We start from the raw sequence: 144,179 nt of genomic DNA on the forward strand, positions 1-144,179 counted from the left end.
GCTTTTAAAAGTCACTTAGCTGGCTGGGGGGTATAAATTAGGAGTTTGGGATTAACAGATACACACTACTGTATAAAATAGGTAAACAAGGACCTACAGTATAGCACAGGGAACTATATTCAATATCTTGTAATTATAAGGGAAATAATCTGAGAACGATTAGATAGATAGATAGATGTATAACTGAATCGCTTTGCTGTTCACCTGAAACTAACACAACATTGTAAATCAACTATACTTCAATTTTTTAAAAATCACTTTGCTGGAAATTCCCTGGGCTGTCCAGTGATTAGGACTCGGGGTTCAATCCCTGGTCGAGGAACTAAGATCCCGCAAGTCGTGCTGCACGGCCCAAAATAAAATAAAATAAATTTAAAATAAATAAAAAATAAAAATCATTTTGTTGTATGGAAAAGGAAATAGGCAAAAGAAGGGGCCACTTATGAGAAGGCCTCACAACACTGTTCCTGCTCTACAGGATGAGGAGAGTGAGCCTTTAAAAGGCAAAGTGACTGAGGGACTAATTTTTTTTAAGTAGATTTAGGATGGATGTTACCTTGGGGTGTGTGGGGGCTGTGGTTAAGAGAATGGGATTGGTATAAAGATGTAGGAAATTGGTCATTTATATTTCTTACATTGAGTTGTGGGTTGACAGGTATTCATTTTACTTTTGTGCTTCGTCACTTTTATATATCATGTACTCTGTGAATGTTATGGGCTGAATTTTGTCCCTCATAACTCAAGTTGAAATGCCATTTGCAGCAACATGGATGGACCTAGAGATTATCATACTAAGTGAAGTAAGTCAGGCAGAGGAAGACAAATATCATGTGATATCCCTTATATGTAGAATCTAAAAAAATGATACAAATGAACTTATTTACAAAACACAAATAGAGTCACAGATGTAGAAAACAAACTTATGTTTACCAGGTGGGAAGAGGGGAGGGATAAATTGGGAGATTGGGATTGACATAATCATACTACTATATATAAAATAGATAACTAATAAGGACCTACTGTATAGCACAGGGAACTCTACTCAATACTCTGTAATGACCTATATGGGAAAAGAATCTAAAAAAGAGCAGATATATGTATATGTATAACTGATTCACTTTGCTGTACAGCAGAAACTAACACAATGTTGTAAATCGACTATACTCCAATAAAAATTAAAAAAAAAAAAAACTCAAGTTGAAGTCCTAACCCTCAGTACCTCAGCATGTGACCATATTTAGAGACAGCACATTTGAAGATGTATTAAGTTAAAATGAGGTCATTAGGGGAATTCCCTGGCAGTCCAGTGGTTAGGACTCTGAGCTTTCACTGCCGAGGGTGCGGGTTCAATCCCTGGTCGGGGAAGTAAGATCCTGCATGGCATGGCCAAAAAAAAAAAAAAAAAAAAATGAGATCGTTAGGGTGAGTTCTAATCCAATGTGACTGGTCCTTACAAGAAGTGGTGGTGAGGACACAGGCACAGACAGGAGACCATGTGAAGATACAGGGAGAAGACAGCCATCTAAAAGTAAACAGCTCAAGACTTCCCTGGTGGTCCAGTGGTTAAGACTCCTCACTTCCACTGCAAGGGGCACAGCTTTGACCCCCTGTAGGTGAACTAGGATTCTGAATGCCACACAGCCCCCAAAAAATTAAAAATAAATAAGTCAACACCTCAGAAGAAACCAACCCTGCCAACACCTTAATCTCAGACTTCTAGCCTCCAGAATTGTGAGAAAATAAATTTCCATTATTTAAGCTACCCCATCTTTGGTACTTTGTTATGACAGTCCTGGAAAACTAATAAGTTTAGGTGTCAAATATTTCATCATTAATTTTTTTTTTAATCTTTAAAAATCCATAGGATAGTAGAAAAATATGTATCAAACTGTTAACAATGGTCATTTCTGGAAGGTGTGATTATGGGGAATTCTGATTTTCTATATTTACATTTCTGAACCCTTTATATCTTTTATAATGAGTATATTTTGGTTTGTATTTAAAGGAAGGAAGAAAAGGGAGAGAGAGCACGGACATGATTTGTCCAATATTGTAGTGAGTGAGTGGCAGAAAAAGAATAACTGGATTACATTTACAATCATTTTCCAACATTTCTCCATCTAACAGAGAAGCAGACATGTTGTATGGGACTTCCAAAAATGTTTCTTAAAAGAAAGGAAATTCCCTTTTGTCCTCGTTCCTTCCCTCTTCTTGCTGCCTAGAATGAAGCTGTAATGACTGGAGCTCCAGCAGCCATCTTGGGGCAAAAGATAATCTCAACAATAGTAACAATGCACAGTGGAGGAGAAAGACGGAGGCTGTGTCTCTGAAGACTGCAGTGAGCTACCATACCAACCCTGAGCTTCCTACCTCTGGATTTCTTTTCGATGTAAGAATAAACTCTTATGTGTTTAAACCAACATAAATTGGACCTCTGTTACTTGCAAATAAACCTGGTCCTAATGATTACAAAGGATTTTTTTTAGTCATTCGATATTAGAGCTCATTAAGTGCTATTGGGGAAAAGTTTTTTTGAGTAATCTTTTAAAAAAATTATTACAAATTTGAGGGAATTCTCCACCCACAACCTCCATTTTCTCTGAAGTGCAATGCATGATTATCTGATGTGAAACAGGAGGGTTTGTGTAGCCTAAAGAGGGTGGTTAAAATGTTGGTACAAGTTCCTGGGAGGAACAAGAACAGGGGCAGGGCTAGTGATACTTTTTAAAAATAAAAGAAACTAATTCTATTTTCTGTTATCAGTTTTAACTAAACATCAGTTCATTGTGGGGATGAGACATGACTTAACTATTTGAATAGTTTCTGTTATTAAGAAAAAAAAAAAGATTCCAAGCCACCAGCAGTATGAAGCCTGCCAAGGCTGAAGGCCTATTCATATCTGTGTTTGAATGCTGGCTTTGCTTTTATAAGTTATTTTACTTGTTTGAGTCTCAATTTCCCCATCTGTAAAAGGGATGGCAAAACAACTGGGATTGTGACAAAGAATAAATGAAATTACGTTTGTAAAAGTGCTTAACACTCAGTAAAAGCTATTCCCTCACTTTATTAATCCATTTGTGCCTCATATAAAGTTCCAGTATTTCTAGGTTTGTCATACCCTCAAGGAAGACCTGTGGGTCCCACCTGGATGAGTTATGTTGTGCTGCAAATATAATCTTAAATAATTAATCATTGCAGTTAGCGTTTATTGATTATTTACTATAGACCAGGCACATTTCATGCGTTTTTACTTAATCCTTCCCCAAAACCTTGAGAAATAGATGCTATTAATATGGTCATAAGGAAACTAGGAGAGGTCAAGTAAACAGTCCAAGATTTTTTTTTTTTTTTGGCCATACGGCACAACTTGTGGGATTTTAGTTCCCCAACCAGGGATTGAACCCAGGTCTTCGGCAGTGAGAGCTCGGAGCCCTAACCACTGGACAGCCAGGGAATTCCCAACAGTCCAAGATTGCATTCACTTAGCAAAAGTAGGATTTGAACCATGGAGACAGTAAAAAGAAAACTGGTCGCCAGGGGTTCAGGAAGAAGGAGGGAGGAACACAGAGGATTTATAGAGCAGGGAAACTATTCTGCATGAGACTGTAATAGTGGATACATGTTATTATACATTTGTAAAACTCACAGAATGTACAGCATCAAGAGTGAACCCCAATGTAAACTATAGACTTTGGGTGATAATCAATTATAACAAATGTACTACTCTGGCTATTGATGATAGGGGAGGCCGTGCGTGTGCAGGGATGGGGGATATTAGAATTCTCTGTACTTCTGGCTCAATTTTTCTGTGTACCTAAAACTGCTCTTAAAAAGCCTATGTTTAAAAAGCATGAAAGCGAAAATGTCCAAAGCATTGGTGATTGGCAGGTAAACCAGTCTGGACTGAACAGAGGAGTAAAACAATGGGGTAGGAAAGGAAAGTTTGAACCAGTAGTGAAGGGCCTTAGACAGTCAGGTGGGTAATTGGGACTTTAGCCTGTAAGTCAATGGGGGTTGTTGAGGATTACTGAGCAGGGAACTCAGGTAAAGAACAGACTTGTAGGAATAAACCTCTGGCTGCTATTGTGTGAGGAGAATTCGGGAAGATAGATTGGAGGCAAATAGAGTAGTGAAAAAGCAGGTAAAAAGCACAAGTGGGGGGATTTCCCTGGTGGTGCAATGGATAAGACTCTGCCCTCCCAATGCAGGGGGCCCGGGTTTGATCCCTGGTCAGGGAACTGGATCCCACATGCATGCCGTAACTAAGAGTTTGCATGCCACAACTAAGGAGCCTGCGAGCCACAACTAAGGAGCCTGCGAGGTGCAACGAAGACCTGGCTCAACCAAGTAAATGAATAAATAAATATTAAAATAAATAAGTAAAATAAAATAAAACACCAGACCATAGGGTAGAAATCCAAATGATATTTTAAAAAAAAGCACAAGTGGACCTGTAAAGAAAGGGGTGCATAGCTGTTGGTGGGAATGTAAATTGGTGCAACCACTATAGAAAACAGTATAGAGGTTCCTTAAAAATTAAAAATCGGGGCTTCCCTGGTGGCGCAGTGGTTGAGAATCTGCCTGCCAATGCAGGGGACGCGGGTTCGAGCCCTGGTCTGGGGGGATCCCACATGCCGCGGAGCGGCTGGGCCCGTGAGCCACAACTGCTGAGCCTGCGCGTCTGGAGCCTGTGCTCCGCAACAGGAGAGGCCGCGATGGTGAGAGGCCCGCGCACCGCGATGAGGAGTGGTCCCCGCTTGCCGCAACTAGAGAAGGCCCTCGCACAGAAACGAGGACCCAATGCAGCCAAAAATAAATAAATAAATAAATTTAAAAAAAAATTAAAAATCGAACTATCATGTGATCCAGCAATCCCACTTCTGGATATGTACCCCAAGGAAAGGAAATCAGTACATCGAAGAGATCTGCACCCCTCACTGCAACGTTATTCACAGACATGGAAACAACCTAATTGTATGTCAATGGATGAATGGATGAAGAAAATGTTATATATACATATGAATATTATTCAGCCATGAGGAAGAAGAAAATCCTGCCATTTGTAACAACATGGATGGACTAAGTGAAATAAGTCAGATAGAGAAAGACAAATACTGTATGATCTTACTTATATGTAGAATCTTTTTTTTTTTTTGGCTGCGTTTGGTCTTCGTTGCTGTGCAGGGGCTTTCTCTAGTTGCGGCAAGGTGGCGGTGTGCAGGCTTATTGCGGTGGCTTCTCTTGTTGCAGAGCACGGGCTCTAGGCACGTGGGCTTCAGTAGTTGTGGCTCACGGGCTCTAGAGCACAGGCTCAGTAGTTGTGGCGAACGGGCTTAGTTGCTCCGCGGCATGTGGGATCTTCCCGGACCAGAGCTCAAACCCGTGTCCCCTGCATTGGCAGGCGTATTCTCAACCACTGCGCCACCAGGGAAGCCCCTTACTTATATGTAGAATCTTAAAAACCCAAATTCACGGACTTTCCTGGCGGTCCAGTGGTTAAGACTCCACGCTTCCATTGCAGGGGGTGCAGATTGGATCCCTGGTCGGGGAACTAAGGTCCCACATCCCACATGGTGGGTCCAAAAAAAAAAACAGGCTCACTCTCCTAATCCCTTCAATTGCTTCCTGTTGTACCTATAATAAAACCCACACTCCTCAGGAGGACTTGTAGGCCTTTCACATCTACACTCTCCACCTCTAATCCCTCTACCTCAGGTACTGCCTCTCTTTTCCCCCTCAGGTCTTCACACCAGAAAGACTATCTCCATCCTTTCTTTTTTTTTCTAACTCCTCCCCAGTTGCTTAAAGTGAGTTTAATCCCTGTTTGAAACAGTTTACACCGTCATTCTCTTTCATAGCACCTTGGTTGTTCTCCATGTTGCCTTAGGTATATCATTACTGTACATATTTTCTCTATGCAAATACTGTATATATTCGTTTGTATGCTTCTAGTTTAATACCTGCCTGTCCCCAAGATCCTTTACGTTCCATGAGGAAACAGAGCCTATCTGTACATTCACTACTCTGCCCCCAACACTTGGTAAAAGCCTGGAGATTGTATAGGAGATGCTCAATTCATATTTGTGAAATGAATGAATATGCTAGGCTGTGTGCTGTCATGAGGGAACCAAAGATGAAACAGGTATGGATCACACACTGGAGGAACTCACCCTCGAGTAGGGGTGATATGGCAGGAACATAAATAACTATAGAGCAAGACAATGAACATCACAGGAAATTCTATGAGTCGCGAGGAAGGGGCATTATTCTAGGCAGGGAATTCAGAGCAGACTCTACGGAGGGAGAGTATTATGTTGGGCCTGAAAGGAGGGAAAGCGGAGGGCAAATGTGGATAAGACATAGGGGTCAACTTAATTGGAGTGTGGAGTATATCAAGACAAAAGAGTCAGAGAAGCTGGGAAAGAAGTGACACCAGATTGTCAAAGGGCTCACTTGCCAGGCTAAGAAATCGGGACTGTATTCTGGAGGCAGCGGTGGGCAACAACATTAACTCAACTCAGCCTTTGAAAACCTTTTAAAAATGTTTTCAGGTATACAGTAAAAGTAGAGATACTAGTACAAAAAATACCTGCATGCTTCTCACCAACATTCAACAACTAACATTTTGCCTATTTGCTTTATATATATACAGTTACGCAGATGTAGATATATAGATATGTGTGTGTGAGCATTTCAAAGTTTGTATTACTTTTCTCTTTCTTCCCGTCTTTCCTCCTTCCTCCCTCCCTCCCTTCCTCGCTCCCTTCTTTCCTTCCTTCCTTCCTTCTTTAATTTTCTGAACATTTCAAAAGAAATCAACAGACTCCTAACATTTCTTCAAAAATTTTTTTTTGGTCTTTGTTTTTATTTATTTATTTTATTTATTAATTTTCTTCCAGTTTTATTGAGATATAATTGACATACAGCACTGTGTAAGTTTAAGGTGTACAGCATAATGATTCGACTTACATACATCATGAAATGATGACCACCATAAGTTTATAACCCATCTGTCATCTCATATAGATACAAAAGGAAAGAAATAGAACAAAAATATTTTCTTTCCTGTGATGAGAACTCTTAGGAATTACTCTCTTAACTTTCATGTATAATACAGTATTAATTATATCGATTATGTTGTGCATTACAGTTTCTAGTACTTATCTATCTTGTAGCTAAACGTTTGTAACTTTTGGCTGCCTTCACCCAAGTGCTCCTCCCCCACCCCTGCCTCTGGTGACCTCAAATCTGATCTCTTTTTCTACGAATTTGTTTATTCATTTGTTTGTTTTTGAAGTATAACTGACCTACAACACTATGTTAGTTCCTGTTACACAAGATAGTGATTCGATATTTCTGTATATTTCAAAATGTTCACCACAGTAAGTCTAGTTACCATTTGTCACCATACAAAGATATTACATAATTATTTATTCCCCACACTGTACATTTCATACCCATGACTAATTGATTTTGCAACTGGAAGCTTGTACCTCTTAACCTCCCTCATCTATTTCTCTCCTTCCCCCAGCCCCCTCCCCTCTGGCAACTGCCTGTTTGTTTTCTATCTATGACTCTGCTTTTGTTTAGTTATGTTTGTTCTTTTTTTTTTTTTTTTTTTAGATTCCACGTATAAGTGATAACATACTTTCTTTCCTGCCTTTCTCTGTCTGACTTATTTCACTAAGCACAATACCCTCCAGGTCCATCCATTTTGTTGCAAATTCAAATTTTCATCCTTTTTTTTTAAGGCTGAGTAGTATTCCATCGTGTGTGTATACCATATTTTCTTTAGCCATTCATCCATCAGAAGACACTTAGGCTGTTTCCATGTCTTAGCTGTTGTAAACAATACTGCAGTGAACACAGGGGTGCAGATATCTTTTTGAATTCGTGTTTTCATCTTCTTCAGATAAATACCCAGAAGTGGGATTGCTGGATCATATGGCAGTTCTATTTTTAATTTTTTGAGAAACCTCCGTACTGTTTTCCATAGTGGCTACACCAATTTACATTCCCACTAACACTGCACAAAGGTTCCCTTTTCTCCACATCCTCGTCAACACTCGCTATTTGTTGTTTTTTTTGATAACAGCCATTCTGACAGGTGTGAGGTGACATAACATTGTGGTTTTGATTTGCATTTCCCTGATGATTAGTGATTTTGAGGATCTTTTCACGTGTCTGTTGGCCATCTGTATGTCTTTTTTGGAAAAATTTCTATTCAGATCCTCTGCCCGTTTTTTAATCGGGTTGTTTGGCTTTTTGATGTTGAGTTGTACAAGTTCTTTGTATATTTGATATTAACCTCTTATCAAATATATTGTTTGCAAATACCTTCTCCCACTCAGTAGGCTGCCTTTTCATTTTGTTGATAATTTCCTTCCTTGCGCAAAAGCTTTTAAGTTTGATTAGGTCCCATTTGTTTATTTTTTCTTTGTTTCTCTTGCCTGAGGAGATATATCCCAAAAAATATTGCTAAGACTTATGTCAAAGAGCATACTGCTAATGTTTCCTTCTAGAAGTTTTATGGCTTCAGGCCTTACATTTAAGTCTTTAATCCATTTTGAATTTATTTTTCAATATGGTGTGAGAGGGTAGTCCAGTTTGATTATTTTGCAGGTAGCTGTCCAGTTTCCCCAATACCACTTACTTTTTATAGTACTCTTTATTTATTTATTTTTATATTTATTTTTGGCTGTGTTGGGTCTTCGTTTCTGTGCGAGGGCTTTCTCTAGTTGCGGCAAGTGGGGGCCACTCTTCACCGCGGTGCGCGGGCCTCTCATTATCGCGGCCTCTCTTGTTGCGGAGCACAGGCTCCAGACATGCAGGCTCAGTAGTTGTGGCTCATGGGCCTAGTTGCTCCGTGGCATGTGGGATCTTCCCAGACCAGGGCTCGAACTCGTGTGCCCTGCATTAGCAGGCAGATTCTCAACCACTGCGCCACCAGGGAAGCCCCCCAATACCACTTATTAAAGAGGCTGACATTTCTCCAGATTCTAAAGATGCTTTCATTCATATCCATCATACCAATATTACATTGAACAAATGTAATACTGCTTTTTACTGGTATTAGGTCATCTAATACCAGTCCATTTTCAAATTTCCCCAGTTATCCCCCAAATGTCTGAAAAGCAGTTTTTTGGGGTTTTTGTTTGTTTTTTCAGAACCAGAATCCAGTCAAGCATTTGATTGTGTGGGTTTCTATTTTAAATTAAAAAAAAAAAAAAGTTACAACAATCACCACGTGACTCTTTGTTACGATATCACTTTTCCTTAATCTTTATATCTTATCTTCTGTAAAACCAGTTGTCTTATAGAATATCTCACATTTTTTATTTACTTGATTGTCTCCTTGGGGGTGTTGTTTATCTGGTTCCTCCAGCTCCTGTAACAACTTACATTTTTGTAGCTGTTTAGTTTATCAAACACGTTCGTATGCATTTAATCACAACAGTATCGCTGTAAGGCTTTATTCCTATTTAACAGAAATGAACACTGAGGCTTGGAGTGCTTAAATGACTTTTCCAAAGCCAGAGAGCCAGTAAGCAGCAAAGGCAGGACTCAAGCATAAAGGGATTCACTTTAGTTGAGTTAAAACAACAACAATTAATCCCAAATAGCCTACATCTAACTGCAGATTTTCGAAGTGCATTGTCTCTCCAGAATTCAGTAGATATTTCTCTTCTTTTAAAAACGTTTTCAGAAAAAGGATCTTTCAAGAAATATTTTATTTTCCTGATACCGTGAAGCACATTGCCAAGAAAAAGCAATTTGTTTTACAACTTCTAACAGCTATTTCTCTTGTCCAGCAAAACTAGCAAAATGTAACAGATACCGGGTTCCCCCCAAAGCTGCGTTTGTAACAACAGTTCACAATGTCTAAATGTTAAATGAGTTACTGAATTTATGACTTTCATAAATGTGTGAACAAAGTCAGTTTATCTAAAATAACTATTTTCTGTGCAAAGTTAAGCATACACATGTGCGCTTATGATGCTAATACCAACAAGGGCCTTTCGGACTGTTAGAGACGCCGGTCGGAAGTACACGTAAAGTCAGGTCTTCGCCAGTCTATTTTCTCCTCACAGCTGGGTCAGCAACTCGTGGAACAGAATTAGGAGAAGCTTATGACAGTCTACAATCAAGAGATAAGGGGTGTGGTGCGACGATGAGCAAACCAGGCAAAGGAATTAGGACGGTGGATTCAGGAGGAAACTGGGGAAGACATTTCTGGGCTCTCCAGGAATTCAGGCCTCCAGCTTGGAGCCAGCTGCTAGAAGGGGGCCCTAGAAGGGAGACTTAGGCAGGGGCTGACTACTGAGAAGTACTCTTCTCAGCAATAAACTATGGAAATCTAACTCAGAGAGAGGGACTCCCAACACTGCGCGTACATCAAAAAACGCTTTTAAGAAGCTGACTCGCTTTCGCCTCTCACAAACTTCCCCGAAGGTGGAAGCAGACGAGCACGCCCCGCAAGTACCCTTCCCTGCTTTTATTGGCTGCCCTGGCCTGCCCCTTTCTCAATCTGTTTCTTTCATTGGTTAGCATTGATACGCTCCTGCTTTCACAGACAATTCCCGGAACCAATCATCTCCAACCACCGCTCCGTCTCTCCGCCGACTTGTGAGTGGCATCCATTCCAACCAATAAAAAACGAAAGTGAGGCTGTGAAGACTACACTCCTCCCCTTTCTCCTCAACTCGTTCAGCAAATGGTAGAAAAGGTTGAGCAGCTGATACGAACCACCAATCCGTAAGGGCGGAAGAGGGGCGAGGAGAAGAGTGATGGGAGGGGGTGACGTGGCGGTGACTGGGGCATAAACTAAAATGAGTGGCAGAAATACTAGCCAATCGACAATCAGACTGGCTGGGTAGTCTGCATTCTCGAGTCCTCCCTGAGCGCCGGAGACTTCGGGAAAGCACCAATGAGCTTTTCATGAGTCTGATTGGCCTTCACCTGCACCAATCAACGGCGTCCCTGGCGGAAGCGTCCCACCACGGGCTCTCACTGGGCGCTGGTGGAATGACAGGCCCAAGAGAAATGCCAATGTCCGAGGGGTCTTCCGCAAGTGACACTCAGCGGCACCAATCGACTTCCTCCTTCCCGGCGGCAGAGCCCTCCTCCCCGCGGCCGGCCTGGCTGGGCGGGGACGCTGCGCGGCGGCGGCTGATGCGCTAGCCAAGTGGGGCCCTCCGGGCGGCGACGGCGGCTCTCGTAGGCGGTTCCGGTCCTGTATCTCCGGGCGGCGGCGGCTCATGGCGGCGACGGAGCTGAGAGGAGTAGTGGGCCCGGGCCCGGCAGCCATTGCGGCCCCGGGCGGCGGCGGCGGCGGCGCCGGTCCCCCCATGGTGGGAGGAGGCGGCGCCGGCGGCCGCGGAGACTCGGGGCCGGGCTCCGGGATCGCCCCGGGCACGGTGGCCGCGGTGGCTGCGGGCGGCCCGGGCCCCGGGGCCGGGGGAGTGGCGGCGGCGGGCCCGGCTCCTGCGCCGCCGGCGGGGGGCTCGGGCGCTGGGGGTTCGGGCTCGGCTCGCGAGGGCTGGCTCTTCAAATGGACCAATTATATCAAAGGCTACCAGCGGCGGTGGTTCGTGCTGAGCAACGGGCTCCTGAGCTACTACAGGTAACTGCTTCCGGGGCGCCGTCCCCCACTGCAGCCCATAGCCTCCGCGCCGTCACCCTCTCCAGCCCGCACAGCAGCCAAGGTCGCCCCAGGCCCCTTTTCGTCACTTGCGCGCGTTGACAGCCCGCGACACGAGTCCACCATCACGAAAGTGGACGCTCCAGGACTTACCGCTCCACCTGGATGACCCCCCCTTGGTGCCATACCTTTCCCTCGGTCCCTGGCCCTTCCAGTTGTTCGGAGAGCATCTTCTGTTCCATTGTATTTCCAACAGCGTATGGGTGCAATGATTAATTCTGCAAGGAAGGCGCTGTAGTAGGTGTTTAAGGGACACGTATGGGAGGGCAAAGTCCAGGCACCGCTCCCAAGGAACTTACTGTAAAAAGTCCCAAGGCTTAGCTCTCTGTGCCTGGTCTCCAGAATTCAAGGTTATTAGCAGCCCTTGATGTACCCGCCTTTGCTCTCTCCACATTCAGGCACAAGGACACCACGTGTAGGGTGGCCTGGGTATCTGTCCCCTCTCTTTATCTCTTCAAGATTTGCCTAGGCTTTCGCCTTCTGGACAGACCAGAATGGAGAAGTGCACTCCGGTGTTTCTTTTTGCCTGCCCCACCTCCTCCCATGGGAATCATTAAGTGTTCCATCCAGTATTTCTGGGGTCTCTCTGGTCAGTGAGGTTTAAGTTTCATTAAGGGAAGAGTCCATGTCTTTTGTATGACTACTTCTGTTCAAAAATGCTTGTTTTGGGATGTTTAATATATGTTTACGGTGACCCACAATCTTCCCACAACATAACATGCTTTTGGCTACTCATGTTACTATAGATAGAGAGGTTAGGACACTGGATTTGGAGACAGGACATAAACATTTCCTGAGTGCTGGACAGTTTGGATAGGTGTTTTACATATGGTATTCTTTGACTCCCCAAAACAATCTGGAAGTTAGGAGATATTCCCATCTTACCAGTGAGGAAACGGAGACTTAGCTTGGGCAGCTTTCCCAAGGTCTTGAGTCAGGATTTGAAACTAATTCTTTTCACACCAACACAACCGAAAACCCAGGTTAGTGTTACATGGATCAGTCAGATATAGAGATAACTACTTATCCATAGCTAGTACATTTATAGATCATGATACTATGTATATTTTATACAAAATGTATAGAAGTTCCCTTTAAGGGAGATTTTGCTTAATATAATGGCATTTCTAAGTGAAATCTTTTTATAAAGACCATTCTATTTGGGCCCCAAAACAGTGTTGTTAAGAACGGCTCACTCTATATTTCTTTTCCTCTGCCAGTAGTCACTTTGCCACCAGGAGGGTTCGGGTGAACAAATCTCTTTTCCACCAACTCCATTGTTTTGGCTCTTAAAGAATTTTGAGAGGAAATTGAAGATGGGAGTTGGAGGTTGTTGAAATAGGAACACATGCTTATCTGGTCTCTAACACAGTGGAAAATACCTTAGCACATCCTCACTGCTTAAGCCACATTAATTGTGAACGCTTGTGTATTTCATTTTTTTTTTTTTACCATCTTTATTGGACTATAATTGCTTTATAATGTTGTGTTAGTTTCTGCTGTATAACAAAGTGAATCAGCTATACATAAACATATATCCCCATATCCCCTCCCTCTTGCATCTCCCTCCCACCCCTCTAGGTGGACACAAAGCACTGAGCTGATCTCCCTGTGCTATGCAGCTGCTTCCCACTAGCTATCTGTTTTACATTTGGTAGTGTATATATGTCAGTGCTACTTTCTCACTTCGTCCCAGCTTACCCTTTGCCCTCCCCGTGTCAAGTCCATTCTCTATGTCTGCGTCTTTACTCCTGTCCTCCCCCTAAGTTCATCAGAACAATTTGTTTTTAGATTCCATATATATGTGTTAGCACAGGGTATTTGTTTTTCTCTTTCTTACTTCACTCTGTATGGCAGTCTCTAGGTCCATCCACCTCACTACAAAAACTCAGTTTCGTTTATTTTTATGGCTAATATTCCATTGTATATATGTGCCACATCTTCTTTATCCATTTATCTGTTGATGGACACTTAGGTTGCTTCCATGTCCTGGCTACTGTAAATAGAGCTGCAGTGAACATTGTGGTACATGACTCTTTTTGAGTTATGATTTTCTCAGGGTATATGCCCAGTAGTGGGATTGCTGGGTCGTATGGTAGTTCTATTTTTAGTTTTTTAAGGAACCTCCATACTGTTCTCCATAGTGGCTGTATCAATTTACATTCCCACCAACAGTGCAAGAGGGTTCCCTTTTCTCCACACCCTCTCCAGCATTTATTGTTTGTAGATTTTTTGATGATGGCCATTCTGACCGGTATGAGGTGATACCTCATTGTGGTTTTGATTTGCATTTCTCTAATGATTAGTGATGTTGAGCATCCTTTCACGTGTTTGTTGGCCATCTGTATGTCTTCTTTGGAGAAATGTCTGTTCAGGTCTTCTGCCCATTTTTGGATTGGGTTGTTTGTTTTTTTGCTATTGAGCTGCATGAGCTGCTTGTATATTTTGGAGATTAATCCTTTGTCAGTTGCTTCGTTTGCAAATATTTTCTCCCATTCTTTCGCCTTGTTTATGGTTTCCTTTGCTGTGCAAAAGCTTTTAAGTTTCATTAGGTCCCATTTGTTTATTTTTGTTTTTATTTCCATTTCTCTAGGAAGTGGGTCAAAAAGGATCTTGCTGTGATTTATGTCATAGAGTGTTCTGCCTATGTTTTCCTGTAAGAGTTTTATAGTGTCTGGCCTTACATTTAGGTCTTTAATCCATTTTGAGTTTATTTTTATGTATGGTGTTAGGGAGTGTTCTAATTTCCTTCTTTTACATGTAGCTGTCCAGTTTTCCCAGCACCACTTATTGAAGAGGCTGTCCTTTCTCCATTGTATATTCTTGCCTCCTTTATCAAAGATAAGGTGACCATATGTGTGTGGATTTATCTCTGAGCTTTCGATCCTGTTCCATTGATCTATATTTCTGTATTTGTGCCAGTACCATACTGTCTTGATCGCTGTAGCTCCGTAGTATAGTCTGAAGTCAGGGAGCCTGATTCCTCCAGCTCCGTTTTTCTTTCTCAGGATTGCTTTGGCTTATGTATATTGTTTGCATTATTATATTCAGAATTGATTTTCATTTTAACCCTTTCTAATTACTCATCCAGGACTATCAGTTTAAGGTTAAATCACAAATCTAAAATTTTAGTCTGCTCCAAAGTTTTTTCCCTACTCAGGTTCATGTTTTCCTGTTACACTGGCCATCTTTCTAATGTTCAATTGATTCATGTCCTAACTTGGCTTGTAAGTCACTGTTAACACTGATTCCCCATTTTCAAAAGTTGTGTATCAGCTGAGGGCCTTAATGTGTGGTCATTTTTCCTCATCCAAGTTCCTAATCAAATCTACTTTCTAGCCCAGTTGAGTCTTTGATCGGTACCAGTCTTGACCAGTATTGATCTTGGTTGGCCAGTAATAACCTATATGTTGCTATCTTTTAAGTACTTGTAACCACTTTTCACTTCTCTCTTACAATAGCTAGTGGTACCTGTCTGACTACAGCTAAAACTACTTCCAAAACATATCAAACCACATATTGGGAAATATACCACATGCCTGTCCTTGCCAGCTAAGATGGTTCCACCCACACACCAACCAAGCAGCAGTATCCAAAGTTATCAAATCTACGCACTACCCTCAAAATCACATTGAAGTACTTCCTATCAACGAATTGGTAGTTTATTCTTTCAAACAGGTTCTTTGGGTCCCCATCTCCTTATTTAGCTAACTCGTCTTTCCTCCTGCTTTTCATGCCTCCAAAACCAATCGTATCCTGTATATGCCTTTTACAAAATACTGTTTTCTTTTTAACTGAGTACTTCCTAGACTCGTGCTCTGATGAACTGTCCTAATAGGCTTTGGCATGCCTTCTTTTTACCTATCCTGTTCTTCCTCACAAAGTTACACAGATGTCTGGTTACTTAAAACCATATGTAGAACCCCAGCTCTCCTAGACACATCGTGACAAGCCCATAGTATTAGTTTTCCTGGCTAGCTTCTAGAGACTGAGTTACTATTTCTGCTGGCCTTTTCAGGGAAGACCTTACTAACCAGAAAATACCACCTAATACTGAGGTGCCTAAAGAACTTATCTTGCACTCTGAAAAGCATGTCTTTCTCGCTTTTGCACTAATCATTTATAAGCATAGGTGTACCTGCTTGAACCCAAGAGCTCCGAAGTTAAGCCCGCCCTACTTCCAGAGTTCTTTGGTATTTTAAAAGCTGCTACAGACGTTATGTGATTTGAGAAACTTCTTTAGTTCATGAAGATGACCCAAGCAGAAGAGATTCCTAGGAAGTGGCTTGTGGAAAATACCAACACGTTGTGAGGAATGTGGTAGACGGTCCAAGTAACACCTTTGGAGTAGAAAGCAAGGGTGAGCTGGCCTGTCAGCTGTGGGTCTGTAATTCAGCCTGCATTATTCATAATGTAACTGAAGCTTGGGGGCAGGGGAGGGGAGGTAAGAATAGAAAAACCAGGGATTCACGTTACAGTGTGGCAGGTGCGGGTGCGATGGAAAATGGCCTGGTTTATTGAGGACCCGTTCCCCCCCGCCCCCATCCTGGCCATCCCATACTGCTCATTTGCGCATCTGAGGAAGAAAAACCAGTTTCATGGGACAAACCGAACGATAGCAAATCTGTCTTCCTAAACACAGCACACAGACTTTCTCAAAGCCACCAAATCTTAGTTTGCAGAGCTGGAGTGTGTGTCATCTCTGGCATGCAGGAATTCTGGATGTGCCGGGTATGTTTGGCCGCTTGGCACTCGTGAAAGAGAAATGGCTCTGCTTTGCACTGTGGCAGTTGGCAAAGGACTTTGACCTCTTTACGTTCCAAGTTGGTCAGGGGAAAACTGCAGTCTCAACATGCAGGTCCCTGGGCATAATCGGCGGGTGGGGGAAATTAGCACAGTTTGCCCTGTACACTCAATTGTGCTGGCAGCTTGATCTTTTATGCCAGGTCTCTTGTAGCTTGTTGTCACCAACCAGTGCTGTAAAGTTCAAAAGTTAGTCTATTAATAGAACTGTCAGTCAGTAGAAATGGGGAAAATTTTTATACCCAGTCCTCTGAGAACAGATTTGCTGAATCTCTCCTAGCTATTAATAGGATGGCTTAGGAGTTCCCACCAATAGAGGTCAGTGGACCCTAGGAAAGAATATATTCCGGAAAGATTATACCACCTGGTGATTCTTTAATGATTATTCTTTCTTTACTCCCACAGAAAGCTAGTTATTCCTATTTCATATCATTTGAGCTATAGTCAGTATTTAATACTCTAAACGTCTAAGGGTGCCTTACACGTCTGCAAGATAGTTGTTAAGAGTAGTATGAGAATTTCATTTGGGCTGAGTTATAGTTGGGGGAATGGGTTGTTCAATACGTGTAAAATGGAGCTATTCTTAGAGAATAAGATTATTATACAGAATTTTGTTGCATGAGTTTATAAAGCACTATTTCATAATTATATCTTGCTAAGTAAAAGGTAATTCCTGACTGCAAAAGGGCATGAGGGAACTTTCTGGGGTGATGGAAATGTTCTACATCTTGATTGTGGAGGTGGTAGCACAAGTGTATACATTTGTCAGAACTTACTAAATTGTACTCTTAAAATTGCTGGATTAATACTGTATGTAGTTATCCTTCAGTGAAGCCTATTTTTTAAAAGCTAAGGGTGAGAGGGACAGCAGAGCAATAAAATCTTATAGGCTCTGAAAGGAAATCCCTACCGATTGTTTTTTGAATTTTAGGGAGCCATTTGAGGGAAATATTAGAACTGGCTAATTCCTAAGACTGCTGTATTTTCGAAAGGCTTAGAGTTATGAAATGGAATGTGAGGAAGGATAAACCACGCATCAGCTTTCTACTTAGCTTGTCTTTGGCTCGTTATTGCAGGTCAAAGGCAGAAATGAGACATACCTGCCGTGGTACCATCAACCTCGCCACAGCCAACATCACGGTGGAGGACTCCTGCAACTTCATCATTTCCAACGGGGGTGCTCAGACCTACCATCTGAAGGCGAGCTCGGAAGTAGAGCGGCAGCGCTGGGTCACAGCCCTGGAGCTGGCCAAGGCCAAGGCTGTGAAGATGCTGGCAGAGTCAGGTAGGGAGCAAAGAGTATTGTGTCTGGGGAACATTCTGTTTGCCCCTCTTATGCACACATCTTATTTTGTCCCTCATTGTCATTGTCATTTAATTATCAGCTGTCTCCTGGATGTCTCAGGCTTCTGTTCATCCGGCAGAATTTCTCCTGGAGTGCTGGTTTTCAGCTGGGGGCAATTCTGCCCCAAAGGGGACATTTGGCGAAGGCTGAGGAGTGGCGGTGCTGGTGGCATCTAGGGAGTAGAGGCCAGGGACGCTGCTAACCTCCTGCCAGTGCACAGGGCAGCCCCACAGCAGAGAGGTGGCTGGCCCAAAATGTCAGCGTTGTTAAGGTTGGGAAACTCTGCCTTAGGAGCATATCAGTTATCCTTTTGGCTTTTAATGCCAACTGACTACCTTAAAATTTTGAGAAATAATTATTTTATTGATAGATCAGTCAGGATTATTACAACTCACACTTTGGATCTGTCCTGACTTTTTTCTTTTCTCCTGGCATCTTCTTACTTAACTCTTTTCTGGTGGAATTGAAACCAGCAATCTTCGTAGATTGCCAGAAACATTATATGTGAAACCCCCTGGCAGTGGGCAAAGAGACACCTGATGGGTGGTGTTGCTCTTATATCAGTTGGGGCAGAGGGGCGTACAGCCCTTTGTTCAACCCAGCTTGGTGCCTGCGTTGGTGGCCAGAGCTGTTTCATGCTTGAGGCACATGAAAAAAATAATAATTATATGTGATATTTTCTGTGAAAAATCTTTATTTTGCTACCATAGTCTCACTAAAAAGAACAATCTAATTATGTTTTGATTTTTCTTAGAGGAAAATGGTAGGATTTCCCCGCAGATGTTGATAGTTTAGTCATGCTGAGCTTGGTCATCATAGAGCTGACCAAGATGCTCACCTGCTAACTTCTGGTTGTTCATCTCTTGTGTTTCTTATCCCTTGTTCTTTCCCGTGCTGTGTTTACTATCTCTTAAGCAATGAAAGGAAAGTTTACTGCTTTGTTAGTTTCCGGGTAACAGCGAATATTTTGACTCTGGCCCTGCTGTCTGCCTAACAGATAGGGCAGGTCCTTCCTTGTTTCTTTTGTTTTGATTTTAGTGCTGATTTCAGCACCCCCAAAGGAAGTGACGCTGCTGGAAAAGAACTTTGCAGCTGCAAAGTGTTAAGGACAAAACTGATAGCAAGAGGCACAACACAGCTCTCTGCTTGACTTATTATTTGAAAGTCATTTAACAGAAGACCTTGCACAGCTTTCAGTGCAGGGGTGGCTTTAGTGTCAGATGAGCTCATCATGAAGTTCCCGAGTTATCCTTTAGAAAAGATAAGTTGGGCTTCCCTGGTGGTGCAGTGGTTGAGAATCTGCCTGCCAGTGCAGGGGACACGGGTTCGTGCCCTGGTCTGGGAAGATCCCGCATGCCACGGAGCGACTAGGCTCGTGAGCCACAACTACTGAGCCTGTGCGTCTGGAGCCTGTGCTCCGCAACAAGAGAGGCCGCGACAGTGAGAGGCCCGTGCACCGCGATGAAGAGTGGCCCCCGCTCGCCGCAACTAGAGAAAGCCCTCGCACAGAAACAAAGACCCAACACAACCAAAAATTAATTAATTAATTAATTAATTAATTAAAAAAAAGATAAGTTAATGAGTCTTTTGATGATGTGGACATGGTTTACAGAGAGCAGCTAGACTGCAGTTCTCAACCCATGTCATACAGGCCCACTGATGACCCAACAGATGATAGTGGATTTGCACTAATAATCAGTGTGACTGGATTGGGCCCCTCAAGCTAGGGTTAAAAGGCTCAATAATTCATTCCCAGCCCCAAGAGCCATTTAGCTTCTCCATCCTATCCTCTAGGTCACTGGTTCGCAAACCTCAATGTGCATCACAATTACCCAGACACCTTATTCGAAATACAGATTCCTGGACCTTGCCTCACACCAGCCAAATCAAAGTTTTTCTGGGGGTGGGGCCAGAGACTGCACCTTTAAGAAGAACCCCAGGGTTGGGACATGAGGGGATGGAGGAGGGTGGTCAAAAAGTACAAGCTTCCAAGGACTTCCCTGGTGGCGCAGTGGTTAAGAATCCGCCTGCCAGTGAAGGGGACACGGGATCAATCCCTGGTCCGGGAAGATCCCACATGCCACGGAGCAACTAAGCCTGTGCGCCACAACTACTGAGCCCAGGTGCTGCAACTACTGAAGCCTGTGCGCCTAGACCCCGTGCCCTGCAACAAGAGAAGCCACCACAATGAGAAGCCTGTGCACCGCAATGAAGAGTGGCCCCCGCTCACCGCAATTAGAGAAAGCCCACTCACAGCAACGAAGACCCAACACAGCCAAAAAAAAAAAAAGGTTACAAAAAACAGATTAAAAAAAAAAGGTACAAGCTTCCAGTTATAAGATAAATAAGTCCTGGGGATGTAAATACAACATGATGACTGTAGTTAACACTGCCGTTCAGTGTATTTGGAAGTTGTTAAGAGAGTAGATCCTAAAAGTCTCATCACAAGGAAAAAAGAAACTTCTTTTTGTATCTGTATGAGATGGTGGAGGTTAACTTCTTTTAATCATTTCACAATATTAGTAAGGTGTATATGCTGTACACCTTAAACTTACAGCAGTGCTCTATGTCAATTATATGTCAATAAAACTAGGAGGAAAAAAAAGCATGAGCAGAAAAAATGCTTATTGTTGTCTGCCCCGGGAAGAAAAAGTAGTAGTACCCCAGGTGTTTGTGACACAGGTGGGCTGTGGACCACGCTGTAGGCGAGTCATCTGGCAGTGGTGAGCTCTCAGTCGGTCAGAACGCACGGCCTGAGGAGTGTCGGTTTGGTTGTGGGCAGAGTGGGTAGGGTTCCGACTCTCAGCCCTGGGCTTGGAGTCCTATCACTCACCTTTCCGCCCGTACAGATGAGTCAGGAGATGAAGAGTCCGTCTCACAAACCGACAAGACGGAGCTGCAGAACACGCTGCGGACCCTGTCCAGCAAAGTGGAGGACCTGAGCACATGCAACGACCTGATCGCCAAGCACGGCACGGCACTGCAGCGCTCGCTCAGCGAGCTGGAGTCCCTGCGGCTGCCGGCCGAGAGCAACGAGAAGATCAAACAGGTCAACGAGCGGGCCACGCTCTTCAGGATAACGTCCAACGCCATGATCAACGTAAGCGCGCACATGTCTGCCTTGCTTTTTGCTTCTTTCCCTCTTTGAAATGTAATTCTCCCCAAATGCTGGAAAATCGTAGTTGGTAAAGCATAGGACGTTAGGTCAGGCTTAATCGTTCAAGGGATTTGAGTTACATTTTTTTTGTTGCATGAAATGGAACAGGGTGCACAGATGGAATGACTTTCCTGCTCTGCTTGAATGGCAGGAGGACACTGCTCCAGCCCTGCGTCTGCCACCAGCAGGGCATCTGATGGTGACGTTAGTTGAGTCCCTTCACCTCTCTGGGTTGTGGTTCTTTCTATCTATCTATCTATCTGTCTGTCTGTCTATCTATCTACCTATCTATTTATTTTTCTCTAACTTTATCTATTGGAACTAAAAGGTCTTCATGGGCCCTTTCCACTTCCATGTTCCTTGAGATTTTGGTTGGAGTCTGACCCCTACTTTGCTAACGCGCCCTGGCCTACAGTGTGGTAAGTGGGGGCTGGATTAAGTACTAGAGAGAACCTTGTAATCCTGGTTAGTCACATCTTTAGTCTTGGATTTGTCGGTTCTGGGTGTAATTCTGGGTGATAAGACAAAATATTCAACCTTGGGTACTTTTCTTTTCAAAAGAAGGGGCCAGTGCTTCTGCCTCCTTATGACTCCTGGCTCGGGTGCTGTCGTTGGTTTAGGGAATGCTTTGGCTGCTTGGGTGCAGGGCTCCAGGTAAACCCAGAGTGCCACTGGCGTTGGTGATGTGTGTCCGATACTGGGTGATAGGTGTGGAATGAGCGCACAGTTTAAACAGCGCTCTTTCTCCCCTGCTGGTGGCTGATCCTCACCCGGCAGCTTATTTTAGTCAGCTTCCACATAGGAGCATGGGAGGATAGTTCATGAGGCACGTGAGAAAGGGCTTCTGCACGTGGTGGTTTCGTTTTTGTTTTTGTTTTCCTATCTAATTAAATGGGATGAACTTACTTCACTAGGGTCAGATTTTTCCTTGTTTGAGGAGTGATAATAAGGCATCTGCTTAGAACTTGTGTTCACGTGGCTCTTAGAGATCGAAGGTCTTTTCCTATGACCAAGGGAAATTTTGGTTTTTCGCATTTAAAACCCCTTTGTTTCTTAATAGAAAGTTGTAGTAACTTTTACTTTCGTGTCATTTTCTGAAGCGTTGAACACTCCTCAGTGCTCCGACTCCCACAAAGTAGAGGAGAGAAATTATTTTGTCCTCTTAAGGACTGCAGGCAGATCAGTGTCTCCCAGCACCATTCTGCAGACCAGCACTGGCGCTTGTGTTTCTGATGTTTGGTCGTGTGCTCTCTTTCCAAACTCCCGTACTTCTTGGTGCCTGTGTGCCTGTTTTTCTGGTCCTCCTGTGATCAGGAAGACCTCATAAATCATACAGGTCATTTAATCAATAGTAAATAAGTACACTTTTGAAATAGAACAGCTCAGGGCACAACCATCTGTTACCTTTTATCCATGTCAGGTGAACACCCTGCTCCATGACAATTCTTTTCCTACTCTGATAGGAAATATGTGCTACGTAAAACACCTCTCGATTTAAAAATGTCTCATAAAACTGGAACTTTATTTTGGACTTTTCTCTTGAAAATATGCTTATCTTTGTTCCTGGGGACAGTTCTTTTTCCCTGAGTTCTAGGTATCCAGAGTTTGTGTCAGTTCTCATTCTGTTCTCCCTGGGTGCACTGTCTTTGCCCCTTTTATAGCCAGTTACTGCAGGAAATGCATTTTTTAGCCCTGTGTTGTTTCCTTTGTACCTTTTAGGGGATGATGGCAAGGCCTTAAAACTGACATGCTAGCACAGCACATCTCTAAACAGGCAGTGAGTATTATAGCAAAGGAAGAATGCACTCATTTCACTCAGTTGCTTGCTTGCTTAGGATATAGCTTTTCTTATTATTAGAGTGAATCTAAGCAGGGGAGTGCATTTGACACTGTTAGTGTATGCATTTGCTAATGCAGTGAACACCTGTTGAGCACCTTCTGTGTTCTAGGCACTGTGCTGGGGATATAAAACTACTGTGGCTGTGGTCCCTGCCCTCAGGGAGATTACTGTCCAGTGAGGGGCGTGAGAAGTGAACAGATCATTATGGAGTGTGCTGCGTGCCAGAAGGGATGTGAGCACAGGCTGCTGTGCTGTAGAACCGCGGGAGTGTCTAGCTCAGACCAGGAGGATCTGAGAAGTTAACACCTCAGATAAATTCTGAAAGACCCGAGAGAGTCTTCTTATGAAAAAAAAGCAACAAAGAGTTTGGGGTCCTGAAGTCCAACTGCCCCAGTTAACCATCTCTGTAACCTGGGGCACCCTAGTTCCTCGGTGACCCCAGTTCCTTTTCTGTAAATGGTGATGATCCTAGTAGCTGCTCTCAGGGTGTGGAGAGGCTTTTATTAGCTAATGGGTGTCGAGTGTTCAGTAAAGTGCCTGGCATATAATCTTCTCTCACTGACTTTGAGTTATGACCCCTGTTCTTCAAAGGAAGTGAGGGAGGAGAGTTGATCCAGGTGTGGTGTGTGTGGATCCCCCCCTCTCTCCCAGAGTCTGGGAACCACTTGCAATTGACTGTTAGCCAAGCAAGGAAGTAGCTAGAGATAAGGCTGAAGAGGAGTTAAGTATGGGGGGTGGGGGGCTGTGTGCAGATCCTACTAAATGGGCTTGGTAGTAGTGGATTAGAAGAGGATAAGACCGATTTTGATGCAGGCTTAACTCTAATAGCTAACACCTTATTGAATGATTACTGTGAGCCCGGTCTAAGTGCTTTACATGTTAAGCAACAACTTTTGAGATAGCTACTGTTGTCACTCTTTGTTTACAGGTGAGGAAGATGAGGCACCATGAGGTTAAGTAACTTGCTAAAAATTCCGTAGTTAGATAGTAGGAGGGAGCTGTGACAATTCCAGAGTATGTCCTCTGTACTGCTTCTGAGTGTGCAGGATGGAAAGAAATGTACAGATTCCAGAAATATCGAAGAAAAATCAGGATTTGATCATTGGATGTGGGGAGGGAAGAAAACTAAAAATCAAGGATGCCTTTTAGTTTTCTGGCTTGGGCAGGTGGAAGGGCCCTGGAACTGTTCTTGGGATGGAGATGCAGAGTCAGAAAGGGAACATGGTGAGTTCAATATGGGACCCACTGATTCTGAGATTACTTTGAGCCATTGAGCAGGCAGTTGGATAGTCTGGTCTGCAGCTCCCTGAGCGCAGAGCTGGAATTACTTAGTTAGTAGGCATCAGCCCATAGGCAAAGGTTGAAACCATGGGAGTAGATGTTCTGTTTACCTTTTAGTTTCTCTTTAACAGGTTATAGACTTTTAAGCTTACATTGCTCCCTTCCTTCATTTATTTATTAAGCAAACTGTACCAGGCTCCCACTATGTACAAAGCAGCTAAGTTAGGAGCTGGAGATAAGTATGTGAATAAGCTATAAATGGTGTCTTCAAGTGGCTCATAATCCATCTGGAGAGAAAGTCACGATACTGCTGTGGATGGTGTAAAATAGAAATATGTGCAAAGTGCTGTGGAAAGTAGAGGAGAGACTGGCTACTTATGAGATGGGGGTTGGGGGGGCAGTGTCACAGAAGAAGTAACATTTGCCGTAGATCCTAAAGAATGAAGAGGACTTGGCCAAGCAGAGAAAGGGGGTAGGAAGGCATTCTAGGCCAAGCAAATAGCACGTTCTCCGATGGGCAGGCCTGAAAGAAATCTGCATGTCTGAGAAAGGGCGAGCGGTTCAGGGTGGGTCCAGCTGCCTGGACAGGAGGATACAAGGGCCATTTATGTCCATAACCAATAGTTAGGATTTGGTCCTAATGTCGATGGGGAGCCAGTGAAGGGACTAATATGGTCAGGTTTGTGTTTTGTCTGTCTCTAGATCTCTTCTTCGATTCCTCAGGTAGGCTTCTAATTTTTAAGATCAGTTATTATCTTCGTGACCAAAATAAAAACCAATTAAATTTCCCCATATTTGGTTTAATTCAGTGCAGACTCTCTGTTCTCAGTGTCTGAATTCCTCAGTTTTAGGTGACTTGAGTTCAGTTGAGAATGTATTGAAAGCAATACATGCTTATCTCATGCTTTTCCTCACCTTTTAGTCAGTAGGTTTCTTCTTTGGAGCGGTTCACATAGCTGCCCTTTGTGATGTTGCACAAATACTTTGTCTAGGTTTGTTGCTCACTTGGCATTTGTTTGGTCCTCATGACCAGGAAAATATGAAAGAACTGTGACAACCACATTCAATTTTTTTTTTCTGGAGTTGACCTTGATTGTATCATGGAGCTGGCTGTCCCTGATACTGTGGAATAACAGGGAAGGCCTTTCATTGTAATTTGCTAGTTCACGTTCCCAGAATAAGGTTACTTACTGGGCTTACAGAGGCCTGAGGGGAATCTGTGACTAGCTGAGTTGAGGTGACCTATATCAGCTCTTTCTCCATACAGGCCTGCAGAGATTTCCTTGTGTTAGCGCAGACCCACAGCAAAAAGTGGCAGAAGTCCCTGCAGTATGAAAGGGACCAGCGCATCCGCCTGGAGGAGACCCTTGAGCAGCTAGCAAAGCAGCACAATCACCTGGAGAGAGCCTTCCGCGGAGCCACGGTGCTGCCGGCAAACGCCCCTGGCAGCGCTGGGTCTGGTAAAGGTGAGCTGCTTGCTTGGCTCTTGGATGGCCTGTTCTCATCCAAGCCAGATGCTTTTCTGCAGCTGATAGAGAGAGCTCCAGATTCTCCAGAATCAGCGACTCATGTGAGATGGGATTCGAGCCCTTTATTTCTTCTGACTTCCCCATTGCTTTCTACCATTTGTTACTCTGTGGTTAATATTTGAAAGCTCCAGCTGTGCCAGGTTTTGGTCAATGCAGCCAAAGGAAACAAACGCGGCTTTCCCCCTTGTAGGTCAGTGCTGCTCTGGCAAAGGAGACGTGAGTGATGAGGATGATGAGAATGAGTTCTTTGATGCTCCTGAGATCATCACCGTGCCTGAAAATTTGGGCCACAAGTAAGTCATTCTTGATTCCCACTCCCCGCAAGATGAGCATATCTGGCCATGGAAAGGTTAGAAATGTTTCAGTGGGAGTGTCATAGTTGTTTACTAAGATATGGACTCTTTTCCTTACGTAAGTGGAAGACTGTCAGCGTTTTTACATGAACAAGTTCTCAGAGATATTTATTCATACGTACTGTTTTCTAAGTGTCGTCGTTTGATCACTCATCGATAAGTCTGTGCAGTGTCCTTAGCATTCTGCTTTGTAAAGACATGGTGAGGACCAAACTCTAGTTCTGACGTTTATGCTAATTCTCATACGCTTCCCATCTGTGTAGACGTACTGGCAGCAACATCAGCGGAACCAGCAGTGACATCAGCCTTGATGAACAGGTAAGTCTTATTTGGGAATTACCAAGACTGAGGGACTTAGGTGTCATTCCCAAGGATTTGCTTATAAATTACTAAGAGAAACAGAAAATGCTGATTTTTTTTTTTTTTTAATTTTAGCATGGGGGAAGGGAAGCTTATAAATACTGGGTTTTCTGTTCTTTGTGGGTGATTGAATGGCTTTGTTTCTGCACTTAGTACAAGCATCAGCTGGAAGAGACCAAGAAGGAAAAGAGAACGCGGATACCATACAAGCCAAACTACAGTCTCAATTTGTGGAGCATCATGAAGAACTGCATCGGAAAAGAACTCTCCAAGATCCCCATGCCGGTGAGGGTCTTGCACGACCAGGCTCCGCCCGGAAGGCCTCTCAGGCCCCGGTCAGAAGGGTGCTGCCGGGACAGCCTCCGCCCACTCCTGTGGCAGTTTGTGGCATGGTCCTTGTTACCCTTACAGTCATAAACGATCCCTTAAAACTAGCTGCTTCAATTTTCGCTAGGGATCTGGTATGTTTCCAAATCACCTAGGATCAGATGCATTTGTTCAGTAACGGTTATTTATGAGCAAATTCCTATGCCAGATGTGCTGAGGACCTGCAAAGATAAATTCAGCATCGTTTCTGTTTTCAAGAAGCATGTAGTTCAAGAGACAGACATGAAAACAGGTAGAAAATATTCCTTTCTATGATGGGAAGTACTGTGCTTACAAAGGTTTGGGGAGACAAAAGCAGAACCAATTCATTCCAACCAGGAAGCTGTGGACCATCTCCCTGGTGAAGGAGGTGTTTGGACTGACCTCCCTGCCTCCTGTCATGCCCTCCTCCAATCTGTCCACACTGTTTTGAAAAGGGATCTTTTTAATATTGCAAGTGTAGTCATGTCATTCCTTAGCTTAACATCCTTTACTAGCTCCTTACTGCCTTGAGAGTAGTCCCGATCCCTTAGTGGGCTTGATACTTCCTCCCCGAGGACAAGGCTCCACCCGTACACATGCTGTGTTCTGGTCTTTGGGAGTTACCTTCAGGGACTCACCGGCATCTTCCCCCCCCCCCCCCCCAGGGCATTTGCACACACTGCTCTTTCTGCCCAAACTTTGATCAGCTTCCCACGCACCTATGCCACTTTTCTTTCGCCCTGGCTGATACCCTTTTTTTCAGGATTCGACTATGGTGTCGTCTCTTTCAGCAGACCTTCACCCATGCATCTGGTCAGGGTGAGCCATCTCTTCCCTGTGTTCCGACAAGTGCCACTGTATTTCTGGGCAGTGGGTTTAACTTGCTGGTTCACTCCCCAGGAGTTTAATGACTGCCTAGCTGCCTGGCATTGTATCAGTGTATCAGGTATAGGTTCAATTTAAAGAATCCAAAATACGTTGGTTTAGACCAGGGGTCAGCAAACTGTGGCCCTGGGGCCAAATCTGGCTGCCATCTATACAGCCTACAACCTAAGCATAGTTTTTATGTTTTTAAATGGTTGAAAAATATCAAAAGGATATTATTTTGTGATGTGAAAATTATATGCAATTTAGATGTTAGTGTCCATGAAGTTTATTGGAACACAGTAAATGCTCATTCATTTACAGATTGTCTGTGGCTGCTTTCATCCTAGAACAGCAATGTTGAGTAGGTGTGACAGAGGCCATATGGCCCTTGAAGCCTAAATATTTACTATCTAACCTTTCACAGAAAAAGTTGGCCAACAAATATTAGCTTAACTCATTATCACGTTAAAGTCCAGAAGTAGGTGGTCCAGGGCTGGTACGATACTCCACACTGTCATGACCAGGCTCCTTTCTGTCCTGTTGTTCTGCTGCCTGTGGCCTCAGTTCCTAGGTGTTAAGTGTCTGCTCCAACTCGGGCCGTCAGGATCGCGTTCCAGTCAGCAGGAAGAGGGAAAGAGGAGAAGGGCGTGTCCTGCCTTTTAAGGGTGCTTCCTGGAAATTTCATGAACCATTTTCCCTTCAGTCTCTTTGGCCAGAACTTAGTTATCTGGCCTCAGCTAGCTGGAGAGGAGACTAGAAATGAAGACTTCTATTCTTGGTGGCATGACCTAGTTAAAAATTGGGGATTCAACTACTTGTAGAAGAAGGGAAGAATGGAGAGTGGGGGATGGCTACAGGCTCTGCCCATAGCCGGTTGCACAGCATACAGACAGCATTCTCGTAGCCTCTTGGGGCTTATGGACCAGTGAGTGGTTTCTGCCTCTCCATAGACTGTTCTTCACGGGCAGAGACTGCTCTTTATATCCTGGATGCTTAGCCAGTGCCTGGCACATATGTACCATTCAGCAAATGTTAAAGTAATTAATTAACGGAGTCTTGGAAAACAAATAGATTTGTATGTGAGTGCATGGGATTTCTGTTAGAAAAATGTTGACCACCAGACAGGGAAAGGCCGTGAGTAAGCACACTGGAGAAGCATAAAATAAGTGGTTGACTAGGGGCCTGAAAAGAAGCCCCGCTTCTTTGCCTAGTGCCTTGAAGGAAGTGGTGGAGAGGCAGGCTGGAAAGGCAAGTCATTGCAGCCTCAGAAATGCAGTTCCTGCTTAGAGATAGGTTCTGAGTCCAGGTGTCCTCTCTGTCCTACTTTACCATTAGTTCCTTGTTGACATTGTTACGAGGAACGTGCAGTCCTGTACCTGCTGGCCTGTGGATCTAGTCCTCACCCTTCCCCTGCTCTGTGCTGTGTCACAGGAAAGCTGATCCCTCCAAGCTCTATTTCTCAGGCTTCCATGTCTGCTGGCTCTGGCTGGGCTCCACCAGTGCGAGGCACCAGAAGGAGTTTGGAGCGGGAGGAAGGGAGAAACCCCAGGGTACTCCCCGCCCCGGCTACATTCTCTCGGGCAATGCTCTGGCAGCGGCTGTGTGGCTCTAGTTTCCACTGGACAGGCCCCCCTGAGGTTTTAGTTTCTGCGCACGCCTCCGGCCTCTGTGCTGCAGCAATACCACTGCTGCGCTTTGCTCCTCCTGCCTGTCAACAGTTACGGCTTCCTGCTGCTGCTGCTAATCTCTAGGCTGTCATTTTATGCTACCCAGCTTTCCATCAGCCGTATAACTAATGCCCTGCTTCTTTCCACTGTAAATTCTCAGATTGGTTTGTTTCCCTGTTAGCCCTCTGAGGGATAAAATGACCAGTATAAAAAGCTTGGCACTTCAGAGAAACTGTGGTTCCTGGAACAGCTGTTGGGGGGCAGGGCTGTGTGTGTATGTGACAAGCGGTGATGGGCTAAGTAAGGACAGACTGATTCTAGGCCCAGGTGGTGCTCATCTGTCCTGTAGCCACCGGCGGAGCACATCACCTGTCCCATTTTCCTCGAAACGTATGGAAATGTTACTACTGCGTGTTGCCTGCAGTTCTGCCACGGAGGGATTTTGTTGGCATAGTTAATAAGTACCGTCTTTTAAAAAGACGCTTGAGGATTTGAGTTCTGTCCATCCATTTCCCCTCGGTGTGCATTTTTCTTATCATAATGCTTTTCTCTGTGCGGACAGCATGGCTTTGGAGTGTGGTACACTGTTTTTAGTTGAGGCAGGGTAGATCCTGCTTCCCCGTTGGGAAATTTTCACAGAGAAATGCTTAGTATATTTCTCAGAAAAAGCAGGCTCTAGTATATATATATTTTTTAATGTATAAATGCATAGAAACAAATATGAAACTATTAACAGTGGTTATCTTTGGGTGATGGTATTTCAAGTAGATGTTTTCCTTTATACTTTGTTTCCAAAGTTTGTTATAGTGGAAATTACAAGATGTTTCATAATTGGGAAGACAGTAAGCATGAAGGTAGTATGTGAGTCAGAGATTGGGGGTAGGAAGCTGGATAAAAATGCAAAAAAAGAAAAAGAGGTAGGACTGTAGGAAAGAAAAGTGTTGTTTTATTAACTGAAATTTTGCGTTAGGTCAGCTCCATTCAATACAAAGGACATTTTTTTTCTTCCTTCCTCTCTTCTTTGGACTCAACTCAGGCTAGTGATATTCAGGCTTATTTAGCTGTATTGCTGGTTAAATAAGCTTTATGGACTAGCCTGGGAACCTAACCTCTTTTTATAGTAATTTTTTAAAGTAGGAAAGTCATCATAAATTCCAGTCAACTTAGAAGCTAATTCTTTGGGGGATGAGGGGACAATGTCTGTTTTGTTCACTTCTCTGTACCCGCTGAGTTGTACAGGGTCTGGCACACATGAGGGCTCAATAAATATTTGTGGCATGAATGGACATCTTCTGCCCGACAGAGGTACACAGACACACACTTGCTTCATCCTGTGGCTGAGTGCCCTAAGTTGGCTCTAAAACTTGAAAGGTAGAAGCACTCAGAGCCCTCTCTTAGCCCCCAGCATGAATACTCCAGGTGCAGAAACGCAACTGTCCAGCCTCAGAGAAGAAAGCAGAATCCTGGCCTGATGTAGAACTGACCTGAGACTCGGTGATGGTCTAGTCTGGGAGTGAAGCTAACTGCTGTAATGTTTTGTCCACTAGTCAGGACACGACTGCACTTAGAATCTACTACCCTTTCTCTCCTCCCTCAAAAATGTTAAATACCTAACTTCTTCTCTGCGTATACTTGTGCTGAAGTCCATTTCCCCTTTTATTCATTCATTCAATACCTATTTGATGACAGTCTCTCATGGGCCACGCATCAGTGGCTCTTGGATATGCAGTGGTGAGCAGAGGAGGCATGGTTCCCATCTCAGAGTGCTTCCAGTTAGTGAAATAAATGAAAATGGAGATTTCCACCACTCATTGACATGAACAGTTGACCAAGGAGAATGGGCTGCTTTCAGGCTAGATCTTGGAGTTGCTCTGCTGAGTAAAGGCCTCTTCTTTTCCCAGTGATTTGCTTTTTCATCTTGACGTCTTGGTATGTGTCTCCCTCCGACCGCAAAAAGAAAAAAAAAGAAAGAAATTGTCTCATTTGGATGTGTGGACAAAGTTTTTATATCTGCTCTTTTCCTGACAGGTAAACTTTAATGAGCCCTTATCCATGCTTCAGCGCCTTACTGAAGATCTGGAATACCATGAGCTGTTAGACCGAGCTGCAAAGTGTGAGAACTCTCTAGAACAGCTCTGTTATGTTGCAGCTTTCACCGTGTCCTCCTACTCCACTACTGTCTTCCGTACCAGCAAGCCATTCAACCCACTCCTTGGGGAGACCTTTGAGCTAGACCGATTAGAGGAGAATGGCTACCGATCCCTCTGTGAGCAGGTAAAGGAGCCTCAGGACTGTGACACGTTGCCTTTTTGAAGGAAGGGATGATTTTTTTTGGTTGCTACCCCTGGGTGTTCACGTTTGCAGAAATTCCAGACCCCGTCATCCCAAACTGCCTTCTTTTCCTTCAGGACTTCAACACTGGAGGCCCTGGTATTCATCTACTGCTATGGGTGTAGACATGTCAAGTGTGAATTTGGGGTGTTTATCGCCAGTGAACAGGCAGTATCTTTTTTTTCTCCTTTCTTCCTTCTAACTTGAACCACTGATTTCTTCAAGGTGAGTCATCATCCCCCTGCGGCTGCACACCACGCTGAGTCCAAAAATGGCTGGACATTGCGTCAGGAAATCAAAATCACCAGCAAGTTTCGAGGCAAATACCTCTCCATTATGCCCCTTGGTAAGGCCACCATCTTTGTAAGAATTTGTGCTCCAGGAAGGAAAGCTTTTCTGGCAGGATGGAGGAGGTTACTGGTTCAGTAGTCAGGAACCTGGAGGTCTGATTCAGGCACTGAACCTTATGAGCTAGCTTTGTGCAGGTCATTTAACTTCTCAGCTGCTGGGTGGGTGAGGGGGTGTGAGACTCTTGAAGGACCCATCTGGTCATAAGTTCTTTGTCTTCTTAGCTATATTTAATGCATCTTTAAGTACTATTTTAGAATACACATTTTAGCATGCATTTTAAAAATTCTATCTTTTAGTTGGTGTTGTTTACCCCATTACCCTAGCAATCAGATTCTCTCTATAGATCAGAACTCTTGTGACTGCAAGGTTAGGTTTCCTGGGTAGCCCCTCCTCCTCCTCCTCTCCTTTCTCCCCTCTCTCTTCCTCCACCGGAGGGGTTAGGTATCATTTATGTAACAGCTGAACTCCAGGTAAAATGAAACTTTATTTTAAAAGATCTTATTGGATTACAAGTTAATTTTGCACCGAGATCAAAAAGATCAGACCTGGGAATAGGAATCCTAGCATGCAGTGTTTGTGTGTCTGTACTTTAGGGGAAATGAGATTATTCAGAAAGGGTAGTAGATTCTTGATGCTCTTTTGAACTAGAGCCAGCCACCTTTGGCCATGTGTGTACTGAAGAGTGAATGTTGGTCTGCAGAAAAAGAAACACAAAGCAGGTAGAGAGAAAGCAAGTAGCTCCCTAGAGACAGAGCTGATAGTAACTGCCTGAGCTCTCGATGGCTTTCCATTTCCTGGTTCTAGTCTTTCATGTGGCAGAGCTGCAGTGCTGGGTTATTGCAGTACAGTCTTCTGCTTTAATAAATCCCCCTTTCTCTCAGAAACACACAACGTAGCAGGTACAGTGCAAACTAGAAATTAGCCAGAAAAAAATCCAGGGATGTTTGTAACATATTAAAAGACAAGAAACTGAAATGTTAACTCTGTTGCTTCGTGGTTAACATGCAAGAGGCCCTTAGATGAAAAGGAGACTAAGTGATTTTGGTCTTGATCTTTACTGAGAACCTTTGAAAAGCTTCTAATTGCTTAACTGTCTTTGAAGCTGATAGTTTCCGAAGTGTGTTAGGTTAAGAGTAGTAAACACCTGAGATGTTCACACCTAATCTGCAGAACTAGGGTGTCAGTGGTCATATTGCAGTATAACTTTCATCCATGGAGAAGAGTTTCAGAGGCCCCCTGAGGATTGCTAAAGGGATGGGTTATATGTATTTAATTCTAAGGAAGGTTATATACATTTTAAAAATGGCAGTAAACCTAAATTACCAGCGATGTGCTGTACATTTTCTCTGTAATTTGACTAATCTAGAATTCTTTGAGGGGTAAATAGCTATAGGAACATGATATAAGTGGTATATCTAATTTTTTAGAGTTAAAAAAATCTTTGATAGGATTTCATTCCTTTGGTTGTTTAAGGATTCATCAGGATGTATTATCTTAAGTCACCCCATCTATTAGATACTGAGTATATCTACCACATACTAGGTATGGTTCTAAGGTGCTCGGGAAATGTCAGTGAACAAAACTAAGATCCCAACCTTTGTAGGGAGATTGAACAAGAATTGACATAGTGGGACTTCCCAGGTGGTGCAGTGGTTAAGAATCCGCCTGCTAACGCAGGGGACATGGGTTTGATCCATTTTCAGTGGTGTTCAACTCTCAGAGGGTAAATTGTTAAGCCAAGAGATGTCATTGAAGAAAGACAAATGGACAGGGGTGTTGAGTGAGTAGGCAGATGGATGGTTTTTTGAGGTGGTGGAAGGGAGTCTGAGTCTTCCAGTAAAATAGACTGAAAAGGTTAGAATTCTTGCAATCTGGAAAAAAGAATGCTTCTAGGAAATATAATTGAAGTTTGCAAAATTATGAAGACTGCAGTAGAGGATAAATATGAGTTTGCTCATCCAGTCATTTTGGAATTGAGTGGTAGCTTCAAGTTTAAAGAGATACATTTAAATAGAGGATTATTTTATAGTTTGGAGTTCTCGAACCCAAGAAGAATCACAATTTGATATTATGAATGAAACAGCCACTCAGCCTGTTGATCTCTGTGTCAGTGACACTGCTGGGCTCCATGCACCTTGAATTTGCCCAGCAGCACTTTAGTCAGAAAGTCCTCCTTATGTATTTGATCCGTTTTTCCAATTTCTACTTTTTGATTAGAGTGATTAATCCATTTATATTTATTATAATTACTGATCAGTTAGGATTTACATCTGCCATTTTGGTATTTTGTTTCTGTACATCTTATGTCCTTTTTGTTCCTCCTCTGCTCCTCCGTTAGTTCCTTCTTTTGTGTTAAATAGATATTTTTCTAGTTTACCATTTTAATTCCCTTGTTATTTCTTTTACTATATTTTTTAAAGGTATTTTTGTGGTGGTTATCCTGGGTATTAAAATTAACACCTTCTAATAATCTAGTTCAGATTAATACCAGCTGAATTTCAACAGGATATAAAAACTTTGCACTTATATGGATCTATTACCTTTTCCCTCCTTTGGGCTTCTATTTTCATACAAATTATTTTTCTACATTATAATTCCATCAACATTGTTTTGTAACTGTTGGCTTTATGTAGTTGTCTTTTACATCATATAGGAGAAAAAAGTTATAAGCAAAAAATACATTTATGCTGTCTTTTATATAGTCTAATTGCTGTTACCTTTACTGGTCTCGTAATTTCTTAAGGTAGATTTAAGTTACTGCCTAGTGTCCTTTCATTTCAGCCTGAAGGACTTCCTTTAGCATTTCTTGAAGAGCAGATCTGCTAGCTAGGAATTCTTTCAGTTTTTGTTTTTCTGGGAATGTCTTCGTTCTCCATGTTTATGAAGGATAATTTTGCTGGACATAGAATTCTGGGTTTGATGGTCTTTTTCTTTCAGCATTTTGAATACGTCATCCGACTGCCTTCTGGCCTTCATGGTTTCTGAGGATCGCTTGTGTATGATGCATCACTTCTGTCTTACTGCTTTCAGGATTCTCTCTTTGTCTTTGTCTTTCTGGTTTGATTATGATCGGTTTCAGTGTGGTGCTCTTTGCGTTGATCCTACTTGGCATTCATTGGACTTCTTGGAAGTGGAGATTAGTGTTTTTTGTTAAATCTGGGGAATTTGGGGGCATTATTTCTTCAAGTGCTCCAGCTGTTATCACCACCTCTGGCAGCTGTTGTGTTAAATAATTGCCACGATTGTTTTGATACTTGGCCCAGGAGAAAGGCTGAGGTGAGCGGGTGCTGAGTCAGATCAAATGAAGATTATCTTCATTCGAGTGGGCGTTTACAGGGAGCCACCAGGTAGGTCAGACAGTGACAGTACTTTGGAGCTGGGCTTTGGGAGCTTCACACTGTTCCACTCCCTGCAGTGTTTGCTAGACTGCTTGCTGGTGTTCACGGCTGCCGTGACTGTGAGGCTGCCAGTTTTCAAGGCTACTGCTGAGCTGGGGAGAGAAGGATAGGAATGGGGCAGGTTAAAATGCCACAAAGCTCATTTTGCTTACTGAGATTCAGCCATTTTTCTTGAATAAATGTTTCTTGGAGTATTGTAAGCCTTTGGTTAATTTCCAGAGTTATGAAAAAGTTGATTCTGATCACTTTTGTTAGTGTGTTCTTGTTGATCTTACTGGGGAGCTGATACATGGAAGTTCTTACTCTACCATTCTGCAAGTGGCTGTCTTCCCCTTTATACATTTTAAATGGCTCAGTTTTTGGATCTTTGACTTATTGTCAAGTTTTCAGCACACAAATAATTGATAAACGAAGGTAGTCATAGGGTGTTCTTTATTTTTCCACTATCCCAGTGAACTGGAAGGGCCACTGTGCAGAACAGCAGGTACATCATCAGGGTGGGATATAGGGTTGTGGTATTGGACTGTACACGTGTTCTGCTCTTATTTTGAACTTCAGCTCTAGCTGTCACTAGCTCTGTGACCTTGGGAAAATTATTTGACCTCTCTAAGCTCAGAGTCTTCATTTGGTAAAATGAGGATGTGGTAGGTTGAATAACGCCCCCCTGCCCCCAAATATATCCACACTTTACACAGTGAAAGGAACTTTGGACGTGTGGTGAAGGATCTGGAGATGGGGAGATAATCCTGGATTATTCTATGGGCCTAATGTAATCAACAAGGGTATTTATAAGAGGGAGGCCAGAGGTTCAGAGTCAGTGACAACAGAAGCAAGAGGTTTGAGTGATGCTAGGAAGGGTCCCCAAACCAAAGAATGCAGGTGGCTTGTAGTAGCTGGGAAAAGCGAGAAAATGGATTCTCCCCTTGAGCCTTCAGAAGGAACACACACCTGCTGACACCTTGATTTTAGACTTCTGACTTCTAGAACTTGTAAGAGAATAAGTTGTGTTATTTTTTTTTTAATTTATTTATTATTTGTTTGTTTTGGGCTGCATTAGGTCCTCATTGCTGCGTGCGGGCTTTCTGTAGTTGTGGCGAGCGGAGGCTACTCTTCGTTGCAGTGCAAGGGCTTCTCATTGCGGTGGCTTCTCTTGCTGTGGAGTACGGGCTCTAGACACGCGGGGTTCAGTACTTGTGGCACGCAGGCTCAGTAGTTGTGGCTCGCGGGCTCTAGAGCACAGGCTCAGTAGTTGTGGCGCACGGCCTTAGTTGCTCCACGGCGTGTGGGATCTTCCTGGACCAGGGCTCGAACCCGTGTCCCCTGCATTGGCAGGCGGATTCTTAACCACTGCACCACCAGGGAAGTCCCAAGTTGTGTTATTTTAAGCCACAAAGTTTGTCATAGCTGGTTTCAGCAGCAGTAGGATACAAATATAGCCTGCAGCTAAGGTATCAACAAATATTTGAGTGCCCACTATATGCTGGTAACTATTCTAGTTGGGTGCATAATGGTGAACAAAAGCTACTTTGCCCTCATTTAGCTTCCATTCTTAAGTAGACACAAAAGTAAATAAAACAAGTACTTTGATTTCATATAGTGGTGGTTCAGTGAAGAAAACAGAGTAAACGGAGATCGGGTTAATGGTGGAGGAAGGAGTATTGTGTGTTCCCTTGTAGTGGAGTCAGGAACTTCTCTGAAAAGGTTACATTTGAGCAGAGACCTGAGAACAAAAAGAAACAAAACCAAAAGATGACTGGCAGAGAGAACCCCAAAGATAAGGGCCCTGGGGATGGAGCAAGCATAGCACGCGTGAGAAACAGCAAGGCAACAGCAGCTGGTTCAGAGTGAGGAGGGGGACACGGTGGATGAGACCAGAGGGTAGGCGGGGGCCTGATCTCGTAGCGTCTTGTACACCGTGGAAAGGAGTTGAGTTTTATTCTAACTACAGTGGGGAGTAATGGAGAGATTTTATGGTGCGGAAAGTTGATATGGCATGTTTTAAACAGATCATTTTGACTAGAGACTTGAAGGGGGCCAGAGTGGAAGCTGGGAGGCCGAAAAGAGGTTCGGGCAAGAGCTGCTGGTGGCTTAGACTGCAGTGGTGAAGGACAAGCGATTTAGGCCGTAATTAGGCAGAGCAAATGTTTCTGAAGATGGCTGTGAAGAGTAAATGAGTGAGGAGAGCCTAGCACAGTGTCTGGTACACAGCAGGTGTTCTCAGCAGAGCTGCCATTGCTGCTGCCAGGGTCGTTGTCACCATTGTTATCCTCATCAGCGTGACTGCTGCTGCAGCCACCGGGGCTACTTCAACCTTTTGTACAAGAAAGACACGCCTCAGCCACGTTTAGTGTTCTTTTCATTAGTGGTTACAGAGGGAGCTTAGAGTTATACCGTTACTGGAATTAACTGTACTATTTAATGTATATACCTTCTGAAATTTTTTGATTATTTTGAATCTCCACTCACCTCTGTTGAAGCCACTGATTTTGGTTTGGTATTCATTTGAGATTATAGGAACAGGAGAAGACCTTACGTACTGAGTGCTATCAAGGGTACAAATCAGGACCAGCCCCATGGAGAGACACATAGCAGAGGGTGTGGGAGGATCCTGGACATGAGTTTCCATGCCCTCTCCCCATGAAATCAGGGCCCAGCACCTTCCTGGCACATTGATGTGTTTAACATCCTAGAAGCTCCACCAGACTTCCTTGTCCAGAGATTTTATTGGGGTTTCATCGTGTGGGCACAGTTGATCAAACCCTTGGCCACGTGACTGAACTCAATATCCTGGCCTCCTTCCCTCCCTGGAAGGAAGGAAATATCATTCCCAGGAGGTCAGGAGGCCAGGTCTAGCCCATATCAGGTGACCCGCAGCCACTGCTCTCTAATGACATGGTTGGTCTTTCTGGCCCACCCTCGTCCTAAGTCATCTTGTTGGCATAAGCTATCTAGGGGCCCACCTGAGGCACCTCCTTGGCATATATCACCAGGGCCCTCATGAGTAACAAAGACACTACTGTCGCTTGAGAAATTGCAAGGGTTTAGAGGTTGGACAAAGACCAGACAAGTTCTTTATTATACAGCACATGCTCACACGTCTGATGAGTGGTGGAACCAGTGCCCCTGCTCTATCCACTACTCCCTAATTTTTTTTTTTTTTTTTTTTACTATTAAGGCCCGTAGGTAGACAAGTGATTTGCTTAAAGTCACACAGCTAGTTACTCACAATAGGGCTTGTCCCCAATACTGACTACCAGTGTGTGCTCTTTTCCATAATGCCGCTTTATTTTTTCATGTTGGGGCAGATGTGACCTGTTCCTGTAAATTTTGCAGCTAGTATGGCAGGTGCAGTTAGTGAAAAGATTGGGGTTTTTGCTTCCATTTTTATTTCTACATTTGCAGAATATTACTTCCCAGCTAAGCTGTATCAGCTGTCAATGTTTGTCCTCATTAGTTATATTTTATTCATAAATTTAAAAATCATGTGAAAAATTCAATCAGTGCTTCCAACATGTATAAAGGTTATAAGTCCTTTCTGACTTATTGTTTTCTTTTTAAAAGTAAGAAATATTGATAAAATAAAATCAACCCATCATTGTTTCTAGCCAGCATGGTGCTATTTTTCTAATATTTGGCTTAACTTGTGTACCACTCTCTGCCTCTAGGTAGCATCCACTGTATCTTCCACGCAACTGGGCACCACTACACTTGGAAAAAAGTTACCACGACAGTGCACAACATTATCGTGGGCAAATTGTGGATCGATCAGGTGAGTAAAGGGACTCAACATGCTTCTGAAGTTCAGAAGGATACCTCCCTACGTCCATCTTTGTAGTATTTAGGACATGTGAACTGGCCCCAGACTGCTGTTACTGGTTTATCAGTTTTGCCTAAGGAATTTCTCTCAGGCAGTAATCCCACCCACAAACTCCCCGGGTTTCTATACCACAAACTATTACCTATAAATGACCAAGTTACAACATTCATTCAGTGACTACTCTACTAGGGCTGTGTTAGGTACTATGAAGAATACAAGAAAATAATAAACATGGCTCCCATCCTTCATCCTTTCATTATTCATCAAACATTTGTTGCCAGGCTGAGTGCTAGGTCTTGGGAATACGAAGTCATATGAGGCATTGTCCTGCCAAGAGTTATTTTATCATTGGAGATATATGACAGATATGTGTAGGATGGAAAGTATTTGACAAGATAGACTAGTGTAAGAGCTGTACTAAAATACTATCTAGGGGCTTCCCTGGTGGCACAGTGGTTAAGAATCCACCTGCTGATGCAGGGGACACGAGTTCGAGCCCTGGTCCAGGAAGATCCCACATGCCGCGGATTAGCTAAGCCCGTGCGCCATAACTACTGAGCCTGTGCTCTAGAGCCCTCGAGCCACAACTACGGACCCTGTGTGCCACAATTACTGAAGCCCGCGTGCCTAGAGCCCGTGCTCTGCAACAAGAGATGCCACTGCAATGAGAAGCCCACGCACCACGATGAAGAGTAGCCCCCGCTCGCCGCAACTAGAGAAAGCCCGCACTTAGCAACGAAGACCCAACGCAGCCATAAATAAATAAACAAACAAACAAACAAACTATCTAATTCATTGTCAGTTTGCTCTTAAGACAATGGTTGCAGTAAATTCAGAAAAGAGAGGGGATACTGTCTGAGCAGTCAGGAAAGGCTTCACGGTAGATGTGGGAATGAAGCTGAGTCTTAAACAGCTTTTTGGGATTTACAAGATAGAAAGGAGAAGAAAATGCAATGAATAAAGTGTAGAAAGGCCCACCATATGTAGGCCTGAAACCGTGAGTAGAATACTTTAAGCACAGAGTTCATGAAGGGTACGAGTGGAGGATTGGTTTGGGAAGGTAAATTATTGTGTGAATATCAATGTGTGTGCTGAAGGTCGAATTATGCCACTGAACATGTGACACACAGTTTTTTAAAAAAAGGTCATTTGGCCTTGATTCCAACCTGGAATACCAAGATTACAAAGGGATTCCACAGCATCTCAGGGTTGGCTAAGACCTGAATCGTAAGCACGGGAAAGCTAGAATGTAAGATTGAAAGGAATTATGAGGCATGGGGCTTAGCATATATTCAAGTCATCCAGTCTTAATAAAACCAATCCATGATTCTTTTCTTTTTATAGTCTGGTGAAATTGATATTGTGAATCACAAGACAGGAGACAAGTGCAATCTTAAATTTGTTCCTTACAGCTACTTCTCTCGGGATGTAGCAAGAAAGGTAAGAGAAGTTGAAATTAAATTGTTTTTCACTTAGTGTGTATCCCATAGAAAGTCTGCTCCTTTGGAGCTGGTGTAGATGGATGGATTGTGTGTGTTCAAAAGAAAGGAGAGGTAAAGGAGAAAGCAAAAGACAACAAGTTAGAGAGTAAAAGTCAAGAGCAATAAGGGATTGGCATTTCCTGGCGGTCCAGTCGTTAAGGTGCTTTCACTGCCGTGGGCCCGGGTTCGATCCCTGGTCGGGGAACTAAGATTCTGCAAGCTGCGCAGGCATGGCCAGAAAAAAAAAGAGCAATGAGATTTGAAAATGGGAAACACTGAGGAAGGACGAAGGAAAGGGTTACCGGAAGAAGGCATCATGGGTACTTTGACCCCTGTGAAGTCTGAGTGAGAGTTCTGGTACCACCGCAGTGGAATTGTGCCGTGAGTTTTGATGGGAGAGTGAAGAAATCTGTTTGTGCCTCTCTCTGATTTCTGGGGAGAAGAATATAACATAATTCTGAGTACAGTCAGATCCTTTTCCTACGTATATCATTACAACAAAAATCTATACAACAAAATGGTAATGAAACCTCCAACTCATGACTCAGTTATTTTAAGCAGCTCAAGAAAACATAACAAAATAATTTGAATGGCTCCATGGAGTTTGTCATAACAGGATTTAACCAGTATTTACCCTGGGACTTTGGTTTCCAGAGTAGTCAGGTAAGCTAACACAGCGAATGCCGTACTCCAGAGCCCTGATTTCCCTCCTTGTAGGTGACAGGGGAAGTGACAGATCCATCAGGAAAAGTTCACTTTGCCCTTCTGGGCACGTGGGATGAGAAAATGGAGTGTTTCAAAGTACAGCCAGTCATCGGGGAAAATGGGGGTGACGCTCGGCAGCGAGGCCACGAAGCAGAGGAAAGCAGGGTCATGCTGTGGAAGCGGAATCCTTTACCGTGAGTATCAGTGTGGGTCCCGCCGGGGCCTGCTGTGACCTCAGCCTTGGAGCAGTGTTGTGGCATGTCTGCCTTCCTTCCCACTTAATTCTGTGAGGGACTGAGCGTGGGAAATCGGAACCTGGAGAGATGACCGGAAGGCTGTCCCTGTGTGGTTGGGTTGTAGCGTGCCTTGTCCCAGGAAAGTTCAGACTACTCAAACCGGGCTTCCCTGGTGGCTCAGTGGTTGAGAATTCGCCTGCCAATGCAGGGGACACGGGTTCGAGCCCTGGTCTGGGAAGATCCCACATGCCGCGGAGCAGCTAGGCCCGTGAGCCACAACTACTGAGCCTGCGCGTCTGGAGCCTGTGCTCCGCAACAAGAGAGGCCACGATAGTGAGAGGCCCGCGCACCGCGATGAAGAGTGGCCCCCGCTTGCCACAACTAAAGAAAGCCCTCGCACAGAAACGAAGACCCAACACAGCCAAAAATAAATTAAAACAAACAAACAAACAAAAAACTACTCAAACCACGTCTGCCAAAAATATTTGGTGTTTCCTAAAGGTCCCTTGGATTGTGATTCAGAAGGATGTTTTTCTATAATTTAGAGTAAAACTATTCAGAAGTGGCTAGAGGAGAAAGATGCCTACCACCTGTGGCCCAAAGGCCGAAGCAGCAGTGTAGAGGTCCCTGAGATAATGTGCAGGACTTTGGAAATAAATTAAGATGGAGGCCATTTGTCTCCTCTCATTATTTAATATGTTCAGTCCTCAGTAATAGCCAAGATTATCCCAGAAAGAGGTTAAAAAGAAAGCAAAGGAAACAGGAAGAAAGAAGTTTTATTTAGTAGAATGTTTCATCCTTCCTAATTTCACCTGAGCATAGCACAAGCCCAGAAAACTATCCAACTGAGTGATCCTGGGGAGGCGATGGGGAATGGTCCAGTCGGGTCTCTTAATTAGGTGAACCTGATGTGGTCCTAGAGTCTTTCCATCTGTAGAGCAGCCTGGGTGATGTAGCCCTTGGAGTGAACTTAGTTGGTGCTCTGTAACTAACAAGGGTCTCAGCTCTGGCATTACCCTTCCTCTTTCTCACCCTTTACATTTAGGAAGAATGCAGAAAACATGTACTACTTCTCAGAGCTGGCTCTAACTCTCAACGCCTGGGAAGCTGGCACGGCCCCCACAGACAGCCGATTACGGCCTGACCAGAGACTGATGGAGAATGGGCGCTGGGATGAAGCAAATGCTGAGAAGCAGCGCCTGGAGGAAAAACAGAGACTTTCCAGAAAGAAGAGAGAAGCCGAAGCTATGAAAGCCACAGAGGATGGTAGTGGACGCCTTCTACTCTGTTTCCCAATCCCGATGCGTGGCAAATGCCCATGTGTTTTCGGCTCTAATTCTGTTTTTCTTTACCCTCTTTCCCTTTTAGGCACGCCCTACGATCCCTACAAGGCACTGTGGTTCGAGCGGAAGAAGGACCCCGTTACCAAGGAGTTAACCCATATTTATAGGGGAGGATACTGGGAGTGTAAAGAGAAACAGGACTGGAGCTCGTGCCCGGACATTTTCTGAACCGGCCGTGACGAAAGGAGGAGGATCCCAAGGAGAAGAGGACAGGATGCGCGGGAAAGCTGGCAGTTGTGACTCTCTTACGGAGAGCTTTCCTCAAGTTTGTCTGTCTTAACCAATCATTTTTTCCGAATCAATCACCAGAAGCAGACACCGTTGGTGGTGATTGGCTGGTTGCCTTAGCTGATTGAAACTGAAATCGACCTTCTAGATACTGTGTGTGTGAGGGAGAGGCGGCGTGGCCGAGTGTTAGTGTCGCCCCACCTCTGCAGAGTCTCGTGCTCCTGACTCTTCCCTCTCCCTCAGCCCCGGTTTGAGATGCTGTCCCTCACCCGCCCCTGACAGAGCCCGCCCAGCCAAGACCTGCGGAAGAGGATGGCGCGGGGGCGTTCCGGTGCTGTTCAGAGCGAGAGCTGATTCTAGAGCTTCCCTTTAAAAAGAAACACGTAAGGCTTACCAACAGAGGCATTGTGAATGCTCGTGGTGGAGCTCAGGCGTGACGTCATGAAGTGTTCACAAATGGGGTCAATGTAACGGGGTGTCCGTGCGGAGAACACCGTGGCACTGGAACACTTGCGAGAGGGACTGTTTTGCAAGGCCGGGACGTTCAGAGTTAAATTCTTGGAAGTTTTGATCTTCACTCGCGTAAAACACCCTGCTGCTGTTCTCCATCTTCTTTGACAGCAACCAGGGCCACTTGGGTGGTCAGTAGGAGGGTTGCGTTATCCTCACAAAGGGGTTTTACGGACTTGCTCAGGCGGAGAACTTCTGAGAACACCAGGCGGGATGGAAGAAGACTGCTGGCCACTTTCGCTTTCCCCGTTCCTCCTCACCCCCATCCTTCATTGCCTTTCCTCTCTTCTCCCTCCACACAATACTGATGCGGGCTTGTGCCCTGTGGAGCAAAGCATTACCTGTCCCATTCTGATATACTTCAGAATCTGAGCGAAGGAGTTGATCTGGAATAAGTGTTCACCATCTCTCAAGCCCCAAGGACTGGAGCCACCCCTGGAATAATGCGTTAAGTATCTGTATATTATATATATGTAGAGAAAAATCTAATTTTTCTTTGGTTTGATTTTCCTTCTTCCCATTAAGAATCTTGATTTTTGATATCACTTGTCTCTCTTGGACACACTGATGTGGATCGGAGCCCCCTCTGCTTTCCCTCTTTCAGGGGCAGACAGATTCCAAACCTGAGCAGGATCCCACCCAGCGGTTGCTGAGCAGGGACTTTGTCCATGGTTTGTATCATGAGGTGCCCACTGCTGTCTAGACTCTGCTCTTCTAATTACCTGACTCTTGAAAATGAAATCCATAACCTCTTTCCTACCTTTTTTCCTTCTCTTACTAGGAAGAGTATGGGTAGAAAGTCAGGAGGGTAATTTCCAGTTTCAGCCTGCCTCTGTCCAAATCTCAGCACACAGAGCTGATCCCCAAAAGAGCCTTCTTCCTAGGAATCGGAGCTAAAAGCGCTGTCCCATGGGGTGGGTAAGAGAACTGCTCCTGCTGGGCCCTGGTTTCCTTCATTTTTTTGTTCTGTATTTGTTTAAGTTGTCTTGTTCAGAAATCTAACCCCTGTGCCACCCACCCTTGGTTGAGGATCACAAATCGAGGTGCCTTCCTTGTATGCTTTTTGTTAGTGTTTTTTGTTCCTGTTCCTTAACTGCCGAGCCTCAGCCAGTGTGGGTGCTAGGGGGGAGAATCATTCCAGAGGAAGCCATCCCTGCGGGGAAATTGGATTTATACTGGGTAAATAGTACTCTTATTCCTTCCCCACCATCCCTCCCTTCCTAGCTGTGATGAACTTGAGAGAGGGACAACTCCTGGGGAATTTCCTCCTACGAACTCGATTCCCAGCATAAGCAAGGGATTATTCCAGGGCTGCTTCTTTCAAGGAGGCCCATAAAAGCGTTGACGTAACTGGGGTGGGGGGCGGAGCTTTAGACAGCGGGAACTCCCCAAACAGACGGAACTTCCCTGCTCTGTCTCCTGCCCCCCCTTCCCCGTTCTTCCGCCACCATCTGCACTACATTTCCAGCCTGATGCCCAGTGAGGTTCCTGCTAATGGAAGAGGCTTCGAGTCCTTTAGGTGAATGAAATAAAGTCACATGAAAACAAAACAAAACTATATATATTTTCGGTTTTTTTGCCTTATTGTTTTTTTTCCAAGAAAACTACTAAATTAAATAATTTTTAAAAAGTCATATTGTTTGTCTGATTCACTTCTACTTAAGGAGGAGACAGTGGGAAGAGGTGGAGAAGTGGCCCCTCGGTGATTTGTTCTTGGCAGTCTGGGAACTTGATCGTCATGGGAGATGGAAAGAAAAACTGGGCACGGATTTCCAGATGTTTCGACTATTCAACAACATTCCGGAGGACCCAATGACCACATGAGTAGTTTTAACAGCCCCTGATGCTTCAGTGCCATGTCACTGTCAGGGTCCCACCTTGCCATAGGGGAATGGTTTCTAGTGTTCTTGATACTGGGCCTGTTTCACCTCAAAAAATAAAAGTTTTCTTGAATTTAATTTCTCTTGCCCATTTAGATTTTCAGGATCTTAGCTGTTCTGTGTAAGGATTCAAATTCCATATTTTGAAACATAAGCAGTTGAGTATTGATTTGAAGACCTTGGAGAGAAGTAAAAGACAGTGAAAATGCTTGTTTTTCTCTGCACAGTTCAGGGAGGGGAGAAGGTGGGCAAAGTGAACGAAGGGGCATGGAGTGGCCTCCGATGAGGGTGAGCGCCAATTCCTGCCCGGAGGGGGCGCTGCACCTCACTGATCATCTGCTTCTTCGCCCAGAGTGCTGAGACTGGAGCTCTCAACTTTGCCAGGCTTCCACTTAAACACTTTCAAGAAGTATATGTTACAATTGTCATGTTGAATATGAGGAAAGGCTCAAAAAAGAAACTGAATAAATCTACTCAAGGTCACATAGCTGATTGGTTAGTCACAGTACTGGAATTCAAAGCTGGGTTGGTTTAACCCCAGAGTTTGTGACCTTTACAAACTTGTGCTCTGTGAGAAACTGGGTTGGAAGGCGGCTGGTAGTTAAGTCATTTCCTCCTGGATTATACATCGTGCAGAAATGCATATCTCTGTTTCCAGAAGCTTCTTAATGTGGATAATACCATTTTGGGAGTCCCACGTGAAGGAAGGGGCATTGGAGCATTCTTTTTTTTTTTTTTTTTTTTTTGGCCATGCCATGTAGCATGCGGAATCTTAGTTCCCCGACCAGGGATTGAACCCACCACGCCCCCTGCATTGGAAGCATGAAGTCTTAACCACTGGACCGCCAGGGATGTCCCGGAAGGAGCATTCTTGAAGTTCAGCCTTCTGGCTCCTTGATTTCTCAAGGCTCTCATGCCCACAAAATCAGCTATGTTGTCAGGGATTGTCTTTTCTAGCCTGGTTCTTGGGAAGGCCACTTAGCCTTGATGTTAAGTATCGGCAACGTTTTTTTTCTGGCAAGCTAAAAACCGTGGTAGTCGACCCTTGACACTTGGTGAGAGCTGCATCCTGCGATCTTGAATACCGTATGGTATGTAATTTCCTCCAATAGGGGCAGTCAATGTACCTGAAACATTTGAATAATCCCTCCTTCAGTCCTTTAATGGGCTACTGTGACATGATGGGTTGGGATGTGGATCCCGAGGAGTGTAGCTTACTCATGATTCAAAATTACACCTGTCAGGGACCTCTGAACTCCCACAAAAATGTTAAACCTATAAATTTCAAGGGTCTGCTCTACTTTCTGCAAGACAAGTGAAAATCAACCTATAGTATAGTCCTAAAAGGAAGTGTAGAAAAATCTTTAGAATTTATTCACTATAAGGTGTATACCTTGTGAAACCCTAAGATTATCAAAATTTAGAGCTTGCTTCTAAAAGTTTATAAAGCTTTTGCCCAGTACTGTGCCCTGCCCTGTGGGACGCATCCCTCAAGTCTTCCCTGGCTTTCCCTTCTGAAGCTCATAAAATTATCTGTGGTTATGTTCTCCTCAGTCTTTCCTCCCTACTGTCTTTTCAAGTAGAGTGCTCCTTTTGGGGTTCACAATGATCCCCCAGGGGAAGGAAGCAAGCTGGTCAGATGAGGCATCTTTAAAGGCAAGAACTAAAGAGCTCAGAATCTTCTATAAGTAGCCTTGCAGAGGTCACACCTGAGTTTGACCAGGTGATTTAAGAAGTTAGTAAACCAGTTGGCCCTGAGATAGGTATGGCTAGGAATGTCTCCATTCGTTCATTCATTTATTCAACATTGACTTCCAGCTTGTTACATAACATAACATTAGAGATAAAAATGGTAAGAAAGAGCTCAGATAAATGGGCAATTACAATCTAGTTTGATAAATGGCATGAAAGCAGTGTAGAGGGGCAACAAGCCTATAGGGAGTGTGAGGGAGGGGATAAAGACATGTCAGGGAAGCCTTCTATTCAATACAACTAGGAGAATGTATCTGAGTTGAGAGTTGCAGGTTTAATAGGGGTTAGGGGAAGGGCAACGTATAAGATGCTGCATGGATAAAGATGGAGAGCAAAGTCGAGGAAAGCATCCTGCATTTGGATGGCTGCATGAATGGCTGGAGTTTAAGGTCAAGGAGAGGGCACTGATACAGTGATGGAGAGAGGTAAGGCCCAAGTCACGGAAGTCTTCATATACCACATAAAGAAACCTTGGTTTTCGTTTTCAGCAAGGGAGCCAGTGAAAGATTTGTAAGCAGGGTGATGGGTTCCAGTGTGGAAAATGATTGGCAGGTAGTCAGATCAATTAAGAGACTGGAGAAGTTGTGAGAATGAAGAGAAGTGCAGGGATTCCAGTATTGCCTGGAATGAACAGCACTTGAGTATGATCATTGGTGGAGAGCAGAGGGAGGGAGGGAGGGAGGGAGGAACTTGTATTTTTCTGGCTCAGGAAACTTAGAAGGAAGGTGGTAGCAAGCTAAACAAGTCTAGAGGGAAAGATGGGTTCATTTGGGGGCATTCTGAGTTGGAGGAGCCTGAGGAGAGGTTGAGGAAGCGATTTAAAACATGGGTCCAAATGTAATGGCTACATTTTTGTGAGAACTGAGGAATGAGATGCTGAGAGGGGCTGCACATTAAAATCACCTGCAAGTTAAAAAATATATAATCCTGAGCCCCATCTGCAGAGATTCTGATTCAATTAGGGTTAGGGCTAGTGCAATTTTATCTATCTATCTATCTATCTATCTATCTATCTATCTATCTATCTATCTATAAAAGCAAGGGTCACAAAATTATGAAATGGGAGGAGGAGGTGGGATAAATCAGCATATTAGGGGATATTATTAAACCACAGCTTGCTTCTCAGAGTTTGAGAGGTCTGAGCCAATTCCACATTTTGACAATGTCTATATGTTTCAAATTTTTTAAACGCTAAGATGAGATTACAGAAATTGAGGTATACTTTAGTTAGGTTTAGCAAATCAGTGCTTTTAACATACAATGACTCTATATATACTTCATCAGGAGGTAACATTGAAAATTTACATTTGAAATCTTTACAAATGGCCTTCCTGTCTGTCCTCTTGCATACATTTCTTGAGACCACTTTGACAATATCTGAAAAATTCAAAATGTTCATGTCTTTGGGACTTGCGAAATCTGCCTTCTCACAAGAAAAACAAATACAAAAGGATAGTCATTGCAGTATTGTTTTTAATAATGAAACCTAGGGGAAAAAAGTCAAAATGTCCATCATTAGGAATTTGATTACATGGATTGTGTTATATCCATACAATCCAATACTGTGCATGGGTTAAAAAGAATGAAATAGGTCTACATAGCTGACATGAAAAAAAAAAGTCCATGATTTATTTTTAAGTGAGAAAAGCAAATTGCAGAGTAGTTAAAAAACAGAGAAAAGTAAAATTATTTATCACATCTAGCTTATAAACAGAAGCCTTGCCTCATCACCTCTAATATTTAAGTGCCTACCTCCAGCTGAACCTATAACCGAATCCTTTTTTGCTGCAATGGAACAGATATTATTTCATTATAGATATAAGGAAAACCTTTTCCAAGGGAAGTCAATATAGCTCAGTTGGGAGACCATTAGACTGAACATCTAAAGGTCCCTGGTTCGATCCCGGGTTTCGGCAACGGTTCCGTGATTCTCCTCTTCTCAATAGTATGCGTACTTGTCTCCGCCTCTGTAAGGAGGAGATTTCAGGCTGTCACCCAGGTCTTACTTGGGCATGGATGATAATGAGCTTGGGTGGACCCCGAAGCACGGGCCGGTTTTCTTTCTTTTCTCTGGGAAGGAGGAAACCGTAAAGGGATTTATGTCTTTGCTTTTAAGCTGCTCTGTGTGGCCGGCCGGCTCTCCCCACACACCGTGCGCCGTTCGCTTTCTAATTCATCCCAGCCCGCCGACTTCTTTCCGACCACGTTGCAGGAGCTGCCGGCGTTGGACTGTCTCTCCGCTGGGAGGGGCGCGCCGGGGCTCCGCCGGGGGATTTGGCGGTCACGTGCGGGGCGCGGGGCTGCACAGAAAGAAATCCTCGATTTCAGCTTGGGGTTTAACAATAACAAGGACAGCTTTTGCTGATGGTGGCGGTGGCGGGGTGGGGTAGGGTTGGAATTCCTTTCTGGTTTATGTCTACACTAGCGTTACCAAATCAAATACAGGACGCCCAATTAAATTTGAATTTCGAAGAAACAATGACTTTCTAGTATAAGCCTCCCAAAGATTGGCATGGGGACATAATACACATTCGTTATTTTTCTGAAATTCAAATTTAACTGTATTTTTATTCGCTAAATCGCAAACCACGATTGTACATCATATCCCCACGCATCTCTGGATGCGCCCCTCCACCCCACACCGCGCCCCCGGAAAGATACTCAGAAACTATAGTCAGGACTAAGTGGATTTCAGAAGAGCCTGGTAATTTCTTATTCTCATCTCTCAGGTTTCAAAATGCATTTGCGTCCATCAGCTGATTTGTTCTTATCACCACCGGACAAGACCTTGGTGGGGATCACCAGGAAACACCCCAGGAATCAGCCATCTCACCTGGTCCCAGGCTTCCAGAGCTGTCCGCTCTCGCTTGGGATGGGGGTGGAGGAAAGGGAGATTTGGAAGCTGGAATGAATCTTAAAAAAAAAAAAAAAAAAATCGTGTTAAGATGATGAGCCACTCCAAGGCAGTGCAATGGAACACACGCTCAGGGAATGCTTTCTTTTCTGCCAGCTCCCAGGCTGGGACATGGGGAGAGAGGAATGAGACCTAGTCCTCACATAAAAGGCAACATGGAGAACTATTGCTTTTGGACCTATTATTTGTCCTCCCCTTTCTGTTAATCTGTGCCAAGATACCTGCTGATGAGGGGCTTCAGCCCCCAAAACTTTGCGCTCTTGGGTGGAAGGATGCATTTTGCTTAAGGGACTCTTTGAAAAATTCAATGGTCATCAAAAGGAAGGAAAACAAAATGGTGGATGAATAGATAGGGCAGTTCAAACTTTGCATGATGTATGTCGCCATGTGTGACGGTGAATTTTATGTGTCAATTTGGCTAGCTATGGTGCCCAAATGCCAGTCTAGGTGGTGCTGTGAAGGTATTCTTTGGATGTGATTAACATTTAAATCAGTAGACTCTGAGTAAAGCACATTACCCTCCATAACGTGGGTGTGCCTCGTCCAATGAGGTGAAGGTTTAAGAACAAAGACTGGGGTTTCCTGATGAAGAAGGAATTCTCCTCAAGACTGTAACACAGAAGGCCTGCCTGAGCCTCCAGCTGGCTGCCCTGCTGAAGCTGGACTCAAGATGCAACATCAACTCTTACCTGAATTTCCAGCTTGTTGGCCAACCCAACAGATTCTAGACTTGACGGCCCCCACAATGCCCTGAGCCAATTAAAAAAAAAAAACCAATAAATAATTCTCTATCCACCCAGACAGCATGCTTTAAAGTGTTACACACAGGTGGGCACCATACTCCTAGGAAATGTTGGGCCTTTGCCCTGAAAGGGCAAACCCTTCCCAGTTTCCAGCCTGAGGAATCCCTTTGGGAAGTATTTGGATACAAGCAAGAAGCTCCGAGAAGAAGACAGTTGTGTCTGCCTGTATCTCCAAGCTCGCAAGCCTGGCATACCCCTACTCACCTTTCAAGGCACAGCTCTAATGTCTTTTTTCCTGCCAGGTTCTGCTCTACCCACATTCTAGTCATTCCTCGGTGTTACCAAAGTATATATTCCTCTATTAAAGCATTGATTACACGGTCCCAAAGGTCTGCTACCAGCTCTATAGTAGTTCCACAGTGCAGGGGAGGAGACCAGGGATGGTGCGGGTCAGCAAGAGCTTCCCCGGTGGGATGGCGGTTAAGCTGAGTCCTCAAAAGTGCTTTGGGCGGACGAGGGGGAAGAGGTGAAAGGGAGGTGGCATTCCAGTTAGAGGGAACACCGTGAGCCAAGGCCCAGAGGATTGAAAAGGTATAGCGGGATCTGTAGAACGAAAATAGTGGCGTGTACGCTTGAGAAGTGGAGGGAGGTGGGTTCAGCCTACCCAGAGTGGGGTGAGCGCGCGTGCGCAAAGGCCAGGCCCGTGGGGGCGGGGCGGGCGAGTGTGGCAAGAGGGGGGCGGGCGAGGGTGGGAGCGGGGCGCGGGCGCACTCTCAGAGCCCAGGGCGGTGGCGGCTGCCACCACTTCTGGCTGGATCCCAGATAGTGTCTTTCAGCTCATCCGTTTCGTGGGCGCCTAGGATGGGAACAGGGAACTGCGAAGTGGCGCTTCTCGGGAGAAGTAGCAGCTTGGTACCTGTAACACTGAACTGTGGTCTCCAACCCTGTGCGCTTTGGGTTTAGGGCAAGGAATCGCGGAGGGGCGGAGACAGTGAGTAAGCGGCTTCTCCTCCCTCCGCAGGGTTTTGCAGAAATCAGGATTCACGTTTGCCAAGGGGTCTCTATATAAAAGAGGACGTGTTCTGTTTTATTTGAGAAATCTGTATTCATCTGCCAGAGAACGACTTAATCACCTTCTTTCCATACTCCCCACTTCGCCTGCCCGGCGCCGTGGGATCTCTGGACTGGAATTGGATTGAATCACACACAAAAGAGGAATCCGGAAACTCACCCGGTATCTCGCCCACTAGCTGCAGCGCAAACGATTACATGGCTTTCATTCACCGGAGTGCAACTCTTTTGCATGAGCCCGGATAGCTCAGTCGGTAGAGCATCAGACTTTTAATCTGAGGGTCCAGGGTTCAAGTCCCTGTTCGGGCGGAATCTTCATTTTTTAACAGGTATTTTAAAAGTGAAAACCAGCTTTAGGGGCCTCTGATTTTTAGCCGGTTGACTTTGGAAAAGGGAGTAAAATGTGGAGCGTGTACCCTGCGTTTCCAACGACTTCGCGGGGGTAAAAGCCAGGCAGACACCACGGGCCTTTGTGCAAAGGCCTCCAGGAGATTCGCAGTGCATAGCTGTAGGGTCTAAATAAGCTGGCTTACTCGGCAGCCGCCGACTGGGCTGCTTGGTCTCAACTACTGCTGCAATTAGAGAAAGGGGGACGAAGCCTTCAGGAAGTCGCTGGGGCTCCCGCAGTCGCCGCCTCCCTTCGCTCTCCATGAGCGAGTCCTGCAGACCCTCTCTCTTGGGTTCCCTCCCTCTGAGTGCCTGAGGATTGTGGGACGGATCCTGCACCCTTCCACTCCACCTTGCTACCCTTCTAGAGAATATTTTTTGCGCTCTGAAAAGGAAGAGGTACCATCTAGAAACTGAAGCACCAAGCAGGGCAGCTCCCCCTCTCTACCGAGGTCCAGTCTCTCAGCTAACCCCCAAAGTGTGACCCTGAATCCAGGGAGAAGTTGAGGTTGAGATGGCAGCTTCTGCTGTTGGGGAAGGAGGGTGCCTGCTGGGAAAGAGTGCGTTTGAGGGGCTGGAATGCGAAGTGTCCTGGAGTTCGAAAAACAAAAATGTTAGCTCCCACTGACTACAAATTAATAAGGACAGCATTTGGCTCCTGAGAAGTTTTGAGGAAGTCTGGTTGTGGACACAAGAGCTCAGGCATGGATTCACCAAGACTAAACTAATCTTCCCTGTGAGGTGAAGGGACCAGGTACATCCTTGCTTACCTGGAGACTGAGCCTTCCTTGCTTCTGCCAGGCAGCAGAAGAAAGTCGATCTTGAACTCATTAACAAGATGGGGATGTGGGCTGATTGAGTCAGCTGCCCTCTTAGGTGATGGACTATGTTACCTAACGTACCCAAAGAACGCTGATTGGTGGGGCAGGGCGAAGGTGGACGTAGAACTCAAGTGGGAGGCAGGGCCTTCATACCTTCACCCTCCAAGCTGAATGCCTTACCCTGTGCCTACACAGACCCACAATTTTCTTCTCTCCAAAGCACAGCTTCCTCATCAGGAGAAAAGGAATAATAGTAATAGCATCCCTCTCATTAACTTGTGCTGATTAAATGAGGTAACAATGCATGCAATAGTGCTTAGTAGAGTCTTTGCCCCAAAGCGAGCATGCAGTACACTGCAGCTATTATTATTAAAGAGCTTTCAGTCTAGGGAGGGAACAAAAGACACACTGAAACAGGTAAGAAACCATTTCAAAGAAATATGTTCCCAATATGTGAAGATCATGAACCCATATTCATGTGACTTGTGTTGGTTGGTATGTGCTGAGGCGACAGCAATGGTCACCGACCCAAGGAAAAGTGGGCTTCTTTCTAGAAGAAAGTGAATCATGGAGTTCAGGTGGCATTCCAGGGAAACAAAGTAAGGGAGCTGAGGCAAACACTTGGATTTTGCCTCTTCTTCCTGAGGAAGTCCCCTGGAAAGTGATCAAGTCCATTTCTGGCAACCTTGAAAAGTGGAGTCTCTTTGCTCTGATCATTTCCTGACTGAACAAGAACACACCAGGTGGGGGAAAGGAGAGGACAAGGGGAGGAGAGCACTGAGACCTCCTGGCTCTTTCCTCCTTCCTGTCCTCAAGTTCACTCCCTCTCCCTTTCACCAAGGGGTGAAAAGTGAGAAAAAAGCAAAACAAAGCAAAACACCAAAAGTAAAAAGGAGAAGACAAATCAAAGTCTCTCTCTACCAAGACCTTTCGAGCTTTGGAGCTGAATAGCTCTGCTTGGGTTCTGGATGATTTGAGGACAAATTAGTTATTTTATTTAAAAATTATCATACTATATCAACCTTAAGGCAGGGGTGGGGGGGTGGGGACTGAACTGACACCATGTAGATGACGTGCTGGGCACACAGTAGGCACTTAGTAGGTGGCTGTCTTTCCTCTTATTAGGGTCCTGGGGAGACGTAGAAAAAGCCTTAGGAAGACAAGAATATGTAGCCTGGGACAATTTCCCCACATGACAGAAATTCTTTTTCTCACTCACTGCCCTCGAAATCTCAGAGCTAAAATAAGATGCAATTTGGAAGGTGAAATTGGGAATTGCAAAGGTAGAGATTGAAAGAAAGTCTTTCTTAGTTTTTAAATTTTTTTCTTTTAAGTTTCCTTAACAGGGTTGAAAGGCCTGTTATCCTCGCCGAAATAGCTCAGTTGGGAGAGCGTTAGACTGAAGATCTAAAGGTCCCTGGTTCGATCCCGGGTTTCGGTAGGGCTTTTGCTGACTCATCATTGGACGGGACTGGAGTCTGGAGTACCTTCCTTTCCTTACAGTGTCTCCCCTGAAGGCTCACCTCCCTCCCCGATCCCACACACTGCGAGGATCCTAAGAGCTTAAACCTCTTAAATATATCACAAATCATGGAATGACCCGGACCCAGTCTACTTAGACTATGTGTCCGATGTTTCATCGTGTGATGGCCACCATTCTGGTCTACACGTAGAAGGTCTTGAGTTTGATGCCAAGTATAGTTACGCTGGGCTTGCAAGTGTTTCTCATTGACACAGACATGAAGACTTCAAAAACGTTTGTCTATACACGCAAGTCAGGGTCCTATCAGCATGTTAGAAATTTGGTGAAGAATGGTTCTCGGCTGAAGATGTGATTTATAAGCACGTGTGTTGACCTGAAATATTTCTTGGAACCCCAGTTTTCTCACAGCGCTTTTAATAAACAGTGCGTGAACTATTATCACTTAGTGCCAAAATTTGCACATTTACTGCCAGGAGAATTACCATCCGTGACTCTGACGACAGGGGTGCAATTTTCTTGGTTATGTGTTTATTGATGTTTTCTGTATAAAATGATACATGTTAGTTTTAAGGAAAAAATATCTGAAGACAAAGTATCTGTCATACAAGGTTGGAAGAGAAAAGACTGAGGTTGGAAGAGAAAGTTATCAGTCGCTTTCCTCACCGTTCACTTTTTCGGCAAAATCCACCGTTGGTCTGGCCTGGGTTGTAAACTCCAGGAGGGCTGAATCAAGTGTGTTCTGCATAACCTCACACCTGCTCAGCGAGAGTGGTGTGGACGCACACTCAAATTTATTTTAGGAGTTTAAAATAACCGCCCGCACAGGGACTTGAACCCTGGACCCTCAGATTAAAAGTCTGATGCTCTACCGACTGAGCTACCCGGGCTCAGAAAAGCAACGTGGCTCCTAGTCTATCCGCAGAAAATAGACCACGTGGCCCTATTCTTTTCCTATTCGATTAAAATCCCGAGTCTTTTTGTTGATTATGTGAGTGGTGAAACTCCAAAATCAAGGTCGGGAAGGCGTTGGCCAAAGAATCTTTTCTGATCCCATTACAGAAAGATTATAAAGAAAATAACTGCCTGCCAGACCATGCTTCCACCCCAGCAGCGCCCCCTCCCCTCGCATCCTAAAGGGAGCATCCCAGGAGGAATTCTCCAGATCTAGGACGTCTGGATTTCTAAATCCAATCTTGGTCTGTGAAGAGTCCCGGAGGGTCTTGCGGGTGGAATCTTATGAGTAATTGATTAGGTCTCCAATCTTTATTAGTCAGAACCCATCCAGGCCCAAGACCCGGTCCTGGTCCTCAGTGGGGTGGGAAGGCATGCAAAACAGAAGTCAAGTGCTTTGATGGTGGGAAGCAGGTCAACACCAGAAGTAAGCGTCCTGCCAAGTATTCCAGCGGGAGGTGATGCCCAGATGAGCTACCAGTGGTGACTGGGGCCCTGAAGCCTTGGGAAGAGAATTTTGAGCAGAGGAAACAGCAAAAGGAAAAGGACCTTCGCCAGGGAATCTGAACATTTTCCTTGAAGCTCCCATTGAAAGGTTTGGATCAGGCTGGATTTTATATTTTTAGGAAGTCCCATTACCCTGGCAGCTGTGTCCTGAATATAACTAATGTGGACACACAAAAACCAAAAAGTTTCCTACCATTTCAGTAAACAACCCATGTTGCCTACCATTCCACTAAACAACGAATGTTGCAGCCATCAAGCCACCAGCCACTGCAGCTTCCCTGGTGGTGCGCCCAGAGGGGAATTCAGGATGGAGAAAAACAGGATACTGGCCCTAGATAGTTAAGATGCATGTCAAAGGAATAATTTCAATGAACCCAGACCCTTCCATCTTCCCATACTTAGAAAAGCACTAAAACAATTAACTTGAGATGTCTGCTTTTTTTGTGTGTTTGGCAGTAATCATTTGATGTTCAACTACATGTTTTTTTTTCCCAGCAAAAAATCCTAAATATCCTGGCCCCTCCCTTACCTTCCTGGAACAGTTCCTCAGAGCTGAGAGGCCGATTCCCTGGCTATAGTAAGGTCCCTGAATAAAACGGAACTCTCAAGTTTCAGGTTGTGTATTTTTTCAGTTGTCACCAATAGGCGCATTTTTTCATTACTCCTGTTTCTTCATTGCCACGTTATTCATTGAGGCATTGGATAAGATCCCTTGAAAGGGAAGGGGAGGGAATCCTATGGGGTAGAGGCTCATAACCATTATAGCTGTCCTCGGATTTCAGAGACACTCTGAACTCTGTGGGGGAAGGATGATGTCTGCAGTCTTTTATGGAGAAATGTATCCGTGTAACCGAGCAGGACCCTAGGGGGCCTTCCTGGGACAGAGACCCCGAACTCCACCTGGTGTGCTCCACCTGCCTCTTGTTTGTAGAAAAGCGTTAGTCTCCCAGGCCTCCCAAGAGTCAGAAGAAGCTAGCTCAAGAGGTAAGGATTGGAAGAATGTGAACATATAGTAACAAAAGCTAGCAGTTGGGCCAGGAGAACTGGTAACAATGTAAACAGATCAGCCATATAGGAGTCACAGAATCTTTAGTTCTTCCCTGAAGGACATAGACAACAGTGTCTGATGCACATTCCTGAGTTGTTTTGCAGATACTAAAACCACCACCAGAGGGAAAAAGCTAACTGCATGATGACCAGACCGTAGCCTTGACACAAGCTGCTCCATCTTGGGCAGTACTGAATCTATGACTTGCATACTTCTGGAAATTCGCCTCAAGGAAGTGGAACCAAACCGACCCTGGAGCTGAAGATTAACTGTGCTTAAAACAAGATGATTCCGACCAGACCACCGCATGAACCGTTTTGAGATGATTATCGGAGCCGTCTGTGCTGTTCTGCACATAGCCCGCACCTGCACACCCCTGAAACTTCCTGGTTTTTCCCTATAAAACCCTTTTCCCTCTAACTGGCAACTTGGAGATGGTTTTGGGGACACTAGTTTGCTATCTTCCCAGGTTGCCAGCTTCCTGAATAAAGCACCAACCCTTGTGTCTCTTGAACACTGACTTTTGCATGAGATCAGCTGAACCTGAGCTCGGTTCCGGCTCCGGTTGGTAACCTCAGGAACTATGAACAAAGTTTAAAAAGTAATCCACTAGGGAAAGATAGTCACGTTATGTTAAACAAAAATGACAGAAGGTGCTAAACCATACGTATGACATAATATTTGTGGAAAAGTCAAACGATGTGTATATGAATATATATCCTTTAATTATATATATAATTAATTATATATATTTGTATATTTGTTGTTTGCATATACATAAGAGATGTTTAAGGGTAGAAAACAATCTGATAAAAATGACCACCTTTTGAGGAACAGCAATGAAGTGTGTGAGAAGAGTCTCTGTTTCCTTTACGTACATCTGTATTACTGCATTAAAAAAGCATGTATTGTTTTCAATAATAAAATAAATGAAGAAGAAAAAAATTGTCAGTTAATTATTCCATCCTTCTGAGATCACGTAGGCAGCCCTTTAGATCAAAGCATCCCTGATCCTGTGTTTTCTACAGATCCCAGCAGAGGAAGGTGAAAAGCAAATTTCCTTCCCAGTAGAGGCTCCCTCCATGCTTCAGGGTTTTGGAGGGGAGTATCTGGTGTAAGGGAGGAAGGGCTTTTTTCCTCTATCCTTCTTAGTTCTGGCTGGTCTAAGAATTAAATTGACAAGACAGATTAACAGAACAAAATTAAACAAAAGTTTAATAATATGTGTACATGGAAGGGACCCAGGAAAATTAAGTAACTCGCCGAAATGTCTGAAAACCTCACCTTAAATATTATCTTCAGCTAAAGCCATAAGAGGATGTTGGGGGTAGTGATTTGGAACCTCAAAGGGGAAGAAGGCAATTGGCATGAAGATGGAAAATCAAATGTTTGGTAAATCACGGTTTGCTGGGCCATGCAGAGACCATGGGACACAGAGAGGAATTTGAACACTTTTAGACTTTGCTAGGTTTCTCCCTGTCTACCCACCTGGTTCGTACTATAGTAATCTACGGTGATAACTCCTTTCCTGGAACAGATCCTTCATCTACATTCTTTAGGCAGTTAGGGAGAAGGTCAAAAGTCAAACTTTCTTCCTGAGTCTTTTGGGCCTTGATTGTTTTCAGCTCTAAACAATCCGCATGCCAGAGAGACATTGTGGGGTGGTAAATTTTGCTCCCCTACACTGGTATTGAAAAATCACCAGTGAATTAGGTGCGCTTTTCACAAATGAAGATGTAGATCCCTAAGAATCATATGACAAGGCTGGATTTAGCCAAGAAAAATAAAAAGAGCCTCCCCCCCGGAAAAAAAAAAAAAAAAAAAAGCCTGTAAGATGAAGCCAATTCTCTGGGGGAGTTAGTGAGCCTTTGGTCTAACCTCAGCTTCCTACAACAGTTCTGTACTCAGCTTTGAATGTAACGCAGGAGAGCGTGAAGATTTGTTTCCTGTTCCCCTAAGGCAGACTAGATTGACAGGCATTGAACCCTGAGAACAAAAGTCTCAAACTGTGTATAATCAAGTGTTAATGGTGTGGAACTGGGCTGCTTAGCGTAGAGACAGTTAACTGGAGCTGTGTGTAATTTCATTTAACAAACTATCCTGTTTTTTTTCTTACGCACCACCCCTCCATCCCTCCGTCCGCCATCTTGAAATGCCCCCTCTTCCCACTTTCTAAGTTCTTTGGTTTGGGAAGTTCCCTCCGATCCTTAAAGACAGGGGTCAGAACTTGCCGCAGAGATCTCTGCTTGATCCTCTCCAGAGGGGGGTTGGGTCCCGAGGACTCAGACTGTCCGTATGGCTGCTCCCACCACAACCTGCCTTCAACACCTGTTTAATGGTCTGTCTTTCCTCCTAGAATGTTTCTGCTGTGAGGACAGGACCTCTCTGTACATCTCCACTGTTATCCAAGCAAGCTCTCAAAAACTGCTGAATGAATGAATGGACAGTTGACTGAGGGCCGGGGGTCAGGGAAGGCTTTTCGTGGGGGAGGAGGGGGCAGAACTGGTCCTTGGAAGTTTTTGTTTGGTAGAGAGAGGGGAGAACATTCCTGTCAAGGTGAATGATTTCCATAATCAAATGGGATAAGTTTGTCCTGAAAAAGTTCTATGCCACTGTATTGTGTCACCCCACTTAATTCTTTGTAAGAGCTTATCGCCATCTGAAATTCTCCTATTTATTTGCTTGTTTATGGACCATCTCTTCCCTCTGTCGCTCTGTCCTGTAAGTGCTTCTGGACAAAAACCTTGTCGGTTAAGGACCTTCTAATTTTTTTTTCTTTTCTTAATGTTTTTTTTCTGTTTGGTTTACTTTCTTTTCTTTTAAATCTTTGCATTCCCACAACCTCAGCGTTTAGAACGGTATTTGGCACATAGCATGATCTTAGATAATCGCTATTTCAAAAAGTGAACGTTTTTACTGCGCAATGTACCTCTCGCCCCCTCCCCTACAAAGTAGTATAGTTTCACGCAGATGTTTACTTTTTACCTTCCAGACCATCGGTTCTGAAGCTATTGCTACACTTTCTACGTCTGCTATAAACTTTCAGATTAAAAGGTCACTGCCACTTAACCACTCAGGCTGCACAATGGACGGCTCACAATCCTTAAATCCTCAGGAATTCGGAAAAAATGATTCAGGTCATGTTTAGAAAAGCAGGTTCACTTGTACCAGAAGTGGGGTTCGAACCCACGAGGATATAAATCCATTGGATCTTAAGTCCAACGCCTTAACCACTCGGCCATTCTGGTAGCCACTAATTTTATGCTTATTTTTACATAACCAGAGTAATACTGAGCTACGAAAAGTTGCACAGTTTAAAAATTTTATGCCTTATGTAAAAGAACAATACGGGGATGGGGGGGGGATGGGAAACTCAGTAACTTTCATCACATCCTGCTAATTTCCTCATGTCCAGTCACCAGAAACTGGAGCCACACGAAAGCGATGAAGACTCAAGTATCAGGATTCCTAACACAGTCACGTCTGAGGACACCACAGGGAACTGGAATGGGCTCCTTTTCAAAGTGGGCGAATCTCATCGGAAATCGTAGGTAATGTGTTTGTCTTCCTCCTAGCTCTTTCCTTATCAAAACAAAAGCGACTCTGGTGGGACTCGAACCCACAACCTTTGAATGCCTCCATCTAATACTAGAAGTCCAATGCGCTATCCATTGCGCCACAGAGCCCGACGCGTAAGAGTTCTCCGCGTTGCTTACATCAAGGGAGGAGCGGCGTCTGTCTGGGGGACGGTCGCCTGCACGTCGGGCCACGCTTTCTTTCTCGGACAAACGGGGGAGCCCGCGTCGCCAAGGAGAAGCGTGGATGGACATTGCGCTTGAAAGTCTGAAATCTGAAAGTTTCTTCTCGCGAGCGATCGCCAGGCATCAACTCTCAACCTCATTGCACATCGGGAGGAAAAAGTCTTTGTGTGCTGTTATTCTATCCTGGCACAAACGTGCAGCGGGCGGTTCCATAGTGTAGCGGTTATCACGTCTGCTTTACACGCAGAAGGTCCTGGGTTCGAGCCCCAGTGGAACCACAGCATGGAGTTCTCCTTTTTCGTGGATACTTTAAGGTTTCTTTTTGCCAGCCGGAACTTGAGTTTTACTCCAGGAAGTCGGAGACGCTGCCGTTTCCAACCGGGCTCAGCGCTGCGCTCCGAAGCACAGGCTAGGCTCCAGAGGTGTCCGCGCACATCGGCCACCAAGGCTGCCCCCTCGTGGCGCCACTAGGGAGGTGCAAGCGGCCCCGCCCTGCTCAGGTCATCGCGCGTCTCTGCGCCTGCGCGCTCCCGACTACCCCCCGCAGTTCTGCCTCCAGGTGCCTGGGTAGGAGTCTGGATCCCGCTCCTTCTAAACCCTGCTTTGCCATCTTTCAGTGTTTCTGCCACCACTCAGTTAAGGGTTATCCCGAAGGTCACCTCTCTCCTTTGTTGATTACTTCCAAGTCCACTGACCTCGTACTTTTATTTAATGTAAAAAAACTTTTTGAAAAATTATATGCTCATGGTGGAGAATTCAAACAGCCCCACGTGTTTTACGGTGCTGTTTCCCTCTGGCAAAGAATTTCCCTTTGACCAAACTTTAGCTGGGCTCCTCTGAGCCCTCCTCTCAACTAGGCGGCCTATAAGACTTGAAAAAACAGTTAACACTAATATTGTTTTTAGCAGCTCAAGGCTGCATGCCTAAAGTGACTCTAGTTTCAGTGAAAGTGTCAGCCTGAGAAAACTGAATGCTGCCGCCGCCCCAGCCCCATTTACTGTTTGTTCCAGCCAACAGCTGAATCTGGGGGGCCCCGGATCAGCAGTATAACTATACATTTTCTTTATAAATCACTTATGATTAGTGTACAAAGGTAGCGTTGCCAGACGTACTGCTCGACCCCAACAATATTCTAGAAATCTTTCTATTTCCTTCTTAAGCCTTCACTCATCTTTTCACTTCCGGTGTTCGGATATATCCTAATTCTTTAGTCTGTGCTTTTTGATGAGCGATTAAATTGTATTCAGTCTTACAGATGATACCATAGTGGAATTCCTTGGTCATTGGTTTTGGGGTGGATCACTATGTAGAACAATAATAGCGGAAATCTTGAATAGTCATTATTATCTAACCCATTTTACAAACGACTAAGAGGAAGCACAGAGAAGTTACGTAATGGCCCAAGGTCACACACTGGCCCTAGACAATTAAGGTGCAGATCAAAGGAATGATTTCAGTAAGCCCAGACTCTTGCATTTTCTCATACATAGAAAGGTGCTAAATTCATTAACTTGAGATGTCTATTTCTTTAATCACCAGTACTCTTTTGATGTTTGACCATGTTTTTTTGTTTTGTTTTTTTGCAGAAACTCCAATATATCCTGGCTCTCTCTTACCTCTTCAGAACAGTCCCTCAGATCTATCTGAGAGGCTGTATCTCAGGCTTAAGTCCTCGGTAAGTCCGCTGAATAAAACATAATTCTCCACTTTTAGGTTGTGTTTTTTTATTTTCTTTTTTTTCATTCGACATAGGTTTTGAGGCTTCGTCTTTGGAAATAAAAATCTCAGCTAAATTCTTAAACGTCTCCCAAAGGGAGAATCATGGAAAAGGAATAGGTCCCTCTAGTGGTGAGAAGACATTATGAAACATTTTGCTCTGTAGACACTGCTCCTAAATTTAAGAGGTTCTTTAGAAATACAGCTTCCCAACATCTCCCAAGGTGGGACATGTTGAACGATTTAGCCAAAACGCAAATACCCTGTGTTAGAATCCATATGTTAAAAGATTGTTGTCAAGCAACACGTTCTCATTACATGGAAGGAGAAGGAACACATTTTCATGGGAAATAGATTTTAATGTATACTGCTTCTCTCCAAAGTACTGTGGTCTTTTAGGAACCCAGTAATCAATTAATTGTCTCTTAAAAGTAAGTGTGTGTGTGTGTTTGTGTGTGTATGTGTGTGTATCCTGGGATAGTCTCAAAGTAAAAAATGTGTATACGTGTGTGTGTATGTATTTTTTTTTTTTCCTGGAACTAATCTCTTGTGAATCCTCAATTCACTATTTGCCTCTAGAAATTAAAGACTAAATGCTAAAAAAGGTATGTGGAAGGGAAGTTCTTGGGTTTTTTTTTTTGGTAATAAAAAATGATTCACAAGGAAGAAAGTAGCTGCTACTGTTGATAAAGGAACATACTAGTTATGGCAGAATATGATTCTGTATTCTTTGGTTCCAAGGGAAGCTTGAATTGTTTTTGACGTTTTTGTTACATGGGTAATTAGGTACAAAATTCAAGGCTGAAGTCAAAAGTGTGGTGAATGATTTTAATTCTAGGTAGGAAGTAACAACCACCCAAAAGAAGCAAATGTAGATTTTTAAAAGATCTTCCAACTTCAGTAAAGCATCCATGAGTCCAGGATCAGACATGAGCAAATGTGAATTTTGTCAATAGCGTCTGCCTTGTGTTGCCCCTGCCACCTTGCTGAAGTGTTCCATCCTTCCGTACCTGGGTGTCTGGGCTACCTTTACACCCTGGACTTGGATTTACCTCCCTCACACGCACCCACTGCACTTTCATGTCCTACATCTCTTCCACTCTGGGATGACACCAGGTGCCTTTGGCTGCACCAGTAGACCACCTGAAATTAATCCCTAGTGAGATAATACTGAGAATGGATTTAGAGATTTGACTTCCAGTGGACCTTGAGCCTCATTATATGCTCATTGTAATACATTAGCATCTAAATGACATGCCCACAGGCACCATGACAGTTCTGAGGCCGACCATGAAAGGCCAAAAAGTGGGCGGTGGCCCAATTCCTGGAAGTCCCTGCCCCTTCCCCAAAACAGTTAGAAAAATCCTCCCACTCATTAGCCTATGAAATTACCCAGCCAAGGAACTCCCTGGTGGTCCAGTGATGAGGATTCCATGCTTCCACTGCAGGGGGCATGGGTTTGATCCCTGGTCAGGGAACTAAGATCCTGCATGCCAAGGCCAAAAAAAAAAAAAAAAAAGAAAAAAAAATTACCCAGCCCATAAAAACTAGCGACCCCATATTTGGGTCCTCTTGCCTTCTGAGATGGCCCACACTCTGTCTATGGAGTGTATATTTCTCTAAGTAAATCCACTTCTGACCTATCACTTTGCCTCTCACTGAATTCTTTCTGCGCTGAGACATAAAGAACCTGAACTTCAGCAAGTGCTGAAGCCAGGTGTGTGATCTCAATTAAAAGATAGTGGGTTCAAGACCCAATCTGAGTTTTGGCAGGGTTCAAGTCCTGGTGTGAGTTGTGTGCTTTCAGTGGCGTTGTATCTAGCTTGAACCCCATGAACTGTGTCTAATTTATGAAATATCCCACGAGTAGGAATTTCAGGGCAACCCCAAGGGAGCAACAGTACGCAGTGATAGAGCTGGTTGGGAGGGGCTGGATTTTGGAGCAAGTTTCCCTTGTTTGTGTTTCCCTCCTGAATCCCTCTGTGCAAATGGCTCTTTACTTCCCTTACATCTGTCCATCAGACATGGCTGGGAGATTAGACTGGGATATAACAGGCCAATCAGTACTTCCAGTCCAAATTTTAGTTGACTACAGTTTTCATCTATTTACTCTACAAAAATAATAGGTTGCCAGGAGACCCACTGGAATTTATTATTGTTTCTATTCTCTTAATGTGGAGGCTCTAAAGAAAATGCTAGAAAGAGGAACGAGGAAGAATTTAGAATGGGCTGATTTGTAATCTTCTAGACAATCAGTCCCTGAATAATGGAAAGGCAGTTTATTCTTAAACCTTTGCTTCTTGCGAACCTGTGACTCAGGCACATTCTAGCAAAGCAGACAGGGTAGGGTTCCTTTCTCCCTTGAGGGCTGGCCCAGAATAAATGGCAGGAAAATGATGTTGAAATTCTTAGAGGTACGGAAGCCTTACCATACGTACTCCTTGGTCAGATAAAGACAGCAAAGTGCCTTTCATAACATTACAATAGAGGATAAATTTTCATAGACGAGCTTGTTTCAGATGCCCTCAAATCCTGCCTGAGGCAACAGGAGTAGTCAGACATGCATTTAGCTGATGGTCAGAGATCTCAGATCTAGCCTTGCCTGAGCCATTTATTAGCTATGAAAACTTTGGAAAAATATGAAAGTTATCTCAGCTTCTGTAAGGGAAACCCAAAGGTTTCCTTAGAAAAACAGAACTCATATCCTCCACGGTGGGCAATGGAAACTTTCCACAAAGGGAGGGGTGGCTGGATTTTATAGCCTGGACTCCTGGTCCCTGGAGATCATTTTACTAATTATTGCTTGGGCTGTACACGTGGTACAGCCACAACTCAAGAACTGAGAGGTAATTTTCTCTCAGACTTCATTTCCTCACCTGTAAAATGAGGTGTTTGAGTGATATAAGTTTTAGAGTCCCTTTCAGAGCTGACAACTTACAGATCTGAGACACTAAGTTGCTAACAACCACGCCATGAGAAATTCTTACAGAGACGATTATTTCAGACCATCCTTATTAGAGGATTCTGCTGTAGGGCAAAGGGAAAACTCTGGCCTCACCATGGTCTGTTGATTGGGGTCTTCTATTGTGTTGTGAGAAAATACTTTTCAGTTCTGACTCTTCCAATCTGGACTTCATGGCATCTATTTCTTTTTTTAAAAATAAATTTATTTATTTTTGGCTGCATTGGGCCTTCGTTGCTGTGCATGGGCTTTCTCTAGTTATGGAGAGTGGGGTCTCCTCTTCGGTGGGGTGCACGGGCTTCTCATTGCGGTGGCTTCTCTTGTTGCGGAGCAGGGGCTGTAGGCGTACGGGCTTCAGTAGTTGTGGCACGTGGGCTCAGTAGTTGTGGCGCATGGGCTTAGTTGCTCTGGGGCATGTGGGATCTTCCCAGACCAGGGCTCAAACCCGTGTCCCCTGCATTGGCAGGTGGATTCTTAACCACTGCACCACCAGGGAAGTCCCCTATGGCATCTATTTCTTTTCGTAAGTTCCAAATCTCCTCTTCAATCTTTTCATGGCTGACTTCATCTCCTGGTTCCTCAGGGTGTAGATCATAGGGTTCAGGACAGGAATGATGACAGTGAAGGTAATGGAGACAGCTCTGTCCATGGGGAGGGCAGTGAAGGGCCGGGCGTAGACATAGATGCAGGGCACAAAGTGCAAGGTCACCACCGTGATGTGGGCTGTGCAAGTGGAGATGGCTTTTCTCCTGCCCTCCCCAGTGTGAGACCTCAGCATTGTCAAGATGACTGTGTAGGACACAAGGAGGAAGATGAACCACAGTGTAGAGATCAAGCCATTATTGGAAATCATTAAGACCTCAAGGGCAAAGGTGTCGGTGCAGGCGAGTTTGAGGACCTGGGGAACATCGCAGTAGAAACCATCCACAACATTAGGTCCACAGAAGGGGAGTGGGAGCAAGAGGGAAATCTGCACGATGGAGTGGACGAAGCCCCCCACCCAGGAGGCCACAATGAGGGCAGTACATCGTGCCCTACTCATGATGGTCACGTAGTGCAAGGGCTTGGAGATGGCCATGTAGCGATCAAAGGCCATCACAGAGAGAGAGAAAATATCTGCCCCACCGAGGAGGTGGAAGAAAAACATCTGAGTGGTGCAGCCATTGAAGGAGATGACCTTTCTCCTTGTAAGAAGGTCTACTAGGACCTTCGGAGCAGTGATGGAGGAGAAGCAGATGTCCAAGACAGAGAGATTGCGGAGCAGGAAGTACATGGGGGTGTGAAGGCGAGACTCACAGGTCACGGTGACAATGATAAGGAGGTTTCCCATCACGGTAGCTGTGTACACCAAGGATAACAAAAGAAATAAGACCAGGCTCAGCTCTTGGGACTGGGTCAGTCCTTGAAAAATAAATTCTTTCACCCTGGTGTAATTTCCCTGCTCCATCGGGTCATGTTTCTTCTTCTTCTTCAATTACCTGGAGAGAAAACAGAAAATAGAATATAGAAAAGATATCATTAAAAACAAAAGGAGTGTGAGTTATATGACCAGACTGCCTTGGGGTTATTTGTATGGTTATTTTTCTTTTGGGCAGGGATGCCTACAATTTTATCTCTAGTAGATGGCATTTTCTGAGTTCTCTCAGAGCAAACCAAAGAGTGGGTTTCCAACGGGTGTAATTAACTGAAGCTCCTAAATCAGTATGTTATTAAATTCTTATTAAAAATTTTACAGGCTTATCATTTTATAGATTCTATATGCCTCTTAAAAAGTCACTGAATGCTCTGAGAAGTGAAGAGACTAGCTTTGCTTTTGTTTTCATGCACACTCATGTACCTAATTGTTAGGAAGTGGGAAACACACGCAGGGGAAAAATATAAAACACGGTCTGTGGCTCTAATGGAAGCTTGTAGTTTCTTCTCTCATCTTCTTCCACAGGAGACCATCTGCTTGGCATAGTCTGGCCAGATTTTCATGATACCGGTGATCTGCACTAAATTAAGGCCGAAAAACCAGTTTACAGTTTACTGTCTCTCTAGGATAAATAGCTTTGCAGCAGCTAAGACAATTTAATTGAGTAAATCACTGTTTCTTTCTTCTTCTTTTTTTTTTTTTTCAGTCTTTTGGTGTCTTGTTTTCCTCTGATTTCCATGGCCCAAGATTGGGACTTGGCAACTGATAGCTATAGCCCCTGCTCCCCATAATGCTCTTGGCAAGGACTTTGCCCTCCAGGACACTGGACAAATGGTTTTCCTTTCTCAGGCTCCCTTCCTTTCATCACTTACATTTGTACGTCACTCCTTGCCGCCTCAGTATTTGTAAAGGTTTTAGTTTAGCACAAAGAGCAAAGATGTTAGTATCAGCAGAACTGAATTTGTGTGTGTGTGTGTTTTAAAATTTTATTGAAGTGTAGTTGATTTACAATGTTGTGTTAATTTCTGCTGTACAGTAAAGTGACTCAGTTAAACATGTATATATATATATATATATATATATTCTTTTTCATATTCTTTTCCATTATGGTTTATCACAGGATATTGAATACAGTTCCCTGTGGTATACAGTAAGACCTTGTTGTTTACATTCTATATATAATAGTTTGCATCTGCTAATCCCAAACTCCCACTCCATCCCTCCTCCCAAAGAACCACAAGTCTCTTCTCTATGCAGCAGACCTGAATTTGATAGACTCTGTCACTTAATTGGTAGGTAGCTCTGAGCCTCAGTTTATCATCAGTAAAAATGCGTATTAATCATGTTTGTTTTACAGGATTGTGAAGCTTAAAGAAACTTGTTTAATTCACTTAAACTGAGTTCGGCACAGACCACATTTCCGCTGCGTATATCACAGTTAACATTTTGCAGAGCCAATCTTTTACACACATTATTTCAGAAACGCTGACAAAAATACACTTTTTAATTCTTTTCTTATAAAATATGATTCTTTGAAATAATTGCAACTATGATCAAATCTAGCATTTCAAAAGCAGATACGTTTCATACAATGGGATATTATTCAGTGATAAAAGGAAATGGGCTCTCAAGCCAAGAAAAGACATAGAGGAAACTTTAGTTACATTACTAAGTGAGAGAAGCTGATCTGAAAATGTCCATACTGTACAATCCCAACTATATGACGTTCTGGAAAAGATAAAATTATAATGAAAAGATTAACGGTTGCCGGGGGCTGGATGTGGAGGTGGGGAGGGTTGAAAAGGTGAGACACAGGGGATTTTTAGGGCATTGAAAGTATTCTATATGATACTCTGATTGTGGATACATGACATTATGCATTTACTAAAACCCATAGAATGTACAACACGAAGAGTGAGACCTCATGCAAACTATGGACTGCAGTTAATAACAATGTATCAATATTGGTTCCTCAATTGTTACCTAATGTAGCACACTAATGCAAGATGAATTAATAATACGTGCATTACTAATAAGGGAAACTGGGGTGGTAGTGGGGAGAGGGAACGCTCTGTAGGTTCTAATTTTTATGTAAACCTAAAACTGCTCTAAGTAATAAAATCTGTTGCTCTAAAAACAAACAAACAAAAGTATACCAAAGGATAAAACAATTTAGAACATTTCTAGTTTGCAAAGGAGCACAATTTTTTAAAAACTTTTATTACCAAGCTTCATTTCCTATAAATCCTACTTGATGCTTTTCTCCTGTTTCCCACCCTGTTTTGAAGAGAACATTTAGAAGAAATTCTAGTTTGGGTGTTGACAGGCATCAGGCTATTGTGATTTTGCCAACTGCTTAAAACAAAACTGTCTTTTGTAGCTTTTTTTTTTTTTTTTATATCGGCTTTCTTGCGGTGTAGCTTCCATACAACGAACTGCACACATTTAAAGGTACAATTTGATGAGATTTGACATACATGTACACCCATGAAGCCATCACCACAATTAGGATAAGGAACATCTCCATCACCCCAAAGTTTCCTTGTTCCCCTGAGAACTGCACAATCTCGGCACCTAATGACTCTGTCCAAACCTGCACCAAAAGATGACCAGACTGTATCATGGCCTCTGGCGGCACAAGGCTGTGTCCTTAGGATGACCCCAAACCCCCATTAAAATGCCTTCCCGGGAAAACACAAAGCTGCCGGGAGAATTTACTGTTTGTTCCAGCCAACATCTGAGATAGGCCGCTGACCTCCTTTACTTAGAGCATTTATGGGAAAGGCCTTGTAATTGTCAATATGTATCTCTTGCGACTAACAAGTGTCTCTCTCAAGGACTGAGAGCCTTTCCTTTAAATATCATCAACAGGAAGGAAGGGGCCTCTGTCTCCCAGTCTCCGTGGGGGGGTTACTTCCAGCTCCCAGACACAACCAGCCTAATCGCACTGACACTGACTCACTCTTTGCAATTTTTCACTTTTCTGGCTCTACTGAGCCCCAGCGTGTCCCCCTCACTCTCCCTTTAAAGCACCCATCGCTTTGGGCAAATAGGCTTGGAGCTTAGCCTTTTCACTATTGTTTTCACTAACACTGGGCTGTGTTCACCTCTGACACATCTTTGTACTACTTCCCTCTGTATTCTGTCCGTACTGAAGCCAACCTCTCGTCCTGCTGTTCATGACTCAGCTCTCCGGATCCCACTGTACTTTATGTTTCATTTTCTCATCAGAACAGAACTTCTATGTTACTAACTTTCCTCCTATTCCCTTTCCTTTGAAGCCCAAGCAACACAAAGCTAATTTTCTTGGCTCACTCCCAGTGATCTATGAATCCATCAATAACTCCCAGAAGATTACATCCTTTTCAAATATTTTTAGTTTTTAAAAGGGCCAGTTAGTGACTTCTCTGGTGGCACGGTGGTTAAGAATACGCCTGCCAGTGTAGGGGACATGGGTTTGAGCCCTGGTCCGGGAAGATCCCACATGCCGCGGAGCAACTAAGCCCGTGGGCCACACCTACCGAGCCTGCGCTCTAGAGCCCACGAGCCACAACTACTGAAGCCCGCGCGTCTAGAGCCCGTGCTCCGCAACAAGAGAAGCCACTGCAATGAGAAGCCCGCACACCGCAACGAAGCGTAGCCCCTGCTTGCCACAACTAGAGAAAGCCCGCGTGCAGCAGCGAAGACCCAACGCAGCCACAAATAAATAAGTAAATAAATTTATTAAAAAAAAAAAGAGCCATTTTCTTCAGAGTAAATGCTTTTTACAGATTTTTAAAAGAAAATGATCAGAACACATGAAGTTTTTTAGATAATGCACAGAGGATTTTTCTTTTTCTTTCTTTTTTTTTTTTTTAATGTTGGACTATGGTGGGAAGTATTGTGGCACAGAGAAAAGATACCAGCTTGGGAGATCTGAGCTCTGAAGCCTCCATGGAACAATAGTGGAATCTTTAAAGGCATGTAAACTCCAGGATGTTCAGTCTTTTCATGAGTGAAATGGGGGGCTTCACTGCCTTGAGTCCCTTTGCAAGTAGGCAAGTTCTGCACAATATTAAACTATTAAATGGAGTCATTGATCTAGGTGATTTCTAGACCTTTGGAGCTTTTTTTTTAAAAATTTTTAAATTAAAAAATTTTTTCTTGTTGGAGTATAGTTGCTTTACAATGTTGTGTTAGTTTATACTGTACAGCAAGGTGAATCAGCTACATGTATATACACATCCCCTCCTTTTCAGATTTCCTTCTCACTTAGGTCACCACAGAGCTTTTTAAAAAATATATACATTTTGGAGGACTTTCCTGGCGGTCCAGTGGTTAGGACTCCGCACTTCTACTGAAGGGGGCCCCGGGTTAAATCCCTGGTTGGGGAATTAAGATCCCACGTGCTGCGTGGTGTGGCCAAAAAAAAAAAAAAAATATATATATATATATATATATATATATAAAATTTTTTATTGGAGTATAGTTGATTTACAATATTGTGTTAGTTTCAGGTATATAGCAAAATGATTTGGAATATGTATGTATGTATATATCTATATTCATTTTTTCTATTCTTTTCCATTATAGGTTATTACAAGATATTGAATATAGTTCCCTGTGCTATACAGTAAATCCTTGTTTTTTTAATCTATTTTATATATGGTAGTGTGCATCTGTTAATTCCACATTCCCAATTTATGCCCCCCCGCCACCTTTGGAGTTTTAATACTCAATTGTTTTAAATAATGTTGCCCTCAATTACCTTGTGACGAGTCTAAGACTGTGTTCTGTCTATTGCTTTTTACCAACATTTGAACCTCAATGAACTGTAAACCGCAACTGTTTCTTGATAGTTAACTGATGGCTTATTGGTGGTGGCAAGAAAAACGGCTGCGATCAAGAATTTCCAGGGGCGGTCTACCGTAGTGGATAGGAGAATGGGCTTTGAAACCCAAATGCACAAGGTTCTGTGCAGAAATTAGTCGTGAAAGTAATCAAGTCACCAATGCAACTGAAAAATGCTGAAAAATGGGTACACTTCCCTGCACAAAATACATGCACAACTAAGAAAGTAAAGATGGAGGGTGGGAGGACAAATGAGAATCCCTCTGTATGTGTGTCTGCAACAGGAAGGAAGGAGAGAAAACACAGAACTATTGTTTATAAGTTTGCTTTTGTCCTTGCTTTTGGCAAGAACGAGTTCAAGATCTCAAGAACTTCTTTAGAAATAGGCCCAGGTAAACCCATTCTAATAAAACAAGCTTGGGAATTTCCTGGTGGTCCAGTGGTTAGGACTCGGGACTCTCACTGCCGGGCCAAGTTTGATCCCTGGTCCGGGAAATAAGATCCTGCAAACCGCACAGCTGGCCAAACAAACAACCAGAAAAAAACCTCCAAAACCCCCCAAAACCGGCTTATTGAATTTCATAGAGTCCCCAGCTTGAGGGAATCCCCACCCCAATTGTCCACCAAGCGTATGTTCCCCCATCCCTCTTGACAAGCTGACCTTCTCTCTATGCTCTTCAAGTCCCCTTCCTAATACTGAAGGACTAATTATTCTGCTCTGCATCACTAAAGTTTTTAGCTTTAATATACAGCATCCTCTACCTTTCAGGAGCATTATTAACCTTCAAAATATTTCTGAAATCCACAATAATATTTCAAAACTGGTAGTGCATGGGAACACATGCACAGACATATAGTCAGACACACAAGCACGCACTCAAAAGCCCCCAATGTCACAAAATAACCTCACTTAAAGCTCCCGACCTCTAATCCTTACCCAAGAAGTAGTGCTAGCCATTCGGTTGCATACACTGACCTTAGGAATGATTGATTATCAAGGAATACTCCTCTTTAAGGTAGACATGCCTCTGTGGGTTGGTTGGTACAGTACCTTCTCTGCTGATATAGGAGGCAAAGGGTAGGCTCCGAGAATTGCCTCTGAGTGGTCCTAACACACTGCCCCACGGTGCCGCTGCCGTGAGCACCAGTCTCTCAGCCCCAGCCCCAATGGAAGGATCACCGGAGGGAACACTTTTGGAAGTGACTGTTGAACCTGAGTAGCCAGACTTTCCTATTGGGATGCGGTTCCCTAGAGTGTTATTAAGAAATTGAACACACACCGGAAGGGGTATGCAAACACACACATTTTGGTTTTGAAATTCTCCTAATGCAGGGGAGGAGATGTATCCTCATAGACCTTGGGATTAGAACCCAAATATCTTTGCCTGAAGGGCTCATAGGGGACAAACAGAAGAGTCTGTCTCCTTAAGAGGTGGGAACTCAGGGAAAATAAATAGAACTCCCAGGAGGGTGTGTCTCAGTCTATTTCATTTCTTTCTTTCTTACTTTTTTTTTTTTTTTTTAGGCAGATGGTTTGCTTGTTGTCCTAATAATATACATAATCAGATGCATCATAAAGACTGGGAAATGCATTTTCTCCTTGTTTTCCACCAAACTTCTCACACAAAGAGGGAATATAAGCAGACAAAGGAAGGGTTAGTACCATTCATCCATTAAATATTTAATTATAAAATAATTTACTGAGTACCTTCCGTGTTCCAGGCCCTATAATCCCAAAGATTTCCATTTTCTCTCTCCTCTCATTTCTTTTTTCCTTTCTTTCTTTCTTTTTTTTTTTATTTTTGCCATACCGTGCAGCACGTGGGATCTTAGTTCCCCTACCAGGGATTGAACCCACGCCCTCTGCAGTGGGAGCTCAGAGTCTTAACCACTGGACTGCCAGGGAAGTCCATCTACCTCCCCTCTCCACCCCCGCATTTCTAATATCATTTTTGAAAACTCATCTCTCAACATAGATCCATGGATTGTCTCGCTTGGATATAGTGCACACCTTCAACTCAAAATGTCTAAAATTGATCTGATTGTTGCAATCGAGAACTAAATATTTCCCTCTCTGTAGCTGGCACTATTATTCTCCTTGTCACAAGGGCTCAGTATCTCTGAAATACCTCTGACACTTCCCCTTAACTTTTTTTTTTTTGGTCTTTTGTAATCCTTCCTGAATAAATTAGTTTTAGGTTTCTTTCATCATTTGCAATCAGTTTTCATAGTTTACTTGGAGAACTTGTCAGTTCCTTCTGATATTCACACTCTTGTGCAATCCCCTCCCCTCGTGTGTGGATTGGATTTAGTGACTTGCTTCTACTGAAGAGAATACAGCAAAAATGATAGGATGTCACTTTCCAGATTAGACTATAAAAGACCGTGACTTCTATCTTGCTGACACACTCTTTTCTGCCTTGATTGCTCGCTCTGATGAAGTAAGCTGCCCTGTGGGAGAGGCCCACAAGGCTAGAACCTGGGGATGACCTCCAGCGAACAGCCAGGAAGGAACTGAAGCTCTCAGGCCAATAGCTCATGATTCTGGCTCATATGAGTGAGCTTGGAAGCCAATCCTTCCCCAGTCGAACCTTGAGATGAGACTGCTGCTCCCAGCTGATGCCTTGACTGCAGCCTTGTGAGAGATTCTAGGCAGAAGACTTAGCTAAGCTGTGCCTGGATTCCCAACTCACACAAACCGTGACTTAAGAAATGTGTGTTGCTTTAAGCCACTAAGTTTTGGGGTAATGTGTTATACAGCAATAAATCACTAATATCGTACTGAACTAATAGTCTGCTATTAAGTAAAAGCTATGTGGATGATATTCTCTTTCAGACTGGAGAGGCAAGTCATGCAACAGTAACAAACAACAGAACTCTGCAGATCCCTCCAGGGTAGTGTTTTGTGGCTGGAATTTCATGGATGCTTCAATATAGTTTCTGTGGTACTGACTACACTAGCATCTTGGAAACTAAGCTGAAACAACCTGAATCTTCTTTGAATTTTTCAGAGAAGTACAGAATAACAGGATCACTCCTAAACCAGCCCGTCTGTGTATATAGATATATTTATTTGCTTATGAAAAATATTGTGGAAGTTTAAAATCAATGTTCTTTATGTAGGACCAAATATATGGGATCTGTGTAGGGTAAGCTAGAATCATTTCATTATCTGATAGTTCCCTAAGAAAATGTCCCTACCTGGAGAAAAAAAATATGTGTATATATTAATCCAAGTAATTATTTCATGTCGTGGTGAAAGAGAAGTAAATTTAATGGCATTCTGAATTCAATTTCTTTTCCTCAACGTGTTTTTTTTTAAAAATTAATTAATTTATTTGTCTTTATTTTTGGCTGTGTTGGGTCCTTGTTGCTGTGTGCGGGCTTTCTCTAGTTGTGGCGAGAGGGGGCTACTCTTTGTTGCGGTGCACACGCTTCTCATTGCGGTGTCTTCTCTTGTTATAGTTGCAGAGGACAGGCTATAGGCGTGCGGGCTTCAGTAGTTGTGGCACGTGGGCTCAGTAGTTGTAGCTCGCAGTCTCTAGAGTAGCTGTGGTGCACGGGCTTAGCTGCTTCACGGCATGTGGGATCTTCCCGGACCAGGGCTTGGACCCGTGTCCCCTGAATTGGCAGGTGGATTCTTAACCTCTGTGCCACTAGGGAAGCCCCGAAGCCTGTCTCTTTAAATGTCTTCCTGGAACAGCTCTTTCTAAAGACCAGCATTGGCCTGTGACATGAGCAGGAAATATATTTTTATTGTGGTTAACTACTTTGATTTTGGATGTTTTTAACACAGTATTTAATCTACTTTGATTACACATGACTGTCAGCTTCTGTGGCTTGAACTTTATCACAACTGGAGACATAGTACAGTCAGTAGGTCCCAGCAAAATATCAGCTGCATTGTTAGATAAACCTTCTCCTGGCATCGTTCTCATTCCTTTCATTACAGATACTAGCAAAATCTCAGATTCACTGATTGAAACTTCATGCTTTTGATTCATCTTTCTTTCACTTCTAATGGACTGAGTGGAAAGTGTAAAGGAGTTATAAGGTCCCATGTGCAGAAACAAGGAGAAATTTGGGTCTGGCTAGTCTGTGGTTGAGATAATCTTGCTATACAATGGGGAGTCAGTTCCTTCCCATGGGAATGCTTAATATCTGTCTTTGCTTAAGCCTTTCACACATCCAGGTGAGCCGTCTACAGCCTCTACCCATCAGTGTTATTTCTGTATGAATACTCCCATGTACAGCATTACCTCCTTCTGCCCAGGAAGAAACCACAGCTATGGAGTGATTTGGGGATCCTCTCTCCCCAGTAGAAAGCATGGATTTGCGTTGCTAAGGGGGCCACAAATGGAGTTCTCCTTTCCCAGTTCTCCTTTTAAATGTCAAATACAGGTCTTCCCTCCAGCAGTGTGCTATGTCGTGGCTGCAATGAGCTCACGGCCGCACTAACGTGGCGCACTCTTACACCACTCTCTCCCTCTGCACAGACTGAGCTATTTGCTTGGATTGTCCCTCTCTGCCTTATAACCTTTGGAAAGGTCGACTCGCTGTTACATGTCTTTTGAAACTTTCAAGTGCCTACAATATTTCCACTACACTTTATTCATACCTTCATGAAAGCGTCTTGGGGGATGCCTCTATGACAGTGACTATTTTTAATCTTTTTGCAGCAGTTTGAATCCTAGCACTGCTGGGCCCATAAAAAGCGCCCTGTAAATACTCGTGGAATGAATGATTGAAAGTGGGTAGTGGAAGACATGAATGGGACTCACCTTAAAAGCGTATCATCCATAGGTCCCCAGCACATACTATAGGACCAACCTCTTTTAGGACTCCATGGTTATCTATAGATGTTAATTGCTTTTGGCATTAAGGTGATTGAAACCGAGCAGGACCCTGTGGGGCTCCTGGACATGGAAGCCTTTCTGTGTCCCCTGTTTCTTGTTTGTAGAGAATAGACTCCAGCCTCCATGACCTTCTCTGAGTTCCAAAGGGCAGATTCGTACAGCTGCTAATCAGGGAAGGGAGGGGATGTAGAGACAAGGGAGGAGCAGTCAAGTAATAGTAGTGTAACCTTGGGGCAGGGTCCTGGTTCTGCCTCAAGGGATAGAGATAACAGTATATTTTGAGCTCTTTACAGAATTAAAACCCCCAACAAATGGAAGATGTTAGCATTCTTCATTCCAGATTAAAGGAACCAGAGAAGCTCTTTAAGAGACCACCTGAGGCCAGATTAAATGAGTGCAGAAACTGCACACACCCTAATCTTATCAGCAACCCGGCCCTTGAACCATTGCTATAAAACTCCTCACCAAACCCTCCTGGGTTGAGGACACATGGTTTTGGGGGCCACGAGCCCGCTGTGTTCCCCTTTGCCTGGCAAAGCTATAAAGCTGTTCTTTTCTACTTCACCCAAAACTGTGTCTCTGAAATTTGATTCGGCACCAGTGCACAGAAGCTGAGTTTTCAGCATCATGATTTCTTCCCATTTTGAGAAAGCAAAATTTAATATTTATCTTTATTTAAAACAAATTTTTTTTTGGCTGTGCAGGATCTTGGTTCCCTGACCAGTGATCGAACCTGCACCCCATACAATAGAAGTGTGGAGTCTTAACCACTGGACTGCCAGGGAAATCTTTAATATTTATCTTTAAATTTTGGGATTATCTGGTCCTCATAGAATTTAAAGCCTTTCCAAATGCCCTAGCTGTTTCTTTAGTTTCCTCATGGCTGACTTCATTTCCTGATTTCTCAGGGTGTAGATCATAGGATTGATAGGGGAGATGACATAGGGGAGATGACAGTGAAGGTGACAGAAATGGCGGTACCTGTCAGGAGGGCAGTGAAGGGCCTGGCGTAGACATAGATGCATGGCACAAAGTGCAGGCTCACCACCATGATGTGGGAAGGGCAGGGGGAGATGACTTTCCTCCTGCCCTCCCCTGCCTGAGACCTCAGCATCATGAGGATGACTGTGTAAGAGATGAGGAGAAGGAAGAATGTAAACCAACTGAGTAATCCATTATTGGAAATCATCAGGAGCTCCAGAGTGAACGTATCAGTACAGGCGAGTTTGAGGACCTGGGGGACATCGCAGTAGAAAGTGTCAAGAACATTGGGTCCATAGAAGGGCAGAGGGAGCAACAAGGAAATCTGCATGATGGAGTGGACAAAGCCCCCAACCCAGGAGGCCACCACCAGGCTAGTGCATCGTTCCTTACTCATGATAGTCAGATAGTGGAGGGGTCTTGAGATGGCTACGTAGTGATCAAGTGCCATCACAGAGAGAGAAAAGACATCTGCTCCTCCCAGAAGGTGGAAGAAGAACATTTGAGTGACACAGCCATTGAAGGAGATGGTCTTTCTCTCTGACAGAAGATCAACCAGGACCTTCGGAGCTGTGATGGAGGAAAAGCAGAGGTCAAGAGCAAACAGATTACGGAGCAGGAAGTACTTGGGCGTGTGAAGACGAGATTCCCAGGTAACAGTAACCATGATGGGGAGGTTTCCCGTCAGAGTTGTCATGTACACCAAAAACGAAAAGGCAAATAAGACCAGCTTAGCTCTCAAGACTGGGTAATTCCCAGGAAAATAAATTCTTTCACTCTGGTATAATTTCCCTGATCCATTGGGTCACAGGTTCTTTTTCAAGTATATCTCTGGAAGATATAACAGCACAGTTAAAGAATGTGTTATGAAGTTTACTGTTGTCTTTTCTGTCACTTGAATTTTGGTGCAGGCCTGGGAAGTTCTTTTTCCATGCAGGCGCTGTACCTGCAATTCTGTATGCCACGGTTAGGTAGAATGACCCAGGTTTCTGACACGAGTCATGTAAACAGGTAGGTTCCATCACTGTGGCCGCTGAAACACAGGTGACAGGTCTGTGAACCTATTCAATTCTACTTTTACTACAACATATGATACAAAATAATAAATAATAAGCATAAATTTTATGACATCAAGAATTTGTGTTCACAAAGGACATCATTATGAGAATTAAAAGAGAACCCTCAAATGGGAGAAGATATTTACAATACGTATATCTGAGAAAAGGTTCTCATCCAGAATATGTAAAGAACTTCTACAAATCAGTAAAACAAGATAGATGACCAAACCAGAAAATGGCAAAAGACATGAACCAAACTTCACAAAAAAGAATATCCAAATGCCAATTCAACTTCATGAATTACCAGGGAAATGCAAATTAAAATCACAGCACATTAAAATCACAGCACAGGCTCTACTGCACACACACCTAAATGGTGGAAAAAGATGAAAAATATCAAGTGATGGTGAGGATGTGGGACAGTTGGAACACTGCTGGTGGGGTGTGTAAAATAACCACTTTGTTGTTTGATTATATCTGCTAATACTAATATATATATCTTTATTAAATATTATCTTAAGCTGAAGATCTATCTATGTATCTATGTATCTATCATCTATCTGTCATTCTATCTATCTGCCCATCTCCATCTTAAGAACAATCTATTCCACTCCTAGGAAGTATGGACATATGTTATATCCACCAAAAGATATATCCTAGAGTATTCATAGCACTGTTTGTAATTGCTTCAAACTGGAGAATGACACAAGTGCCCATTAACGGTAGAAAAGCTAAATACTGTTAAATTCACACATGACTACATAGCAGTGGAAATGACCTACACTACACGTAACGATATACACCAATCTCACAAACAGGATGTTGAGCCAAATAACCCATGCACAGAAGAGTGCACACGCTCTTATTTTGTTCACATAAAGAATCAAAATGTACAAAACTAAAGGGAACATGAGGGAGGCTTTTGAGGTGCTGATAACAGTCTCTTTTCTTGATCAGGGGGCTTGTTGCAAAGATATATTCAGCTTGTGTGAAAATCCATTGAGATGTAGGCTTATGTGCGTTTTTCTGTATGTATGTATCGTAGGTTTATGTACTTCAGTAAAATGTTAAAAAAATAAACATACAGTGATTATAACATTTTAATCTCATGTGTAAAGAATGAATTTCATTTCAAGTAAAATTTAATTGACCACTAACTTTCATAACAGTTATTTTATAAGAAATAAAGTTAAAGCCTTTACCAGCTACAATCTGAGAGTTTTTGTATCTTTCTCTCATTTACCCACTTTAGGTCCTCCCAAATTCTTGTCTTATGCAGTTGCCCTGCTGTAGTTCTTTCTCTGATTCTGGTTTTAATTCCTCTATTTTTTCCCCCCCATTTTGCTCTTTGAACCTTAGAAAAAAATCCTTTAAAGACCACAGTTCCCCAGGCAGCACTTTCCTTTTTATTCATACAGAAGAATAAGAGCCCCTTTTTCATTTCATTGTCATTAATTTTTGGTGTCTATGTCAACAACATGGAGTGATAAGAATACATGTTCAGAACAATGATCACAGAAGATTTCAGCTCTCCGGAATCCTAAAATTCCCCACACTAACTACTTACCATAACTAGAAAGTGGAGAAATCATTCCCAAAGGAGTTTTTGGTTAAGCTGGAACATAGAAATATTTTAATTGATGACAGCATCTTATTCTAGAATCTTTCTTTTGGATATTGGAATGATAAGTGAATGGTTTTCAAATCTTCTGCTCAGGAAACCACGTGACAAGATCAAGAGCTTCTGTGTCACCTGTTCTCTTTCTCCCTCCCTTCTTTCTTTCTCATGTTTTTCTTTACTATTTCTATTTTCTTTCCTTCCTCTATATACCATTTCCATGACAGTATTAGGGTTCTCCAGAAACAGAACTAATAGGATCTATGTCTATATCTACATCAGCTATATCCATCATATATATGTATATATGCACATATATATATAGAGAGAGAGAATTATCATGCAGAATTGGCTCACGCTATTATGGAGGCCGAGAAGTCCCACAATCTGCCTTCTGCAAGCTGGAGACCCAGGAAACCTGAGAGTGTAATTCAGTCATAATTCAATGATCTGAGAACCAGGGGAGCCACTGGTGTAAATGATGAGATGAGATGTCCCAACTCAAGCTGTGAGACAAGAATAAGGGGGTACATTTCTCCTTCCTCCACCTCTTTTGTTCTATTCAGGTTTTTAATAGATCAGTTGGTGTCCACCTATTGGGGGAGAGGCAACTAATCTGCTTTACTGAGTCCATCGATCCAAATGCTAATCTCATCTGGAAACACCCTCACAGACACACCCAAAAGCAATGTTTAATCTGAATCCCTGTGGCCAGTTCAGTTGACACATAAAATAAATCATCATAATGACTTGGAGAGAACAGTGACTCAAACACAGGTTCTATCCTTAAGGAATTGATAGTTAAGACATTAAGAGTGTTGTAGCTTGTGGAATCCGCAGAAAGAAAAGGGAGGCAGTACAAAATCGTGGGGCTCTATACGAAAAACGGTCCCACTTGGTCATATAATGTTTGTAAACCTTTTCCGGGAGGGCTGCTGGGACAGTATCACATCCCACACTTGTATCTTGGACACACATATGTGGATTATCTAGAGCATTTATTAAATTTGGGTTTTCCTACTTCCTGGTTTGACCTTGGGCAAATTACTCAATAAAAGTACCAAACTCATGAGAAATATATGTGAGGTTCACAGGACATGGGTTAGAGTCAGTTCTTAGCCTGCACCGTTATGATTTCTACGATATGATGATAATAAGACCTACCTCATGAGCAGGGTTCTTCTAAGGAGTAGGTGAGATTGCATGTCTGTTTTGCAAACTGAAAGCATCTGAGGATCCTGAGTTTGCCAGTGGCTACCCAGTCTCACCAGCTCCAGGTGAGTGCTGCTTCCTTACACAAGCCAGGTCCCTTTAGGGGGACTTGACTGAGAGTGGCTCATCTTGCTACTGACCCTGTGGTTCAAAGCCCTCTTTCCAACACTTGGAATAAGTGTAAAATGCCATTTATCCCATAGGGGTAGTTTTCTTTTTTGCTTAGGGATTTGAACTAAAGCATATGCAAAAAATTAGACGATTGTATCACACTCCTGCTTATAAACATAGATAAATTTATTTCTGTATGCAGTTGTAAATATAGGCGTTTATATTTAAAAAAACATTTCCAGAAAGAAAATAAACTATAATCATCCCTTTGAAACCCTGTCATCTGGATATATGGCTTCAGCCTACAGTAGGGTGGGGTCCAGGCAACTTTCAAGGTCTCAGCATTATAGAAATGTGGGCAGAATAATGGAGCTCTGTTTTGCTTATTTTTTTCTTGCTTTTAAAGAACACTTCCGTTCATTTTATCACTTCCAAAACCCACCATATCCATGTGAAATAGATATTATTATCCTGATTTTATAGATGAAGAAACCAAGGCACAGAAAGATTAAGTAACTTGGCCAAGGTCTCACTGCTGGTAGAGCCATGTCTCAAACCAACATTTGTCTTATTCCAAAGACTGATGCTCTTAATTGCTTTAACTATACTTCTTCCCGGTGTTGATCAGCCCTTCCAGAAAACCCTGCAAAGAAAAAAAATCCTCTATAAAACAAGTGAAAGTAGACTGTGGGTGTAAGATGGTGGTGGTAGAAGCCAGCACGCAGTGAGTGAAAGGTTTGGCTGAGAGAAACTTACATGAGAGGATGTCAGAAGTGACTTGGAAAAAAAATCAGAGTTTGAAAAGTAGACTTTGCAGTCCTCAGAGTTACCTTCACCAAGAACCTGCATCAATCATATAGTGTTCCAATGCCAGGTGCAGAAATGAGTTCTGAGAAGCATGACCTCTAACACAAATTCCTCCTGAAGATCATGGATCTTGTGGGTTCCTACGGATGCTGTCTTTGTATGGAGTGGGAAGGATACTTTGAAACTGCAGGATTAGGTACATTGCATTGAAACACAGGCACATAGAGAGGGAGGGGGAAGGGATAAAGAAATACAATTTGGGGAGGGGGGATAATTTCAGAGTTTGGGAGTAACATATACACACTACTATATATAAAATAGATAACCAACAAAGACCTACTGTATTGTACAGGGAACTATACTCAAGATTTGTAATAACCTATAAAGGAAAAGAATCTGAAAAAGAATATATATATGTATAACTGAATCACTTTGCTGTACACCTGAAACTAACACAACATTGTAAATCAACTATACTTCAATAAAAAAAAAAAGAAATACAATTTTATGTGTTTTTGTGAGGTCAAAAGAAGGATCATGAGGGCTTCTTAGAAATCACCCCAAAGGGGACCATCCTTTAGAAGCAAGCTTACTAAACATCTTTGAAAGAGCCTGCAGACTCAGGGTTACACCCATACCCCAGCTTCCTACGAAGAATGCTGCTTCATTCTCTACACTGGGTTGAATCTCTGAGAGATCTCCCAGATCACAATTTTCTCTTTTCCAATACTGAAAAGTCTCTACTCTTGATTGAATCCCTAAAAGTTTTAGGAGCATTTTTCATATTCAGTAGCACATGAGTGCACAGATTAGCTGGCTGTGAAAACACCTTACTCAAAGCCCCGCAAATTCCATTCCCAGCTAAGAAGCAAAGCTGGCCAGACTGTATATACTGAGTTCAGGAATTGCTGTCTTTAAGAGCTGTTTTTCTAAGGTAGTCACCTTCTGAGAGCTGGGGTATCAGCACTTTCTCAACTCCCTTCAAAACAACTCAAACCTCAACATCCTACCAACTAAAATGCATCATACCTCCTGGGGCCAACTGACCTTCTTCTTCTATGTTGCAAGGCACAATTCCCCTCTTCCTAATCATGAAAAACTACCACTTTTCTTTGCTTCATTAAGACTTCTGGTTTTAGTAGGAACATCCTATACACTTGCAGCATTTCTGAAAAATCAACACTACCAGCTTTTCAGTTTCAGAAGTTCGCATACCAGCACTTAACTGACTCAGTCTCCAAGTGAAAAATCAATCCTCTTACGATGCTCCAATGCCTCTTAGAAGTAGGTTCTGGGAAAATTCTGTGCTTCATGGACAGCCTACCTCAAGGCTAGTGATTTTGTTATGCTTTTCCTTCAGGTGGGAAAAGGCGACCTCAGGGAATCACATCATTCTGACTCTTCCACATTGCCTTATGGCGTCTTGGCCACCACTGTTAGTCCCTCAGCCACAAGCCTAATAAAGGAATTAGCAAAGGGAATATTGTTGAATATGAATGTGGAGGCTGAGTGGCCAATTCAATTGTGTTCTCTTGGGAGTCATTAAAATGTCATCAAGCCCTCCTCTTTCTCTCTCTTCCCCTCCATCACCCCCTCTCTGCCCCACCTCACATGTATCTGCAGAGATGCTAGTGCACATTCAGGACATATCCTTTTCTCTAGAGGAAGCACATGAGACAGTGCGCTATCCTCCTTGGCTTAGGAAGAAAATGTAGTGTTAAACCGCACCATGGACCACGCAATTTTCCTCCTCACCAAAATTGCTTTGCTTGCAATCAGCTGGGAAATGAAGCTTAAATAAAAGGGCAACAATAGAAAAATCAAAGCTCTGGGGCTACTGTCAGGGTAGCTCTCAGAGACTGGATGGTGTAGATTTATACATGCAATTTCTGTTTAATGTGACATGTATATTGCCCCTATGCAATTATTTTAATCTACATCTCTGAGATCCATGGCTCACTTAGAACCTAGGGAGGCAGCATGGTAACAGTTTTTGATATTTATCAATTTAATTACTTCAGAATTATTTTATGTTATTAGGTTCATGGGTACCCAGAGATGTTTATAGTTAAATGTTTGATTCAAGGGAGTGAGGTAAGAAAGGGTAGTTTGAAAGCTATGTTTACTCCCAGAGTCTGTTGAATTTTCTATGGCTCTTAGCAGCAGAGCTTAAACAACAATAAAAACTGATTTAAATGGGAAAAATGCAACCCAGCTTGTGATTTTATGTCATCCAGAGAAATGATACATCTTTGTGTAATGAGATGCAATTGCTTTCCCCTTCTCCTGAATTACTGAATCAGGTTATACTGTGTGTTTATACATAGTTTGAGGAAGTGTCAGGGACAGTGGTGTGGCAGGCGTTCATGAGTTCCTGCTCCCTTGGGACTGTGCTTCTGAGATACAGTGATCCAGACTCCATAGGTCTTCGGTGCCATCCAGTTTCAACATAGCGATAAAACTGATTTGAGTGAGTCTCGAGAGATAGGAAGGAAAGGAAAGGAATAGTCCATTTGCATGAAATGGACTATAAAGTGGCTTGTGGTATGCATTTTTCATAGGCAGTTTCATAAAGAAAAGCTTAGAGAGTCTAGAGACCAGAGCTACCCGAGCAAATGTAGCAGGACCCTATGAGTGGTGACTTGACAAGTGAGGATTATTCTTAGAATTTGCAAGCTGGATTAATATTGTAAAAAGTTATCAATAGAATTGATTGATCAGGTGGCAGGAAATGACAAGCAAGTGAGCTGATTAGTTAATGGATCCTTATGAGGCTAGCCCAGATCCAATGAGGGATGTAAGTGAAGTTTGTCTTCAACACTCACTATCTTTTGGCTAACTCCCCTGGGACTCTTTTCCATCCACCCTGAGTCTGCTTTCTTGGTCTGATCCCTCATCTCTACGCTCAAAGCCAAGGTTTATCCTTGACCCATTATATTCTTTTGCTATGAAACTCTCCTGTGTTGTACCTTATCAGCTTCAGGGTGACACTTCAACCTGTATAAATAACAGGAAAACCTATTGTCATGTTTTAATGACAGAAAGCTAGAAATTTTAAGATGATAGGTGCTTTGAATTCAATGTACATTCCCATCATTTCTACACCATGGTTTTTTTTTTTTCCTAATAATGATGAATATGGGCCATATAGGAGAAGAGTATAACAGGCTGATGGGGGATCGAATGTGTCTTAGGCAGAACAAAAAGGATCATATTAAAATGGATGCATTTGTGGTTTTTACCACGAGATGTAGAAAGCAGTTAGCCCTAGGAGATTTTTAACTAACTACTTTATACTTTCTAAACTTTCTGCATTTTAGATAAGAAATATGTAATAAGCATAATTTTAAAATAAAGGTATTTTCATTTTGGAAAAGAGAGAAATACAAACACTAATATAAAAAAATTAAATGGACCCATTTGCCTTTGACAGAGCATTTACTATCTGCCAGGCATTGTATGTTTCATATATACCATCTCATCCTAACCTTCACAACAACTCCATAAGATGGATCGTATAAGTACATTTGTATAGGTGAACTCTGACCTGTGAAGAGTTTAACTAACTCAAGATCACACAGTTGATGGATGGCAGAGATGGGATTTGGACCCAGGTCTGTATAACTCTGAAGTTAGAGCTTTCAGCCACAATGCTTTACTTTTGACTTTAATTTTAATCATATTTTCCCAGACAAAAACACTAGCTTATACTCCCTCTTCACAAACACTAGCAGAGTGCAAAATAGACAGCCTGGTTAGAGTTTTACCTTCTTTAACACCTCCTCTTTCTCTCTCCAGTGGGAAAAACGTAAATCGTCAACAGTGAAGCCAATCTGAGATTGGCCCTGGTAAGTTTGCAACTGAAAACCAGTTCTTGAATAATGAGAATGGATTGCTCTTTGTGTAGGATCCCTGAGGTTCTGTCTGCCTTTGTCTAAACTTATCATGAGAACATGAATCTGGCATGTCTAGTTCTGCATAAGATAAATCCCTGGAGGTCATTATGGGAAATCTTCCCAAGCTTCTTCATTCCTGATAGGAATGCAGAAGTACAACAATTTGTACCTTTGAGATTCTCACTAGGTTACGAGCCCATAAGGAGTTTAAGCAGGAAGAAATTTCTTAATCTGTGATAGGCCACATGTATTCATATATGTGTATTTCAGAGGCACTGACCATGAGATCTTCCTAGAACAAGACAGCAGTTTGGCATGGACAGGTCCAGTAATGAAATAAATTACATTCATAAGGTGAGAGCAATTGACTGAGTATCTGAAGACTTTTCTCTGTAATTAAGTTGATATAAGACATGGGGAAAACCACTCTATTCTTCTATTTACTTACCTCTTGAAAAAGGGGTTAGATTCAGTCAGTCTCTTTACCTGCCATATACCTTTCATGATTGACACGTTGTTATTTTGGTCTTTGAGTGGAAATACATCCAATCAACTCAGTCCTATAACACTGATACATTGTGCTCACCAGAAGCTTGGGTTATCATCAACCTATTAACTTAAAGTGCAAAATAAATTGTTACCTAGTAAGTGTAGTTAGTTTATTGACAATGTATCTGAGTATATAAATATGACTCCATGGGAAAAATAATGAAAGGGGTCCTTGCTGATGAAGAGGTTGGAGAGCCTTCCTCTATTCCATTACAGGAGGCATGAGTCTTCCCTTCAGTCTCCTCATGGCTGACTTCATCTCCTGGTTCCTCAGAGTGTAGATCAAGGGGTTCAGCAGAGGGGAGATGACAGTGAAGGTGACAGAGATGGCCTTATCCGTGGGGAGGGCAGTGAAGGGCCGAGCATAGACATAGATGCAGGGTACAAAGTGTAGGGTCACCACGGTGATGTGGGAAGTACAGGTGGAGATGGCTTTCCTCCTGCCCTCCCCTGCCTGAGACCTCAACATCATGAGGATGACTGTGTAGGACACAAGCAAGAAGATAAACCACAGGGTAGTGACTAAGCCATTGTTGGAAATCATCAGGAGCTCAAGTGCAAAAGTGTCAGTACAGGCGAGTTTGAGGACCTGGGGGACATCGCAGTAGAAAGTGTCAAGAACATTAGGTCCACAGAAGGGGAGTGGGAGCAAGAGGGAAATCTGCACAATGGAGTGGACAAAGCCGCCCATCCAGGAGGCCACAATGAGGGCAGTGCATCGCCCCCTACTCATGATGGTCACATAGCGCAGGGGCTTGGAGATGGCCATGTAGCGGTCAAAGGCCATCACAGAGAGAGAGAAAATATCTGCCCCACCGAGGAGGTGGAAGAAAAACAACTGTGTCATGCAGCTTGTATATGATATGGTCTTTATCTTTGTCAGAAGGTCTACTAGGGCCTTCGGAGCAGTGATGGAGGAGAAGCAGATATCAAGGATGGCTAGATTACGGAGCAGGAAGTACATGGGGGTGTGAAGGCGAGACTCACAGGTCACAGTGACCATGATGAGGAGGTTTCCCAGAAGAGTTGTCATGTACACAAAGCACAAAAAAAGAAATAAGACCAAGCTTAGGTCTTGGGACTCAGTAAGTCCAAGAAATATAAATTCATTTACTCTGGTGCCGTTTCCCAACTCCATTGAATCATGTTTCTTCTTCTTCTGTAGCTTGGAAAAAATTTCAAGTGTTGTTTCAGTAAGAGTTTACTCTCCCTTAATAGATTCAGGTTTATAAAATCAGGTATTAGGTCTGAAATCTAGTGAGGTATTTTCCCCACTGGATAGCTGTTCTGGGGTTATTGCTAACGTGTGCAAAGTGATACCTTATGACACAAGCATGCATTTAATTATTATTTCTTCTGTAAATTATAAATATTTTAGAAAATGCATAAAAATAATGTTCTAAGTATGTGAGTTCCAAATATTCAAGATAAACAGGTTCATGTTAAATATTTGTAAAGGGGCTATTGTGGCATGAGTGATATAAAAATGGAATCAGTTTGGTGTGTGGGTAAAACAGTGCCTATTTGATAGGACTGAGTTCCCATGAGTTCCACAGGGGTGTGCTTGCTTCTTTTTTTTTTTCCAGACTGGTGCCTCATTTAAATGGTTTAATAACTACAATCTTTAGAATTCTCTTTGGACTGAATTCTACAGAAGCACTCCTTTCTTTTTTTACACCACAAATTTAATTCTATGAAAACTTAGAAAATTTTAAGGCCATAAAATTCTTCTCTATTGCTCTATTCTTCCTTAAGGGGATTTCTTGTTTCTACCTTTACTTTAAACTACTTTAGGTACCAAACCCCTGTGTGTCAAAATAACAGCTATGGAAAAAAAAGCTGTAACTCAGAATCTCTCTTCTATTCATTGTTCTGATTTATTTCTTAAAATTTATTTTTTTAATTGAGCTATTATTGACACATAGACTCACCTACTTGAAGTGTACACTTTGATAAGTTTTGACATAAGCATATACCCATGACATCATCACTACATTTAAGATAGTTAACATGTCTATCATCCCCAAAGTGTCCTTGTGACCCTTTGTAATCTGTTCCCTCTGCCCCTCCTTCTTCAGGCAACCACTGAGCTGCTTGCTTTCTGTCACTATACATTAGTTTGTATTTTCTAAAATTTTCTATGGATGGAATCTTACAATGTGTACTCTCTTTTTGTTTGGGCTCTTTTACTCATAAAAATTATCCATGTTTTGGTGTGGACCAAGATTTTGTTCCTTTTTATTGTATGGATATACTACAGTTTATTTATCCACTCACTTGTTGATGAACATTTGAGTTGTTTTAATTTTTGGCTATTACACATAAAGAACAGGTGTCCAAAAACCATAATTCAAAAAGAGTCATGTACCACAATGTTCATTGCAGCTCTATTTACAATAGCCAGGACATGGAAGCAACCTAAGTGTCCATCAACAGATGAATGTATAAAGAAGATGAGGTACATATATAAAATGGAATATTACTCAGCCATAAAAAGAAATAAAATTGAGTTATTTGTATTGAGGTGGATGGACCTAGAGTCTGTCCTACAGAGTGAAGTAAGTCAGAAAGAGAAAAACAAATACCGTATGCTAACACATATATATGGAATCTAAAAAAAAAGAAAAAGGTCATGAAGAACCTAGGGGCAAGACGGGAATAAAGATGCAGACCTACTAGAGAATGGACTTGAGGACACGGGGAGGGGGAAGGGTAAGCTGGGACAAAGTGAGAGAGTGGCGTGGACATATATACACTACCAAATGTAAAATAGATAGCTAGTGGGAAGCAGTCGCATAGCACAGGGAGATCAGCTTGGTGCTTTGTGACCAGCTAGAAGGTTGGGGTAGGGAGGGTGGGAGGGAGGGAGACGCAAGAGGGAAGAGATATGGGGATATATGTATATGTATAACTGATTCACTTTGTTATAAAGCAGAAACTAACACACCATTGTAAAGCAATTATACTCCAATAAAAATGTTTAAAAAGTAAATAAATAAAGACTGGGCTAACCAAAAAAAAAAAAACAAAAAAAACAAATAATACTATGTGTACTTACCATATTATATTTTATGTGTATATAAAAACAAGAAATTGAAAATAAATATGTTCGATATAAATATGAACATGATTAAATTTCAGCATGTTAAAATTAAAAAAAAGGAAAAAAGAACGGGTCTCCATGTGGACATATATTTTCATTTCACTTGGGTAAGTACCTAGGAGTGAATGGCTGTAACTTTTAAATTCAATAATAAAAAAACAAACAACTCAATTAAAATAAAAAGAACAAATGGTTTGAACAGATACTTCAACAAGAAGATATAGGGGTAACAAATAAACACATGAAAAGATGCTGAATGTCATTTATCACTGGGGAAATGTAAGCTAAAACCACAGTGAGATAATAGTACACACTTGTTAGAATAGCTAAAATTAAAAAGATGGATATATCAAGAGTGGGCGGGACTTCCCTGGTGGTCCAGTGGGTAAGACTCCTCACTCCCAGTGCAGGGGACCTGGGTTCCATCCCTGGTCGGGGAGTGAGATCCCGCATGCATGCCACAACTAAGAGTTCACATGCTGCAACTAAGACCCGGCGCAGCCTAAATAAAATAAAATAAAATAAAATATTAAAAAAAAAGAGTGGGCATAAATGAGATGAATTGGAACTCTGGTGGGAACATAAAATGGTACAACCACTTTTAAAAATAATTCGGTAGTTTCTTAAAATGTTAAACATATACTTACCATATACTCTTATGGCTTTTGAATTCCTTTTTTGGTTTTTGGTGGGTCCTTGAAATGGGGCTTAACTTCTTTCTTTGCAGTTTATCTCCCTTTTTTTGCTGTAATCAGAAACAAAGGAAAGGGGAAAGCTACTTCCCTCCCACTTTCTGGGTGTATTTTTTGCTTCACCACTTTGGCCCCAAGCTCTGCACTGGTGTTTAGAAACAATAGCATCTCCTTCACATAATTTTTTTAAGGGTTAAATGAATTCGTCTATGTAAAGCATCAGTACTGGAAGCACTGTCTAATCCATAATAAGTGCGATTATACGTGTGTTACCTAAAAGAAAAGCTCTGGGTCAGTAACTCTCACAGACAAACAGCTTCTTTAAATACAGTGACAATCTTTTGGAGGAGCTGAATATTTCCCATAGCATGTATTCTACAACTTCATCAGACTAACCTGTTTTGAGGAAAATAGAAGGTATTTTTCTTTAAGTGGCAACCACTGAGGGTGGTGACACTGTATGGCAGTAAGAAGGGAGTTTGCTTATTTTGGCTTCTTGTCTGATGTCATCTTAGCAGATCAGAGAAGGCTAGCGCATGGTCTCTGCAGGAGAACTGTCTGGGCTCAAGTCCTGGTTTTGCCCCTGTGTGATTTGGGTGAGTGGGTCTGCATTTATCAGAAAGGAATAGGTCCCATGTTCACAAACTATCTTTGATAATTCAGACAACATCCTCCAGATTCTGCTGCTTCTTTCAGCTATTTTGAATCTATCTAATTATTTAGCGAATATTGATGGAAAATTGGCATAATTCTAAGTTATTTGAGAGAAAGGAATATAATCCTAAACCAGTGGAAAAACAATTGAAATCTAATAGTAATATGGGAGTGATGGGGACCATCTAAGGACAGATGAAAAGCTGTGTGTGAGAAAAGGATGATTTCTCCTTAAGAGGCTCAGAGAATCCTGCCTGGAGGAGGTAGCATTTACATTGGGGCATGTGGGAATGGAGAGGAAGGGAGCTCTGGCTTTAGGGGGCCATTTGAATATATAAAAGTTGCTTGTGATTGGGAAGTTTGGTGGGAATGAAGAGATGCAAACATGTAGGCATGGAAAGACATAGGAAAGAAAATCATTTCTATATATATATATTTTTTGGTTAGGCTAAGGAAGAGTATATAGGTGTTCATTGTACTATTCTTTCAGTTTTTTTGAAGGTCTGCAACATTTTATTTTTCTCTCTAGTTTTATTAAATTTAACATAAGAAATACCTCTGTAGATGTCAGTCTGAGGGGGTCCATCTAGACGAAATAAGCCTGAGAAAAATCTCTCCTTTGTGCAAATCCAGGGGTGCCAGAAAACAAAAACTGCCTTCTCCCAGTTCCAAACTGAACTCATTTTTATGTCTCTCCTCTTGCAATGTCTTCTTTGTTAATATTTCTTATCCATGCTGTCTGTCCCTGAAGGTTCATACTGGGATGCATTATCTTGTGTACTTATTACATTATTTGCAGTCAAAATATATTTATAAATATTAACAATTACACCTAGATTTCAAAATTTCTCACTTGTACACATACACATCCAGACACCACAGACATACATACCCAAGTAGAGTTATACATCTTACCTAAAATCTCCAGTCTTCTTTCCAGGACTCCAACATCTTACATAATCTTCACATGAATCATTCAGCTTCAGAAAATTCTGTTAAATACCCCTCTGAAGGCCAGTGATTTCAATGGCTTCTCTTTCAGGTTTATGTGAAAAGGTCAGACACAGGGAATCATATTTTCTTGGCTCTTCCATGCTGATACAGAGTGCCCCATCGTATTTACCAATTCCTTAATCCCCAAACCAGTGTGAGAATTATCAGAGGGAATGTAGTTGGACGTGGCTCTGGAAAAATTCTGCTGATGGAAAGGTTGTTTCAGTGGGGATAATTAAAGCGCACATATACTACGTGCTATTTAGATACACACACTTCGGAACACACATTTTTGTTTGGGGTCTAAAATTTTCTGACAGTCGTAAAGATTCTCTCTTTGACCAAACACTGCTCAGCCGCCCCTGAATTTTTCTACAAAGTCTAGACTTTTGGACCTCCATGTTTGTCTCTGCATTGTCCAATTTTAGCAAAAATCCTGCTGTCACTTTAGCCAGAATTCCCTGCCCTCCTCATTTGATCACCTTCCACATCTAATCAGGTTTCTCTTCCTCCAGCACCTCCCAGGTGATGTCTGATCGCACCAGCCTGCCTTCAGCAAGAATCCTGTTAGGTCACTTTAGCCAGGATGCTTCCTTCCCCCTGTTTCCCTTTGTAATTTTCCTATTGGGAAATAAATGTTCTTAGGGATTGTGAACAATGTCCTTAGGCAGCTTCACCCTTGCAGGGAGATTCCTGAAGTGTGACACAGAGGTGTGGGCAGGAGCCCTTGGATCTGAAGGGTTATGTAGGTGAGAGTGAAAGAGATCTCAGTGGGGTGCCAACCAAAGTGGGTAATGGAGTTTTCATAAGATCTACACTGGCTCCACCAGCAAATTCTACTCGCTGGACCTTCAGAGTTTTTCAACATTCTCACCACCTCTACCATGACTACCCGAAGTCATGTCTTCATTATTTCTGCTGTAGTAACTTCTTAATTGGTCTCCGTGTTTTCGTCCTCAGCCCCCTTCAGTCTATTCATAACAGTAGCTCCTGCAATTCTCTTAAAACATGCATAATTGGTCCACTTTTCAAAGCCCTCCAAGTGTATCCCACCTTACTTAATGTGAAAGTCGAAATCTTTCCAATGGTTTAAAAAAGTCCTAATGACCTGGACCCATGACCCAGTTATCTCTCTGACCTCAACTACTACCCCTCTCTTCCTTGCTTACTCTCATCTAATTACAAAGTCCTCCTTGCTGTTTCTTGGATGCTCTGGGCACATCCCCACCTCAGGGCCTTTGCATGTCTGATTTGTGGGCTGAGGTTTGTACCACGACAAGAACATTTTTATAATTAAAAAAAAATTAAGATCTATTCAGCTCGCTGCTTTGTGACCACCTAGAGGGGTGGGATAAGGAGGGTGGGAGGGAGGCGCAAGAGGGAGGGGATATGGGGATATATGTATGCATATGGCTGATTCACTTTGTTATAAAGCAGAAACTAACACACCATTGTAAAGCAATTATACTCCAATAAAGATGTTAAATTAAAAAAAAAATTAAGATCTATTATCTACCTCCAGAAATGGAGGGAAAAAAACCTCCCAGCAGTTGTAAATAGCATAGTAAGTAAACAAATAAAAGCTGAGTTGATATATAGAATAATGTTTTCCACTTCATTCCGACCCTTTTGAGTGTATATGCATCGTCTGAAGCAGCTGTAGAGGTTTCTGTTCATTTTAAGGAGTCAGGTTGTCGGAGAATAAAAACGAATCAGTTGTTTTCTTAACCATATTCTCCAATGATTTTAGCAGCAAAAATGAGTGAGAGGCAATATTCATTCATCGACCTTTTAAATTTTTATGAATGTTTTCTATGTTCCGCTTGCTCTGCCAGGTGCTGGGGATAAAACTATAAATAAAGCATAAAGAGAACAAGGAATGGGAAACAGGGTCCTGAGTGCTGTGCTGGAGCCAAGCGCAGGGCGCCGAGGGAGAGCAGTGGCCAGTGGCCAGTGGGCCAGGGCTTCAGAGGAAGGTGAACGTGAGGACCTGCGTGAGGTCACAGAACTCATAAATGCGGAGGTCCACATTCTAATTCAAGCTGTGCTGGCTTCAAGGCACCTGCTCTCAACTGCTGGAGTGTGGGCTTTGGAAGGGAAAACCTTCAGGAAATAGATATTTAATTTATTCATATTCTAGAGTCAGAGCAGGTGCTTCGCTTGGATGTGTTTACTTCCTTATGATGTGATCACTTCATGAAAAATCTTATAGAATCCAAATGCCCAAACTGTGTTATTTGCTAATGTGCCTCAGCTCCCTTCCTGTGAACATCGTAGAAATGTAGAGGGAATGTCTGGGTATATATATATTTTTTGTTTTTTCTTAATTAAAAAATTTATTTAGATAAGTGTAGACTCCCATGCGGTCGTAAGAAATAACAAGAGAGACCCCACCTTAACTCATTTTCCTCCAGTGACCATTTCACAATATCTATGTATATCAAAACATCAAGTTGTACATCTTAAATATATGCCATTTGTATTTGTTAATTATAACTCAATAGAGCTGAAAAAAAACCCCACAACTATCCAGTGTGATAAAATTGTCTGAGTGTATTGGATTCCATTTTCTTTATTTCTTTCAAGGCTGTATTGCCAAGTGACATACACTTCTCTGGCTAACTATCTGATTTCTCTACTTCTTTTGTAACATAACCCCATTTTTTTACATTATTATTGCATGCTGACCAGAATATTTGTAAGTCATATGTATATTAGTAGAAATATAAAAATTAATCAGAAATCTTTTAGTAAATATAGTTTATTTGACGCACAAACATTTTCAAAGGTGGTGAGACAGTGAACTATCAGTCTACACCCTGTGAGAAGGCATGAGTCTTCCCTTCAGTCTCCTCATGGCAGACTTCATCTCCTGGTTCCTCAGAGTGTAGATCAGGGGGTTCAGCAGAGGGGAGATGACAGTGAAGATGAAAGAGATGGCCTTATCCGTGGGGAGGGTGGTGAAGGGCCGGGCGTAGACATAGATGCAGGGTACAAAGTGTAGGGTCACCACGGTGATGTGGGAAGTACAGGTGGCGATGGCTTTCCTCCTGCCCTCCCCTGCCTGAGACCTTAGTAATAATAATATGACCATATAGGACACCAGGAGGAAAGCGAACCACAGTGTGGTGAGCAGTCCGTTATTGGAGATCATCAGCAGCTCAAGCATAAGAATGTCAGTACAGGCGAGTTTGAGGACCTGGGGGACATCACAGTAAAATGTGTCAAGAACATTGGGTCCACAGAAGGGGACTGGTAACAAGAGGGAAATCTGCACGATGGAGTGGACAAAGCCCCCCACCCAGGAAGCCACTATTAACCCAATGCATCGGCCTCTACTCATGATGGGCACATAGCGCAGGGGCTTAGAGATGGCAACATACCGATCTAATGCCATAACTGACAAAGAAAATACATCCACCCCGCCAATAAGATGGAAGAAAAACATCTGCGTGAAGCAGCCATTGAAGGAGATGGTCTTTCTCTGGGACAGAAGGTCCACCAGAACTTTGGGAGCTGTGATGGAGGAAAAGCAGATGTCGGCAATAGATAAATTACGGAGCAAAAGATACGTGGGGGTGTGGAGGCGAGATTCACAGGTCACTGTGACCATGATGAGGAGGTTTCCCAGCAGAGTTGTCACATACACCAAAAGTAGGAAAAGGAATAAGACCAAGCTCAGTCCTTGATTCTGGGTTAGGCCGAGGAAAATAAATTCCTTTACCCTGGTGCAGTTTCCCAGCTCCATGGACTCATCCTCTTTTTCTCCGTTTTCTTTGACGCTACCTCATATGAAAGCGCTCAGCCATTTATTTTGTTTTCTTCTTAAACACTGTGAATGCAGTTCAGGTGTTCCTCATGTGGCCGCAGTGTTTGCGATGTGTTGAATTGTCCACATTTTTAAGATTGCAATCAGTTTGGGGATCCAATCAAATCATCACATGTGAAATCACTCAATACTTCTTTTCCTATAAATCTGTTTTTGGAAAGAAGAAGCGTTTGTGTTAAGTAGCGACATTTGCATTTGCAGTCTGTTTTATTTATTAAATAATAATAATAATATTTTGGTTTTTAAAATGTTATTATTATTTTTAATTTCACACAAGTTTATTGATGTCAAGAGCTGTCTCTTTTGTATTCAAACCATATCTTTGTATTCAAAGATAAGTAAGACACGGTTCCAGCCATTGTGGACTTATAGTCTACAAGTTTAATATTCCTATTAGCAAATACTCTGTTGACTGGCTAAAAAAAGTTGTCTTCTGTTTCTGATTATAGTGTTGCTGTGCATGAGTCAGTTTCCTTGCTCTTGGCTGTTTTATGTCGAATTTCTTAAAATTGCAGTCTCTTATTTTGTGTAGGTAACTTGTCATTGTGGTTACTCTATACTAATGAGATAATTTACTTAATAATTCTTTAAAAATACTTAAAATTTGATATTGGAAAACAGATTGAAACAATGTGTAAATCCAAATCTCAAAGGATATCATAACTTTTCTTATTGTGGTAAAAACACAAACGTGAGAGCTAGCCTCTTAAAAATTTTAAGTGCACAATACAGTATTGTTCACTGTGGCCACAGTTATGTACAAAAAATCTCTAGAACATATTCATCTTGTATAACTGACGTGATCCTTGCTTGAGTCTGGGGAAGGGAAGAAAGATAGTGAGCCACTTCTGAGAGGTGGTCCGTACTGTATCAGGCACGCTCTTCTCTGCCTCTTTCCTTTTGTGGATCAAAGATAAAAGATTGGAGGGATCACACAGCAGGAAGAGACATTGGTATTATTAGAATAATGCCCAGTTTTACGTAAGCTGTTATAAAGCATTCTCAGGAGATTTTATAATTATTATTATTATTTTAAAATTAATTAATTCATTTTTGGCTCTGTTGGGTCTTTGTTGTTGCGTGCGGGCCTTCTCTAGTTGCAGAGGGCGGGGGCTACTCTTTGTTGCGGTGCACGTGCTTCTCACTGTGGTGGCTTCTTTTGTTGTGGAGCTCGGGCTCTAGGCACGTGGGCTTCAGTAGTTGTGGCTCGTGGGCTCAGTAGTTGTGGCTCACGGGCTCTAGAGCACAGGCTCAGTAGTTGTGGCACACTGGCTTAGTTGCCCTGCGGCATGTGGGATCTTCCCAGACCAGGGCTTGAACCCGTGTCCCCTGCATTGGCAGGCAGATTCTCAATCACTGCGCCACCAGGGAAGTCCCCTATAATCATTATTTGTTTCTCCTTATACTTAGCAAATGACCGTTTGTTGCAATCTTCAAATGCATGTAGATAAATTGGACCACATTGTCAAAGTGTTTTCAGGCTAATGAAATGAATGATTGTGTAAATTGATGAATGTAATACATGATGAAATGTGAAATGTGTTATGAGAAGAGAAGAAGTAGAACTGGGTGGAGCAGGACATATGATAGGAGATGATAGGAGATGTCATGATTTTCAACAGTAACAAAAGCTACTATTTTTTGAGCTTACTCTATGTGGAGAGGTATTAAAAGTATTTAATTTTACCACTATCCTTTAGTAAAGGATAATGTTATTCTTGGCTTTCATATGGAATATATTATGAATTTATGTTTAGTTGAAGGGAAGGAAGAGATGGAAACAGGATGAAAATAAACAAAGAAACAGTCTTTTTTTAAACCTTCAATCATATATATATATATATGATTATATCTATGACTATATATATGTATATATATAGTCTAATTTTGTATAACAAAAATGTTATACAAAAATAAAAAATCTGAAGATAAGCATTTGGCAGAAAGGGCTTTGAGAATCACACTGAATGGACCACACTTCTGCATTCTTCTTAACACGACATCTTTCTTCCCAATGGTAACACCCACCTTTGCTGTCTCTGTCACTGAGAAGACCATCTTGGCTCTGAAACATTTAATACAACTGAGAAGTATTAAAGTCAAACTATTTTTACAAAATCAATAAGGACATCTCAATTTCACTATGCGTAACCTTAACCTTAGCTAGAAGTTGAATGTCTTTACCTAATTCCTTTGATCCTGAAACTCCAAGTACAAATTGTATGTCCTTAGGTTGAGCGCAGAACAAAACACTGGTGACGTTAATTCTTGGAAATTTTGTTCCTGCAGGTAAAGCCCTTTGGAGGACTAAATATCTTAGTGTCTTTTCTCCCCTTTCAGGAAAAAAAGGGTAGATTCAAAGAATCACATCTTCAAGGTTCTTTCACTGTGCCTTATGCACAAATCCCTCAGCCTCAGGTCTCATATAAGAGTTGAAAAGGGAATATTATTGGACAGGGAGGGGAAGTCAACTGCCTGATTGTGCCGTTTGTGATGAATTTTCAATGGGAGTTATTAAAAAGTCACCAAGATACACACACACACACACACACACACACACAAACATAATTTGGTTGGCGTCCAAATTATTTAGAGGCAATAGATGAAACCTATACCTTTATCGACAGCTCAATCAGAACTTAGTTAACACATGCCAATTGCTGTTCCTGCAATAATAAAAGGGTCCAATTTTGTTGGCGTGCAAGACTCAGAGGACACCAGAGACAAGTGAGTTTTAATTATATTGCCAAAAAACTAGAAGAAGAGAACTGGCCCCCATATCCTTTGCTATTAGTCCAGTTTCTGATTATACACAGGATACTTATAGTCTCATGAGTCCCCTCAGGTAGGGAAATATGACTTAGATGGTGTTTGGGGAACGCACGATTTTCTTGTTTTCCAACACTCTACTCACATGGAATCTCTCAATTTCCATACAGCTAGATAAGTACATTAGTAAAGCTGTCCACACAATTACTATAGTTATTTAAGGTTAATTCAATTATTAAATGGTTTCATCTCATATGGAAGGTACTTTGTTTCTAGAATGATGATGGGTTTGGATTTACCTGCTTTTCGATTTTGTTTTAGTATATTCAACTAGTCTACAAAAATAAAAACTGCATGGGTTAGGGTGTTTGAGATGGGTATTTTTTCCACCTTTATTGAGATATAATCGACATATATGTTGTGTATGTTTAAGGTATAGACAATGTTGTGATTTGATACATTTATATACTGCAAAAATGGTTATCCTAGTAGTGTTAACTAAAAACTCCATTATCTCACATATATACTAATTCTTTTTTGAGGTGAGATCACTTAAGACATACTCTCTTCCGTATTCTAGAGTGAACATGTATTACTTTTGAGACATACTAAAATCAATATCTAAACAAACTTAGAGGGCATGTCTTACTTCCTATGCTTCATGACTGTGAACATACATAAAATTCCTTTTTAAAGCTGCAAAGGTCAATATGAAGAGCTGGTAGATGTCACAGTAGGTGTCACGTTGAACCTCCTGATGTGAAAAATAGAAACAAAGTGAACGGAATTCAGATTTCTAAAGGTTCCTACCAGTGAAATTTCTGATGTTTTTCAATCTATTCGATAAATATCCACTGAGCACCATGTTAATGAGGATTCTTGGGTCGCATGTGACAGAATCCCAAATCAAAACACAAAGAAGAAAATAAAAATTATGTAACTACTCATAAATAAATAACTTGGCATGCCAGTTTCTTTTCTGCAGCCATGTTTTTGAAATAAAATTGGAGTTATACTAAAAATAAAAGATGTAATCTCTTAGCAACTTTCAAGTCTATAATACAGTATTGTGAACTATAATCACCACTTTGGACATTAGATCCCCCAAACTTTTATTTATATTATAACTGGGAGTTTATACCCTTTGACCAACATCTCCCCATTTCTTTCACCCCCAGCACCTGGCGACCAACTCTGTTTCTATAAATTCAGATTTTTAGATTCCACATATAAATGAGATCATACAGTATTTATCTTTGTCTGACTTATTTCACTTATTTCATTAGGACTTATTTCACAAGGTCCATCCATGTTGTTGCAAGTGGCAGGATTTCCTTCTTTTTTATGGCTGATAATATATACGTATTCATCCACATATTTATCCATTCATCCACTGATGGACACTTAGATTGTTTCCATATCTTGGATATTGTGAATAATGCTACAAGGACCATGGGAGTTCTGATACCTCTTCTAGATACTGATTTCGTTTCCTTTGGCTATATACCCAGAGGTGGAATTGCTGGATCATTTGTAGTTCTGTTTTTACTTTGAGGAAACTCTATATTGTTTTTCAGAGTGGCTGTACCAGTTTATATTTCCACCAACAGTGTACAAGGATTTCCTCTTCTGCACATCCTTGCTGACACTTGTTATCTCTTGTCTTTTTGATTATAGTCATTCTAATAGGTGTTGAAAGATATCTCATTGTGATTTTGATTGGCATTTCTCTGATATTTAGTGATGTTGAGCACCTTTTCATGTATCTATTGACCATTTGTATGTCTTGTTTGGAAAAATACCTATTCAGTTCCTCTGCCCCTTTTAAAATTGGATTTTTTTCCTGCTATTGAGTTGTATGAGTTCTTTATACATTTTGGATATTAACCCCTTATCTGATATATGATTTACAAACATCTTCTCCCATTCTGTAAGTTGTCCTTTCATTTGTTGATTATATCTTTTGCTGTGCAGAAGCTTTTCAGTTTGATGTAGTTCCATTTATTAATTCTTGCTTTGTTGCTTGTGTTTTTGGTGTCAGATCCAAAAAATCACTGCCAAGACCAATGCCGAGGAGGTTTCCCCCAGCTTTTCTTCTAGGAGTTTTATGGTTTCATGTCTTATGTTTAAATATTTAATCCATTCAAGTTAATTTTTGTGAGTGGTATAAGATAGGGGTCCAATTTCATTATTATGCATGTGGTTATCCAGTTTTCCCAAAAATATTTATTGAAGAGACTATCCTTTCTCCATTGTATGTTCTTGGCTTTTTCCCCATAAATTAATTGATTGTAATTGTATGGATTTATTTCTGGGCTCTCAGTTCTGTTCCATTGGTCTATATGTTTGTTTTTATGCTAGTACTATGTAGCTTTGATTTCTACAGGTTTGTAGTATGGTTTCAAATGATAAGTGTGATGCCTCTAGCTTTTTTTTTTTTAATTGTATTTATTTTGTTTATTTATTTATTTTTGGCTGTGTTGGGTCTTCGTTTCTGTGCGAGGGCTTTCTCTAGCTGCGGCGAGCGGGGGCCACTCTTCATCGCGGTGCGCGGGCTTCTCACTATCGCGGCCTCTCTTGTTGCAGAGCACAGGCTCCAGACGCGCAGGCTCAGCAGCCGTGGCTCACGGGCCCAGTTGCTCCGCGGCATGTGGGATCCTCCCAGACCAGGGCTCGAACCCGTGTCCCCCTGCATTGGCAGGCAGATTCTCAACCACTGCACCACCAGGGAAGCCCTGCCTCTAGCTTTGTTCTTTCTCAAGATCACTTTGGCTATGGAGGGTCTTTTGTAGTACCACACAATTTTAAGGATTGCTTTTCTATTTCTGTGAAAATTGCCTTTGGAATTTTGATGGGGATTGCATAGGATCTGTAGCTATCTTTGGGTAGAATGGAAATTTTGTAATAAGAATTCTTCCAAACCATGAGCATGGAATATCTTCCCATTTATTTGTATTTTCTTGAATTTCTTTCATCAGTATTGTATGGTTTTCAGTGAACAGATCTTTCACCTCCTTGGTTAAATTTATTCCTAGGTATTTTATTCTCTTGATGCAATTGTAGATGGGATTGTTTTCTTAATTTATCTTTCTGATAGTTTGTTGTTAGTGTATAGAAATGATGTACTTTTTGACTTTGGTGATTTACAGTTTTGCCACAATGTGACTATATGTGGACTACTTCTTATGTATTCTAGGATGATATGTTATGAATATGGGAATTTGTATTTTTCATCAATTATAGAAATTTCCCAGTTATATCCCATAAAATAGTGACCCTTCCTCATTCATATTATTTTTTCATTCTGGAACTCATGCAGATATATTACTTATTAGATTTGTTCATTTTCTTTTCTAAGTCTCCTAACCATCCTTCTGTGTATATATGTGACCAATTTCAGGGAGTTATTCAGTTGGTTATAGCTTTCATTTCTAGAAGTTCTATTTCATTCTTTTTACAAACCTACTTTTTTTCTTTTATTATCTTTTTTTCTTGCTCATTTAAAACACTCCTTTAAGGGACTTCCCTGGTGGTCCAGTGGAGAAGAATCCACCTTCCAATGCAGGGGACGTGGGTTCGATCTCTGGTCGGGGAACTAAGATCCCACATGCCACAGGGCAACTAAGCAACTACTGAGCTTGTGCGCCTCAACAGGAGAGCCCGCGTGCCACAAACTGCAGAGCCCACGTGCCCTGGAACCCACATGCCACAACTAGAGAGAAGCCCACATGTAGCAACTAGAGAGAAGCCCACTCGCTGCAACAAAGATCCGACACAGCCGAAAAACAAACAAACAAAATCTCCTTTAAGTTTTTTGGCTTCTTATTCACATTACATTCTGTATATGATTACTCCAGTGTTCAGGTCCTTGAGAGTCTGTTATGCTTTGGTTGTTTCTTTTGATTCTTGCTAATAATAGCTAGTTTCTTCATGAATTTTTAATTTTGAATTATGAATTTATGTTCAGTTACTTATGTGGAAATCTTGGAAGGCTCAGGTTCAGTGTGCATTCCTTCAGAGAAGGCAAATATTTGTTTCTTCCAGGCATCGTGAGTCATTATTAACCCTGAATTACTCTTAGTTAATTTTTCCCTTTGGAGTTTCCCATTTCATGTAGGCAATGCAAACTTGAATCCAAGACTCCTGTCAGGGTTTTGAATTCTCAGAAGAGATGATTTTTTTTCCACTCAAAGCTCAGGTTGAGGCAAACAATTTCATTGTGATCTTTGCTGTGGGATGATTTTTATCCAGTTTACCCTTCTACTGATGGAGGAGTACTCAATTCTCTGGTTTTCTGCTTTATGTTTATTTTTGGTCCTGAGCCTTTCCCTTCTCTTCTTGTGAGTTCAGATATGCACTGAAGTGTATGTTTGCAAGAAGCAATGCATGTGCATGTTTAAATCAGGACTTTACTTCATGATATGTGGTCTTTCATTTTGCCTAAAATAGCTCTTATTATATTTTCTCCATGGATATTGGTGGTGTATAGAAAAAAATGATGCATGTAATTTGATTTTATATGTTACTACCAAGTTGAATTCTTTTACTATTTTCAATAATGTTTCAGTGAATTCCTTATAGCATTTTGGGTATACCTTCTCAATATCTGAGAATAATGACTTTTTTTCCTCCAGTTTTCCCACCTTTATATACTTTCTCATTTTTGTAGTGTTTTTGAATTGTAAGTGAATTCAAGTTCAATAATTAATATTAGTGGTGATAGTGGGCATTATTGTCTATTTATGAACAGTATTAAAATTGCTTTAATGTTTAATCGTTAAGTATAATGTTTGCTCTATAGTTCTTGTTGATATTCTTTATTGAGGTGGTACACCTTTTTCCTCAGTTCCTGGCTTCTTAGGTGTTTTGTTTCCTAGGGATGTAGGTTGAATTATAGTGAATATTTTCTGCATCACTGAGATAATTGCCTTGTTCCTTCTTTTAACCTGTAATCGCAGTGAATTATATTAATATTTCTCTTTGAATTTCTGGAATAAATTCTACTTGATCTTGTTGCTATGTAATACATTGCTATGTAACTTCCTAATGTTTTATTTTTATTTTTATTTTTTTATTTTTTTCCTAATGTTTTATAAGAATTTTACATCTATCTCTAAAGATGTGATTGGTATGTACACCTATATTAGATATGTGATATTATTAGATCTATTACGTGCTGTTATCTAGTTTGTCAATAGCGTTACGTTAATTCTTACAGAATGAGATAAGGAGCATTCTAAAATATATAAGATTTGGAAATTACTGGCTCCTTGAATAATTATTGGAAATCACCTGCAAAGTTATTTAGGCCTAGCATTTTTGTTTTAACAACTTTATTGGAGTATAATTACTTTAAAATGGTGTGTTAGTTTCTGCTTTATAACAAAGTGAATCAGCTATACATATACATATATCCCAATATCTCCTCCCTCTTGTATCTCCCTCCCACCCTCCCTATCCCACTCCTCTAGGTGGTCGCAAAGCACCGAGCTGATCTCCCTGTGCTATGCGGCTGCTACCCACTAGCTATCTATGTTACGTTTGGTAGTGTATATATGTCCATGCCACTCTCTCACTTCGTCCCAGCTCACACTTCCCCCTCCCCATATCCTCAAGTCCATTCTCTACCTCTGCGTCTTTATTCCTGTCCTGCCCCTAGGTTCGTCAGAACCTTTTTTTTTTTTTTTAGATTCCATATATATGTGTTAGCATATGGTATTTGTTTTTCTCTTTCTGACTTACTTCACTCTGTATGACAGACTCTAGGTCCATCCACCTCACTACAAATAACTCAATTTCGTTCCTTTTTATGGCTGAGTAATATTCCATTGTATATATGTGCCACATCTTCTTTATCCATTCATCTGTTGATGGACACTTAAGTTGCTTCCATGTCCTGGCTATTGTAAATAGAGCTGCAGTGAACACTGTGGTACATGACTCTTTTTGAATTATGGTTTTCTCAGGGTATATGCCCAGTAGTGGGATTCCTGTGTCCTATGGTAGTTCTATTTTTAGTTTTTTAAGTAACCTCCATACTGTTCTCCACAGTGGCTTCTCAATTTACATTCCCACCAACAGTGCAAGAGGGTTCCCTTTTCTCCACACCCTCTCTAGCATTTATTGTTTGTAGATTTTTTGATGATGGCCATTCTGACCAGTGTGAGGTGATACTTAATTGTGGTTTTGATTTGCATTTCTCTAATGATTAGTGATGTTGAACATCCTTTCATGTGTTTGTTGGCAATCTGTATGTCTTCTTTGGAAAAATGTCTGCTTAAATCTTCCACCGATTTTTGGATTGCATTGTTTGTTTTTTTGATATTGAGCTGCATGAGTTGCTTGCATGTTTTGGAGATTAATCCTTTGTCAGTTGCTTCATTTGCAAATATTATCTCCCATTCTGAGGGTTGTCTTTTCGTCTTGTTTATGGTTTCCTTTCCCGTGCAAAAGCTTTGAAGTTTCATTAGGTCCCATTTGTTTATTTTTGTTTTTATTTCCATTTCTCTAGGAGGTGGGTCAAAAAGGATCTTGCTGTGATTTATGTCATAGAGTGTTCTGCCTATGTTTTCCTCTAAGAGTTTGATGGTGTCTGGCCTTACATTTAGGTCTTTAATCCATTTTGAGTTTATTTTTGTGTATGGTGTTAGGAAGTGTTCTAATTTCCTTCTTTTACATGTAGCTGTCCAGTTTTCCCAGCACCACTTATTGAAGAGGCTGTCTTTTCTCCACTGTATATTCTTGCTTCCTTTATCGAAAATAAGGTGACCATATGTGTGTGGGTTTATCTCTGGGCTTTCTATCCTGTTCCATTGATCTGTATTTCTGTTTTTGTGCAAGTACTATACTGTCTTGATTACTGTAGCTTTGTAGTATAGCCTGGGGTCAGGGTGCCTGATTCCTCCAGCTCCATTTTTCTTTCTCAAGATTGCTTTGGCTATTCGGGGTCTTCTGTGTTTCCATACAAGTTGTGAAGTTTTTTGTTCTAGTTCTGTGAAAAGAAAGGACACTACATAATGATCAAGGGATCAATCCAAGAAGAAGATATAACAATTATAAATATTTATGCACCCAACATAGGAGCATCTCAATACATAAGGCAAATACTAACAGCCGTAAAAGGGGAAATTGACAGTAACACAATCATAGTAGGGGACTTTAACACCCCACCTTCACCAATGGACAGATCATCCAAAATGAAAATAAATAAGGAAACACAAGCTTTAAATGATACATTAAACAAGATGGACTTAATTGATGTTTATAGGACATTCCACCCAAAAACAACAGAATACACATTCTTCTCAAGTGCTCATGGAACATTCTCCAGGATAGATCATATCTTGGGTCACAGATCAAGCCTTGGTAAATTTAAGAAAATTGAAATCATATCAAGTATCTTTTCAGACCACAACACTATGAGACTAGATATCAATTACAGGAAAAAATCTGTAGAAAATACAAACACATGGAGGCTAAACAATACACTACTTAATAACCAAGAGATCACTGAAGAAATCAAAGAGGAAATCAAAAAATACCTAGAAACAAATGACAATGGAAACACGATGACCCAAAACCTATGGGATGCAGCAAAAGCAGTTCTAAGAGGGAAGTTCATAGCAATACAATCCTACCTTAAGAAACAAGAAACATCTCAAATAAACAACTTAACCTTACACCTAAAGCAGTTAGAGAAAGAAGAACAAAAAACCTCCTAAGTTAGCAGAAGGAAAGAAATCATAAAGATCAGATAAGAAATAAATGAAAAGGAAATGAAGGAAATGATAGCAAAGATCAATAAAACTAAAAGCTGGTTCTTTGAGAAGATAAACAAAATTGATAAACCACTAGCCAGACTCATCAAGAAAAAAAGGGAGAAGACTCAAGTCAATAGAATTAGAAATGAAAAAGGAGAAGTAACAACTGACACTGCAGAAATACAAAGGATCATGAGAGATTACTACAAGCAACTCTATGCCAATAAAATGGACAACGTGGAAGAAATGGACAATTCTTAGAAATGCACAACCTTCTGAGACTGAACCAGGAAGAAATAGAAAATATGAACAGACCAATCACAAGCACTGAAATTGAAACTGTGATTAAAAATCTTCCAACAAACAAAAGCCCAGGACCAGACGGCTTCACAGGCGAATTCTAACAAACATTTAGAGAAGAGCTAACACCCATCCTTCTCAAACTATTCCAAAATATAGCAGAGGGAGGAACACTCCCAAACTCATTCTACGAGGCCACCATCACCCTGATACCAAAACCAGACAAACATGTCAGAAAGAAGGAAAACTACAGGCCAATATTACTGATGACCATAGATGCAAAAATCCTCAACAAAATACTAGCGAACAGAATCCAACAGCACATTAAAAGGATCATACACCATGATCAAGTGAGGTTTATCCCAGGAATGCAAGGATTCTTCAATATACACAAATCAATCAATGTGATACACCATATTAACAAATTGAAGGAGAAAAACCATATGATCATCTCAATAGATGCAGAGAAACTTTTGACAAAATTCAGCACCCATTTATGATAAAAACCCTGCAGAAAGTAGGTATAGAGGGAACTTTCCTCAAATAATAAAGGCTATATATGACAAACTCACAGCCAACATCATCCTCAATGGTGAAAAACTGAAACCATTTCCACTAAGATCAAGAACAAGACAAGGTTGCCCACTCTCACCACTATTATTCAACATAGTTTTGGAAGTTTTAGCCACAGCAATCAGAGAAGAAAAAGAAATAAAAGGAATCCAAATCGGAAAAGAAGAAGTAAAGCTGTCACTGTTTGCAGATGACATGATACTATACTTAGAGAATCCTAAAGATGCTACCAGAAAACTACTAGAGCTAATCAATGAATTTGGTAAAGTAGCAGGATACAAAATTAATGCACAGAAATCTCTTACATTCCTATACACTAATGATGAAAAATCTGAAAGAGAAATTAAGGAAACACTCCCATTTACCATTGCAACAAAAATAATAAAATACCTAAGAATAAACCTACCTAAGGAGACAAAAGACCTGTATGCAGAAAACTGGAAGACACTGATGAAAGAAATTAAAGATGATACAAACAGATGGAGAGCTATACTATGTTCTTGGATTGGAAGAATCAACATTGTGAAAATGACTATACTACCCAAAGCAATCTACAGATTCAATGCAATCCCTATCAAACTACCACTGGCATTTTTCACAGAACTAGAACAAAAAATTTCACAATTTGTATGGAGACACAAAAGACCCTGAATAGCCATAGCAATCTTGAGGAAGAAAAACGGAGCTGGAGGAATCAGACTCCCTGACTTCAGACTGTACTACAAAGCTACAGTAATCAAGACAGTATGGTACTGGCACAAAAACACAAATATAGATCAGTGGAACAGTATAGAAAGGCCAGAGATAAACCCACACACATATGGTCGCCTTATCTTTGATAAAGGAGGAAAGAATATACAATGCAGAAAAGACAGCCTCCTCAAAAAGTGGTGCTGGGCAAACTGGACAGCTACATGAAGAGAATGAAATTAGAACACTCCCTAACACCATACACAAAAATAAACTCAAAATGGATTAAAGACCTAAATGTAAGGCCAGACACCATGTAACTCTTAGAGGAAAACATAGGCAGAACACTCTATGACATAAATCACAGCAAGATCCTTTTTGACCCACCTCCTAGAGAAATGGAAATAAAAACAAAAATAAAAAAATGGGACCTAATGAAAATTAAAAGCTTTTGCACGGGAAAGGAAACCATAAACAAGATGAAAAGACCACCCTCAGAATGCGAGAAAATATTTGCAAACGAAGCAACTGACAAAGGATTAATCCTCCAAATTTACAAGCAGCTCAATATCAAAAAAACAAAAAACCCAATCCAAAAATGGACAGAAGACCTAAACAGACATTTCTCCAAAGAAGATACACAGATTGCCAAGAAACACATGAAAGGATGCTCAACATCTTTAATCATTAGAGAAATGCACATCAAAACTATAATGAGATATCATCTCACACCAGTCAGAATGGCCATCATCAAAAAATCTACAAACAATAAATGCTGGAGAGGGTGTGGAGAAAAGGGAACCCTCTTGCACTGTTGGTGGGAATGTAAATTGATACAGACACCATGGAGAACAGTATGGAGGTTCCTTAAAAAACTAAAAATAGAACTACCATACGACCCAGCAATCCCACTACTGGGCATATACTCTGAGAAAACCATAATTCAAAAAGAGTCATGGGGCTTCCCTGGTGGCGCAGTGGTTGAGAATCTGCCTGCCGATGCAGGGGACACAGGTTCGAGCCCTGGTCTGGGAAGATCCCACATGCCGCGGAGCAACTAGGCCCGTGAGCCACAACTACTGAGCCTGCGCATCTGGAGCCTGTGCTCCGCAACAAGAGAGGCCACGATAGTGAGAGGCCCGCGCACCGCGATGAAGAGTGGCCCCTGCTTGCCGCAACTGGAGAAAGCCCTCGCACAGAAACGAAGATCCAACACAGCCAAAAATAAATAAATAAATAAATAAATAAATAATAATCAAAATACCAAGAACCTCCCACATATTAAGAAAAAAAAGTAAAAAAAAAAAAAAAGAGTCATTTACCACAGTGTTCACTGCAGCTCTATTTACAATAGCCAGGACATGGAAGCAACTTAAGTGTCCATCAACAGATGAATGGATAAAGAAGATGTGGCACATATATACAATGGAATATTACTGAGCCATAAAAAGAAACGAAATCAAGTTATTTGTAGTGAGGTGGATGGACCTAGAGTCTGTCATACAGAGTGAAGTAAGCCAGAAAGAGAAAAACAAATACCGTTTGCTGACACATATATATGGAATCTAAAAAGAAATAAAATGGTTCTGAAGAACCTAGGGGCTGGACGTGAATAAAGATGCAGACCTACTAGAGAATGGACTTGAGGACACGGGGAGGGGGAAGGGTAAGCTGGGACAAAGTGAGAGAGTGGCATGGACATATATACACTACCAAATGTAAAATCGATAGCTAGTGGGAAGCAGCTGCATAGCACAGGGAGATCAGCTCCATGCTTTGAGACCACCTGGAAGGGTAGGATAGGGAGGGTAGGAGGGAGGGAGACGCAAGAGGGAAGAGATATAGGGATATATGTATATGTATAGCTGATTCACTTTGTTATAAAGCAGAAACTAACACACCATTGTAAAGCAATTTTAGTCCAATAAAGGTGTTTAAAAAAAAAAAAAGAATCTGCCTGCCAATGCACGGGACACGGTTTCGAGCCCTGGTCCGGGTAGATCCCACGTGCCGCAGAGCAACTAAGCCCGTGTGCCACAACTACTGAGCCTGTGCTCTAGAGCCCGCGTGCCTAGACCTCGTGCTCCTCAACAAGAGAAGCCACTGCAATGAGAAGCCCTTGCACTGCAACGAAGAGTAGCCCCCGCTCCGTGCAACTAGAGAAAGCCAGCACTCAGCAACGAAGACCCAACCAGCCAAAAAATAAAATAAATTAGTTAAAAAAAAGAATGAAGCCATTTGTTTAAAGGAAATAATATAAAAGTCAAAAAATAAATTGAAATATTAGAATAGAGTTTAACTAAATTTTTTTTGTAATTTTGTGGGAGGAGGAGAACTTTGTAAGCATTACACAGATGATGATTAGATTTGGCTAAATAAAAATATGAAACTTCCATGTTTCAAAAGTGTTTAAAATAAGTTTAAAACTAAAAATAAATGAAAAACTTGAGAAAACATATGGAAAAAATACAAAATAGGCTTAGTGTTTTTGATATATAGAGCTCTAATCATTCAGTAAGAAATAGATACTTTAAAAGATGATTCACTTTGTTATAAAGCAGAAACTAACACACTATTATAAAGCAATTACACTCCAATAAAGACGTAAAAATAAATAAATAAATAAATGAAAGAAAAGAAAAATGGGCCATGATTCGCAGAGAAATAGAGTTGGTCAGCCCACAAATGAAAAGATGGTAAATCACACTGTCAATCAAATAAGCGCAAATTAAAATTGTAATGAGATATCACTTCTCATCTAGAAGACTGGTCAACGATGAGAAGATCCATTACTGGCATGGATATGGGGAAACAGACACTTCCATATGTGGTTAATAGGAGTGTATACAGTGACAACTTTCTGAGGTCATTCTGGAAACGTGTCAAAACTTAAAATGTGCAAATTCTTTGAGTCAAAAATTCTACTGTAGGCGCTTATGCTAAAAAGCTAATAAACCAAATGCTTAATGTCATAAGTACAAAGAAAGGTCATCACAGTAGAGAAATTATAATTTAAATTAATATCTGATTTATGAAATTGGTTCAATAAGTTAATGTACAGTAGAATAATTCAATACTTGCAGCCATTCAAATTTATGATGTAGAACTTTATTCTTAGACATGGTAAGATTCCCTTTTAGGAAAAGGCTCAAGCACTGAATGTATCACATAATGTTATTTTTGGAAAAAAACTACATGCCTAGAAGAAATCTCAAAAGATGTATACCATTATCTGTGGGTAATTGGATTTTGGTAGTTTTATTTTAAAAAGATATTCTTTGTTTCCTATTTTAAAAATGACTGTAAATGGCTTCTAATCTTGAAAATCAGAAAAAACTCATACACATCTTTACAACTTGAAGTAAAAGATTTTCCCCATTAATTTGAGCTCTCATGTTATGCTTCTTTTATTTTTCTTTCCCTTTGCTGTAAAATTGTCCTAAGAAAGCTAATTTATTAAGGAGAGAGGGATGGGAGGAAGACAGTTCTAATTATTCTTTTGGTGTGTTTTGGTTCCCTAAGCCATTGGCTGAAGGCATCCTGGAGAGAGTCTGGGACCAGCCAAGTCAGATCTCTGGAAAATGAGCTCAAAGACACTGTTGGCTTCTCTTTTGGATTAATATGATTTCCCTTGCTCTTCTGGCCATTCACCTTAGAAGGTTTGGGACAATCAGGTCCAATGTCAGGTCAGGATCGAATGGTGGCCTTTCTATCTTGTAACCTCATGGTTTCACTGCAGGGGGCATGGGTTCGATCCCTGGTCTGGGAAGTAAGATCCCACATGCTGCGTGGTTTGGTCAAAAAAAAAAAAAACCTTCCCCCTCTCACCCCCTATTCTCTTTTGTCGCTGTGTAAATCCATTAAATGACAATTCACATGAGAGCATGTTGTAAACTTCAAACCATTATACCACACCGTCATAATGCTAATGTCATTATATCACTGTGTTTCTCTCCCTGCTCCCAGCTAGCTTTTAATCTCTTTGTTTAAGAAAGGGACTGTGCAGGGTACTTTCTTACACATGGTAGGTGCTCAGTAAATGTTCATAGAATAAGTTTTAATACAAAAAAAAAACCTTCTAATTTGAATGTGTCTTGAGAAACCTATTATTTGACATGAGAGTCAGCAGATTTTAATCAGCCTAAGGCTTTTAGTTCTAAATGACATCTACTTCAAGAATTGCATGTGGATATTTTACTTTTCAGGGGCTGAAGATGGAACACTATCGAAATCATGAAATTATACATGCGCTAAGCTGAAGTTGCCGGCAATTGTGTCCTCAGGATGCCCTCACCTACCTTTGCCTTAGAAAGGTGAGCCTGCTGGGTTCCCCATCTTCACTTCTCTGCTCTTCACCCAAACACAGGCACAGTCTACACTGCTCCCTGAGACACTGGGTTGGAAGTCTAATGATATAAGAGTCAGCATAGGGAATAGTGTCAGATCTTTGAAGGAAAAGTAATTTTCACTGGAGAAGCTGGCAGTTGCAGATGCAATGGGAGTTACTAAAAAGTTACTAAGCAAAAGGAATCTATATTGGAATTTTCCAATCTAACTTTCTGTTATTGCCTTCTATTTAATTCCAGTGTGGTCTTAGACCATACTTTGGGGCTTCCCTGGTGGTCCCTCCGCGCTCCGCGCAGTCCCTCTGCACTCCCAATGCAGGGCGCCTGGGTTCGATCCTTGGTCGGGGAAATAGATCCCGCATGCAGGCCGCAACTAAGAAGCCCGCATGCAGCAATGATGATCCTGCCTGCCGCAACTAAGACCTGGCGCGGCCAGAATAAAAATAAAGACATAAATAAATACATTTTAAAAACCCCATACTTTGTGTGATTTATGAATAAAATGTTTTATTTTATTATCTTATTTTTTAAAGTAGTTTTTAAAAATATTTATTTAATTTTAATTTTTTTGGCTGCATCAGGTCTTAGTGGCGGCACACGGGATCTTCGTTGTGGCATGTGGGATCTTTCGTTGTGGTGCGTAGGCTTCTCTCTAGTTGAGGCACATGAGCTCAGTAGTTGTGGCACGCAGGCTTAGTTCCCCTGTGGCAGGTAGGGCCTTAGTTCCCCGACCAGGGACTGAACCTGCGTCCTCTGCATTGGAAGGCGGATTCTTTACCACTGGACCGCCAGGGAAGTCCCAATAAAATGTTTTATAGTCCAGAATGTGGTCTGTCCGGGTAAATGTTCCATGTGAACTTAAGAAGAATGTGTATTATGCTCATGTTGGATGAAATATTTTATAAATATTGGTTAGATCCAGTTGATTAGTGGTGCTATTCAATTCAACTGTATCCTTACTGATTTTCTGCCTGTTGGAGCTGCCAGTTACTGATAGAGGGATGTTGATGTCTCCAGCTATGTACTGGATTTGTCTTTTTCCTTGAATTTCTATCAGTTTTTGCCTCATGTATTTTGACACTCTGTTGCCAAGTACATACACATTAAGGGTTGTTATGTATTCTCTGAGAATTGACCCCTTTATCATTATCATTATAAAGACTCTCTCCTTATCTCTGATAATTTTCCTTGTTGCAAAGTCTGCTTTATCTCAAATTAGTATGTCTACTCCAGCTTTCTTTTGGGATATCTTTCTCCTTCGCATTACTTTTAATCTATCTCTGTCTTTGTACTTAAAGCGGGTTTCTGACAGAATATGTATAGTTGGGTCCTTTAAAAAAAAATCCACTCTACAGTCTGTCTTTTATTTTTATTTTGGATATTATTTTATTTTAATGAGATATGATTGACACTTTATATTAGTTTCAGGTGTACAAAATAATGGTCTTGATACTTGTATGTATTGTGAAATGATGACCACAGTAAGTCTAGTTAACACCCATCACCATACATAGTTGCAATTTTTTTTTGGTGTGTGATGAGAAACTTTTTGTCTTTTAATTGTCATAGTTAGACTATTTACATGATAAGGTGGTTTAAAAAACCTTTTTATTGCAAACTATAGCTCACTTTCAGTAAAGTAAGGCATAATTACAGAACATACCACTGTGTAACCTTCACCCAGATCAAGAAATGAAACACTGAAGGAAGCCCTGGAGTGTTACATCCTGACCCCCCCCACCCCCCGCCACTACAGCTCATCACAATCCCCACTTTTGTGATAATCGCTTGCTTGTTTTTTTAAAAAAATTATTTTAACAACTTATGCACCCATAAACAATATAGTTAATTTGTCTGTTTTCGAACTTTATATGCATTAGATCATATTATAGGTACTATTTTGTGTTTGGTGTCTTTTACTTAAGGTCGATCCCTGTTGTCGCATGTAGCTATAATTTGTTCACACTTATCACTGCATGATATTACATTGAATAATATAGCCCAATTATTCATTCACATCTTTTGAACATAATGTATATATAAATATATATATATATTTATAGTTTATAATACAGTTCTAGGCACAGAGTGAGTGCTCTGTTAAAAGGGGCATATTAATAATGGTAACTTTGGGGCATGGATGGATTATATGTCATGGAACTCCATGTTGACATATGCTAAATACAGAAAAATTGAGTCTACCCTGAGAGATACACAAGTTCATAGGAAGGTGGTTTTTGAGGTGATGTTGGGGATTTAGTCTTGAGGTTGAAAAGTCAGTTCAAGGGGCTCTTTTTAATCATTATTTTAATTTGTCCTTAAAAATTCAAAGAGTAGCCTTGAGAAAGAACATTAAAGTTTAAGGGTAAGATTTCTTAGCACCATAAATTTTTTTGTTTTAGACAAGTTGACACCAGAAGAAAATGAGTAGATATACACTTCCCTGAATGTTACTTTAGAAACAAATCAGAATGATTTATCATCATGAGGGATTTTTGGCCTAATTTGAATCCCTGGAAGATGTGAAAGATGTAGAGACTCCTTGAACCTAGGGGAGGGGATTCTTTCCTTGGGACAGAGGGGAAAGCCCCTGCCCTCAACGTAAAACAGAGAATTCAGTTTGCACACAGAACCACACAGAGATGGAAACCTAACACAAATTACACAAATTACATATATGTATAGAATTTAATTCTCACATCTATTTTGCAAAATAGATGTGATAATTAAATATTAATCAACTTTAAATGAGTAGTACTGCCTAGGTAGACTTAGAGAATAAGGATTTGAGAGCATAAGTGACATCCACAAATTGTCAGAGTCGGCAACTTTTGGATCTGAAATTCGAAACTTGATCATCTGAGAAATATTCACCTTGCAGGTTATTGTGCTGATTACATCCAAAGAGCAACTGTGAAGTGTCTGGCACAATGCTCCAGGAAGAGTAGACAGTCAGGAAACGTTAATTCTTTAATGTACCTTGTGGGCGAGTGGTGGAAGGCATCTTGGGAATCAATCCTCCTTCAATTAGATAATAATACCTAAACCAATAAAACAGATAAGATTTTATTGGTGTGCAAGACCCAGAATGTTTTACACATATTACCTTATTCAATTAGCTTTTGCCAGCTTCAAATGTCTTAAAATATGTGGCTAAGTTTGAGCTTGACCATTTGGGTTGCTAGTTTTGGTTTGACAGGTGTCTTGGCTGTGAGAGTGAAATGGCATAAATTGATACCAATGTCTGTAATCGGAGCTCAGTCAGACTGTGAGGCTCGCGAGTTCGTCTGTGAGTGCGCCCTCTTCTGGTCTGGAACTTGTCTTCTTTCAGCGCTGCCTCTCCTTTTAACTTCTTAGGTGCTTAGAGACCTGCTCAGTTTTCTCTTTCAGATCCTTACCGTACAAATGACTATGAATCTTAAACAGTAACTTCCTTTAAAAAAAATGCTTCTTTTAAATTTACTAAATTAAAAATAAGAACGGTTTTGAAAGACAATCACAAATCACTCAATGTGTGACAAGTGTATATGTAAATAATGGGAGATGAAAAGTGATTGGTATAATGAAAAAGGGTTCATCATGAAGGACTAGCTTCTTTTAAAAGGGAAAGGTTGGCATTTTAAAAGGGGACAAACCTTAAACTAATAGATGAGTTTCAGAATTCTAGGTATCAAGATGAAAATAAGGGAAAGTTTGGATGTTAAGGACCTCCCTGGTACCTAGAATATATCTCACTTCTTAATTCTTTGGATAGAGGTGGTCTAGAGCAAGCAACCTCCTCCGAAACTTTTTCTTTTTAAATTTTTATTCCTAGGAGTAAAGTTTCAAACATGGGTCAGGATGCCCATCAGAGGATGTCATCAGAGGAGCGGGAGAGGAAAGGGAAGAATTTGGGTTGAGTTTATAGAAAGGCAGAAAAACTAGAGTCATGCATGGAGAGGAAATATGAAAGAAGTTCCTGCATCTGGCTGAGACAGTTCCAGGGGGCTCATAAATAAGCCTGGATAGTACATACACACACAGAGAAAATGCCAACTGACTATGGGCACCTGTTCCCTCTCTGTCCCTCCTGCCAGTCTGTTCCCTAACTACTTTATATTTGGATTTATTCTGCTTTGGAGACAGTCTAATCAGGCACATGTAGCTCCTTCCAGGCCTCAAGCTGCTTTCTAATGAGACGAGAACTTGAAGCTTATTCATCCATACTCCTGGTGCTGGAAGTGTTTGTTTGTGGGCAGATACTTGAAGTTGAGAAGATAAAAGGAGATTGGAGAGAGATTGTAACCTCTAAGGATCTCTTTACTAGGTCCTGTTAATATCCACAGCTCTGGACAGTACAGAAGGAATTTTCAAAGCCCATGGTTAGGGGTGCATTTGGGGAGCTGGTTCTTTACATCCTTGCAAATGATTCACTACATTTACCACTTGAGTGTCTCTACAAAGGAAGGATTTTCAAAATCCAAAATCCACAGCTTCATAAATTATCACTCTCTGGGGTGTAAAGGACACATTCTCATTTAAATTTTCTAAAAACAGAGATAATTAATCGTCATCCCAGTGGTCAGACCCTGAGATACCCTAGGGTTGATTCAACTTGGGATTTTCTTTTGTGGTCCATGAAGAAAACACAGAGGAGGGTCTGGAAGACACAGCAAAGGATAAATATTGATAAATAAATACTTGATTATCTTAAATCTTGCCCTCTTCACCTCCAAATAACCTGTCAGCATAGAGAATCTCAAAATTATTGAGTTTCCATTGTTTGCCAAGCATTGTGCTGGGCATTTTGCATATGTTAACATGTTAAATCCTGCAAACAACCCATTTACAGATGATTTGCTGGACACTAACACTCATAAATTAGAAGGACACTTTGCACCATAGTACTCACATCATGAGCCCATACCCTCTTCACAGCACACATGTGACCTTTCCCTCAGGTGAGGGAGCACAAAATACACAGATTTTTCCTATAATAGTCTAGTTTTATTTTATTAAAATGTGCACTTATGTAACACTATTTAGGGCAGGAGTGGAGAATATCTTTTCTAAGGAGAAATCACATGCATATAAAAAGCAGTAGAGGGGGGATTGGATAGAGGTGGTCAAAAGGTACAAACTTCCAGTTATAAGATAAATAAGTACTGGGGATGTAATGTACAGCATGATGACTATAATTAACACTGCTGTATGGTACACTTGAAAGATGCTAAGAGAGTATATCCTAAAATTTTTATCACACAAAATCCCACATTTTCTCTTTCTTTTCTTGTATCTCTGTGAGATGATGGATGTTAACTAAACTTATTGTGGTCATCATTTCACAATATATATATGTCAAGTCAATATATGCTGTACATCTTAAACTTATACAGTGTAGTATGTCAATTGCATCTCAATAAAACTGAAAGAAACAAAATAGACACAGAGGATGACAAGCATAAAAAGTAGTTTACAAAAAAAAAAAAAAAGTAGTTTACCAGTTAGATGTACCATTAACATTTTTATATATAAATATAAAATTCAATCAAAATAAAATTTATTTTATAATATTTAAATAAAAATGTTAATACAAATTTAATGATATTAATTAAATATTTAACTTTAATTTAACTTACATTTTAATTTAACATAAATATAAACATTTTAATTCACTTGCTTCGTGAACGGAACATAGATTTGAACTTTTATTAAATAGCTAAAACGAATAATGAAAAGGTAGAGAGAAGTTGATTCTTGATTCATGTTTGACCCATGAAGTGAAAGAAAGGCATTTAGGTTAGAAAACAAGGTATGAATTTCAGGGGTCATGGGATAGCATGCTGCCCAGATCCCATGGTACTGGGGGAGATGTAGTGAGGAGTGAAGGGTGGAGAGGTATAGCAAAAAGTAAAATGGACTTTGCAGTGCCTGGTAAGGACTTTAACTTGGACGCAAAGGGGAGCTCATGAATGTTCTTGAGAGCTGGCCTCAGAAACTCAAATCAATAAAGTGACAAGTGTTAAAAGAACTAAGAATGCAGGATAGTCTCCCCACCCCGCTCCACCGCACCCCACCCCCCGCCCCCGCCCAAGATGCCTAGGTCCTAATTCCAGGAAATCGCGAATAGATTACCTCTCAGGCAAAAGGGACTTTTCAAATGTGATTGTCAGTCTTTTTTTTTTTAAAGTATTTTAATTTTATTGGAGTATAGTTGACTTACAAGAGTTATCAACCTTGAAATGGGGAGATTGTTCTGGATTATCTGGGTGGGCTCAGTCTAATCACAAGAGTCTTTAAAAGCAGAGAATGTTTCAGATGAGAGTAGTTGTGACATTGCTGGCTTTGAAGAGGGAGGAAGGGGACCATAAACCAAGGAATGTGGGTGGCCTCTAAAGAAGCTGGAAAAACCAAGGAAATGGATTCTATCCCAGAGCCTCCAGAAAGGAAGGCAGCCTTGCTGATACCTTGATTTCAGCCCAGTGAGACCCCTGTCAAACTTCTAACCTACAGAACTGTGAGATAATAAATTTATGTTGTTTTAAGCCACTAAGTTTGTGGTAATTAGTTACAGCAGTGATAGTAAATTCACACACTCAGCTTCTTCAGATAGAACAATGTAGAGGCCACGTTTTATTCTGCTTCCATGTAAGGCTCTCTCATGAGATCAGATGGAGGGTCTAGGGTATACGAACTGAGATGGGTTAGCAAGTAAGGCAGATGAGGAAGAGCAAAGATGTGTGTGTGTGTGTGTGTGTGTGTGTGTGTGTGTTTTAACTTAAAGGAGGAGAAGAAGGTAAAATGAGTTGATATTGAATAATTTGTAGATTTCCTTTAAGGTAAACTCATTCCAAAATTTTCATAAATTGAATCACTTCCTTTAGGGAGAAAGACTAATTATACTTAATCAGAAGTATTCATTTGGATTGATATATACCAGAATTCTAGCAGGTCAATTCAAAACTTCAAAGGAATAATCTATCCCTATGTCTCTAAATCTGCTCTGCTCGGTCAGTGTGGTCCCTCCATTCCATATTACATTTGAAATAATCCCAAAGACTTCCTCACATTACACTCAGCCAGCTGAGGAAACATAAAACTAGAAGGGTCCTGGGCATAGCATCCATCCATCGAGATGATTTCCAGAATTTCCAATACAATGCCATATAGGTCCTTCCTAATGTTCAAAAGGGTAACTGATAGAGGAATTTCAGGAAAAATTACCTATTGGGTAATACCTTTGGGTATTATCCATATGAGTCATTTTAAATTTGCTTGACCTTGAATGGGAATGGATTTAGGAGACTGAAAAACCCAGGAGACCTGAACAGAGGTCTTTCCTCTGCCATGAGTCATTTATGCTCCTCCAGATAAGAAGGAAATAGTTAATCCACTTATATGAACAATGACGTAAAGTCAAATCCATATCCAATATACAACAGAGGGGAGAGGACAGAGCCACAAAGCAATGAGAGAGGGGTTTATCAGCAGAAATTTTTGTCCCTGACAACTCCACTGTAAGTGTCTTCTGTGAAGGAGTAATGATAGCCTGGGATATACCTCCCAGAGATAAAGGCAAATAATACTGAATGTGGGGCTTCAAGGGATAATCCATTTGGGAACAGAAACAATTTATAGGAGCAATAGGCTCAAATAGGGCTTCCCTGGTGGCACAGTGGTTGAGAATCTGCCTGCCAATGCAGGGGACACAGGTTCGAGCCCTGGTCTGGGAAGATCCCACATGCTGCGGAGCGACTAGGCCCGTGAGCCACAACTACTGAGCCTGCGCATCTGGATCCTATGCTCCGCAACAAGAGAGGCCGCGATAATGAGAGGCCCGCTCACCGCGATGAAGAGTGGCCCCCACTTGCCGCAACTAGAGAAAGCCCTCGCACAGAAACGAAGACCCAACACAGCCATAAATAAATAAATAAATAAATAAATATTAAAAAAAAATAGGCTCAAATAGAAAAGAGGAACTCAGAGTGTGGTGATCAAAAGGGGGATGGAGCTGTGACATGAAGTCCTGTGGTGGTAAAGGAATGATAGGGTTGAAATCAAGGAGATAGAAAAGTAGGCAGTTCAGGTGACTGAGACTGAGAAGAGAAGAGTATTGATGTGATACCACTGGACTCAAATTTTCCAGGTCCCTCCGTAGGTGACATAGAAACGGCAGCAACGGGTAACGCCCTTCAGTATTTGCTTAAATAATTTTCCAGTAGCCACAATGGGAGTCCAACAGGGGTAGCTCAGAGAGAGTGTTTAATGGGGTAGGCATCTTGTTTTGCAGTTTATCTCAACTACACATAGTGTATCTTTTTAGATTCCTCCATATGCTAATAATAAGAGCTATACTCTTGTAAAAATTCAGGGCTGTTTGTTGTTGAACATGGAAGGCAACATTTGGGTAGAGCATGGGCTCTGGAGTCAGGAAGACCTGGGTCTGAATGGGAGTTCTGCCCCTTACTTCCTGTATGACCCTGGGCATGTCAGTTTTTTTGTTTTTTGTTTGGTGGGACTTCGTTTCCTCATTTGTAACATAGGGATATTGCCATGTGCATCGTGGCACTGCAATGTGTATTTAATTAAATAACTTTTATGCCCGGTACATAGTAAGTACCCAATAAAAGGTGCTTGTAATACCAATTGTGAGAATAGGTTACCCTGGGGAATTTTTTTGTTTGTTTGTTTGTTTTACTGAAGTAATCTCTTTCTCCTTTTGACTATCCACGTTGGGATCAGTAGACAGATGACCATAAGGAACGGTGAGAGAATCTGGCAGGAGCCTCCATTTTCAAAATGCACACAAAACATATCACTTACCTAAGCCAGAGGTGGAAGTAGGTGTCATGGATCATTTAAGTCTCTAGCAGTTTGGAGAAATATGTTTTCAGTCATAAACTAGGAAAACACTTCTTCTCCAACACCTTCCACAGGGCGTCTTTGATCTCTTTGCTCCTCAAACTGTAAATGACAAGGTTTAGCATGGGGATCACCAGCAAACAGAACACAGATACCACCTTGTCTCTGCCGAGTAAGTAGCTGGAGCTGGGTCGCAGGTACAAGAAAAGGGCCATCCCAAACAACAGAGTCACCGCCATCAGATGCGAGGCACATGTGTTGAAGGCTTTCCTTCGACCTTCCACTGAGCAGATCTTCAAGACAGCAGCCACTGTAACTGTAGGAGATGAGGAGGATGAGGAATGATGGGCCCCCAGCAGTGACCACCGCGAGGAAATTCACCACTTGACTGAAGAAAGTGTTAGAGCAAGAAAGTGCCAGGACTCAAAAACAGAAATATAGATCAATGGAACAGGATAGAAAGCCCAGAGATAAACCCACGCACATATGGTCACCTTATCTTTGATAAAGGAGGCAAGAATATACAGTGGAGAAAAGACAGCCTCTTTAATAAGTGGTGCTGGGAAAACTGGACAGCTACATGTAAAAGAAGGAAATTAGAACACTCCCTAACACCATACACAAAAATAAACTCAAAATGGATTAAAGACCTAAATGTAAGGCCAGAAGTATAAAACTCTTAGAGGAAAACATAGGCAGAACACTCTATGACATAAATCACAGCAAGATCCTTTTTGACCCACCTCCTAGAGAAATGGAAATAAAAACAAAAATTAAAAAAGGGGACCTAATGAAACTTCAAAGCTTTTGCACAGCAAAGGAAACCATAAACAAGATGAAAAGACAACCCTCAGAATGGGAGATAATATTTGCAAATGAAGCAACTGACAAAGGATTAATCTCCAAAACATACAAGCAACTCATGCAGCTCAATATCAAAAAACAAAACAACCCAATCCAAAAATGGGCAGAAGACCTAAATAGACATTTCTCCAAAGAAGATATACAGATTGCCAACAAACACATGAAACAATGCTCAACATCATTAATCATTAGAGAAATGCAAATCAAAACTACAATGAGATATCATCTCACACTGGTCAGAATGGCCATCATCAAAAAATCTACAAACAATAAATGCTGGAGAGGGTAGGGAGAAAAGGGAACCCTCTTGCACTGTTGGTGAGAATGTAAATTGATACAGCCACTATTGAGAACAGTATGGAGGTTCCTTAAAAAACTAAAAATAAAACTACCATACGACCCAGCAATCCCACCACTGGGCATATACCCTGAGAAAACCATAATTCAAAAAGAGTCATGTACCACAGTGTTCACTGCAGCACTATTTACAATAGCCAGGACATGGAAGCAACCTAAGTGCCCATCAACAGATGAATGGATAAAGAAGATGTGGCACATATATACAATGGAATATTACTCAGCCATAAAAAGGAACGAAACTGAGTTATTTGTAGTGAGGTGGATGGACCTAGAGACTGTCATACAGAGTGAAGCAAGTCAGAAAGAGAGAAACGAATACCATATGCTAACACATGTATATGAAATCTAAAAAAAAGAAAAAGAAAAAAAATGGTCAGAAGAACCTAGGGGCAAGATGGGAATAAAGATGCAGACCTACTAGAGAATGGACTTGAGGATACGGGGAGGGGGAAGTGTAAGCTGGGACAAAGTGAGAGAGTGGCATGGACATATATACACTACCAAATGTAAAATAGATAGCTAGTGGGAAGCAGCTGCATAGCACAGGGAGATCAGCTCGGTGCTTTGTGACCACCTAGAGGGGTGGGATAGGGAGGGTGGGAGGGAGGGAGATGCAAGAGGGAGGAGATATGGGGACATATGTATATGTATAACTGATTCACTTTGTTATAAAGCAGAAACTAACACACCATTGTAAAGCAATTATACTCCAATAAAGATGTTAGAAAAAAATAAATAAATAAAGATGGCTTCACTCACATGAGAAAAAAAAAAAAAAAAAAAGACAGTGCCAGGACTGGTGGGAGGTCACAGAAGAAATGGTTGACGATGTTGGGTCCGCAGAAGTGGAGCCAAAACATGGAGCTGGCTTGGACCAGGGAGCTCAGGAAGCCACCGACATAGACCCCAACCACCATGAGTGTACAGAGGCCCTGGGACATGACAGCAGTGTACAGCAGGGGGGCTGGAAATGGTGGCGTAACGGTTGTACGCCATAGAAGTCAGGAGGAAGCAATCAGACATATGCCGACAAAAAAAAAGAACTGAGCAGCACAGCCCAAGAATGATATGGTCTTCTGCTCCTGGAAGAAGTCAATGAGCATTTTGGGAGCCACTGCGGAAGAGTAGCGAATGTCAATGAAGGACGGGTTGCTGAGGAAGAGGTACATTGGTGTGTGTAGGTGGGTGCCACCTCTGATCAGAAAGATGAGGGCCAGTTTCCAGGCCAGGGTCACAATATAGATGCCCAGGAAGGTTACAAAGAGGGGGGCCTGGAGTTCTGGATGGTCTGCAAATCCCAGGAGGATGAACATGGTCACTGACAAGCTGTTCCAGACCTTAGTGTGGACATGTTTCCCATGGACCACAAGGACGAGACGCAGACCTGGGATAGTAATGATAATCCACAGTGCAGGTGATGTCTGCAAATTATTAAATGCACGAGAGGAAGGGCAGAGTATTACAGGAGGTTACAACTTATGCAAAGATTCTCTCTCTTTCTCTCAGAAGGCAAATATCTTAAATATTTGTTTTTTTAACATAATATAATATGGTTTATATGAACTTAAACTTTGGATTCAGACTCCCTGTGATTAAGTCCTGCCTGTACCTTTTAGTAGCTGTGTCACTTTGGATGAAATAGCTAACATCTCTAGGCTTCAATTTCCTTATCCTTAAAAAGGGTGACTTTACCTACTTCACATATTTGTTTTAAGAATAAAATAAAGCAAAGTGTATGAAGTGACTGACACATAGTAAGTCCGCAGTGAAAACAGTTTTGTGTTTTCCAGGTGAATCACACCAATGCCCTGAAATAACTATTTATCTGACATTATTCCAGTTTCAGTATTGGAATGGAGAAGCCAACAGATGGACAGGATTCAGCTATTTACTTGTGAAACAGTCAATCAGACATTTTGAATGTTTTTAATCCAAAGGATTAGGCCAGGTGTGCATAGAAATGCTCTTAATTGTCAAATATTAGATCTGAATATACTAACGTGTTTCCAGTCTCAAATTTGTGTTCACTCTGAGCTCTCTAAGCTGTTCGTTAAGAATGTGGACTCTAGGGCTTCCCTGGTGGCACAGTGGTTAAGAGTCTGCCTGCCAATGCAGGGGACATGGGTTCGAGCCCTGGTCCGGGAAGATCCCACATGCCGTGGAGCAACTGGGCCCAGGCACCACAGCTACTGAGCCTGCGCTCTAGAGCTCGCGAGCCACAACTGCTGAGGCCTGTGCGCCTGGAGCCCGTGCTCCGCAATGGGAGAGGCCATTGCAATGAAAGGCCCGCACAGCGCAGCGAGGAGTGGCCCCTGCTCGCCGCAACTAGAGAAAGCCCGCGTACAGCAACGAAGACCCAATGCAGCCAAAAAAAAAAAAAAAAAAAAGAATGTGGGCTCTGGATTTGAACTGCCTGGATTCAGTTTCCAGCTTTACCACTTAATAGATGTGTGATCTTGGACAGATCACTTGAACTCTCTATGACACTCTGTAAAATTAGAGATCATAATAGCACTTACCTTGTTATTAGGAACTATCATATCTATCTATCTATCGTCGTATTTCTACTCTCCTTTAGGACATTCCTGGCCCATAGTAAGCATTCTACAAGTGTTTGTTGTTGCTATTGTTTAAAACCTAAATTGCAAACTATCCTCGACCAAATTCTTAGAATTTTCAACGTAGGAAGCGTCTTTCAAGATCGGGGACTTGATTCCATTCAATCCACATCTGTAAGAATTCCCATCACCACCTCACACATCCACGCTAAATCTCAGTTCACATCAATCAGAAGAGAACTCTGGTCTCTGAAGCTGAGGTCCCTGCAGGAGACTCTAGGAAAAGTGTGGTCAGAGGACTTGGTGGCTCATGGTGAATGACCCTTAAACGTTTGGAATATATTTTGATCCTTCTTCACATCTTAACCTAAACAATTTGGAAATCAACCAAATTACCATAACTGTCTTTTAAGCCATGTGTTCAGCCTGTTCTACCTAACTCTTAAAATATAGTAAATCCCACAAATTTCATTTATTTTTCAAAAAGAAAATGTTATCTTATGAATTTTAAAGCAATATGTGAGAACTGTAAAATAATTTGATCAGCAAACAACTGTGAAATACTAAACCTAAAAATCATGTGCAATTCCTCATCGACCCACAAAAAACCTCCAAACTGGAAATTATGGCATTCTATCCCCTGAAATAACAGCTCTTAATATTTTGGCCTGTTCTTCTCATATGCAAGGATATGTATATATGTGTGGGTGTTTGTATCATAGTACACAGACCCTCTATAACTTACATATATTATAGAAAACATTCTAAGTCAGTAACTTCACAATTTGGGAAGTACCACTTTCTCTATTTGCTCTGAATTTTTCTGGCTCAATTTAGGAGTGTGACCTCATTTTAATATCCCCAGTTTTTCATTAATCAATCCATATCTACCCATTGCTAGTCAAGGTCTCATTGACCTTCTTCACTTTCTTCTTGGTACTTGCACAGAGAGATGCCCTTAGATTGGGGTCCACCTTCTTCCCTCTCAATAGTTCCTATTACAGATTTTTCAGTGCTAAAACTCTCAGATTTGGATAGTGAGACAGTGTGAACCTCATTTTAAGCCATCACCATGCCATCATTTGTGCAGTTTAGGAGATCTCTCCCAATGCCAATCTTACCAATGTGGTTTTAAGATTTATCCTATGCTCAGAGGTTATGCATCTGTTTGTGAAAGGTATGTAGAGTTCTGAGAATCAAGACAGGATCCTTGCCTCTTGAAGAAAAGAAAGGGACCCCCAGCAAAGTTTAGCATGATCTGCCACAGGTGTAGAGTCACATGGAGAAACTGAGAGCTAAACAAAAACAGCTCTGCTGGAGCCCTCACCCAATTCTGAGTAGGGTCCACCATTTAGCAAGTTAGGGACCTGAGGTTCGTGATGCGGTTCAGGTTGTTTGGGGCAGCTATTCAGGTTAGCAGAAAAGGGATAAGGTAGTGGTTATGATTCTGGGTAGGCTTCAGGGCAAGCAGGGTTCTAATCCTGACTCTGCCACTTGCCAGTGGTGGGATATTGAACAACTCATTCCTCTGTTCTGAGTCTCAATTTCTCTATTTGCAAAACAGGGATAACAGTGACTACGGAGTTATTTGAAGATCAGTTAACAGAGTTGTTTGAGGATCGCATGAGACAATGTGTGAAAGGTTCATGGGTCCTGAGATAGAATGTTTGCTTAATAAATTGACACTGTGATTGCTATCAGCAATGAATATTCCTTAAATAATTATTTATGAAACTGAGCCTTTTTTGGAAACAATTCCTCCTCATGTGATAGGTTAAAGTATGCTTTTCTTACAGAAATAAGGAGTTCACTGATGGACCATATAGGATTATAAGAGGTGTACAGGATGATAGAGAAGATGGCGGAAGAGTAAGACGCGGAGATCACATTCCTTCCCACAGATACAGTAGAAATACACCTACACGTGGAACTGCTCCTACAGAACACCCACTGAACGCTGGCAGAAAACGTCCGACCTCCAAAAAGGCAAGAAACTCCCCCCGTACTTGGGTAGGGCAAAAGAAAAAAGAAATAACAGAGACAAAAGAATAGGGACGGCACCTGCACCAGTGGGAGGGAGCCGTGAAGGAGGAAAGGTTTCCACGCACTAGGAGCCCCTTCGCGGGCGGAGACTGCGGGTGGCAGAGGGGGGAGCTTCGGAGCCACGGAGGAGAGCGCAGCCACAGGGGTGCGGAGGGCAAAGCAGAGAGGTTCCCGCACAGAGGCTCGGCGCCGAGCAGCACTCACCAGCCCGAGAGGCTTGTCTGCTTAGCCGCCGGGGCGGGCGGGGCTGGGAGCTGAGGCTCGGGCTTCGGTCGGATCGCAGGGAGAGGACTGGGGCTGGCGGCGTGAACACAGCCTGAAGGGGTTGGCGCACCACAGCTAGCCGGGAGGGAGTCCGGGGAAAAAGTCTGCAGCTGCCGAAGAGGCAAGAGACTTTTTCTTGCCTCTTTGTTTCGCGGCGGGCAAGGAGAGGGGATTCAGAGCACCGCCTAAACGAACTCCAGAGAAGGGCGCGAGCCGCGGCTATCAGCGCGGATCCCACAGCAACAGGGGCGCAGAGGGAAAATCGGAGAGACTCCCGCACAGAGGCTCGGCGCCGAGCGGCGCTCACCAGCCCGAGAGGCTTGTCTGCTCCCCCGCCGGGGCGGGCGGGGCTGGGAGCTGAGGCTCGGGCTGCGGTCGGATCGCAGGGAGAGGACTGGGGCTGGCGGCGTGAACACAGCCTGAAGGGGTTAGCGCACCACAGCTAGCCCGGAAGAAGTCCGGGAAAAAGTCTGCAGCTGCCGAAGAGGCAAGAGACTTTTTCTTGCCTCTTTGTTTCGCTGCGCGCAAGGAGAGGGGATTCAGAGCGCCGCCTAAATGAACTCCAGAGAAGGGCGCGAGCCGCGGCGATCAGCGCGGACCCCAGAGACGGGCGTGAGACGCTGGGGCTGCTGCTGCCGCCTCCAAAAAGCCTGTGTGTGGGCACAGGTCACTCTCCACACCTCCCCTCCCGGGAGCCTGTGCAGCCCGCCACTGCCAGGGTCCCGGGATCCGGGGACAACATCCCCGGGAGAACGCACTGTGCGCCTCGAGCTGGTGCAACGTCACGCCGGCCTCGGCCGCCGCAGGCTCGCCCCGCCTCCTCCGTACCCCTCCCTCCCCGCGGCCTGGGTGAGCCAGAGCCCCCGAAGCAGCTGCGCCTTTAACCCCGTCCTGTCTGGGCGGGGAACAGACGCCCTCAGGCGACCTACACGCAGAGGAGGGTCCAAATCCAAAGCTGAACCCCAGGAGCTGTGCGAACAGGGAAGAGAAGGGGAAATCTCTCCCAGCAGCCTCAGAAGCAGCGGATTAAAGCTCCACAAACAACGTGATGTGCCTGCATCTGCTGAACACCTGAACAGACAACGAATCAGCCCAAATTCAGGAGGGGGACTCTGGGAGCAGGAGATATTAATTTTTCCCCTTTTCCTTTTTTTGTGAGTGTATATGTATATGCTTCTGGGTGAGATTTTGTCTGTATAGCTTTGCTTTACAATAGCTTTATTTTACTTCACTATATTATAGCCTCTTTCTTTCTTTCTTTCTATTTTTTCTCCCTTTTACTCTGAGCTGTGTGGACGAAAGGCTCTTGGTGCTCCAGCCAGGCATCAGGGCCGTGCCTCTGAGGTGGGAGAGCCAACTTCAGAACACTGGTCCACAAGAGACCTCCCAGCTCCACGTAATACCAAACGGCAAAAATCTCCCAGAGATCTCCATCTCAACATCAAGACCCAGCTTCACTCAACGACCAGCAAGCTACAGTGCTGGACATCCTATGCCAAACAACTAGCTAGACAGGAACACAACCCCATCCATTAGCAGAGAGGCTGCCTAAAATCAAAATAAGGCCACAGACACCCCAAAATACACCACCAGACGTGGACGTGCCCACCAGAAAGACAAGATCTAGCCTCATCCACCAGAACTCAGGCACTAGTTCCCTCCACCAGGAAGCCTACACAACCCACTGAACCAACCTTAGCCGCTGGGGACAGATACCAAAAACAACGGGAACTACGAACCTGCAGCCTGTGAAAAGGAGATCCCAAACACAGTAAGATAGGCAAAATGAGACGACAGAAAAACACACAGCAGATGAAGGAGCAGGCTCAAAACACACTGGACTTAACAAATGAAGAGGAAATAGGTAGTCTACCTGAAAAAGAATTCAGAATAATGATAGTAAGGATGATCCAAAATCTTGGAAATAGAATAGACAAAATGCAAGAAACATTTAACAAGGATGTAGAAGAACTAAAGAGGAACCAAGCAATGATGAAAAACACAATAAATGAAATTAAAAATACTCTAGATGGGATCAATAGTAGAATAACTGAGGCAGAAGAAAGGATAAGTGACCTGGAAGATAAAATGGTGGAAATAACTACTACAGAGCAGGATAAAGAAAAAAGAATGAAAAGAACTGAGGACAGTCTCAGGGACCTCTGGGACAACATTAAACGTGCCAACATTCGAATTATAGGGGTACCAGAAGAAGAAGAGAAAAAGAAAGGGACTGAGAAAATTTTTGAAGAGATTATAGTTGAAAACTTCCCTAATATGGGAAAGGAAATAGTTAATCAAGTCCTGGAAACACAGAGAGTCCCATACAGGATAAACCCAAGGAGGAACATGCCAAGACACATATTAATCAAACTGTCAAAAATTAAATATAAGGAAAACATATTAAAGGCAGCAAGGGAAAAAAAACAAATAACACACAAGGGAATCCCCATAAGGTTAACATCTGATCTCTCAGCAGAAACTCTGCAAGCCAGAAGGGAGTGGCAGGATATACTTAAAGTCATGAAGGAGAAAAACCTACAACCAAGATTACTCTACCCAGCAAGGATCTCATTCAGATTCGATGGAGAAATTAAAACCTTTACAGACAAGCAAAAGCTGAGAGAGTTCAGCACCACCAAACCAGCTTTACAACAAATGCTAAAGGAAATTCTCTAGGCAAGAAACACAAGAGAAGGAAAACACCTACAATAACAAACCCAATACATTTAAGAAAATGGGAATAGGAACATACATATCGATAATTACCTTGAATGTAAATGGATTAAATGCTCCCACCAAAAGACACAGGCTGGCTGAATGGATACAAAAACAAGACCCATACATATGCTGTCTACAAGAGACCCACTTCAGACTTAGGGACACATACAGACTGAAAGTGAGGGGATGGAAAAAGATATTCCATTCAAATGGAAATCAAAAGAAAGCTGGAGTAGCAATTCTCATATCAGACAAAATAGACTTTAAAATAAAGACTATTACAAGAGACAAAGAAGGACACTATATAATGATCAAGGGATCGATCCAAGAGGAAGGTATAACAATTGTAAATATTTATGCACCCAACATAGGAGCACCTCAATACATAAGGCAAATACTAACAGCCATAAAAGGGGAAATTGACAGCAACACAATCATAGTAGGGGACTTTAACACCCCACTTTCACCAATGGACAGATCATCCAACATGAAAATAAATAAGGAAACACAAGCTTTAAATGATACATTAAACAATATGGACTTAATTGATATTTATAGGACATTCCACCCAAAAACAACAGAATACACATTTTTCTCAAGTGCTCATGGAACATTCTCCAGGATAGATCATATCTTGGGTCACAAATCAAGCCTTGGTAAATTTAAGAAAATTGAAATCGTATCAAGTATCTTTTCCGACCACAACGCTATGAGACTAGATATCAATTACAGGAAAAGATCTGTAAAAAATACAAACACATGGAGGCTACACAATACATTACTTAATAACGAAGTGATTACTGAAGAAATCAAAGGGGAAATCAAAAAATACCTAGAAACAAATGACAATGGAGACACGACGACCCAAAACCTATGGGACACAGCAAAAGCAGTGCTAAGAGGGAAGTTTATAGCAATACAAGCCTACCTCAAGAAACAGGAAACATCTCGAATAAACAACCTAACCTTGCACCTAAAGCAATTAGAGAAAGAAGAACAAAAAAAACCCAAAGCCAGCAGAAGGAAAGAAATTATAAAGATCAGGTCAGAAATAAATGAAAAAGAAATGAAGGAAACAATAGCAAAAATCAATGAAACTAAAAGCTGGTTCTTTGAGAAGATAAACAAAATTGATAAACCATTAGCCAGACTCATCAAGAGAAAAAGGGAGAAGACTCAGATCAATAGAAATAGAAATGAAAAAGGAGAAGTAACCACTGACACTGCAGAAATACAAAAGATCATGAGAGATTACTACAAGCAACTATATGCCAATAAAATGGACAACCTGGAAGAAATGGACAGATTCTTAGAAATGCACAAACTGCCGAGACTGAACCAGGAAGAAATAGAAAATATGAACAGACCAATCACAAGCACTGAAATTGAAACTGTGATTAAAAACCTTCCAACAAACAAAAGCCCAGGACCAGATGGCTTCACAGGCGAATTCTATCAAACATTTAGAGAAGAGCTAACACCTATCCTTCTCAAACTCTTCCAAAATATTGCAGAGGGAGGAACACTCCCAAACTCATTCTACGAGGCCACCATCACCCTGATACCAAAACCAGACAAAGATGTCACAAAGAAAGAAAACTACAGGCCAATATCACTGATGAACATAGATGCAAAAATCCTCAACAAAATACTAGCAAACAGAATCCAACAGCACATTAAAAGGATCATACACCATGATCAAGTGGGGTTTATCCCAGGAATGCAAGGATTCTTCAATATACGCAAATCAATCAATGTGATACACCATATTAACAAATTGAAGGAGAAAAACCATATGATCATCTCAATAGATGCAGAGAAAGCTTTTGACAAAATTCAACACCCATTTATGATAAAAGCCCTGCAGAAAGTAGGCATAGAGGGAACTTTCCTCAACATAATAAAGGCCATATATGACAAACCCACAGCCAACATTGTCCTCAATGGTGAAAAACTGAAACCATTTCCACTAAGATCAGGAACAAGACAAGGTTGCCCACTCTCACCACTATTATTCAACATAGTTCTGGAAGTCCTAGCCACAGCAATCAGAGAAGACAAAGAAATAAAAGGAATCCAAATCGGAAAAGAAGAAGTAAAGCTGTCACTATTTGCAGATGACATGATACTATACATAGAGAATCCTAAAGATGCTACCAGAAAACTCCTAGAGCTAATCAATGAATTTGGTAAAGTAGCAGGATACAAAATTAATGCACAGAAATCTCTTGCATTTCTATACACTAATGACGAAAAATCTGAAAGTGAAATTAAGAAAACACTCCCATTTACCATTGCAACAAAAAGAATAAAATATCTAGGAATAAACCTACCTAAGGAGACAAAAGACCTGTATGCAGAAAATTATAAGACACTGATGAAAGAAATTAAAGATGATACAAATAGATGGAGAGATATACCATGTTCCTGGATTGGAAGAATCAACATTGTGAAAATGTCTCTACTACCCAAAGCAATCTACAGATTCAATGCAATCCCTATCAAACTACCACTGGCATTTTTCACAGAACTAGAACAAAAAATTTCACAATTTGTATGGAAACACAAAAGACCCCGAATAGCCAAAGCAATCTTGAGAACGAAAAATGGAGCTGGGGGAATCAGGCTCCCTGACTTCAGACTATATTACAAAGCTTCAGTAATCAAGACAGTTTGGTATTGGCACAAAAACAGAAATATAGATCAATGGAACAGGATAGAAAGCCCAGAGATAAACCCACACACATATGGTCAACTTATCTTTGATAAAGGAGGCAAGCATATACAGTGGAGAAAAGACAGCCTCTTCAATAAGTGGTGCTGGGAAAATTGGACAGGAACATGTAAAAGTATGAAATTAGAACACTCCCTGACACCATGCACAAAAATAAACTCAAAATGGATTAAAGACCTAAGTGTAAGGGCAGACACTATCAAACTCTTAGAGGAAAACATAGGCAGAACACTCTATGACATACATCACAGCAAGATTCTTTTTGACCCAGCTCCCAGAGAAATGGAAATAAGTACACAAATAAACAAATGGGACCTAATGAAACTGAAAAGCTTTTGCACAGCAAAGGAAACCATAAACAAGACGAAAAGACAACCCTCAGAATGGGAGAAAATATTTGCAAATGAAGCAACTGACAAAGGATTAATCTCCAAGATTTACAAGCAGCTCATGCAGCTCAATAACAAAAAAACGAACAACCCAATCCAAAAATGGGCAGAAGATCTAAATAGACATTTCTCCAAAGAAGATATACAGATGGCCTACAGACACATGAAAGAATGCTCAACATCATTAATCATTAGAGAAATGCAAATCAAAACTACAATGAGATATCATCTCACACCGGTCAGAATGGCCATCATCAAAAAATCTAGAAACAATAAATGCTGGAGAGGGTGTGGAGGAAAGGGAACACTCTTGCACTGTTGGTGGGAATGTAAATTGATACAGCCACTATGGAGAACAGTATGGAGGTTCCTTAAAAAACTACAAATAGAACTACCATACGACCCAGCAATCCCACTACTGGGCATATACCCTGAGAAAACCATAGGTCAAAAAGAGTCATGTACCAAAATGTTCACTGCAGCTCTATTTACAATAGCCAGGACATGGAAGCAACCTAAATGTCCAGCGACAGATGAATGGATAAAGAAGATGTGGCACATATATACAATGGAATATTACTCAGCCATAAAAAGAAACGAAATGGAGGTATTTGTAATGAGGTGGATGGAGTTAGAGTCTGTCATACAGAGTGAAGTAAGTCAGAAAGAGAAAAACAAATACAGTATGCTAACACATATATATGGAATCTAAGGGAAAAAAAAAAAAAGGCCATGAAGAACCTAGTGGCAAGACGGGAATAAAGACACAGACCTACTAGAGAATGGACTTGAGGATATGGGGAGGGGGTGGGATGAGATGTGACAGGGTAAGAGAGTGTCATGGACATATATACACTACCAAATGTAAAATAGATAGCTAGTGGGAAGCAGCCGCATAGCACAGGGAGATCAGCTCGGTGCTTTGTGACCACCTAGAGGGGTGGGATGGGGAGGGTGGGAGGGAGGGAGATGCAAGAGGGAAGAGAAATGGGAACATATTGTATATGTATAACAGATTCACTTTGTTATAAAGCAGATGCTAACACACTATTGTAAGGCAATTATACTTCAATAAAGATGTTTGAAAAAAAAAAAAAAAAGAGGTGTACAGGAGTGAGGTTGCAGAATTTGATGATCTGGAGGTTGACGTGTCAACTGAAAGTCTGTTTTGAATGTTGCCATTAGGAGGGAAAACTTTCATATTTAAGAATGAAATTTCCCATCCCCAGAAACAGAAAGTGAGGCTGGGCATATTGAAACAAGAGGAGAAGCTTATCCAGGGTTTTATTCTCACATATGGATGCCCTGAATGTTATTCTAGACCCTTAAATGGAAGTTATCTTAAGGGTTTATGAAGCACTTTACATCGCTGAACTCTGCTCACAAAGAGGTGCTTCTTCCCTTGAGAGAGAAAGGAAATCTCCTTCATCCTTGCAGCAAACTCTGGGAGGTTCAGTTTGGTCTGAATCTGGACTCCCTGTGATCCTGTGGTGTAGATATAATCAACACCAAGCCTGTTTTACAGAGCTGAAGAGAGTTTGAGGGGCTCAGTGACTTTGTTGGATTTATAGGTGCTGGAGCTGCATCTTTGTGAATAACATTAGCCTTCAAAGCCATGGTGAAGAGATAACAATGCAGTAAAATGAACAATCTAGCACGTGGAAGACAGGCAGAAACTGATGGGATCTGGTAGCACTGATTTATAACTCAACTCATCTTTTATGAAAGATCTTCAAGAAAGTGTTAAATTTTATAACTAAATATGCCTAATCTGAGTTTAACAGATGCAGTTGGGAATGCAAGAAAAAAAAATGCAATAATGACAAGGAGAACCTCAGCCAAACTGGTTTTCTGTGATCTTCCCATCCTTCCTGACTTCATGATGCCTCCTCCCCTCCCTGGGCAAGAGCCCGGTGCCCTCAAGGTCTTGCTCTTCTAGGTCTGTCTATCATCTGGATGTACAAATTATTGATGGGACTGAATGGGTCCCTCTCCATGTAAGGTGAGAATTCAAAGGTGCCGAGACATTAAGATTCAGATGGCAAAATTCAAGTCACCAGTCAGAAGAGAGAAGAAGGGTTTCAGAGGTTAGAGATCTCTGCATTGTTTGGAAAATCTGCCATGCAAAGTCTGCCCCAATTACAGCCCTTCTAAATTGCTTTTCAGACAACTTGTTAATAATTGGGGCCATGTTCAAGGGCATAGAAATTCCTTCAGAAATTTTATGTCTGCTTAATTCTATTCCTAGTTGCAAGGACTTAATATGGTTCCAGATGCCCATCAAAGGAGCACTAAGGTAGAACCAAGATTGGGGCTGAATTTGGGCAAAACAGGTAGAATTGAGAGGTACATGGGGAAAAAACTGAAAGCCAAATAACTCTTTAGTCATCTACATAGGCTCCTAGATCTAGGGTGCTCTATAAGGTAAGGTTAATATGGACATGAACATGAAAAGTAAAAGATGAATGACTGCACTTAGCCCTCCCTCTTGTTGCGTCTGTCATTTAGCTTCTACTTGTTTTGCGTTCTGCTTTGGAAGGAGTCTAATCATGCTTCAGTACCTGCTTCCAGTACTCAAAGCGCTAACAAGTTTGAAGAGCAAGCTTGAGGTTGGTTTGTTCACCAAAGATAAAAATATCCACTTGTTGCATAGAATGTGTGTTCGTGGGCAGAAAAGTAGAGGGAAAAGATGTATCGGGAGAAGAAGGAGAGGATGTAATCTTTAAGAATCTCTTCTGGTATCAACTAATGTCTGCATTTGAGGTCATTTTGGAAGTTTTAAAACCTGGGGTTGGGGGTGAATTTGAGAAAGGGCTTTTTCTCTCTCCTTGGAGATGTTTTATTACATTTGCCCTGGAGGGTTTTTTTTTTTTGAAAGAGGAAGGAATGTATCACCCAAACTTCACAGATTTGTAGTTAATTGGTCTCTGGGGTGGCATGGAGAACACATATTCACATAAATGCTCTGAAGACAATGCTTATTAAGCTCTATCCCAGTGGCCAGGTCCTCCGATCCCCCAAGGCTAATCAAGATCTCTTCTGGTACTTCCTGAACAAACTCAGGATAGCAGTGGAACACAAAGGATAAGATAAACACTTACTCTGTAGAAGAAAACACGATTGTATCTATCTATCTATCTATCATCTATCTATCTATCTATCTATCTATCTATCTATCTATATCTATATCTTTTTAGAAAGTTACTTCTTGTTTATATCTATATAATATATACCCCCAGAAATAATTGTATTGTATATACACATTGCATATAATTATGCAATGTGTATATACACATGTATTCACATTTACTTTCTTCCACTCCTTCATAGAACCTCTTTGGCCTGAAATATGTTAGATGAAGGGGAAATCAATCTTACCAAGTTCCTACTATGTGCTAAGCTATGCGCTAACTGTACTGGGTGCTTTATGTGTGTTAACTTACTAAATACTCCAAAATCCCCCTTGAAGAGGAGGAAACTGAAATTTGGAGAAGCTAAATAAGTTGCTCAAAATCTTATAGTTAGTTAGGGATTGGTTCAATATTTGAACCCATGACTATGTGACACCAAATCCTGCATATGAATATATGGTATATGCTGTTGTTTTCTTTATTATATTTGTTGTGATGATTGTGATCAGTGGTCTTTTTTTTTAATAAATTTATTTATTTATTATTTATTTTTGGCTGCATTGGGTCTTCGTTGTTGCGCGTGGGCTTTCTCTAGTTGTGGCGAGCAGGGGCTACTCTTTGTTGCAGAGCATGGGCTCCAAGCACGCAGGCTTCAGTAGTTGTGGCACAGGGGCTCAGTAGTTGTGGCTTGCAGGCTCTAGAGTGCAGGCTCAGTAGTTGTGTCGCACGGGCTTAGTTGCTCTGCGGCATGTGGGATCTTCCCAGGCCAGGGCTCAAACCCATGTCCCTTGCATCGGCAGGCGGATTCTTAACCACTGCGCAAACCAGGGAAGTCCCGTGATCAGTGGTCTTTGATGTTACTACCATGACTCACTGAAGACCCAGATGATGGCTGTCATTTTTTAGTAATAATATATTTTTTTTTAATTAATTAATTTTTAAATTTTATTTTTTGTATCTTTTAAAATATTTTTATTTTTATTAAAAAAATTTAACATCTTTATTGGAGTATAATTGGTTTACAGTGTTGTTAGTTTCTGCTGTATAACAGAGTGAATCAGCTATATGTATACATATATCTCCATACGTCCTCCCTCTTGCGTCTCCCTCCCATTCTCCCTATCCCACCCCTATAGGTGGTCACAAAGTACCGAGCTGATCTCCCTGTGCTATGCAGCTGCTTCCTACTAGCTATCTATTTAACATTTGGTAGTGTATATATGTCAATGCTACTTTCTCCCTTCGTCCTAGCTTACACTTTCCCCCCTCCCCTGCCAACCATGTCCTCAAGTCCATTCTCTACGTCTGTGTCTTTATTCATGTCCTGCCCCTAGGTTCATCAGAACCATTTCTTTTTAGATTCCATATATATGTGTTAGCATACAGTATCTGTTTTTCTCTTTCTGACTTACTTTACTCTATATGACAGACTCTAGGTCCATCCACCTCACTACAAATAACTCAATTAAAAAAAATTGTTAATTTAATTAAAAATTTTAATTAAATTAAATTTTAATTAAATTAAATTAAATTTAACTTTAATTTAAATTAATAAAAAATTAAATTTAATACATTTTTAATTTTTTAAAATTAAAAATATTTTAATATCTTTTAAAATATTTTTTTTTTTTTAAGGATTTTCTTTTTAATTAATTAATTAATTTATTTTTGTCTGTATTGGGTCTTCGGTTCGTGCGAGGGCTTTCTCCAGTTGCGGCAAGCGGGGGCCACTCTTCATCGCGGTGCGGGGACCGCTCTTCATCGCGGTGCGCGGGCCTTTCTCCATCGCGGCCCCTCCCGTTGCGGGGCACAGGCTCCAGACGCGCAGGCTCAGCAATTGTGGCTCACGGGCCCAGCTGCTCCGTGGCATGTGGGATCTTCCCAGACCAGGGCTCGAACCCGTGTCCCCTGCATTAGCAGGCAGATTCTCAACCACTGCGCCACCAGGGAAGCCCTAAAATATTTTTAAATTAAGGCATGTACATAGCTTTTTTAGACATAATGCTGTTGCACACTTATACACTACAGAATAGTGTAAACATAAATTTTATGTGCACTGGGAAACCAAAAAATTCTTGAGACTCCCTTTATTGTGATTTCCACTTTATTGCAGTCGTCTGGAATCAAACCCACAATATCTCCGAGGTATTCCTGTATTCCCCCAGGATTTTCCCCAAATAAATCGACAATATCTTTCAAGCTTGGGAGGAATAATTTCTCTTCTAAAAGGTTATAGTTTGCACTTGTTCTCCTGGAGCATGCTGATTTTGAATCTAATAACGGGCTGGTAGCAATGAAGCCTGGTTTGGTGGGTCTTGACATAAATAGGCATCCTCTTGCAAGGCAATTGCTTCACATGAGGTTAAGAAATGTCACTGAGCAAGGAATGGCTAGTCTCTTCACACAGGTTAAGAGGGATAGTCTCATGGCTAGGGAAGCTCAGGGTAATTCGGGAGTTCAAGATTATCAGCTTCATTTGAGCCTACTAATAAGTCCCTGGTCCGAATCTCAGGGTCTTGTTCTTTTTCAAACATATCTTTACATTAACTTACGAGGCTCTGCAACCCGCACAGTTAAACTTGGTCCTGCTTTTAAGTCTTATCATCCCTGAATCTACAATAAATAAAATATTTATTTTAGTTGGAGAGGGTGTAGGGAAAATGGAACCCACCTACGCTGTTGGTGGGAATGTAAGTTGGTGCAGCCACTATGGAAAACAGTATGGAGGTTCCTTAAAAAACTAAAAATAGAGTTACCATATGATCCAGCAATCCCACTCTTGGGCATATATCTGGAAAAGACAAAAACTCTACCTTGAAAAGATACATGCACCCCAATAGCAGCATAGCAGCATTAGTTATAATAACCAAGACATGGAAGCAACCTAAGAGCCCATGAACAGATGATTGGTTTAAGAAGATGTCACACACACACACACACGCTGGAATATTAATCAACCATAAAAAAGAATGAAATATTGCCATTTGCAGCAACATGGATGGACCTAGAGAATATCATACTAAGTGAAGTCAGTCAGAGAAAGGCAAATATATGATATCACTTATATGTGGAATCTAAAAAATAATACACGTGAATAATACAAATGAATCTATATACAAAGCAGAAACAGACCCACAGATATAGAATACAAACTTATGTTTACCAAAGGGGAAAGGGATGAGGGAGGGGCAAATTGGGAGTATGGGATAAACAGATACAAACTACTGTACATAAAATAGATAAGCAACAAGGATTTACTGTATAGTACAGGGAACTATATTCAATATCTTGTAATAATCTATAATGGAAAAGAATATGAATATATAAATATATAACTGAAAAAAAGAATTAAAATAGCCTGTATTGCTAGCTTTATATATATAGCTGGCTATATATATATATATATATATATATATATATATATATATATATGCATAAAATAGAGGCACTCCAGTTGTCTGGGAAGTGAGCTGAGAGTTTAAAACCCCAAGCGTATCATTTTTTTTTTGCTGTAAGCTCTCTAGTGGAGTCAAAAACAAACAGGCCATCTATAGTCACAGTAGTCGTCATTACTAACATAATGATCAAGTGCAGCAGTTGCTTGGTTTTCCAAAGTTTGCCTTCAGTGAACACTTCATCTGAAGCAATTTCATTATTATATAAGCAACATATGAGCAAAGTCCTTATCTTGTCTTCTGTTATGTGTGTTTCTAGGTTCATCAACTGGAATACAAAAGAATGCACCGCATAGATCAATTACAGTAAAGAATTTACTCCAGTGGGAATGGATGTTAGTAACGTATGAAGGTAGGAAAAACAGGGTGTTGAGAGATAACAACTTTGTTTATTGCTTGAAGGTTGTTTATTGCTTGAAGGTCCTGGACAAACCTCCACCCTTGGACCTTAGGTTTTCTCACTGGTAAAATGAGGTTGTTACAGGGGCTAGAGCAAGAGATAATGAAGCCTTGAACCTTGTAATCTTCTATTATGGGCTTTATGCCTTGAAGGGCTTCTTGACTTATAGGGTATTGATTAATTCTGAGAAGACATTTTGAAGGATCTATTTGAATCTTGATTGGGAGATGCAATGTGAATTTTGCCAACATCAGTTGGAGATTTTGCCCATAAGGAGAGTGGTAGTTAATTCGATAAGGACAAATGATCGGTGTTTCCAGAATCAGCTCTAGTACTGTCACAGATGGAACAAATAAAAGATGTCATAGTGTCATTTAATTTACCTGGTTGGTTAGTTTGATGACTACTGTCAAATTGTAAGATTATTTCCCCCTTTTGGGAGAAAGAAATTCAAGCGTGATACTTCTCTAAGAACTCTCAGCCTAATAAATAGGTGGGGTGGAGGAACTAAGGAAAAGAGGGTGTGTATCTCTCAAAGGGCTTAAACAATAGGGGATAGGTTCAGAGACAGGAACCTCTTGAGGTTCATTAGAGATCCCCACTATTTGAACTGTTTTAGGACTCCAAGGCAGGGGCTGTTTTATAATAGCAGGGTTGAGCACCAAGAATGTGGCTCTGGGTCAGTTAGGACTGGAAGAGATTCATCTCCAATCTGGAGAAATGTTTCTCCAAACAGATTAAGAGGGAGGATTGGGAAGAGCCCCTGTAGTTCCTTGGAGCCTCATCACTGAGAATTGGGAGGATGCTGGAAAGATTTGTTAGAGAGCTGAAAGTACTTAGATTTATAACAATATTTTTTCCAATGTCCCGGCTCTTTGCAATAACAGAAACTAGGAGGGTTTGGCTTCATTTACTAGAGTTGAAGGTTAAAAATTATGGTGGTCTTTCTCTTAGGTGACTCATCTAGTGTATGAGAGAGCTGGTTTGCCAGATTAACTAAATCTGGGGTGGACATAGTTTCTCATTCCATCCTGGTCCTTTTTACTAGAAGAGAAAGGTCCCAGTTCAGCCCATAAATAAACATAGAGTTAGGGACTTCCCTGGTGGCGCAGTGGTTAAGAATCCACCTGCCAATGCAGGGGACACAGGTTCAAGCCCTGGTCCGGGAAGATCCCACATGCCGCGGAGCAACTAAGCCCGTGCGCTACAACCACTGAGCCTGCACTCTAGAGCCCGCAAGACACAACTACTGAGCTCGCATGCTGCAACTACTGAAGCCCGCGCACCTAGAGCCTGTGCTCTGCAACAAGAAAAGCCACCGCAATGAGAAGCCCGCACACCACAATGAAGAGTAGCCCCCGCCCGCCGCAACTAGAGGAAGCCCGTGCACAGCAACAAAGACCCAACACAGCCAAAAATAAATAAATAAATAAATTAAAAAAAAAACCAACATAGAGTTAAAGCTACTCAAGTGGAATTAACATCTGAAGGAAGACCAGAATTTTCTTTAAAAATAATCTGAAGTTGATTGTAATAGTTACGAATAGGCTCAGCAGATTTTTGTGTGTAAACCTGAATTCAGTCCAACCAACAGGTTGCTATTTAAAAGTTTTGCTGCAATTTTCACTATATCAATGGTCAAGGAATTTTCATTTTATTTGTTAATCAACACATAATTTCCTAATGACTCATTTTAAGTTGAAGTCTTATCTAGTAATTCCAAAGAGTCTAATATACTCTAATGCTTTCCAGAAGTATAATGTTCACATTATTCATAAGTAATTAGTGTTCCTAATAATATTGATCTCATAATAATAAAAAATTGACAGTGACAGCAAAGGTAATTGTTTATAAAAAATCACTATGCCAAGATTTTCTGAAAATGAAAGTCTTTTTAAAACTATGTCCAAATTAGTTGGCATTTTAACTAAAACATATAGTTAGCTTGTATTTAATGAAAACATATAGTTAGCTGGGAACAATAATAATATACATTACCATGCATTTCTAATAAACTGGTATCAGAATATTACAGTTGGAGGTATTTCTTCAGAGACAAATGGGAATTTAAAAATCAAAATGATAATCTGTCCTATTTGAATAGTTCTTATATAATGGTTTTCGTATGGGTTGTATATCATAGGATCCTCCCACAAATATACAATGTTGACATATTTAGGTGCATCTCACAGATGAATGAAGGGCTTATGTGAGATCAGTTGAGGGTCACAAGACCACACAGATGAAAATAGGCAGGATTCAATCCTGTGCCATGTGATAACATTACCACTTTTTTTTTTTGAAACTATGATGCCCACTGTTTGAGACTGTTCTTTCATTATGTCCTGATGCCTCTTTTTAAGAATTAAATAGTATGATTTGTGTAAGATGGTACTGTGAATGTGAATTTGTAACTTACCTGTTCTCAATTACATTATCCTTCTCAGAATATATTTGTTTATTAATGTTATTCAACACTTACAATATGCACAGTAAATTCCCCATCTCCTTGGTCTGGTTTCTTTCCCAGAATTAAACTGCATGAAAGTATCAAGCTCCGGTATTTGAGGAGCTTATAGTAGAGTGCTTAGAGCATGATGAGCATATAATGTTTTTGAGGAAGGTCAATTACTACTGCAATGCTGGGTTCTCATGTGGATTTTAGTCCCCCAGTCACCTCTTAAAACTCACCCTACAATTTAGGCATACTTCTACCAGGTGGTAGCAACATTCCATAGTGGGGCTAAACTAGCAGGCATCTCTGAAGATAATGGTTTGTTAATAGTTGTCTCAGTTGTAACCATGCTGTTTGGGTTCTTAAGGTCTTCTACTTTAGTTCTTTTGTTTCAGAGTTAAAAACAGGTCCAGAGAGGCCAAGACCCTAATCCCCCACAGTAGGATGAGAACTGGAACTTAGTTTCTATGACTTCTAGCTTAGTACTTTCCTCTTGCATATATATTTTAAAGACCTCCTGGAGCTCTACCCACTACCAGAGCCTCCCATCAAGCCTCTTAGATAGCCTCAACCACCAGAGGGCAGACAGCAGAAGCAAGAAAAACTACAATCCTGCAGCCTGTAGAATAAAAACCACATTCACAGAAAGATAGACAAGATGTAAAGGCAGAGGGCTATATACCAGATGAAGGAACAAGATAAAACCCCAGAAAAACAACTAAATGAAGTGGAGATAGGCAACATCCCAAAAAAGAATTCAGAATACTGATAGTGAAGATGATCCAGGACCTCGGAAAAAGAATAGAGGCAAAGATCGAGACGATGCAAGAAATGTTGAACAAAGACCTAGAAGAATTAAAGAACAAACAAACAGAGATGAACAATACAATAACTGAAATGAAAACTACACTAGAAGGAATCAATAGCAGAATAACTGAGGCAGAAGAACGGATAAGTGACCTGGAAGACAGAATGGTGGAATTCACTGCTGCAGAACAGACTAAAGAAAAAAGAATGAAAAGAAATGAAGACAGCCTAAGAGACCTCTGGGACAACATTAAATGCAACAACATTCGCATTATAGGGGTCCCAGAAGGAGAAGAGATAGAGAAAGGACCAGAGAAAATATTTGAAGAGATTATAGTCAAAAACTTCCCTAACATGGGAAAGGAAATAGCCACCCAAGTCCAGGAAGTGCAGAGAGTCCCATACAGGATAAACCCAAGGAGAAACACACCGAGACACATAGTAATCAAATTGGCAAAAGTTAAAGACA

General features: G+C 41.7%; 6 protein-coding genes and 8 non-coding genes across 14 annotated transcripts; 6 read left to right on the forward strand and 8 right to left on the reverse strand.

The window, feature by feature from the left end:
• The first annotated feature begins 11,050 nt into the window (after positions 1 to 11,050).
• Positions 11,051 to 44,211, forward strand: OSBP (oxysterol binding protein). Its single transcript, XM_007196499.2, has 14 exons — positions 11,051 to 11,623; positions 17,581 to 17,789; positions 20,699 to 20,949; positions 25,395 to 25,593; positions 25,847 to 25,949; positions 26,273 to 26,327; positions 26,523 to 26,654; positions 31,280 to 31,525; positions 31,808 to 31,928; positions 38,997 to 39,100; positions 40,493 to 40,588; positions 41,347 to 41,528; positions 42,616 to 42,836; positions 42,939 to 44,211. The coding sequence occupies exons 1-14, from the start codon at positions 11,259 to 11,261 to the stop codon at positions 43,079 to 43,081; spliced, it is 2,427 nt and encodes an 808-aa protein (XP_007196561.2). The 5' UTR covers positions 11,051 to 11,258; the 3' UTR covers positions 43,082 to 44,211.
• On the forward strand, positions 18,359 to 18,501 carry LOC114235794 (small nucleolar RNA SNORA48). Its single transcript, XR_003621890.1, has one exon. It is a non-coding gene; the product is annotated as a small nucleolar RNA SNORA48 (small nucleolar RNA).
• A 4,915-nt stretch (positions 44,212 to 49,126) lies between the features above and the next one.
• TRNAF-GAA (transfer RNA phenylalanine (anticodon GAA)) lies at positions 49,127 to 49,199 on the forward strand. The gene has a single exon. It is a non-coding gene; the product is annotated as a tRNA-Phe (tRNA).
• A 3,048-nt stretch (positions 49,200 to 52,247) lies between these two features.
• Positions 52,248 to 52,320, forward strand: TRNAK-UUU (transfer RNA lysine (anticodon UUU)). Its single transcript has one exon. It is a non-coding gene; the product is annotated as a tRNA-Lys (tRNA).
• A 2,267-nt stretch (positions 52,321 to 54,587) lies between these two features.
• On the forward strand, positions 54,588 to 54,660 carry TRNAF-GAA (transfer RNA phenylalanine (anticodon GAA)). Its single transcript has one exon. It is a non-coding gene; the product is annotated as a tRNA-Phe (tRNA).
• An 856-nt stretch (positions 54,661 to 55,516) lies between these two features.
• TRNAK-UUU (transfer RNA lysine (anticodon UUU)) lies at positions 55,517 to 55,589 on the reverse strand. Its single transcript has one exon. It is a non-coding gene; the product is annotated as a tRNA-Lys (tRNA).
• Positions 55,590 to 60,373: 4,784 nt separating this feature from the next.
• On the reverse strand, positions 60,374 to 60,456 carry TRNAL-UAA (transfer RNA leucine (anticodon UAA)). The gene has a single exon. It is a non-coding gene; the product is annotated as a tRNA-Leu (tRNA).
• Positions 60,457 to 60,806: 350 nt separating this feature from the next.
• Positions 60,807 to 60,894, reverse strand: TRNAR-UCU (transfer RNA arginine (anticodon UCU)). Its single transcript is given in 2 exon segments — positions 60,807 to 60,842; positions 60,858 to 60,894. It is a non-coding gene; the product is annotated as a tRNA-Arg (tRNA).
• A 280-nt stretch (positions 60,895 to 61,174) lies between these two features.
• On the forward strand, positions 61,175 to 61,247 carry TRNAV-UAC (transfer RNA valine (anticodon UAC)). Its single transcript has one exon. It is a non-coding gene; the product is annotated as a tRNA-Val (tRNA).
• Positions 61,248 to 66,158: 4,911 nt separating this feature from the next.
• Positions 66,159 to 67,094, reverse strand: LOC103008434 (olfactory receptor 4D9-like). Its single transcript, XM_007196537.1, has one exon. It carries the CDS (start codon positions 67,092 to 67,094, stop codon positions 66,159 to 66,161), a length of 936 nt encoding a protein of 311 aa, XP_007196599.1.
• A 10,569-nt stretch (positions 67,095 to 77,663) lies between these two features.
• On the reverse strand, positions 77,664 to 78,425 carry LOC103016508 (olfactory receptor 4D9-like). The gene has a single exon (XM_028162435.1). The coding sequence runs from the start codon at positions 78,423 to 78,425 to the stop codon at positions 77,664 to 77,666; it is 762 nt and encodes a 253-aa protein (XP_028018236.1).
• Positions 78,426 to 87,181: 8,756 nt separating this feature from the next.
• On the reverse strand, positions 87,182 to 88,117 carry LOC103008151 (olfactory receptor 4D11). The gene has a single exon (XM_007196536.2). It carries the CDS (start codon positions 88,115 to 88,117, stop codon positions 87,182 to 87,184), a length of 936 nt encoding a protein of 311 aa, XP_007196598.2.
• Positions 88,118 to 95,233: 7,116 nt separating this feature from the next.
• On the reverse strand, positions 95,234 to 96,169 carry LOC103016242 (olfactory receptor 4D10). Its single transcript, XM_007196497.2, has one exon. It carries the CDS (start codon positions 96,167 to 96,169, stop codon positions 95,234 to 95,236), a length of 936 nt encoding a protein of 311 aa, XP_007196559.2.
• A 19,460-nt stretch (positions 96,170 to 115,629) lies between these two features.
• LOC103015954 (olfactory receptor 5A1) lies at positions 115,630 to 124,113 on the reverse strand. Its single transcript, XM_057553909.1, is given in 8 exon segments — positions 115,630 to 115,729; positions 121,688 to 121,841; positions 121,843 to 121,951; position 122,821; positions 123,551 to 123,715; positions 123,717 to 123,778; positions 123,781 to 124,089; positions 124,092 to 124,113. Coding segments are annotated over 8 exon segments (840 nt in total). The 3' UTR covers positions 115,630 to 115,711.
• Positions 124,114 to 144,179: the final 20,066 nt, after the last annotated feature.

The sequence above is a fragment of the Balaenoptera acutorostrata genome, chromosome 9 (assembly GCF_949987535.1).
Source record: "Balaenoptera acutorostrata chromosome 9, mBalAcu1.1, whole genome shotgun sequence".
Taxonomy (NCBI): Eukaryota; Metazoa; Chordata; class Mammalia; order Artiodactyla; family Balaenopteridae; genus Balaenoptera; species Balaenoptera acutorostrata.

Coding starts and splice junctions, on each gene's coding strand:
- LOC103008434 (XM_007196537.1), bottom strand. CDS start 67,094: ATGGAGCAGGGAAATTACACCAGGGTGAAAGAATTTATTTTTCAAGGA.
- LOC103016242 (XM_007196497.2), bottom strand. CDS start 96,169: ATGGAGCTGGGAAACTGCACCAGGGTAAAGGAATTTATTTTCCTCGGC.
- LOC103016508 (XM_028162435.1), bottom strand. CDS start 78,425: ATGACAACTCTGACGGGAAACCTCCCCATCATGGTTACTGTTACCTGG.
- LOC103008151 (XM_007196536.2), bottom strand. CDS start 88,117: ATGGAGTTGGGAAACGGCACCAGAGTAAATGAATTTATATTTCTTGGA.
- OSBP (XM_007196499.2), top strand. CDS start 11,259: ATGGCGGCGACGGAGCTGAGAGGAGTAGTGGGCCCGGGCCCGGCAGCC. Junction 11,624..17,580: donor GGGCTCCTGAGCTACTACAG/GTAACTGCTTCC, acceptor TCGTTATTGCAG/GTCAAAGGCAGAAATGAGAC. Junction 17,790..20,698: donor GAAGATGCTGGCAGAGTCAG/GTAGGGAGCAAA, acceptor CCGCCCGTACAG/ATGAGTCAGGAGATGAAGAG.